The following is a 128,194-nucleotide window of genomic DNA, read 5'->3' as shown; positions in this document are numbered from 1 at the left end:
GGAAGGAGGATCTGGGGGCGGTTGCTTGCAGCCAGCTGCCAGAGCATTCCTGGGGGGTTGCTGGCCTGTGCAGCGCCGGGCTCGGGACACGGGGACCACGGTGGGGACACGTCCCCTCCGGCCTCACCTTCTGTGCCACCCGCTTCAGCTCCTGCCGGATGTCGGGGAAGAGAAAGCCGTAGAAGCCCTCTTCATCGGCCCCTTTCTGGCCCAGCCTGGTGGCGTGGTACTGCAAGGGGGGAAAAGAGGGTGCGTGCCAGGGGCTGCCTGTGCCGCGGTGCTGGAGAGGGCGGGGTGTTGTGGACCGGTGGGTGTTGAGCCCCGGGGACTCACCAGGCAGTTCTCATGGACGCAGAGCCCCTTCTGACGGCACAGCTGCCCCACGACTTCGGGGTCACAGTCTGCTCGCCAGCACAGCCTGCATACTGTCGGAGGACAGCGGCGCTGTCACCCCCAGCACCGCGCCGGTGTGCTGGGGCGGCAGTGCCGGGAGCGGGACGGGGGAGAGGCCGGGGCGCCTTGCCACGATGCGGGGGCCTCCGCTTGCACAGCTGGGCACCAGCCAAAATCCCCTCTGGCAGGTGCCCGGTGGGGGATGCTCTGCGCTCACCTTCCTCCTTGGGGACCGGACGCTTTCTTTTGCGCGGGGGTGGCACACGGGAGGGTCCTGCCTGCTCCTCCGGCGGCGCCGGGGGACACTGGGCAGGGGGGGACTGGGGCATCTTGCGGCGCCGCGACCTCAGCTCCATCACCGCAAGTGGCTGCAGTGAAGGAGATGGCTGGGCTTGGGGACGTCGGTGCGGTCAAAGACCGTCCTGATCTTCCAGCGTCTGTGGCAAACTCGCCACTGAGCTGGGGGCGGTTGCGCGGGGTATTTATCCAGCCTGGGCTCTTTGTGACACGGCTCTGCACGCATGTAGGGTCACAAACACGGTCACGCGTGTGCGGAGCCAGGTGACAAATGTCCCCACGCCCAGCCGTCTCCTTCCCTGCATCTGGGACCTGGGGACAGGCACAGGGCTGTGATCCGGGGCGGGAGGGACTGTGGCACGGGCTTCTTGTGCAGACGCTTTTGGGCACGTTTCCCGCGAGCGCAGGGAGGCTGGAGCAGCCTTCACCCACCCGCCCCCCGCTTCCCATCAGGGCTCTGGCCGCGCAGCTTTGGAGCCAGCTCTGTATCCCTGCTGTGACTGGGACGGAGCCAGGTGAGAAGCGGTACTTGTGGCAAAAGTGGGCACTAATTGGGATTTGACTCCTGGCAGTGGTTTTTGGCCAGCAATAGCAGCAGCGGCTGGGGGTGTCCACGGCGTGGCAGCTGAGCTGGGCCGGGCTCTCCGTTGTCCACAGAGCAACTCCACAGCCCCCCCGACACAGTGATGCTGCTGGGGCTGTGGCAAAGCAAAGCAATCGCCTGGAGGGATCGCTGCAGCAAATCCCCGCTGGTGGTGTCACTTCACGGCTGCCTGCTTGGGATTGCCATCAGGGCTCTGGCCGCGGAGCTTCGTGCCACAGCCTGGCTCATGGCCGGCAGGGTCCTGACAGCAGCAAGCGGGGTTGGGGTCGGTAGGCTTTGTTGAAACGGAACACATTTTGCTAAGAAAAGGGACAGTACAAAAATAATGTAAACTCTCCCTAAAAAAAACCCCAAAACAACCCAGAATAACTTAAACCACATGTGCTGGTTTTGGCTGAGAAGGGGTTAATTCTCCTCACTGTGGGGGGGCGGCTGCCTTTCCAGCTTGCCGGGCTCTGCCGCGTGGCGGGGGGGCTGGGAGGGGCGGGGCCGTGGCGGGGGCGGCTGAGCCCGACTGGCCGACGGCAGGTTCATTCCCTACCACGTGACACCATGACCAGCCTATGGAGGGGGGCCAGTTGCAGCTCGGGAGCGGCGCGGCGCGGCTGCGGCGCGGCTGCGGCGCGTGCGGTTTGTTTCGGCGGTTCGTTCCCCCTCTGCCCTCCCTTCCCTCCTCCCCCGGGGCTTTGCGCCTCTCGTTGTTCTCTTTTCCATTGCATTTCTGTTGTTGTTTCTGTTAATTTTAATTATTAAACTGTTCTTATCGCAACCCACGAGCGTTACCCTTCTGATTCTCTCCCCCATCTACCGGTGGGGGAGGGAGCGAGCGACTGTGTGGGGCTGAGCTGCCGCCTAAACCACGACACCACGTCATTCGGCTCGTTAATGGAGAGTCAGGAATTCTGATGCCTGAACAAAGCGCTTGTGCTACGAACCCCTCTGGACGTCTCTGAAGTCCCTGCTGGAGCCCCGGTGTGGGAGAAGGGACCCACGGGGACGCCCTTGCCCTCCCCGCACCCTGGGTCCACTGCTCCGCGCCCTGGGCAGGGAGGCCTTGGCCCCTCAGCAGCTCCCGTGGAGCTTCCCCCTCCCCAGCCCCCGTGGGTTCAGCTCTGGTGCCGCACATCACGTCCCCAAGCGGGTGACACCAGCATCTCACCTGGGGCGGCCAGTGCCAGCTCCTGTTTGGGAAACGACCTGGCAGCACCCACGGTGCCAAGGGGAGGGTCAGGGCCACCGCGGAGGCCCTTGCGCCGCAGCATTTCGGCACATCAGCAAGGCCACGTGTGACGTTCCAGCTTTTATTAGTGAGGCTCTGCAGGTTTCTGGGAGAGGGGCTGGGAGGGCAGCTGGGTGCTGGGGTGTCCTGCGAGGATTCTGGCCTCTTCTTCCTCAGCTGAAGTGCCAGGACCCGGGGTGCTGTGCGAGGGTCCCTGCGTCGGCGGGGCTGGAGTCTGGGCCAGGTGCAACGGGAGGCGCTGCAAGGGGCAGGCAGGGAGACGATGAGCACAACAAGTCCAGGCCACGCTCGCTCCCTCCCCGCATCAGAGCCCTGCGCCTGGCCCCAGGTCCCACGTGCTGTGGTGGCCACGTGGCTGTGGGCACCCTGCCCCGCCCCCCTCACCAGTGCCCGTGCCGCTGCAGTCACCGCACTCCCAGGAGTCGGCGTCTTCTCCTATGCCAGAGCAGAGCTGGTGGGTGCCGCGGGAGGCACAGGAGCCACAGAGCAGAAGTCTCCAGGGCCTGGGGGAGCAATGGGACCCACTGCCACCAAAGGCCCCCCGAGCTGTGGGCTGCCAGCTCGGGCGCAGCGTTGGGCCCTGCTCCCCTCCAGGCACCTGCAGCTGAGCTGCCGGCACGCACCTGGTGCCAGGCCCAGCTCGCCATCCCAGGGACCCGACCCCCCCGGGATACCTGCCCAGAGGAGGAGACGAAGGCATCGTCTCCTCGCCGGGGCTGCAGGGACCGGGGACACGGGCACTCACCCGTTCACCTCCGCCTGCTCCCGTCCCACCGGGCACAGGCACTGGCTGGCATCGCAGGAGCTGTGCCGCTGGTAGTGGTCCGCGAAGGCCCCGTCCTCCTCCCAGGCAGCATCCCTGCGGGAGACAGGAAGCCCTCAGCCGCGGGGGGCGTGGGGGCCACCCTGCTGGCACCCAGGGAGGCAGGAGGGGATCGGCCGGAGCACCACGGAGGGGGAAGGGGGCAGCGGGGAGGGCACCGACCTGTCGGGGATTTTGATGCCCAGGCGAAACATCTCCGCCTGGAAGGTCGGCACGTCCTGGCAGAGGGGGCAGCGGAAGTAGTGCAGGGCAGAGCGCAGCGCCTGGCCCTGGGGCAGAGAGGGCATCAACGTCAGAGCCGGGGCGGGTCTCGTTCGCCCCCTGGGAGCTGGGCGACAGGGTGACGACAGGGCTGATCCCGTCAGGGGCCGGGGGCGATGTCGCCTACCTGGATGCAGCGGCGGTGGAACCAGGCGCTGGCACAGGCAGGACAGACCAGGGTGTCGTAGCAGGGCCGCCCGGCCACCACCTCCTGGCAGATGAGGCAGGGGGTCTCGTCCTGCTGCACCGCCCGCACCCGCTGCACCGGCCGGTGCTTCCAGCAGAAGGACCTGTGGGAGGGAGGTGACGGTTCAGCCACAGGCCTCCTCTGCCCCAGGCCCTGGCCTGGGTCCGGCCCTGGCCCTTCAAGGCGGCCACACTCACTTGAACTCCCCGAAGAACTGGGAGACGCAGCCCCGCTCACTGCCGCAGGGGAAGTGGAAGATTCGGCGGCAGCGCCTGCGCCGACAGGCGACCGAGGCACCCCGCAGCCGGCAGATGCAGCACCTCTGGGGACGGCATGGAGGTGGACAGCGTCAGCGCCGCGCAGTCAATGCCGCACTCCCCGGGGAGCCCTGTTCGCCCTCGCCCAGCGCAGCCCCGCCGCGTTTCGGTGGGCTGCCTGGCCATTGACACTGGGCCGCTGATAACGTCCCCTACCCTCCCCAAATTCCCAGTTGCTGCAGAAATGGGCCCTTTTGGGGGAAGGAGGATCTGGGGGCGGTTGCTTGCAGCCAGCTGCCAGAGCATTCCTGGGGGGTTGCTGGCCTGTGCAGCGCCGGGCTCGGGACACGGGGACCACGGTGGGGACACGTCCCCTCCGGCCTCACCTTCTGTGCCACCCGCTTCAGCTCCTGCCGGATGTCGGGGAAGAGAAAGCCGTAGAAGCCCTCTTCATCGGCCCCTTTCTGGCCCAGCCTGGTGGCGTGGTACTGCAAGGGGGGAAAAGAGGGTGCGTGCCAGGGGCTGCCTGTGCCGCGGTGCTGGAGAGGGCGGGGTGTTGTGGACCGGTGGGTGTTGAGCCCCGGGGACTCACCAGGCAGTTCTCATGGACGCAGAGCCCCTTCTGACGGCACAGCTGCCCCACGACTTCGGGGTCACAGTCTGCTCGCCAGCACAGCCTGCATACTGTCGGAGGACAGCGGCGCTGTCACCCCCAGCACCGCGCCGGTGTGCTGGGGCGGCAGTGCCGGGAGCGGGACGGGGGAGAGGCCGGGGCGCCTTGCCACGATGCGGGGGCCTCCGCTTGCACAGCTGGGCACCAGCCAAAATCCCCTCTGGCAGGTGCCCGGTGGGGGATGCTCTGCGCTCACCTTCCTCCTTGGGGACCGGACGCTTTCTTTTGCGCGGGGGTGGCACACGGGAGGGTCCTGCCTGCTCCTCCGGCGGCGCCGGGGGACACTGGGCAGGGGGGGACTGGGGCATCTTGCGGCGCCGCGACCTCAGCTCCATCACCGCAAGTGGCTGCAGTGAAGGAGATGGCTGGGCTTGGGGACGTCGGTGCGGTCAAAGACCGTCCTGATCTTCCAGCGTCTGTGGCAAACTCGCCACTGAGCTGGGGGCGGTTGCGCGGGGTATTTATCCAGCCTGGGCTCTTTGTGACACGGCTCTGCACGCATGTAGGGTCACAAACACGGTCACGCGTGTGCGGAGCCAGGTGACAAATGTCCCCACGCCCAGCCGTCTCCTTCCCTGCATCTGGGACCTGGGGACAGGCACAGGGCTGTGATCCGGGGCGGGAGGGACTGTGGCACGGGCTTCTTGTGCAGACGCTTTTGGGCACGTTTCCCGCGAGCGCAGGGAGGCTGGAGCAGCCTTCACCCACCCGCCCCCCGCTTCCCATCAGGGCTCTGGCCGCGCAGCTTTGGAGCCAGCTCTGTATCCCTGCTGTGACTGGGACGGAGCCAGGTGAGAAGCGGTACTTGTGGCAAAAGTGGGCACTAATTGGGATTTGACTCCTGGCAGTGGTTTTTGGCCAGCAATAGCAGCAGCGGCTGGGGGTGTCCACGGCGTGGCAGCTGAGCTGGGCCGGGCTCTCCGTTGTCCACAGAGCAACTCCACAGCCCCCCCGACACAGTGATGCTGCTGGGGCTGTGGCAAAGCAAAGCAATCGCCTGGAGGGATCGCTGCAGCAAATCCCCGCTGGTGGTGTCACTTCACGGCTGCCTGCTTGGGATTGCCATCAGGGCTCTGGCCGCGGAGCTTCGTGCCACAGCCTGGCTCATGGCCGGCAGGGTCCTGACAGCAGCAAGCGGGGTTGGGGTCGGTAGGCTTTGTTGAAACGGAACACATTTTGCTAAGAAAAGGGACAGTACAAAAATAATGTAAACTCTCCCTAAAAAAAACCCCAAAACAACCCAGAATAACTTAAACCACATGTGCTGGTTTTGGCTGAGAAGGGGTTAATTCTCCTCACTGTGGGGGGGCGGCTGCCTTTCCAGCTTCCCGGGCTCTGCTGCGTGGCGGGGGGGCTGGGAGGGGCGGGGCCGTGGCGGGGGCGGCTGAGCCCGACTGGCCGACGGCAGGTTCATTCCCTACCACGTGACACCATGACCAGCCTATGGAGGGGGGCCAGTTGCAGCTCGGGAGCGGCGCGGCGCGGCTGCGGCGCGGCTGCGGCGCGTGCGGTTTGTTTCGGCGGTTCGTTCCCCCTCTGCCCTCCCTTCCCTCCTCCCCCGGGGCTTTGCGCCTCTCGTTGTTCTCTTTTCCATTGCATTTCTGTTGTTGTTTCTGTTAATTTTAATTATTAAACTGTTCTTATCGCAACCCACGAGCGTTACCCTTCTGATTCTCTCCCCCATCTACCGGTGGGGGAGGGAGCGAGCGACTGTGTGGGGCTGAGCTGCCGCCTAAACCACGACACCACGTCATTCGGCTCGTTAATGGAGAGTCAGGAATTCTGATGCCTGAACAAAGCGCTTGTGCTACGAACCCCTCTGGACGTCTCTGAAGTCCCTGCTGGAGCCCCGGTGTGGGAGAAGGGACCCACGGGGACGCCCTTGCCCTCCCCGCACCCTGGGTCCACTGCTCCGCGCCCTGGGCAGGGAGGCCTTGGCCCCTCAGCAGCTCCCGTGGAGCTTCCCCCTCCCCAGCCCCCGTGGGTTCAGCTCTGGTGCCGCACATCACGTCCCCAAGCGGGTGACACCAGCATCTCACCTGGGGCGGCCAGTGCCAGCTCCTGTTTGGGAAACGACCTGGCAGCACCCACGGTGCCAAGGGGAGGGTCAGGGCCACCGCGGAGGCCCTTGCGCCGCAGCATTTCGGCACATCAGCAAGGCCACGTGTGACGTTCCAGCTTTTATTAGTGAGGCTCTGCAGGTTTCTGGGAGAGGGGCTGGGAGGGCAGCTGGGTGCCGGGGTGTCCTGCGAGGATCCTGGCCTCTTCTTCCTCAGCTGAAGTGCCAGGACCCGGGGTGCTGTGCGAGGGTCCCTGCGTCGGCGGGGCTGGAGTCTGGGCCAGGTGCAACGGGAGGCGCTGCAAGGGGCAGGCAGGGAGACGATGAGCACAACAAGTCCAGGCCACGCTCGCTCCCTCCCCGCATCAGAGCCCTGCGCCTGGCCCCAGGTCCCACGTGCTGTGGTGGCCACGTGGCCATGGGCACCCTGCCCCGCCCCCCTCACCAGTGCCCGTGCCGCTGCAGTCGCCGCACTCCCAGGAGTCGGCGTCTTCTCCTATGCCGGAGCAGAGCTGGTGGGTGCCGCGGGAGGCACAGGAGCCACAGAGCAGAAGTCTCCAGGGCCTGGGGGAGCAATGGGACCCACTGCCACCAAAGGCCCCCCGAGCTGTGGGCTGCCAGCCCGGGCGCAGCGTTGGGCCCTGCTCCCCTCCAGGCACCTGCAGCTGAGCTGCCGGCACGCACCTGGTGCCAGGCCCAGCTCGCCATCCCAGGGACCCGACCCCCCCCGGGATACCTGCCCAGAGGAGGAGACGAAGGCATCGTCTCCTCGCCGGGGCTGCAGGGACCGGGGACACGGGCACTCACCCGTTCACCTCCGCCTGCTCCCGTCCCACCGGGCACAGGCACTGGCTGGCATCGCAGGAGCTGTGCCGCTGGTAGTGGTCCGCGAAGGCCCCGTCCTCCTCCCAGGCAGCATCCCTGCGGGAGACAGGAAGCCCTCAGCCGCGGGGGGCGTGGGGGCCACCCTGCTGGCACCCAGGGAGGCAGGAGGGGATCGGCCGGAGCACCACGGAGGGGGAAGGGGGCAGCGGGGAGGGCACCGACCTGTCGGGGATTTTGATGCCCAGGCGAAACATCTCCGCCTGGAAGGTCGGCACGTCCTGGCAGAGGGGGCAGCGGAAGTAGTGCAGGGCAGAGCGCAGCGCCTGGCCCTGGGGCAGAGAGGGCATCAACGTCAGAGCCGGGGCGGGTCTCGTTCGCCCCCTGGGAGCTGGGCGACAGGGTGACGACAGGGCTGATCCCGTCAGGGGCCGGGGGCGATGTCGCCTACCTGGATGCAGCGGCGGTGGAACCAGGCGCTGGCACAGGCAGGACAGACCAGGGTGTCGTAGCAGGGCCGCCCGGCCACCACCTCCTGGCAGATGAGGCAGGGGGTCTCGTCCTGCTGCACCGCCCGCACCCGCTGCACCGGCCGGTGCTTCCAGCAGAAGGACCTGTGGGAGGGAGGTGACGGTTCAGCCACAGGCCTCCTCTGCCCCAGGCCCTGGCCTGGGTCCGGCCCTGGCCCTTCAAGGCGGCCACACTCACTTGAACTCCCCGAAGAACTGGGAGACGCAGCCCCGCTCACTGCCGCAGGGGAAGTGGAAGATTCGGCGGCAGCGCCTGCGCCGACAGGCGACCGAGGCACCCCGCAGCCGGCAGATGCAGCACCTCTGGGGACGGCATGGAGGTGGACAGCGTCAGCGCCGTGCAGTCAATGCCGCACTCCCCGGGGAGCCCTGTTCGCCCTCGCCCAGCGCAGCCCCGCCGCGTTTCGGTGGGCTGCCTGGCCATTGACACTGGGCCGCTGATAACGTCCCCTACCCTCCCCAAATTCCCAGTTGCTGCAGAAATGGGCCCTTTTGGGGGAAGGAGGATCTGGGGGCGGTTGCTTGCAGCCAGCTGCCAGAGCATTCCTGGGGGGTTGCTGGCCTGTGCAGCGCCGGGCTCGGGACACGGGGACCACGGTGGGGACACGTCCCCTCCGGCCTCACCTTCTGTGCCACCCGCTTCAGCTCCTGCCGGATGTCGGGGAAGAGAAAGCCGTAGAAGCCCTCTTCATCGGCCCCTTTCTGGCCCAGCCTGGTGGCGTGGTACTGCAAGGGGGGAAAAGAGGGTGCGTGCCAGGGGCTGCCTGTGCCGCGGTGCTGGAGAGGGCGGGGTGTTGTGGACCGGTGGGTGTTGAGCCCTGGGGACTCACCAGGCAGTTCTCATGGACGCAGAGCCCCTTCTGACGGCACAGCTGCCCCACGACTTCGGGGTCACAGTCTGCTCGCCAGCACAGCCTGCATACTGTCGGAGGACAGCGGCGCTGTCACCCCCAGCACCGCGCCGGTGTGCTGGGGCGGCAGTGCCGGGAGCGGGACGGGGGAGAGGCCGGGGCGCCTTGCCACGATGCGGGGGCCTCCGCTTGCACAGCTGGGCACCAGCCAAAATCCCCTCTGGCAGGTGCCCGGTGGGGGATGCTCTGCGCTCACCTTCCTCCTTGGGGACCGGACGCTTTCTTTTGCGCGGGGGTGGCACACGGGAGGGTCCTGCCTGCTCCTCCGGCGGCGCCGGGGGACACTGGGCAGGGGGGGACTGGGGCATCTTGCGGCGCCGCGACCTCAGCTCCATCACCGCAAGTGGCTGCAGTGAAGGAGATGGCTGGGCTTGGGGACGTCGGTGCGGTCAAAGACCGTCCTGATCTTCCAGCGTCTGTGGCAAACTCGCCACTGAGCTGGGGGCGGTTGCGCGGGGTATTTATCCAGCCTGGGCTCTTTGTGACACGGCTCTGCACGCATGTAGGGTCACAAACACGGTCACGCGTGTGCGGAGCCAGGTGACAAATGTCCCCACGCCCAGCCGTCTCCTTCCCTGCATCTGGGACCTGGGGACAGGCACAGGGCTGTGATCCGGGGCGGGAGGGACTGTGGCACGGGCTTCTTGTGCAGACGCTTTTGGGCACGTTTCCCGCGAGCGCAGGGAGGCTGGAGCAGCCTTCACCCACCCGCCCCCCGCTTCCCATCAGGGCTCTGGCCGCGCAGCTTTGGAGCCAGCTCTGTATCCCTGCTGTGACTGGGACGGAGCCAGGTGAGAAGCGGTACTTGTGGCAAAAGTGGGCACTAATTGGGATTTGACTCCTGGCAGTGGTTTTTGGCCAGCAATAGCAGCAGCGGCTGGGGGTGTCCACGGCGTGGCAGCTGAGCTGGGCCGGGCTCTCCGTTGTCCACAGAGCAACTCCACAGCCCCCCCGACACAGTGATGCTGCTGGGGCTGTGGCAAAGCAAAGCAATCGCCTGGAGGGATCGCTGCAGCAAATCCCCGCTGGTGGTGTCACTTCACGGCTGCCTGCTTGGGATTGCCATCAGGGCTCTGGCCGCGGAGCTTCGTGCCACAGCCTGGCTCATGGCCGGCAGGGTCCTGACAGCAGCAAGCGGGGTTGGGGTCGGTAGGCTTTGTTGAAACGGAACACATTTTGCTAAGAAAAGGGACAGTACAAAAATAATGTAAACTCTCCCTAAAAAAAACCCCAAAACAACCCAGAATAACTTAAACCACATGTGCTGGTTTTGGCTGAGAAGGGGTTAATTCTCCTCACTGTGGGGGGGCGGCTGCCTTGCCAGCTTGCCGGGCTCTGCCGCGTGGCGGGGGGGCTGGGAGGGGCGGGGCCGTGGCGGGGGCGGCTGAGCCCGACTGGCCGACGGCAGGTTCATTCCCTACCACGTGACACCATGACCAGCCTATGGAGGGGGGCCAGTTGCAGCTCGGGAGCGGCGCGGCGCGGCTGCGGCGCGGCTGCGGCGCGTGCGGTTTGTTTCGGCGGTTCGTTCCCCCTCTGCCCTCCCTTCCCTCCTCCCCCGGGGCTTTGCGCCTCTCGTTGTTCTCTTTTCCATTGCATTTCTGTTGTTGTTTCTGTTAATTTTAATTATTAAACTGTTCTTATCGCAACCCACGAGCGTTACCCTTCTGATTCTCTCCCCCATCTACCGGTGGGGGAGGGAGCGAGCGACTGTGTGGGGCTGAGCTGCCGCCTAAACCACGACACCACGTCATTCGGCTCGTTAATGGAGAGTCAGGAATTCTGATGCCTGAACAAAGCGCTTGTGCTACGAACCCCTCTGGACGTCTCTGAAGTCCCTGCTGGAGCCCCGGTGTGGGAGAAGGGACCCACGGGGACGCCCTTGCCCTCCCCGCACCCTGGGTCCACTGCTCCGCGCCCTGGGCAGGGAGGCCTTGGCCCCTCAGCAGCTCCCGTGGAGCTTCCCCCTCCCCAGCCCCCGTGGGTTCAGCTCTGGTGCCGCACATCACGTCCCCAAGCGGGTGACACCAGCATCTCACCTGGGGCGGCCAGTGCCAGCTCCTGTTTGGGAAACGACCTGGCAGCACCCACGGTGCCAAGGGGAGGGTCAGGGCCACCGCGGAGGCCCTTGCGCCGCAGCATTTCGGCACATCAGCAAGGCCACGTGTGACGTTCCAGCTTTTATTAGTGAGGCTCTGCAGGTTTCTGGGAGAGGGGCTGGGAGGGCAGCTGGGTGCCGGGGTGTCCTGCGAGGATCCTGGCCTCTTCTTCCTCAGCTGAAGTGCCAGGACCCGGGGTGCTGTGCGAGGGTCCCTGCGTCGGCGGGGCTGGAGTCTGGGCCAGGTGCAACGGGAGGCGCTGCAAGGGGCAGGCAGGGAGACGATGAGCACAACAAGTCCAGGCCACGCTCGCTCCCTCCCCGCATCAGAGCCCTGCGCCTGGCCCCAGGTCCCACGTGCTGTGGTGGCCACGTGGCCGTGGGCACCCTGCCCCGCCCCCCTCACCAGTGCCCGTGCCGCTGCAGTCGCCGCACTCCCAGGAGTCGGCGTCTTCTCCTATGCCGGAGCAGAGCTGGTGGGTGCCGCGGGAGGCACAGGAGCCACAGAGCAGAAGTCTCCAGGGCCTGGGGGAGCAATGGGACCCACTGCCACCAAAGGCCCCCCGAGCTGTGGGCTGCCAGCCCGGGCGCAGCGTTGGGCCCTGCTCCCCTCCAGGCAGCCGAAGCTGAGCTGCCAGCACGCACCTGGTGCCAGGCCCAGCTCGCCATCCCAGGGACCCGACCCCCCCCGGGATACCTGCCCAGAGGAGGAGACGAAGGCATCGTCTCCTCGCCGGGGCTGCAGGGACCGGGGACACGGGCACTCACCCGTTCACCTCCGCCTGCTCCCGTCCCACCGGGCACAGGCACTGGCTGGCATCGCAGGAGCTGTGCCGCTGGTAGTGGTCCGCGAAGGCCCCGTCCTCCTCCCAGGCAGCATCCCTGCGGGAGACAGGAAGCCCTCAGCCGCGGGGGGCGTGGGGGCCACCCTGCTGGCACCCAGGGAGGCAGGAGGGGATCGGCCGGAGCACCACGGAGGGGGAAGGGGGCAGCGGGGAGGGCACCGACCTGTCGGGGATTTTGATGCCCAGGCGAAACATCTCCGCCTGGAAGGTCGGCACGTCCTGGCAGAGGGGGCAGCGGAAGTAGTGCAGGGCAGAGCGCAGCGCCTGGCCCTGGGGCAGAGAGGGCATCAACGTCAGAGCCGGGGCGGGTCTCGTTCGCCCCCTGGGAGCTGGGCGACAGGGTGACGACAGGGCTGATCCCGTCAGGGGCCGGGGGCGATGTCGCCTACCTGGATGCAGCGGCGGTGGAACCAGGCGCTGGCACAGGCAGGACAGACCAGGGTGTCGTAGCAGGGCCGCCCCGCCACCGCCTCCTGGCAGATGAGGCAGGGGGTCTCGTCCTGCTGCACCGCCCGCACCCGCTGCACCGGCCGGTGCTTCCAGCAGAAGGACCTGTGGGAGGGAGGTGACGGTTCAGCCACAGGCCTCCTCTGCCCCAGGCCCTGGCCTGGGTCCGGCCCTGGCCCTTCAAGGCGGCCACACTCACTTGAACTCCCCGAAGAACTGGGAGACGCAGCCCCGCTCACTGCCGCAGGGGAAGTGGAAGATTCGGCGGCAGCGCCTGCGCCGACAGGCGACCGAGGCACCCCGCAGCCGGCAGATGCAGCACCTCTGGGGACGGCATGGAGGTGGACAGCGTCAGCGCCGCGCAGTCAATGCCGCACTCCCCGGGGAGCCCTGTTCGCCCTCGCCCAGCGCAGCCCCGCCGCGTTTCGGTGGGCTGCCTGGCCATTGACACTGGGCCGCTGATAACGTCCCCTACCCTCCCCAAATCCCCAGTTGCTGCAGAAATGGGCCCTTTTGGGGGAAGGAGGATCTGGGGGCGGTTGCTTGCAGCCAGCTGCCAGAGCATTCCTGGGGGGTTGCTGGCCTGTGCAGCGCCGGGCTCGGGACACGGGGACCACGGTGGGGACACGTCCCCTCCGGCCTCACCTTCTGTGCCACCCGCTTCAGCTCCTGCCGGATGTCGGGGAAGAGAAAGCCGTAGAAGCCCTCTTCATCGGCCCCTTTCTGGCCCAGCCTGGTGGCGTGGTACTGCAAGGGGGGAAAAGAGGGTGCGTGCCAGGGGCTGCCTGTGCCGCGGTGCTGGAGAGGGCGGGGTGTTGTGGACCGGTGGGTGTTGAGCCCCGGGGACTCACCAGGCAGTTCTCATGGACGCAGAGCCCCTTCTGACGGCACAGCTGCCCCACGACTTCGGGGTCACAGTCTGCTCGCCAGCACAGCCTGCATACTGTCGGAGGACAGCGGCGCTGTCACCCCCAGCACCGCGCCGGTGTGCTGGGGCGGCAGTGCCGGGAGCGGGACGGGGGAGAGGCCGGGGCGCCTTGCCACGATGCGGGGGCCTCCGCTTGCACAGCTGGGCACCAGCCAAAATCCCCTCTGGCAGGTGCCCGGTGGGGGATGCTCTGCGCTCACCTTCCTCCTTGGGGACCGGACGCTTTCTTTTGCGCGGGGGTGGCACACGGGAGGGTCCTGCCTGCTCCTCCGGCGGCGCCGGGGGACACTGGGCAGGGGGGGACTGCGGCATCTTGCGGCGCCGCGACCTCAGCTCCATCACCGCAAGTGGCTGCAGTGAAGGAGATGGCTGGGCTTGGGGATGTCGGTGCGGTCAAAGACCGTCCTGATCTTCCAGCGTCTGTGGCAAACTCGCCACTGAGCTGGGGGCGGTTGCGCGGGGTATTTATCCAGCCTGGGCTCTTTGTGACACGGCTCTGCACGCATGTAGGGTCACAAACACGGTCACGCGTGTGCGGAGCCAGGTGACAAATGTCCCCACGCCCAGCCGTCTCCTTCCCTGCATCTGGGACCTGGGGACAGGCACAGGGCTGTGATCCGGGGCGGGAGGGACTGTGGCACGGGCTTCTTGTGCAGACGCTTTTGGGCACGTTTCCCGCGAGCGCAGGGAGGCTGGAGCAGCCTTCACCCACCCGCCCCCCGCTTCCCATCAGGGCTCTGGCCGCGCAGCTTTGGAGCCAGCTCTGTATCCCTGCTGTGACTGGGACGGAGCCAGGTGAGAAGCGGTACTTGTGGCAAAAGTGGGCACTAATTGGGATTTGACTCCTGGCAGTGGTTTTTGGCCAGCAATAGCAGCAGCGGCTGGGGGTGTCCACGGCGTGGCAGCTGAGCTGGGCCGGGCTCTCCGTTGTCCACAGAGCAACTCCACAGCCCCCCCGACACAGTGATGCTGCTGGGGCTGTGGCAAAGCAAAGCAATCGCCTGGAGGGATCGCTGCAGCAAATCCCCGCTGGTGGTGTCACTTCACGGCTGCCTGCTTGGGATTGCCATCAGGGCTCTGGCCGCGGAGCTTCGTGCCACAGCCTGGCTCATGGCCGGCAGGGTCCTGACAGCAGCAAGCGGGGTTGGGGTCGGTAGGCTTTGTTGAAACGGAACACATTTTGCTAAGAAAAGGGACAGTACAAAAATAATGTAAACTCTCCCTAAAAAAAACCCCAAAACAACCCAGAATAACTTAAACCACATGTGCTGGTTTTGGCTGAGAAGGGGTTAATTCTCCTCACTGTGGGGGGGCGGCTGCCTTTCCAGCTTCCCGGGCTCTGCCGCGTGGCGGGGGGGCTGGGAGGGGCGGGGCCGTGGCGGGGGCGGCTGAGCCCGACTGGCCGACGGCAGGTTCATTCCCTACCACGTGACACCATGACCAGCCTATGGAGGGGGGCCAGTTGCAGCTCGGGAGCGGCGCGGCGCGGCTGCGGCGCGGCTGCGGCGCGTGCGGTTTGTTTCGGCGGTTCGTTCCCCCTCTGCCCTCCCTTCCCTCCTCCCCCGGGGCTTTGCGCCTCTCGTTGTTCTCTTTTCCATTGCATTTCTGTTGTTGTTTCTGTTAATTTTAATTATTAAACTGTTCTTATCGCAACCCACGAGCGTTACCCTTCTGATTCTCTCCCCCATCTACCGGTGGGGGAGGGAGCGAGCGACTGAGTGGGGCTGAGCTGCCGCCTAAACCACGACACCACGTCATTCGGCTCGTTAATGGAGAGTCAGGAATTCTGATGCCTGAACAAAGCGCTTGTGCTACGAACCCCTCTGGACGTCTCTGAAGTCCCTGCTGGAGCCCCGGTGTGGGAGAAGGGACCCACGGGGACGCCCTTGCCCTCCCCGCACCCTGGGTCCACTGCTCCGCGCCCTGGGCAGGGAGGCCTTGGCCCCTCAGCAGCTCCCGTGGAGCTTCCCCCTCCCCAGCCCCCATGGGTTCAGCTCTGGTGCCGCACATCACGTCCCCAAGCGGGTGACACCAGCATCTCACCTGGGGCGGCCAGTGCCAGCTCCTGTTTGGGAAACGACCTGGCAGCACCCACGGTGCCAAGGGGAGGGTCAGGGCCACCGCGGAGGCCCTTGCGCCGCAGCATTTCGGCACATCAGCAAGGCCACGTGTGACGTTCCAGCTTTTATTAGTGAGGCTCTGCAGGTTTCTGGGAGAGGGGCTGGGAGGGCAGCTGGGTGCCGGGGTGTCCTGCGAGGATCCTGGCCTCTTCTTCCTCAGCTGAAGTGCCAGGACCCGGGGTGCTGTGCGAGGGTCCCTGCGTCGGCGGGGCTGGAGTCTGGGCCAGGTGCAACGGGAGGCGCTGCAAGGGGCAGGCAGGGAGACGATGAGCACAACAAGTCCAGGCCACGCTCGCTCCCTCCCCGCATCAGAGCCCTGCGCCTGGCCCCAGGTCCCACGTGCTGTGGTGGCCACGTGGCTGTGGGCACCCTGCCCCGCCCCCCTCACCAGTGCCCGTGCCGCTGCAGTCGCCGCACTCCCAGGAGTCGGCGTCTTCTCCTATGCCGGAGCAGAGCTGGTGGGTGCCGCGGGAGGCACAGGAGCCACAGAGCAGAAGTCTCCAGGGCCTGGGGGAGCAATGGGACCCACTGCCACCAAAGGCCCCCCGAGCTGTGGGCTGCCAGCCCGGGCGCAGCGTTGGGCCCTGCTCCCCTCCAGGCAGCCGAAGCTGAGCTGCCGGCACGCACCTGGTGCCAGGCCCAGCTCGCCATCCCAGGGACCCGACCCCCCCGGGATACCTGCCCAGAGGAGGAGACGAAGGCATCGTCTCCTCGCCGGGGCTGCAGGGACCGGGGACACGGGCACTCACCCGTTCACCTCCGCCTGCTCCCGTCCCACCGGGCACAGGCACTGGCTGGCATCGCAGGAGCTGTGCCGCTGGTAGTGGTCCGCGAAGGCCCCGTCCTCCTCCCAGGCAGCATCCCTGCGGGAGACAGGAAGCCCTCAGCCGCGGGGGGCGTGGGGGCCACCCTGCTGGCACCCAGGGAGGCAGGAGGGGATCGGCCGGAGCACCACGGAGGGGGAAGGGGGCAGCGGGGAGGGCACCGACCTGTCGGGGATTTTGATGCCCAGGCGAAACATCTCCGCCTGGAAGGTCGGCACGTCCTGGCAGAGGGGGCAGCGGAAGTAGTGCAGGGCAGAGCGCAGCGCCTGGCCCTGGGGCAGAGAGGGCATCAACGTCAGAGCCGGGGCGGGTCTCGTTTGCCCCCTGGGAGCTGGGCGACAGGGTGACGACAGGGCTGATCCCGTCAGGGGCCGGGGGCGATGTCGCCTACCTGGATGCAGCGGCGGTGGAACCAGGCGCTGGCACAGGCAGGACAGACCAGGGTGTCGTAGCAGGGCCGCCCCGCCACCACCTCCTGGCAGATGAGGCAGGGGGTCTCGTCCTGCTGCACCGCCCGCACCCGCTGCACCGGCCGGTGCTTCCAGCAGAAGGACCTGTGGGAGGGAGGTGACGGTTCAGCCACAGGCCTCCTCTGCCCCAGGCCCTGGCCTGGGTCCGGCCCTGGCCCTTCAAGGCGGCCACACTCACTTGAACTCCCCGAAGAACTGGGAGACGCAGCCCCGCTCACTGCCGCAGGGGAAGTGGAAGATTCGGCGGCAGCGCCTGCGCCGACAGGCGACCGAGGCACCCCGCAGCCGGCAGATGCAGCACCTCTGGGGACGGCATGGAGGTGGACAGCGTCAGCGCCGCGCAGTCAATGCCGCACTCCCCGGGGAGCCCTGTTCGCCCTCGCCCAGCGCAGCCCCGCCGCGTTTCGGTGGGCTGCCTGGCCATTGACACTGGGCCGCTGATAACGTCCCCTACCCTCCCCAAATCCCCAGTTGCTGCAGAAATGGGCCCTTTTGGGGGAAGGAGGATCTGGGGGCGGTTGCTTGCAGCCAGCTGCCAGAGCATTCCTGGGGGGTTGCTGGCCTGTGCAGCGCCGGGCTCGGGACACGGGGACCACGGTGGGGACACGTCCCCTCCGGCCTCACCTTCTGTGCCACCCGCTTCAGCTCCTGCCGGATGTCGGGGAAGAGAAAGCCGTAGAAGCCCTCTTCATCGGCCCCTTTCTGGCCCAGCCTGGTGGCGTGGTACTGCAAGGGGGGAAAAGAGGGTGCGTGCCAGGGGCTGCCTGTGCCGCGGTGCTGGAGAGGGCGGGGTGTTGTGGACCGGTGGGTGTTGAGCCCCGGGGACTCACCAGGCAGTTCTCATGGACGCAGAGCCCCTTCTGACGGCACAGCTGCCCCACGACTTCGGGGTCACAGTCTGCTCGCCAGCACAGCCTGCATACTGTCGGAGGACAGCGGCGCTGTCACCCCCAGCACCGCGCCGGTGTGCTGGGGCGGCAGTGCCGGGAGCGGGACAGGGGAGAGGCCGGGGCGCCTTGCCACGATGCGGGGGCCTCCGCTTGCACAGCTGGGCACCAGCCAAAATCCCCTCTGGCAGGTGCCCGGTGGGGGATGCTCTGCGCTCACCTTCCTCCTTGGGGACCGGACGCTTTCTTTTGCGCGGGGGTGGCACACGGGAGGGTCCTGCCTGCTCCTCCGGCGGCGCCGGGGGACACTGGGCAGGGGGGGACTGGGGCATCTTGCGGCGCCGCGACCTCAGCTCCATCACCGCAAGTGGCTGCAGTGAAGGAGATGGCTGGGCTTGGGGACGTCGGTGCGGTCAAAGACCGTCCTGATCTTCCAGCGTCTGTGGCAAACTCGCCACTGAGCTGGGGGCGGTTGCGCGGGGTATTTATCCAGCCTGGGCTCTTTGTGACACGGCTCTGCACGCATGTAGGGTCACAAACACGGTCACGCGTGTGCGGAGCCAGGTGACAAATGTCCCCACGCCCAGCCGTCTCCTTCCCTGCATCTGGGACCTGGGGACAGGCACAGGGCTGTGATCTGGGGCGGGAGGGACTGTGGCACGGGCTTCTTGTGCAGACGCTTTTGGGCACGTTTCCCGCGAGCGCAGGGAGGCTGGAGCAGCCTTCACCCACCCGCCCCCCGCTTCCCATCAGGGCTCTGGCCGCGCAGCTTTGGAGCCAGCTCTGTATCCCTGCTGTGACTGGGACGGAGCCAGGTGAGAAGCGGTACTTGTGGCAAAAGTGGGCACTAATTGGGATTTGACTCCTGGCAGTGGTTTTTGGCCAGCAATAGCAGCAGCGGCTGGGGGTGTCCACGGCATGGCAGCTGAGCTGGGCCGGGCTCTCCGTTGTCCACAGAGCAACTCCACAGCCCCCCCGACACAGTGATGCTGCTGGGGCTGTGGCAAAGCAAAGCAATCGCCTGGAGGGATCGCTGCAGCAAATCCCCGCTGGTGGTGTCACTTCACGGCTGCCTGCTTGGGATTGCCATCAGGGCTCTGGCCGCGGAGCTTCGTGCCACAGCCTGGCTCATGGCCGGCAGGGTCCTGACAGCAGCAAGCGGGGTTGGGGTCGGTAGGCTTTGTTGAAACGGAACACATTTTGCTAAGAAAAGGGACAGTACAAAAATAATGTAAACTCTCCCTAAAAAAAACCCCAAAACAACCCAGAATAACTTAAACCACATGTGCTGGTTTTGGCTGAGAAGGGGTTAATTCTCCTCACTGTGGGGGGGCGGCTGCCTTGCCAGCTTCCCGGGCTCTGTCGCGTGGCGGGGGGGCTGGGAGGGGCGGGGCCGTGGCGGGGGCGGCTGAGCCCGACTGGCCGACGGCAGGTTCATTCCCTACCACGTGACACCATGACCAGCCTATGGAGGGGGGCCAGTTGCAGCTCGGGAGCGGCGCGGCGCGGCTGCGGCGCGGCTGCGGCGCGTGCGGTTTGTTTCGGCGGTTCGTTCCCCCTCTGCCCTCCCTTCCCTCCTCCCCCGGGGCTTTGCGCCTCTCGTTGTTCTCTTTTCCATTGCATTTCTGTTGTTGTTTCTGTTAATTTTAATTATTAAACTGTTCTTATCGCAACCCACGAGCGTTACCCTTCTGATTCTCTCCCCCATCTACCGGTGGGGGAGGGAGCGAGCGACTGTGTGGGGCTGAGCTGCCGCCTAAACCACGACACCACGTCATTCGGCTCGTTAATGGAGAGTCAGGAATTCTGATGCCTGAACAAAGCGCTTGTGCTACGAACCCCTCTGGACGTCTCTGAAGTCCCTGCTGGAGCCCCGGTGTGGGAGAAGGGACCCACGGGGACGCCCTTGCCCTCCCCGCACCCTGGGTCCACTGCTCCGCGCCCTGGGCAGGGAGGCCTTGGCCCCTCAGCAGCTCCCGTGGAGCTTCCCCCTCCCCAGCCCCCGTGGGTTCAGCTCTGGTGCCGCACATCACGTCCCCAAGCGGGTGACGCCAGCATCTCACCTGGGGCGGCCAGTGCCAGCTCCTGTTTGGGAAACGACCTGGCAGCACCCACGGTGCCAAGGGGAGGGTCAGGGCCACCGCGGAGGCCCTTGCGCCGCAGCATTTCGGCACATCAGCAAGGCCACGTGTGACGTTCCAGCTTTTATTAGTGAGGCTCTGCAGGTTTCTGGGAGAGGGGCTGGGAGGGCAGCTGGGTGCCGGGGTGTCCTGCGAGGATCCTGGCCTCTTCTTCCTCAGCTGAAGTGCCAGGACCCGGGGTGCTGTGCGAGGGTCCCTGCGTCGGCGGGGCTGGAGTCTGGGCCAGGTGCAACGGGAGGCGCTGCAAGGGGCAGGCAGGGAGACGATGAGCACAACAAGTCCAGGCCACGCTCGCTCCCTCCCCGCATCAGAGCCCTGCGCCTGGCCCCAGGTCCCACGTGCTGTGGTGGCCACGTGGCCGTGGGCACCCTGCCCCGCCCCCCTCACCAGTGCCCGTGCCGCTGCAGTCGCCGCACTCCCAGGAGTCGGCGTCTTCTCCTATGCCGGAGCAGAGCTGGTGGGTGCCGCGGGAGGCACAGGAGCCACAGAGCAGAAGTCTCCAGGGCCTGGGGGAGCAATGGGACCCACTGCCACCAAAGGCCCCCCGAGCTGTGGGCTGCCAGCCCGGGCGCAGCGTTGGGCCCTGCTCCCCTCCAGGCAGCCGAAGCTGAGCTGCCGGCACGCACCTGGTGCCAGGCCCAGCTCGCCATCCCAGGGACCCGACCCCCCCGGGATACCTGCCCAGAGGAGGAGACGAAGGCATCGTCTCCTCGCCGGGGCTGCAGGGACCGGGGACACGGGCACTCACCCGTTCACCTCCGCCTGCTCCCGTCCCACCGGGCACAGGCACTGGCTGGCATCGCAGGAGCTGTGCCGCTGGTAGTGGTCCGCGAAGGCCCCGTCCTCCTCCCAGGCAGCATCCCTGCGGGAGACAGGAAGCCCTCAGCCGCGGGGGGCGTGGGGGCCACCCTGCTGGCACCCAGGGAGGCAGGAGGGGATCGGCCGGAGCACCACGGAGGGGGAAGGGGGCAGCGGGGAGGGCACCGACCTGTCGGGGATTTTGATGCCCAGGCGAAACATCTCCGCCTGGAAGGTCGGCACGTCCTGGCAGAGGGGGCAGCGGAAGTAGTGCAGGGCAGAGCGCAGCGCCTGGCCCTGGGGCAGAGAGGGCATCAACGTCAGAGCCGGGGCGGGTCTCGTTTGCCCCCTGGGAGCTGGGCGACAGGGTGACGACAGGGCTGATCCCGTCAGGGGCCGGGGGCGATGTCGCCTACCTGGATGCAGCGGCGGTGGAACCAGGCGCTGGCACAGGCAGGACAGACCAGGGTGTCGTAGCAGGGCCGCCCCGCCACCACCTCCTGGCAGATGAGGCAGGGGGTCTCGTCCTGCTGCACCGCCCGCACCCGCTGCACCGGCCGGTGCTTCCAGCAGAAGGACCTGTGGGAGGGAGGTGACGGTTCAGCCACAGGCCTCCTCTGCCCCAGGCCCTGGCCTGGGTCCGGCCCTGGCCCTTCAAGGCGGCCACACTCACTTGAACTCCCCGAAGAACTGGGAGACGCAGCCCCGCTCACTGCCGCAGGGGAAGTGGAAGATTCGGCGGCAGCGCCTGCGCCGACAGGCGACCGAGGCACCCCGCAGCCGGCAGATGCAGCACCTCTGGGGACGGCATGGAGGTGGACAGCGTCAGCGCCGCGCAGTCAATGCCGCACTCCCCGGGGAGCCCTGTTCGCCCTCGCCCAGCGCAGCCCCGCCGCGTTTCGGTGGGCTGCCTGGCCATTGACACTGGGCCGCTGATAACGTCCCCTACCCTCCCCAAATCCCCAGTTGCTGCAGAAATGGGCCCTTTTGGGGGAAGGAGGATCTGGGGGCGGTTGCTTGCAGCCAGCTGCCAGAGCATTCCTGGGGGGTTGCTGGCCTGTGCAGCGCCGGGCTCGGGACACGGGGACCACGGTGGGGACACGTCCCCTCCGGCCTCACCTTCTGTGCCACCCGCTTCAGCTCCTGCCGGATGTCGGGGAAGAGAAAGCCGTAGAAGCCCTCTTCATCGGCCCCTTTCTGGCCCAGCCTGGTGGCGTGGTACTGCAAGGGGGGAAAAGAGGGTGCGTGCCAGGGGCTGCCTGTGCCGCGGTGCTGGAGAGGGCGGGGTGTTGTGGACCGGTGGGTGTTGAGCCCCGGGGACTCACCAGGCAGTTCTCATGGACGCAGAGCCCCTTCTGACGGCACAGCTGCCCCACGACTTCGGGGTCACAGTCTGCTCGCCAGCACAGCCTGCATACTGTCGGAGGACAGCGGCGCTGTCACCCCCAGCACCGCGCCGGTGTGCTGGGGCGGCAGTGCCGGGAGCGGGACGGGGGAGAGGCCGGGGCGCCTTGCCACGATGCGGGGGCCTCCGCTTGCACAGCTGGGCACCAGCCAAAATCCCCTCTGGCAGGTGCCCGGTGGGGGATGCTCTGCGCTCACCTTCCTCCTTGGGGACCTGACGCTTTCTTTTGCGCGGGGGTGGCACACGGGAGGGTCCTGCCTGCTCCTCCGGCGGCGCCGGGGGACACTGGGCAGGGGGGGACTGCGGCATCTTGCGGCGCCGCGACCTCAGCTCCATCACCGCAAGTGGCTGCAGTGAAGGAGATGGCTGGGCTTGGGGATGTCGGTGCGGTCAAAGACCGTCCTGATCTTCCAGCGTCTGTGGCAAACTCGCCACTGAGCTGGGGGCGGTTGCGCGGGGTATTTATCCAGCCTGGGCTCTTTGTGACACGGCTCTGCACGCATGTAGGGTCACAAACACGGTCACGCGTGTGCGGAGCCAGGTGACAAATGTCCCCACGCCCAGCCGTCTCCTTCCCTGCATCTGGGACCTGGGGACAGGCACAGGGCTGTGATCCGGGGCGGGAGGGACTGTGGCACGGGCTTCTTGTGCAGACGCTTTTGGGCACGTTTCCCGCGAGCGCAGGGAGGCTGGAGCAGCCTTCACCCACCCGCCCCCCGCTTCCCATCAGGGCTCTGGCCGCGCAGCTTTGGAGCCAGCTCTGTATCCCTGCTGTGACTGGGACGGAGCCAGGTGAGAAGCGGTACTTGTGGCAAAAGTGGGCACTAATTGGGATTTGACTCCTGGCAGTGGTTTTTGGCCAGCAATAGCAGCAGCGGCTGGGGGTGTCCACGGCGTGGCAGCTGAGCTGGGCCGGGCTCTCCGTTGTCCACAGAGCAACTCCACAGCCCCCCCGACACAGTGATGCTGCTGGGGCTGTGGCAAAGCAAAGCAATCGCCTGGAGGGATCGCTGCAGCAAATCCCCGCTGGTGGTGTCACTTCACGGCTGCCTGCTTGGGATTGCCATCAGGGCTCTGGCCGCGGAGCTTCGTGCCACAGCCTGGCTCATGGCCGGCAGGGTCCTGACAGCAGCAAGCGGGGTTGGGGTCGGTAGGCTTTGTTGAAACGGAACACATTTTGCTAAGAAAAGGGACAGTACAAAAATAATGTAAACTCTACCTAAAAAAAACCCCAAAACAACCCAGAATAACTTAAACCACATGTGCTGGTTTTGGCTGAGAAGGGGTTAATTCTCCTCACTGTGGGGGGGCGGCTGCCTTTCCAGCTTCCCGGGCTCTGCCGCGTGGCGGGGGGGCTGGGAGGGGCGGGGCCGTGGCGGGGGCGGCTGAGCCCGACTGGCCGACGGCAGGTTCATTCCCTACCACGTGACACCATGACCAGCCTATGGAGGGGGGCCAGTTGCAGCTCGGGAGCGGCGCGGCGCGGCTGCGGCGCGGCTGCGGCGCGGCTGCGGCGCGGCTGCGGCGCGGCTGCGGCGCGGGTGCGGCGCGGCTGCGGCGCGTGCGGTTTGTTTCGGCGGTTCGTTCCCCCTCTGCCCTCCCTTCCCTCCTCCCCCGGGGCTTTGCGCCTCTCGTTGTTCTCTTTTCCATTGCATTTCTGTTGTTGTTTCTGTTAATTTTAATTATTAAACTGTTCTTATCGCAACCCACGAGCGTTACCCTTCTGATTCTCTCCCCCATCTACCGGTGGGGGAGGGAGCGAGCGACTGTGTGGGGCTGAGCTGCCGCCTAAACCACGACACCACGTCATTCGGCTCGTTAATGGAGAGTCAGGAATTCTGATGCCTGAACAAAGCGCTTGTGCTACGAACCCCTCTGGACGTCTCTGAAGTCCCTGCTGGAGCCCCGGTGTGGGAGAAGGGACCCACGGGGACGCCCTTGCCCTCCCCGCACCCTGGGTCCACTGCTCCGCGCCCTGGGCAGGGAGGCCTTGGCCCCTCAGCAGCTCCCGTGGAGCTTCCCCCTCCCCAGCCCCCGTGGGTTCAGCTCTGGTGCCGCACATCACGTCCCCAAGCGGGTGACACCAGCATCTCACCTGGGGCGGCCAGTGCCAGCTCCTGTTTGGGAAACGACCTGGCAGCACCCACGGTGCCAAGGGGAGGGTCAGGGCCACCGCGGAGGCCCTTGCGCCGCAGCATTTCGGCACATCAGCAAGGCCACGTGTGACGTTCCAGCTTTTATTAGTGAGGCTCTGCAGGTTTCTGGGAGAGGGGCTGGGAGGGCAGCTGGGTGCCGGGGTGTCCTGCGAGGATCCTGGCCTCTTCTTCCTCAGCTGAAGTGCCAGGACCCGGGGTGCTGTGCGAGGGTCCCTGCGTCGGCGGGGCTGGAGTCTGGGCCAGGTGCAACGGGAGGCGCTGCAAGGGGCAGGCAGGGAGACGATGAGCACAACAAGTCCAGGCCACGCTCGCTCCCTCCCCGCATCAGAGCCCTGCGCCTGGCCCCAGGTCCCACGTGCTGTGGTGGCCACGTGGCCGTGGGCACCCTGCCCCGCCCCCCTCACCAGTGCCCGTGCCGCTGCAGTCGCCGCACTCCCAGGAGTCGGCGTCTTCTCCTATGCCGGAGCAGAGCTGGTGGGTGCCGCGGGAGGCACAGGAGCCACAGAGCAGAAGTCTCCAGGGCCTGGGGGAGCAATGGGACCCACTGCCACCAAAGGCCCCCCGAGCTGTGGGCTGCCAGCCCGGGCGCAGCGTTGGGCCCTGCTCCCCTCCAGGCAGCCGAAGCTGAGCTGCCGGCACGCACCTGGTGCCAGGCCCAGCTCGCCATCCCAGGGACCCGACCCCCCCGGGATACCTGCCCAGAGGAGGAGACGAAGGCATCGTCTCCTCGCCGGGGCTGCAGGGACCGGGGACACGGGCACTCACCCGTTCACCTCCGCCTGCTCCCGTCCCACCGGGCACAGGCACTGGCTGGCATCGCAGGAGCTGTGCCGCTGGTAGTGGTCCGCGAAGGCCCCGTCCTCCTCCCAGGCAGCATCCCTGCGGGAGACAGGAAGCCCTCAGCCGCGGGGGGCGTGGGGGCCACCCTGCTGGCACCCAGGGAGGCAGGAGGGGATCGGCCGGAGCACCACGGAGGGGGAAGGGGGCAGCGGGGAGGGCACCGACCTGTCGGGGATTTTGATGCCCAGGCGAAACATCTCCGCCTGGAAGGTCGGCACGTCCTGGCAGAGGGGGCAGCGGAAGTAGTGCAGGGCAGAGCGCAGCGCCTGGCCCTGGGGCAGAGAGGGCATCAACGTCAGAGCCGGGGCGGGTCTCGTTCGCCCCCTGGGAGCTGGGCGACAGGGTGACGACAGGGCTGATCCCGTCAGGGGCCGGGGGCGATGTCGCCTACCTGGATGCAGCGGCGGTGGAACCAGGCGCTGGCACAGGCAGGACAGACCAGGGTGTCGTAGCAGGGCCGCCCCGCCACCGCCTCCTGGCAGATGAGGCAGGGGGTCTCGTCCTGCTGCACCGCCCGCACCCGCTGCACCGGCCGGTGCTTCCAGCAGAAGGACCTGTGGGAGGGAGGTGACGGTTCAGCCACAGGCCTCCTCTGCCCCAGGCCCTGGCCTGGGTCCGGCCCTGGCCCTTCAAGGCGGCCACACTCACTTGAACTCCCCGAAGAACTGGGAGACGCAGCCCCGCTCACTGCCGCAGGGGAAGTGGAAGATTCGGCGGCAGCGCCTGCGCCGACAGGCGACCGAGGCACCCCGCAGCCGGCAGATGCAGCACCTCTGGGGACGGCATGGAGGTGGACAGCGTCAGCGCCGCGCAGTCAATGCCGCACTCCCCGGGGAGCCCTGTTCGCCCTCGCCCAGCGCAGCCCCGCCGCGTTTCGGTGGGCTGCCTGGCCATTGACACTGGGCCGCTGATAACGTCCCCTACCCTCCCCAAATCCCCAGTTGCTGCAGAAATGGGCCCTTTTGGGGGAAGGAGGATCTGGGGGCGGTTGCTTGCAGCCAGCTGCCAGAGCATTCCTGGGGGGTTGCTGGCCTGTGCAGCGCCGGGCTCGGGACACGGGGACCACGGTGGGGACACGTCCCCTCCGGCCTCACCTTCTGTGCCACCCGCTTCAGCTCCTGCCGGATGTCGGGGAAGAGAAAGCCGTAGAAGCCCTCTTCATCGGCCCCTTTCTGGCCCAGCCTGGTGGCGTGGTACTGCAAGGGGGGAAAAGAGGGTGCGTGCCAGGGGCTACCTGTGCCGCGGTGCTGGAGAGGGCGGGGTGTTGTGGACCGGTGGGTGTTGAGCCCCGGGGACTCACCAGGCAGTTCTCATGGACGCAGAGCCCCTTCTGACGGCACAGCTGCCCCACGACTTCGGGGTCACAGTCTGCTCGCCAGCACAGCCTGCATACTGTCGGAGGACAGCGGCGCTGTCACCCCCAGCACCGCGCCGGTGTGCTGGGGCGGCAGTGCCGGGAGCGGGACGGGGGAGAGGCCGGGGCGCCTTGCCACGATGCGGGGGCCTCCGCTTGCACAGCTGGGCACCAGCCAAAATCCCCTCTGGCAGGTGCCCGGTGGGGGATGCTCTGCGCTCACCTTCCTCCTTGGGGACCGGACGCTTTCTTTTGCGCGGGGGTGGCACACGGGAGGGTCCTGCCTGCTCCTCCGGCGGCGCCGGGGGACACTGGGCAGGGGGGGACTGCGGCATCTTGCGGCGCCGCGACCTCAGCTCCATCACCGCAAGTGGCTGCAGTGAAGGAGATGGCTGGGCTTGGGGATGTCGGTGCGGTCAAAGACCGTCCTGATCTTCCAGCGTCTGTGGCAAACTCGCCACTGAGCTGGGGGCGGTTGCGCGGGGTATTTATCCAGCCTGGGCTCTTTGTGACACGGCTCTGCACGCATGTAGGGTCACAAACACGGTCACGCGTGTGCGGAGCCAGGTGACAAATGTCCCCACGCCCAGCCGTCTCCTTCCCTGCATCTGGGACCTGGGGACAGGCACAGGGCTGTGATCCGGGGCGGGAGGGACTGTGGCACGGGCTTCTTGTGCAGACGCTTTTGGGCACGTTTCCCGCGAGCGCAGGGAGGCTGGAGCAGCCTTCACCCACCCGCCCCCCGCTTCCCATCAGGGCTCTGGCCGCGCAGCTTTGGAGCCAGCTCTGTATCCCTGCTGTGACTGGGACGGAGCCAGGTGAGAAGCGGTACTTGTGGCAAAAGTGGGCACTAATTGGGATTTGACTCCTGGCAGTGGTTTTTGGCCAGCAATAGCAGCAGCGGCTGGGGGTGTCCACGGCGTGGCAGCTGAGCTGGGCCGGGCTCTCCGTTGTCCACAGAGCAACTCCACAGCCCCCCCGACACAGTGATGCTGCTGGGGCTGTGGCAAAGCAAAGCAATCGCCTGGAGGGATCGCTGCAGCAAATCCCCGCTGGTGGTGTCACTTCACGGCTGCCTGCTTGGGATTGCCATCAGGGCTCTGGCCGCGGAGCTTCGTGCCACAGCCTGGCTCATGGCCGGCAGGGTCCTGACAGCAGCAAGCGGGGTTGGGGTCGGTAGGCTTTGTTGAAACGGAACACATTTTGCTAAGAAAAGGGACAGTACAAAAATAATGTAAACTCTCCCTAAAAAAAACCCCAAAACAACCCAGAATAACTTAAACCACATGTGCTGGTTTTGGCTGAGAAGGGGTTAATTCTCCTCACTGTGGGGGGGCGGCTGCCTTGCCAGCTTCCCGGGCTCTGCCGCGTGGCGGGGGGGCTGGGAGGGGCGGGGCCGTGGCGGGGGCGGCTGAGCCCGACTGGCCGACGGCAGGTTCATTCCCTACCACGTGACACCATGACCAGCCTATGGAGGGGGGCCAGTTGCAGCTCGGGAGCGGCGCGGCGCGGCTGCGGCGCGGCTGCGGCGCGTGCGGTTTGTTTCGGCGGTTCGTTCCCCCTCTGCCCTCCCTTCCCTCCTCCCCCGGGGCTTTGCGCCTCTCGTTGTTCTCTTTTCCATTGCATTTCTGTTGTTGTTTCTGTTAATTTTAATTATTAAACTGTTCTTATCGCAACCCACGAGCGTTACCCTTCTGATTCTCTCCCCCATCTACCGGTGGGGGAGGGAGCGAGCGACTGTGTGGGGCTGAGCTGCCGCCTAAACCACGACACCACGTCATTCGGCTCGTTAATGGAGAGTCAGGAATTCTGATGCCTGAACAAAGCGCTTGTGCTACGAACCCCTCTGGACGTCTCTGAAGTCCCTGCTGGAGCCCCGGTGTGGGAGAAGGGACCCACGGGGACGCCCTTGCCCTCCCCGCACCCTGGGTCCACTGCTCCGCGCCCTGGGCAGGGAGGCCTTGGCCCCTCAGCAGCTCCCGTGGAGCTTCCCCCTCCCCAGCCCCCGTGGGTTCAGCTCTGGTGCCGCACATCATGTCCCCAAGCGGGTGACACCAGCATCTCACCTGGGGCGGCCAGTGCCAGCTCCTGTTTGGGAAACGACCTGGCAGCACCCACGGTGCCAAGGGGAGGGTCAGGGCCACCGCGGAGGCCCTTGCGCCGCAGCATTTCGGCACATCAGCAAGGCCACGTGTGACGTTCCAGCTTTTATTAGTGAGGCTCTGCAGGTTTCTGGGAGAGGGGCTGGGAGGGCAGCTGGGTGCCGGGGTGTCCTGCGAGGATCCTGGCCTCTTCTTCCTCAGCTGAAGTGCCAGGACCCGGGGTGCTGTGCGAGGGTCCCTGCGTCGGCGGGGCTGGAGTCTGGGCCAGGTGCAACGGGAGGCGCTGCAAGGGGCAGGCAGGGAGACGATGAGCACAACAAGTCCAGGCCACGCTCGCTCCCTCCCCGCATCAGAGCCCTGCGCCTGGCCCCAGGTCCCACGTGCTGTGGTGGCCACGTGGCCGTGGGCACCCTGCCCCGCCCCCCTCACCAGTGCCCGTGCCGCTGCAGTCGCCGCACTCCCAGGAGTCGGCGTCTTCTCCTATGCCGGAGCAGAGCTGGTGGGTGCCGCGGGAGGCACAGGAGCCACAGAGCAGAAGTCTCCAGGGCCTGGGGGAGCAATGGGACCCACTGCCACCAAAGGCCCCCCGAGCTGTGGGCTGCCAGCCCGGGCGCAGCGTTGGGCCCTGCTCCCCTCCAGGCAGCCGAAGCTGAGCTGCCGGCACGCACCTGGTGCCAGGCCCAGCTCGCCATCCCAGGGACCCGACCCCCCCGGGATACCTGCCCAGAGGAGGAGACGAAGGCATCGTCTCCTCGCCGGGGCTGCAGGGACCGGGGACACGGGCACTCACCCGTTCACCTCCGCCTGCTCCCGTCCCACCGGGCACAGGCACTGGCTGGCATCGCAGGAGCTGTGCCGCTGGTAGTGGTCCGCGAAGGCCCCGTCCTCCTCCCAGGCAGCATCCCTGCGGGAGACAGGAAGCCCTCAGCCGCGGGGGGCGTGGGGGCCACCCTGCTGGCACCCAGGGAGGCAGGAGGGGATCGGCCGGAGCACCACGGAGGGGGAAGGGGGCAGCGGGGAGGGCACCGACCTGTCGGGGATTTTGATGCCCAGGCGAAACATCTCCGCCTGGAAGGTCGGCACGTCCTGGCAGAGGGGGCAGCGGAAGTAGTGCAGGGCAGAGCGCAGCGCCTGGCCCTGGGGCAGAGAGGGCATCAACGTCAGAGCCGGGGCGGGTCTCGTTTGCCCCCTGGGAGCTGGGCGACAGGGTGACGACAGGGCTGATCCCGTCAGGGGCCGGGGGCGATGTCGCCTACCTGGATGCAGCGGCGGTGGAACCAGGCGCTGGCACAGGCAGGACAGACCAGGGTGTCGTAGCAGGGCCGCCCCGCCACCACCTCCTGGCAGATGAGGCAGGGGGTCTCGTCCTGCTGCACCGCCCGCACCCGCTGCACCGGCCGGTGCTTCCAGCAGAAGGACCTGTGGGAGGGAGGTGACGGTTCAGCCACAGGCCTCCTCTGCCCCAGGCCCTGGCCTGGGTCCGGCCCTGGCCCTTCAAGGCGGCCACACTCACTTGAACTCCCCGAAGAACTGGGAGACGCAGCCCCGCTCACTGCCGCAGGGGAAGTGGAAGATTCGGCGGCAGCGCCTGCGCCGACAGGCGACCGAGGCACCCCGCAGCCGGCAGATGCAGCACCTCTGGGGACGGCATGGAGGTGGACAGCGTCAGCGCCGCGCAGTCAATGCCGCACTCCCCGGGGAGCCCTGTTCGCCCTCGCCCAGCGCAGCCCCGCCGCGTTTCGGTGGGCTGCCTGGCCATTGACACTGGGCCGCTGATAACGTCCCCTACCCTCCCCAAATCCCCAGTTGCTGCAGAAATGGGCCCTTTTGGGGGAAGGAGGATCTGGGGGCGGTTGCTTGCAGCCAGCTGCCAGAGCATTCCTGGGGGGTTGCTGGCCTGTGCAGCGCCGGGCTCGGGACACGGGGACCACGGTGGGGACACGTCCCCTCCGGCCTCACCTTCTGTGCCACCCGCTTCAGCTCCTGCCGGATGTCGGGGAAGAGAAAGCCGTAGAAGCCCTCTTCATCGGCCCCTTTCTGGCCCAGCCTGGTGGCGTGGTACTGCAAGGGGGGAAAAGAGGGTGCGTGCCAGGGGCTGCCTGTGCCGCGGTGCTGGAGAGGGCGGGGTGTTGTGGACCGGTGGGTGTTGAGCCCCGGGGACTCACCAGGCAGTTCTCATGGACGCAGAGCCCCTTCTGACGGCACAGCTGCCCCACGACTTCGGGGTCACAGTCTGCTCGCCAGCACAGCCTGCATACTGTCGGAGGACAGCGGCGCTGTCACCCCCAGCACCGCGCCGGTGTGCTGGGGCGGCAGTGCCGGGAGCGGGACGGGGGAGAGGCCGGGGCGCCTTGCCACGATGCGGGGGCCTCCGCTTGCACAGCTGGGCACCAGCCAAAATCCCCTCTGGCAGGTGCCCGGTGGGGGATGCTCTGCGCTCACCTTCCTCCTTGGGGACCTGACGCTTTCTTTTGCGCGGGGGTGGCACACGGGAGGGTCCTGCCTGCTCCTCCGGCGGCGCCGGGGGACACTGGGCAGGGGGGGACTGGGGCATCTTGCGGCGCCGCGACCTCAGCTCCATCACCGCAAGTGGCTGCAGTGAAGGAGATGGCTGGGCTTGGGGACGTCGGTGCGGTCAAAGACCGTCCTGATCTTCCAGCGTCTGTGGCAAACTCGCCACTGAGCTGGGGGCGGTTGCGCGGGGTATTTATCCAGCCTGGGCTCTTTGTGACACGGCTCTGCACGCATGTAGGGTCACAAACACGGTCACGCGTGTGCGGAGCCAGGTGACAAATGTCCCCACGCCCAGCCGTCTCCTTCCCTGCATCTGGGACCTGGGGACAGGCACAGGGCTGTGATCCGGGGCGGGAGGGACTGTGGCACGGGCTTCTTGTGCAGACGCTTTTGGGCACGTTTCCCGCGAGCGCAGGGAGGCTGGAGCAGCCTTCACCCACCCGCCCCCCGCTTCCCATCAGGGCTCTGGCCGCGCAGCTTTGGAGCCAGCTCTGTATCCCTGCTGTGACTGGGACGGAGCCAGGTGAGAAGCGGTACTTGTGGCAAAAGTGGGCACTAATTGGGATTTGACTCCTGGCAGTGGTTTTTGGCCAGCAATAGCAGCAGCGGCTGGGGGTGTCCACGGCGTGGCAGCTGAGCTGGGCCGGGCTCTCCGTTGTCCACAGAGCAACTCCACAGCCCCCCCGACACAGTGATGCTGCTGGGGCTGTGGCAAAGCAAAGCAATCGCCTGGAGGGATCGCTGCAGCAAATCCCCGCTGGTGGTGTCACTTCACGGCTGCCTGCTTGGGATTGCCATCAGGGCTCTGGCCGCGGAGCTTCGTGCCACAGCCTGGCTCATGGCCGGCAGGGTCCTGACAGCAGCAAGCGGGGTTGGGGTCGGTAGGCTTTGTTGAAACGGAACACATTTTGCTAAGAAAAGGGACAGTACAAAAATAATGTAAACTCTCCCTAAAAAAAACCCCAAAACAACCCAGAATAACTTAAACCACATGTGCTGGTTTTGGCTGAGAAGGGATTAATTCTCCTCACTGTGGGGGGGCGGCTGCCTTGCCAGCTTGCCGGGCTCTGCCGCGTGGCGGGGGGGCTGGGAGGGGCGGGGCCGTGGCGGGGGCGGCTGAGCCCGACTGGCCGACGGCAGGTTCATTCCCTACCACGTGACACCATGACCAGCCTATGGAGGGGGGCCAGTTGCAGCTCGGGAGCGGCGCGGCGCGGCTGCGGCGCGGCTGCGGCGCGTGCGGTTTGTTTCGGCGGTTCGTTCCCCCTCTGCCCTCCCTTCCCTCCTCCCCCGGGGCTTTGCGCCTCTCGTTGTTCTCTTTTCCATTGCATTTCTGTTGTTGTTTCTGTTAATTTTAATTATTAAACTGTTCTTATCGCAACCCACGAGCGTTACCCTTCTGATTCTCTCCCCCATCTACCGGTGGGGGAGGGAGCGAGCGACTGTGTGGGGCTGAGCTGCCGCCTAAACCACGACACCACGTCATTCGGCTCGTTAATGGAGAGTCAGGAATTCTGATGCCTGAACAAAGCGCTTGTGCTACGAACCCCTCTGGACGTCTCTGAAGTCCCTGCTGGAGCCCCGGTGTGGGAGAAGGGACCCACGGGGACGCCCTTGCCCTCCCCGCACCCTGGGTCCACTGCTCCGCGCCCTGGGCAGGGAGGCCTTGGCCCCTCAGCAGCTCCCGTGGAGCTTCCCCCTCCCCAGCCCCCGTGGGTTCAGCTCTGGTGCCGCACATCACGTCCCCAAGCGGGTGACACCAGCATCTCACCTGGGGCGGCCAGTGCCAGCTCCTGTTTGGGAAACGACCTGGCAGCACCCACGGTGCCAAGGGGAGGGTCAGGGCCACCGCGGAGGCCCTTGCGCCGCAGCATTTCGGCACATCAGCAAGGCCCCGTGTGACGTTCCAGCTTTTATTAGTGAGGCTCTGCAGGTTTCTGGGAGAGGGGCTGGGAGGGCAGCTGGGTGCCGGGGTGTCCTGCGAGGATCCTGGCCTCTTCTTCCTCAGCTGAAGTGCCAGGACCCGGGGTGCTGTGCGAGGGTCCCTGCGTCGGCGGGGCTGGAGTCTGGGCCAGGTGCAACGGGAGGCGCTGCAAGGGGCAGGCAGGGAGACGATGAGCACAACAAGTCCAGGCCACGCTCGCTCCCTCCCCGCATCAGAGCCCTGCGCCTGGCCCCAGGTCCCACGTGCTGTGGTGGCCACGTGGCTGTGGGCACCCTGCCCCGCCCCCCTCACCAGTGCCCGTGCCGCTGCAGTCGCCGCACTCCCAGGAGTCGGCGTCTTCTCCTATGCCGGAGCAGAGCTGGTGGGTGCCGCGGGAGGCACAGGAGCCACAGAGCAGAAGTCTCCAGGGCCTGGGGGAGCAATGGGACCCACTGCCACCAAAGGCCCCCTGAGCTGTGGGCTGCCAGCCCGGGCGCAGCGTTGGGCCCTGCTCCCCTCCAGGCAGCCGAAGCTGAGCTGCCGGCACGCACCTGGTGCCAGGCCCAGCTCGCCATCCCAGGGACCCGACCCCCCCGGGATACCTGCCCAGAGGAGGAGACGAAGGCATCGTCTCCTCGCCGGGGCTGCAGGGACCGGGGACACGGGCACTCACCCGTTCACCTCCGCCTGCTCCCGTCCCACCGGGCACAGGCACTGGCTGGCATCGCAGGAGCTGTGCCGCTGGTAGTGGTCCGCGAAGGCCCCGTCCTCCTCCCAGGCAGCATCCCTGCGGGAGACAGGAAGCCCTCAGCCGCGGGGGGCGTGGGGGCCACCCTGCTGGCACCCAGGGAGGCAGGAGGGGATCGGCCGGAGCACCACGGAGGGGGAAGGGGGCAGCGGGGAGGGCACCGACCTGTCGGGGATTTTGATGCCCAGGCGAAACATCTCCGCCTGGAAGGTCGGCACGTCCTGGCAGAGGGGGCAGCGGAAGTAGTGCAGGGCAGAGCGCAGCGCCTGGCCCTGGGGCAGAGAGGGCATCAACGTCAGAGCCGGGGCGGGTCTCGTTTGCCCCCTGGGAGCTGGGCGACAGGGTGACGACAGGGCTGATCCCGTCAGGGGCCGGGGGCGATGTCGCCTACCTGGATGCAGCGGCGGTGGAACCAGGCGCTGGCACAGGCAGGACAGACCAGGGTGTCGTAGCAGGGCCGCCCCGCCACCACCTCCTGGCAGATGAGGCAGGGGGTCTCGTCCTGCTGCACCGCCCGCACCCGCTGCACCGGCCGGTGCTTCCAGCAGAAGGACCTGTGGGAGGGAGGTGACGGTTCAGCCACAGGCCTCCTCTGCCCCAGGCCCTGGCCTGGGTCCGGCCCTGGCCCTTCAAGGCGGCCACACTCACTTGAACTCCCCGAAGAACTGGGAGACGCAGCCCCGCTCACTGCCGCAGGGGAAGTGGAAGATTCGGCGGCAGCGCCTGCGCCGACAGGCGACCGAGGCACCCCGCAGCCGGCAGATGCAGCACCTCTGGGGACGGCATGGAGGTGGACAGCGTCAGCGCCGCGCAGTCAATGCCGCACTCCCCGGGGAGCCCTGTTCGCCCTCGCCCAGCGCAGCCCCGCCGCGTTTCGGTGGGCTGCCTGGCCATTGACACTGGGCCGCTGATAACGTCCCCTACCCTCCCCAAATCCCCAGTTGCTGCAGAAATGGGCCCTTTTGGGGGAAGGAGGATCTGGGGGCGGTTGCTTGCAGCCAGCTGCCAGAGCATTCCTGGGGGGTTGCTGGCCTGTGCAGCGCCGGGCTCGGGACACGGGGACCACGGTGGGGACACGTCCCCTCCGGCCTCACCTTCTGTGCCACCCGCTTCAGCTCCTGCCGGATGTCGGGGAAGAGAAAGCCGTAGAAGCCCTCTTCATCGGCCCCTTTCTGGCCCAGCCTGGTGGCGTGGTACTGCAAGGGGGGAAAAGAGGGTGCGTGCCAGGGGCTGCCTGTGCCGCGGTGCTGGAGAGGGCGGGGTGTTGTGGACCGGTGGGTGTTGAGCCCCGGGGACTCACCAGGCAGTTCTCATGGACGCAGAGCCCCTTCTGACGGCACAGCTGCCCCACGACTTCGGGGTCACAGTCTGCTCGCCAGCACAGCCTGCATACTGTCGGAGGACAGCGGCGCTGTCACCCCCAGCACCGCGCCGGTGTGCTGGGGCGGCAGTGCCGGGAGCGGGACGGGGGAGAGGCCGGGGCGCCTTGCCACGATGCGGGGGCCTCCGCTTGCACAGCTGGGCACCAGCCAAAATCCCCTCTGGCAGGTGCCCGGTGGGGGATGCTCTGCGCTCACCTTCCTCCTTGGGGACCGGACGCTTTCTTTTGCGCGGGGGTGGCACACGGGAGGGTCCTGCCTGCTCCTCCGGCGGCGCCGGGGGACACTGGGCAGGGGGGGACTGGGGCATCTTGCGGCGCCGCGACCTCAGCTCCATCACCGCAAGTGGCTGCAGTGAAGGAGATGGCTGGGCTTGGGGACGTCGGTGCGGTCAAAGACCGTCCTGATCTTCCAGCGTCTGTGGCAAACTCGCCACTGAGCTGGGGGCGGTTGCGCGGGGTATTTATCCAGCCTGGGCTCTTTGTGACACGGCTCTGCACGCATGTAGGGTCACAAACACGGTCACGCGTGTGCGGAGCCAGGTGACAAATGTCCCCACGCCCAGCCGTCTCCTTCCCTGCATCTGGGACCTGGGGACAGGCACAGGGCTGTGATCTGGGGCGGGAGGGACTGTGGCACGGGCTTCTTGTGCAGACGCTTTTGGGCACGTTTCCCGCGAGCGCAGGGAGGCTGGAGCAGCCTTCACCCACCCGCCCCCCGCTTCCCATCAGGGCTCTGGCCGCGCAGCTTTGGAGCCAGCTCTGTATCCCTGCTGTGACTGGGACGGAGCCAGGTGAGAAGCGGTACTTGTGGCAAAAGTGGGCACTAATTGGGATTTGACTCCTGGCAGTGGTTTTTGGCCAGCAATAGCAGCAGCGGCTGGGGGTGTCCACGGCATGGCAGCTGAGCTGGGCCGGGCTCTCCGTTGTCCACAGAGCAACTCCACAGCCCCCCCGACACAGTGATGCTGCTGGGGCTGTGGCAAAGCAAAGCAATCGCCTGGAGGGATCGCTGCAGCAAATCCCCGCTGGTGGTGTCACTTCACGGCTGCCTGCTTGGGATTGCCATCAGGGCTCTGGCCGCGGAGCTTCGTGCCACAGCCTGGCTCATGGCCGGCAGGGTCCTGACAGCAGCAAGCGGGGTTGGGGTCGGTAGGCTTTGTTGAAACGGAACACATTTTGCTAAGAAAAGGGACAGTACAAAAATAATGTAAACTCTCCCTAAAAAAAACCCCAAAACAACCCAGAATAACTTAAACCACATGTGCTGGTTTTGGCTGAGAAGGGGTTAATTCTCCTCACTGTGGGGGGGCGGCTGCCTTGCCAGCTTCCCGGGCTCTGCCGCGTGGCGGGGGGGCTGGGAGGGGCGGGGCCGTGGCGGGGGCGGCTGAGCCCGACTGGCCGACGGCAGGTTCATTCCCTACCACGTGACACCATGACCAGCCTATGGAGGGGGGCCAGTTGCAGCTCGGGAGCGGCGCGGCGCGGCTGCGGCGCGGCTGCGGCGCGGCTGCGGCGCGGCTGCGGCGCGGCTGCGGCGCGTGCGGTTTGTTTCGGCGGTTCGTTCCCCCTCTGCCCTCCCTTCCCTCCTCCCCCGGGGCTTTGCGCCTCTCGTTGTTCTCTTTTCCATTGCATTTCTGTTGTTGTTTCTGTTAATTTTAATTATTAAACTGTTCTTATCGCAACCCACGAGCGTTACCCTTCTGATTCTCTCCCCCATCTACCGGTGGGGGAGGGAGCGAGCGACTGTGTGGGGCTGAGCTGCCGCCTAAACCACGACACCACGTCATTCGGCTCGTTAATGGAGAGTCAGGAATTCTGATGCCTGAACAAAGCGCTTGTGCTACGAACCCCTCTGGACGTCTCTGAAGTCCCTGCTGGAGCCCCGGTGTGGGAGAAGGGACCCACGGGGACGCCCTTGCCCTCCCCGCACCCTGGGTCCACTGCTCCGCGCCCTGGGCAGGGAGGCCTTGGCCCCTCAGCAGCTCCCGTGGAGCTTCCCCCTCCCCAGCCCCCGTGGGTTCAGCTCTGGTGCCGCACATCACGTCCCCAAGCGGGTGACACCAGCATCTCACCTGGGGCGGCCAGTGCCAGCTCCTGTTTGGGAAACGACCTGGCAGCACCCACGGTGCCAAGGGGAGGGTCAGGGCCACCGCGGAGGCCCTTGCGCCGCAGCATTTCGGCACATCAGCAAGGCCACGTGTGACGTTCCAGCTTTTATTAGTGAGGCTCTGCAGGTTTCTGGGAGAGGGGCTGGGAGGGCAGCTGGGTGCCGGGGTGTCCTGCGAGGATCCTGGCCTCTTCTTCCTCAGCTGAAGTGCCAGGACCCGGGGTGCTGTGCGAGGGTCCCTGCGTCGGCGGGGCTGGAGTCTGGGCCAGGTGCAACGGGAGGCGCTGCAAGGGGCAGGCAGGGAGACGATGAGCACAACAAGTCCAGGCCACGCTCGCTCCCTCCCCGCATCAGAGCCCTGCGCCTGGCCCCAGGTCCCACGTGCTGTGGTGGCCACGTGGCTGTGGGCACCCTGCCCCGCCCCCCTCACCAGTGCCCGTGCCGCTGCAGTCGCCGCACTCCCAGGAGTCGGCGTCTTCTCCTATGCCGGAGCAGAGCTGGTGGGTGCCGCGGGAGGCACAGGAGCCACAGAGCAGAAGTCTCCAGGGCCTGGGGGAGCAATGGGACCCACTGCCACCAAAGGCCCCCCGAGCTGTGGGCTGCCAGCCCGGGCGCAGCGTTGGGCCCTGCTCCCCTCCAGGCAGCCGAAGCTGAGCTGCCGGCACGCACCTGGTGCCAGGCCCAGCTCGCCATCCCAGGGACCCGACCCCCCCGGGATACCTGCCCAGAGGAGGAGACGAAGGCATCGTCTCCTCGCCGGGGCTGCAGGGACCGGGGACACGGGCACTCACCCGTTCACCTCCGCCTGCTCCCGTCCCACCGGGCACAGGCACTGGCTGGCATCGCAGGAGCTGTGCCGCTGGTAGTGGTCCGCGAAGGCCCCGTCCTCCTCCCAGGCAGCATCCCTGCGGGAGACAGGAAGCCCTCAGCCGCGGGGGGCGTGGGGGCCACCCTGCTGGCACCCAGGGAGGCAGGAGGGGATCGGCCGGAGCACCACGGAGGGGGAAGGGGGCAGCGGGGAGGGCACCGACCTGTCGGGGATTTTGATGCCCAGGCGAAACATCTCCGCCTGGAAGGTCGGCACGTCCTGGCAGAGGGGGCAGCGGAAGTAGTGCAGGGCAGAGCGCAGCGCCTGGCCCTGGGGCAGAGAGGGCATCAACGTCAGAGCCGGGGCGGGTCTCGTTCGCCCCCTGGGAGCTGGGCGACAGGGTGACGACAGGGCTGATCCCGTCAGGGGCCGGGGGCGATGTCGCCTACCTGGATGCAGCGGCGGTGGAACCAGGCGCTGGCACAGGCAGGACAGACCAGGGTGTCGTAGCAGGGCCGCCCCGCCACCGCCTCCTGGCAGATGAGGCAGGGGGTCTCGTCCTGCTGCACCGCCCGCACCCGCTGCACCGGCCGGTGCTTCCAGCAGAAGGACCTGTGGGAGGGAGGTGACGGTTCAGCCACAGGCCTCCTCTGCCCCAGGCCCTGGCCTGGGTCCGGCCCTGGCCCTTCAAGGCGGCCACACTCACTTGAACTCCCCGAAGAACTGGGAGACGCAGCCCCGCTCACTGCCGCAGGGGAAGTGGAAGATTCGGCGGCAGCGCCTGCGCCGACAGGCGACCGAGGCACCCCGCAGCCGGCAGATGCAGCACCTCTGGGGACGGCATGGAGGTGGACAGCGTCAGCGCCGCGCAGTCAATGCCGCACTCCCCGGGGAGCCCTGTTCGCCCTCGCCCAGCGCAGCCCCGCCGCGTTTCGGTGGGCTGCCTGGCCATTGACACTGGGCCGCTGATAACGTCCCCTACCCTCCCCAAATCCCCAGTTGCTGCAGAAATGGGCCCTTTTGGGGGAAGGAGGATCTGGGGGCGGTTGCTTGCAGCCAGCTGCCAGAGCATTCCTGGGGGGTTGCTGGCCTGTGCAGCGCCGGGCTCGGGACACGGGGACCACGGTGGGGACACGTCCCCTCCGGCCTCACCTTCTGTGCCACCCGCTTCAGCTCCTGCCGGATGTCGGGGAAGAGAAAGCCGTAGAAGCCCTCTTCATCGGCCCCTTTCTGGCCCAGCCTGGTGGCGTGGTACTGCAAGGGGGGAAAAGAGGGTGCGTGCCAGGGGCTGCCTGTGCCGCGGTGCTGGAGAGGGCGGGGTGTTGTGGACCGGTGGGTGTTGAGCCCCGGGGACTCACCAGGCAGTTCTCATGGACGCAGAGCCCCTTCTGACGGCACAGCTGCCCCACGACTTCGGGGTCACAGTCTGCTCGCCAGCACAGCCTGCATACTGTCGGAGGACAGCGGCGCTGTCACCCCCAGCACCGCGCCGGTGTGCTGGGGCGGCAGTGCCGGGAGCGGGACGGGGGAGAGGCCGGGGCGCCTTGCCACGATGCGGGGGCCTCCGCTTGCACAGCTGGGCACCAGCCAAAATCCCCTCTGGCAGGTGCCCGGTGGGGGATGCTCTGCGCTCACCTTCCTCCTTGGGGACCTGACGCTTTCTTTTGCGCGGGGGTGGCACACGGGAGGGTCCTGCCTGCTCCTCCGGCGGCGCCGGGGGACACTGGGCAGGGGGGGACTGCGGCATCTTGCGGCGCCGCGACCTCAGCTCCATCACCGCAAGTGGCTGCAGTGAAGGAGATGGCTGGGCTTGGGGATGTCGGTGCGGTCAAAGACCGTCCTGATCTTCCAGCGTCTGTGGCAAACTCGCCACTGAGCTGGGGGCGGTTGCGCGGGGTATTTATCCAGCCTGGGCTCTTTGTGACACGGCTCTGCACGCATGTAGGGTCACAAACACGGTCACGCGTGTGCGGAGCCAGGTGACAAATGTCCCCACGCCCAGCCGTCTCCTTCCCTGCATCTGGGACCTGGGGACAGGCACAGGGCTGTGATCCGGGGCGGGAGGGACTGTGGCACGGGCTTCTTGTGCAGACGCTTTTGGGCACGTTTCCCGCGAGCGCAGGGAGGCTGGAGCAGCCTTCACCCACCCGCCCCCCGCTTCCCATCAGGGCTCTGGCCGCGCAGCTTTGGAGCCAGCTCTGTATCCCTGCTGTGACTGGGACGGAGCCAGGTGAGAAGCGGTACTTGTGGCAAAAGTGGGCACTAATTGGGATTTGACTCCTGGCAGTGGTTTTTGGCCAGCAATAGCAGCAGCGGCTGGGGGTGTCCACGGCGTGGCAGCTGAGCTGGGCCGGGCTCTCCGTTGTCCACAGAGCAACTCCACAGCCCCCCCGACACAGTGATGCTGCTGGGGCTGTGGCAAAGCAAAGCAATCGCCTGGAGGGATCGCTGCAGCAAATCCCCGCTGGTGGTGTCACTTCACGGCTGCCTGCTTGGGATTGCCATCAGGGCTCTGGCCGCGGAGCTTCGTGCCACAGCCTGGCTCATGGCCGGCAGGGTCCTGACAGCAGCAAGCGGGGTTGGGGTCGGTAGGCTTTGTTGAAACGGAACACATTTTGCTAAGAAAAGGGACAGTACAAAAATAATGTAAACTCTCCCTAAAAAAAACCCCAAAACAACCCAGAATAACTTAAACCACATGTGCTGGTTTTGGCTGAGAAGGGGTTAATTCTCCTCACTGTGGGGGGGCGGCTGCCTTTCCAGCTTGCCGGACTCTGCCGCGTGGCGGGGGGGCTGGGAGGGGCGGGGCCGTGGCGGGGGCGGCTGAGCCCGACTGGCCGACGGCAGGTTCATTCCCTACCACGTGACACCATGACCAGCCTATGGAGGGGGGCCAGTTGCAGCTCGGGAGCGGCGCGGCGCGGCTGCGGCGCGGCTGCGGCGCGTGCGGTTTGTTTCGGCGGTTCGTTCCCCCTCTGCCCTCCCTTCCCTCCTCCCCCGGGGCTTTGCGCCTCTCGTTGTTCTCTTTTCCATTGCATTTCTGTTGTTGTTTCTGTTAATTTTAATTATTAAACTGTTCTTATCGCAACCCACGAGCGTTACCCTTCTGATTCTCTCCCCCATCTACCGGTGGGGGAGGGAGCGAGCGACTGTGTGGGGCTGAGCTGCCGCCTAAACCACGACACCACGTCATTCGGCTCGTTAATGGAGGGTCAGGAATTCTGATGCCTGAACAAAGCGCTTGTGCTACGAACCCCTCTGGACGTCTCTGAAGTCCCTGCTGGAGCCCCGGTGTGGGAGAAGGGACCCACGGGGACGCCCTTGCCCTCCCCGCACCCTGGGTCCACTGCTCCGCGCCCTGGGCAGGGAGGCCTTGGCCCCTCAGCAGCTCCCGTGGAGCTTCCCCCTCCCCAGCCCCCGTGGGTTCAGCTCTGGTGCCGCACATCACGTCCCCAAGCGGGTGACACCAGCATCTCACCTGGGGCGGCCAGTGCCAGCTCCTGTTTGGGAAACGACCTGGCAGCACCCACGGTGCCAAGGGGAGGGTCAGGGCCACCGCGGAGGCCCTTGCGCCGCAGCGTTTCGGCACATCAGCAAGGCCACGTGTGACGTTCCAGCTTTTATTAGTGAGGCTCTGCAGGTTTCTGGGAGAGGGGCTGGGAGGGCAGCTGGGTGCCGGGGTGTCCTGCGAGGATCCTGGCCTCTTCTTCCTCAGCTGAAGTGCCAGGACCCGGGGTGCTGTGCGAGGGTCCCTGCGTCGGCGGGGCTGGAGTCTGGGCCAGGTGCAACGGGAGGCGCTGCAAGGGGCAGGCAGGGAGACGATGAGCACAACAAGTCCAGGCCACGCTCGCTCCCTCCCCGCATCAGAGCCCTGCGCCTGGCCCCAGGTCCCACGTGCTGTGGTGGCCACGTGGCTGTGGGCACCCTGCCCCGCCCCCCTCACCGGTGCCCGTGCCGCTGCAGTCGCCGCACTCCCAGGAGTCGGCGTCTTCTCCTATGCCGGAGCAGAGCTGGTGGGTGCCGCGGGAGGCACAGGAGCCACAGAGCAGAAGTCTCCAGGGCCTGGGGGAGCAATGGGACCCACTGCCACCAAAGGCCCCCCGAGCTGTGGGCTGCCAGCCCGGGCGCAGCGTTGGGCCCTGCTCCCCTCCAGGCAGCCGAAGCTGAGCTGCCGGCACGCACCTGGTGCCAGGCCCAGCTCGCCATCCCAGGGACCCGACCCCCCCGGGATACCTGCCCAGAGGAGGAGACGAAGGCATCGTCTCCTCGCCGGGGCTGCAGGGACCGGGGACACGGGCACTCACCCGTTCACCTCCGCCTGCTCCCGTCCCACCGGGCACAGGCACTGGCTGGCATCGCAGGAGCTGTGCCGCTGGTAGTGGTCCGCGAAGGCCCCGTCCTCCTCCCAGGCAGCATCCCTGCGGGAGACAGGAAGCCCTCAGCCGCGGGGGGCGTGGGGGCCACCCTGCTGGCACCCAGGGAGGCAGGAGGGGATCGGCCGGAGCACCACGGAGGGGGAAGGGGGCAGCGGGGAGGGCACCGACCTGTCGGGGATTTTGATGCCCAGGCGAAACATCTCCGCCTGGAAGGTCGGCACGTCCTGGCAGAGGGGGCAGCGGAAGTAGTGCAGGGCAGAGCGCAGCGCCTGGCCCTGGGGCAGAGAGGGCATCAACGTCAGAGCCGGGGCGGGTCTCGTTCGCCCCCTGGGAGCTGGGCGACAGGGTGACGACAGGGCTGATCCCGTCAGGGGCCGGGGGCGATGTCGCCTACCTGGATGCAGCGGCGGTGGAACCAGGCGCTGGCACAGGCAGGACAGACCAGGGTGTCGTAGCAGGGCCGCCCCGCCACCGCCTCCTGGCAGATGAGGCAGGGGGTCTCGTCCTGCTGCACCGCCCGCACCCGCTGCACCGGCCGGTGCTTCCAGCAGAAGGACCTGTGGGAGGGAGGTGACGGTTCAGCCACAGGCCTCCTCTGCCCCAGGCCCTGGCCTGGGTCCGGCCCTGGCCCTTCAAGGCGGCCACACTCACTTGAACTCCCCGAAGAACTGGGAGACGCAGCCCCGCTCACTGCCGCAGGGGAAGTGGAAGATTCGGCGGCAGCGCCTGCGCCGACAGGCGACCGAGGCACCCCGCAGCCGGCAGATGCAGCACCTCTGGGGACGGCATGGAGGTGGACAGCGTCAGCGCCGCGCAGTCAATGCCGCACTCCCCGGGGAGCCCTGTTCGCCCTCGCCCAGCGCAGCCCCGCCGCGTTTCGGTGGGCTGCCTGGCCATTGACACTGGGCCGCTGATAACGTCCCCTACCCTCCCCAAATCCCCAGTTGCTGCAGAAATGGGCCCTTTTGGGGGAAGGAGGATCTGGGGGCGGTTGCTTGCAGCCAGCTGCCAGAGCATTCCTGGGGGGTTGCTGGCCTGTGCAGCGCCGGGCTCGGGACACGGGGACCACGGTGGGGACACGTCCCCTCCGGCCTCACCTTCTGTGCCACCCGCTTCAGCTCCTGCCGGATGTCGGGGAAGAGAAAGCCGTAGAAGCCCTCTTCATCGGCCCCTTTCTGGCCCAGCCTGGTGGCGTGGTACTGCAAGGGGGGAAAAGAGGGTGCGTGCCAGGGGCTGCCTGTGCCGCGGTGCTGGAGAGGGCGGGGTGTTGTGGACCGGTGGGTGTTGAGCCCCGGGGACTCACCAGGCAGTTCTCATGGACGCAGAGCCCCTTCTGACGGCACAGCTGCCCCACGACTTCGGGGTCACAGTCTGCTCGCCAGCACAGCCTGCATACTGTCGGAGGACAGCGGCGCTGTCACCCCCAGCACCGCGCCGGTGTGCTGGGGCGGCAGTGCCGGGAGCGGGACGGGGGAGAGGCCGGGGCGCCTTGCCACGATGCGGGGGCCTCCGCTTGCACAGCTGGGCACCAGCCAAAATCCCCTCTGGCAGGTGCCCGGTGGGGGATGCTCTGCGCTCACCTTCCTCCTTGGGGACCTGACGCTTTCTTTTGCGCGGGGGTGGCACACGGGAGGGTCCTGCCTGCTCCTCCGGCGGCGCCGGGGGACACTGGGCAGGGGGGGACTGCGGCATCTTGCGGCGCCGCGACCTCAGCTCCATCACCGCAAGTGGCTGCAGTGAAGGAGATGGCTGGGCTTGGGGATGTCGGTGCGGTCAAAGACCGTCCTGATCTTCCAGCGTCTGTGGCAAACTCGCCACTGAGCTGGGGGCGGTTGCGCGGGGTATTTATCCAGCCTGGGCTCTTTGTGACACGGCTCTGCACGCATGTAGGGTCACAAACACGGTCACGCGTGTGCGGAGCCAGGTGACAAATGTCCCCACGCCCAGCCGTCTCCTTCCCTGCATCTGGGACCTGGGGACAGGCACAGGGCTGTGATCCGGGGCGGGAGGGACTGTGGCACGGGCTTCTTGTGCAGACGCTTTTGGGCACGTTTCCCGCGAGCGCAGGGAGGCTGGAGCAGCCTTCACCCACCCGCCCCCCGCTTCCCATCAGGGCTCTGGCCGCGCAGCTTTGGAGCCAGCTCTGTATCCCTGCTGTGACTGGGACGGAGCCAGGTGAGAAGCGGTACTTGTGGCAAAAGTGGGCACTAATTGGGATTTGACTCCTGGCAGTGGTTTTTGGCCAGCAATAGCAGCAGCGGCTGGGGGTGTCCACGGCGTGGCAGCTGAGCTGGGCCGGGCTCTCCGTTGTCCACAGAGCAACTCCACAGCCCCCCCGACACAGTGATGCTGCTGGGGCTGTGGCAAAGCAAAGCAATCGCCTGGAGGGATCGCTGCAGCAAATCCCCGCTGGTGGTGTCACTTCACGGCTGCCTGCTTGGGATTGCCATCAGGGCTCTGGCCGCGGAGCTTCGTGCCACAGCCTGGCTCATGGCCGGCAGGGTCCTGACAGCAGCAAGCGGGGTTGGGGTCGGTAGGCTTTGTTGAAACGGAACACATTTTGCTAAGAAAAGGGACAGTACAAAAATAATGTAAACTCTACCTAAAAAAAACCCCAAAACAACCCAGAATAACTTAAACCACATGTGCTGGTTTTGGCTGAGAAGGGGTTAATTCTCCTCACTGTGGGGGGGCGGCTGCCTTGCCAGCTTCCCGGGCTCTGCCGCGTGGCGGGGGGGCTGGGAGGGGCGGGGCCGTGGCGGGGGCGGCTGAGCCCGACTGGCCGACGGCAGGTTCATTCCCTACCACGTGACACCATGACCAGCCTATGGAGGGGGGCCAGTTGCAGCTCGGGAGCGGCGCGGCGCGGCTGCGGCGCGGCTGCGGCGCGTGCGGTTTGTTTCGGCGGTTCGTTCCCCCTCTGCCCTCCCTTCCCTCCTCCCCCGGGGCTTTGCGCCTCTCGTTGTTCTCTTTTCCATTGCATTTCTGTTGTTGTTTCTGTTAATTTTAATTATTAAACTGTTCTTATCGCAACCCACGAGCGTTACCCTTCTGATTCTCTCCCCCATCTACCGGTGGGGGAGGGAGCGAGCGACTGTGTGGGGCTGAGCTGCCGCCTAAACCACGACACCACGTCATTCGGCTCGTTAATGGAGAGTCAGGAATTCTGATGCCTGAACAAAGCGCTTGTGCTACGAACCCCTCTGGACGTCTCTGAAGTCCCTGCTGGAGCCCCGGTGTGGGAGAAGGGACCCACGGGGACGCCCTTGCCCTCCCCGCACCCTGGGTCCACTGCTCCGCGCCCTGGGCAGGGAGGCCTTGGCCCCTCAGCAGCTCCCGTGGAGCTTCCCCCTCCCCAGCCCCCGTGGGTTCAGCTCTGGTGCCGCACATCACGTCCCCAAGCGGGTGACACCAGCATCTCACCTGGGGCGGCCAGTGCCAGCTCCTGTTTGGGAAACGACCTGGCAGCACCCACGGTGCCAAGGGGAGGGTCAGGGCCACCGCGGAGGCCCTTGCGCCGCAGCATTTCGGCACATCAGCAAGGCCACGTGTGACGTTCCAGCTTTTATTAGTGAGGCTCTGCAGGTTTCTGGGAGAGGGGCTGGGAGGGCAGCTGGGTGCTGGGGTGTCCTGCGAGGATTCTGGCCTCTTCTTCCTCAGCTGAAGTGCCAGGACCCGGGGTGCTGTGCGAGGGTCCCTGCGTCGGCGGGGCTGGAGTCTGGGCCAGGTGCAACGGGAGGCGCTGCAAGGGGCAGGCAGGGAGACGATGAGCACAACAAGTCCAGGCCACGCTCGCTCCCTCCCCGCATCAGAGCCCTGCGCCTGGCCCCAGGTCCCACGTGCTGTGGTGGCCACGTGGCTGTGGGCACCCTGCCCCGCCCCCCTCACCAGTGCCCGTGCCGCTGCAGTCACCGCACTCCCAGGAGTCGGCGTCTTCTCCTATGCCAGAGCAGAGCTGGTGGGTGCCGCGGGAGGCACAGGAGCCACAGAGCAGAAGTCTCCAGGGCCTGGGGGAGCAATGGGACCCACTGCCACCAAAGGCCCCCCGAGCTGTGGGCTGCCAGCTCGGGCGCAGCGTTGGGCCCTGCTCCCCTCCAGGCACCTGCAGCTGAGCTGCCGGCACGCACCTGGTGCCAGGCCCAGCTCGCCATCCCAGGGACCCGACCCCCCCGGGATACCTGCCCAGAGGAGGAGACGAAGGCATCGTCTCCTCGCCGGGGCTGCAGGGACCGGGGACACGGGCACTCACCCGTTCACCTCCGCCTGCTCCCGTCCCACCGGGCACAGGCACTGGCTGGCATCGCAGGAGCTGTGCCGCTGGTAGTGGTCCGCGAAGGCCCCGTCCTCCTCCCAGGCAGCATCCCTGCGGGAGACAGGAAGCCCTCAGCCGCGGGGGGCGTGGGGGCCACCCTGCTGGCACCCAGGGAGGCAAGAGGGGATCGGCCGGAGCACCACGGAGGGGGAAGGGGGCAGCGGGGAGGGCACCGACCTGTCGGGGATTTTGATGCCCAGGCGAAACATCTCCGCCTGGAAGGTCGGCACGTCCTGGCAGAGGGGGCAGCGGAAGTAGTGCAGGGCAGAGCGCAGCGCCTGGCCCTGGGGCAGAGAGGGCATCAACGTCAGAGCCGGGGCGGGTCTCGTTCGCCCCCTGGGAGCTGGGCGACAGGGTGACGACAGGGCTGATCCCGTCAGGGGCCGGGGGCGATGTCGCCTACCTGGATGCAGCGGCGGTGGAACCAGGCGCTGGCACAGGCAGGACAGACCAGGGTGTCGTAGCAGGGCCGCCCCGCCACCGCCTCCTGGCAGATGAGGCAGGGGGTCTCGTCCTGCTGCACCGCCCGCACCCGCTGCACCGGCCGGTGCTTCCAGCAGAAGGACCTGTGGGAGGGAGGTGACGGTTCAGCCACAGGCCTCCTCTGCCCCAGGCCCTGGCCTGGGTCCGGCCCTGGCCCTTCAAGGCGGCCACACTCACTTGAACTCCCCGAAGAACTGGGAGACGCAGCCCCGCTCACTGCCGCAGGGGAAGTGGAAGATTCGGCGGCAGCGCCTGCGCCGACAGGCGACCGAGGCACCCCGCAGCCGGCAGATGCAGCACCTCTGGGGACGGCATGGAGGTGGACAGCGTCAGCGCCGCGCAGTCAATGCCGCACTCCCCGGGGAGCCCTGTTCGCCCTCGCCCAGCGCAGCCCCGCCGCGTTTCGGTGGGCTGCCTGGCCATTGACACTGGGCCGCTGATAACGTCCCCTACCCTCCCCAAATCCCCAGTTGCTGCAGAAATGGGCCCTTTTGGGGGAAGGAGGATCTGGGGGCGGTTGCTTGCAGCCAGCTGCCAGAGCATTCCTGGGGGGTTGCTGGCCTGTGCAGCGGCGGGCTCGGGACACGGGGACCACGGTGGGGACACGTCCCCTCCGGCCTCACCTTCTGTGCCACCCGCTTCAGCTCCTGCCGGATGTCGGGGAAGAGAAAGCCGTAGAAGCCCTCTTCATCGGCCCCTTTCTGGCCCAGCCTGGTGGCGTGGTACTGCAAGGGGGGAAAAGAGGGTGCGTGCCAGGGGCTGCCTGTGCCGCGGTGCTGGAGAGGGCGGGGTGTTGTGGACCGGTGGGTGTTGAGCCCCGGGGACTCACCAGGCAGTTCTCATGGACGCAGAGCCCCTTCTGACGGCACAGCTGCCCCACGACTTCGGGGTCACAGTCTGCTCGCCAGCACAGCCTGCATACTGTCGGAGGACAGCGGCGCTGTCACCCCCAGCACCGCGCCGGTGTGCTGGGGCGGCAGTGCCGGGAGCGGGACGGGGGAGAGGCCGGGGCGCCTTGCCACGATGCGGGGGCCTCCGCTTGCACAGCTGGGCACCAGCCAAAATCCCCTCTGGCAGGTGCCCGGTGGGGGATGCTCTGCGCTCACCTTCCTCCTTGGGGACCTGACGCTTTCTTTTGCGCGGGGGTGGCACACGGGAGGGTCCTGCCTGCTCCTCCGGCGGCGCCGGGGGACACTGGGCAGGGGGGGACTGCGGCATCTTGCGGCGCCGCGACCTCAGCTCCATCACCGCAAGTGGCTGCAGTGAAGGAGATGGCTGGGCTTGGGGACGTCGGTACGGTCAAAGACCGTCCTGATCTTCCAGCGTCTGTGGCAAACTCGCCACTGAGCTGGGGGCGGTTGCGCGGGGTATTTATCCAGCCTGGGCTCTTTGTGACACGGCTCTGCACGCATGTAGGGTCACAAACACGGTCACGCGTGTGCGGAGCCAGGTGACAAATGTCCCCACGCCCAGCCGTCTCCTTCCCTGCATCTGGGACCTGGGGACAGGCACAGGGCTGTGATCCGGGGCGGGAGGGACTGTGGCACGGGCTTCTTGTGCAGACGCTTTTGGGCACGTTTCCCGCGAGCGCAGGGAGGCTGGAGCAGCCTTCACCCACCCGCCCCCCGCTTCCCATCAGGGCTCTGGCCGCGCAGCTTTGGAGCCAGCTCTGTATCCCTGCTGTGACTGGGACGGAGCCAGGTGAGAAGCGGTACTTGTGGCAAAAGTGGGCACTAATTGGGATTTGACTCCTGGCAGTGGTTTTTGGCCAGCAATAGCAGCAGCGGCTGGGGGTGTCCACGGCGTGGCAGCTGAGCTGGGCCGGGCTCTCCGTTGTCCACAGAGCAACTCCACAGCCCCCCCGACACAGTGATGCTGCTGGGGCTGTGGCAAAGCAAAGCAATCGCCTGGAGGGATCGCTGCAGCAAATCCCCGCTGGTGGTGTCACTTCACGGCTGCCTGCTTGGGATTGCCATCAGGGCTCTGGCCGCGGAGCTTCGTGCCACAGCCTGGCTCATGGCCGGCAGGGTCCTGACAGCAGCAAGCGGGGTTGGGGTCGGTAGGCTTTGTTGAAACGGAACACATTTTGCTAAGAAAAGGGACAGTACAAAAATAATGTAAACTCTACCTAAAAAAAACCCCAAAACAACCCAGAATAACTTAAACCACATGTGCTGGTTTTGGCTGAGAAGGGGTTAATTCTCCTCACTGTGGGGGGGCGGCTGCCTTTCCAGCTTGCCGGGCTCTGCCGCGTGGCGGGGGGGCTGGGAGGGGCGGGGCCGTGGCGGGGGCGGCTGAGCCCGACTGGCCGACGGCAGGTTCATTCCCTACCACGTGACACCATGACCAGCCTATGGAGGGGGGCCAGTTGCAGCTCGGGAGCGGCGCGGCGCGGCTGCGGCGCGGCTGCGGCGCGTGCGGTTTGTTTCGGCGGTTCGTTCCCCCTCTGCCCTCCCTTCCCTCCTCCCCCGGGGCTTTGCGCCTCTCGTTGTTCTCTTTTCCATTGCATTTCTGTTGTTGTTTCTGTTAATTTTAATTATTAAACTGTTCTTATCGCAACCCACGAGCGTTACCCTTCTGATTCTCTCCCCCATCTACCGGTGGGGGAGGGAGCGAGCGACTGTGTGGGGCTGAGCTGCCGCCTAAACCACGACACCACGTCATTCGGCTCGTTAATGGAGAGTCAGGAATTCTGATGCCTGAACAAAGCGCTTGTGCTACGAACCCCTCTGGACGTCTCTGAAGTCCCTGCTGGAGCCCCGGTGTGGGAGAAGGGACCCACGGGGACGCCCTTGCCCTCCCCGCACCCTGGGTCCACTGCTCCGCGCCCTGGGCAGGGAGGCCTTGGCCCCTCAGCAGCTCCCGTGGAGCTTCCCCCTCCCCAGCCCCCATGGGTTCAGCTCTGGTGCCGCACATCACGTCCCCAAGCGGGTGACACCAGCATCTCACCTGGGGCGGCCAGTGCCAGCTCCTGTTTGGGAAACGACCTGGCAGCACCCACGGTGCCAAGGGGAGGGTCAGGGCCACCGCGGAGGCCCTTGCGCCGCAGCATTTCGGCACATCAGCAAGGCCACGTGTGACGTTCCAGCTTTTATTAGTGAGGCTCTGCAGGTTTCTGGGAGAGGGGCTGGGAGGGCAGCTGGGTGCCGGGGTGTCCTGCGAGGATCCTGGCCTCTTCTTCCTCAGCTGAAGTGCCAGGACCCGGGGTGCTGTGCGAGGGTCCCTGCGTCGGCGGGGCTGGAGTCTGGGCCAGGTGCAACGGGAGGCGCTGCAAGGGGCAGGCAGGGAGACGATGAGCACAACAAGTCCAGGCCACGCTCGCTCCCTCCCCGCATCAGAGCCCTGCGCCTGGCCCCAGGTCCCACGTGCTGTGGTGGCCACGTGGCTGTGGGCACCCTGCCCCGCCCCCCTCACCGGTGCCCGTGCCGCTGCAGTCACCGCACTCCCAGGAGTCGGCGTCTTCTCCTATGCCGGAGCAGAGCTGGTGGGTGCCGCGGGAGGCACAGGAGCCACAGAGCAGAAGTCTCCAGGGCCTGGGGGAGCAATGGGACCCACTGCCACCAAAGGCCCCCCGAGCTGTGGGCTGCCAGCCCGGGCGCAGCGTTGGGCCCTGCTCCCCTCCAGGCAGCCGAAGCTGAGCTGCCGGCACGCACCTGGTGCCAGGCCCAGCTCGCCATCCCAGGGACCCGACCCCCCCGGGATACCTGCCCAGAGGAGGAGACGAAGGCATCGTCTCCTCGCCGGGGCTGCAGGGACCGGGGACACGGGCACTCACCCGTTCACCTCCGCCTGCTCCCGTCCCACCGGGCACAGGCACTGGCTGGCATCGCAGGAGCTGTGCCGCTGGTAGTGGTCCGCGAAGGCCCCGTCCTCCTCCCAGGCAGCATCCCTGCGGGAGACAGGAAGCCCTCAGCCGCGGGGGGCGTGGGGGCCACCCTGCTGGCACCCAGGGAGGCAGGAGGGGATCGGCCGGAGCACCACGGAGGGGGAAGGGGGCAGCGGGGAGGGCACCGACCTGTCGGGGATTTTGATGCCCAGGCGAAACATCTCCGCCTGGAAGGTCGGCACGTCCTGGCAGAGGGGGCAGCGGAAGTAGTGCAGGGCAGAGCGCAGCGCCTGGCCCTGGGGCAGAGAGGGCATCAACGTCAGAGCCGGGGCGGGTCTCGTTCGCCCCCTGGGAGCTGGGCGACAGGGTGACGACAGGGCTGATCCCGTCAGGGGCCGGGGGCGATGTCGCCTACCTGGATGCAGCGGCGGTGGAACCAGGCGCTGGCACAGGCAGGACAGACCAGGGTGTCGTAGCAGGGCCGCCCCGCCACCGCCTCCTGGCAGATGAGGCAGGGGGTCTCGTCCTGCTGCACCGCCCGCACCCGCTGCACCGGCCGGTGCTTCCAGCAGAAGGACCTGTGGGAGGGAGGTGACGGTTCAGCCACAGGCCTCCTCTGCCCCAGGCCCTGGCCTGGGTCCGGCCCTGGCCCTTCAAGGCGGCCACACTCACTTGAACTCCCCGAAGAACTGGGAGACGCAGCCCCGCTCACTGCCGCAGGGGAAGTGGAAGATTCGGCGGCAGCGCCTGCGCCGACAGGCGACCGAGGCACCCCGCAGCCGGCAGATGCAGCACCTCTGGGGACGGCATGGAGGTGGACAGCGTCAGCGCCGCGCAGTCAATGCCGCACTCCCCGGGGAGCCCTGTTCGCCCTCGCCCAGCGCAGCCCCGCCGCGTTTCGGTGGGCTGCCTGGCCATTGACACTGGGCCGCTGATAACGTCCCCTACCCTCCCCAAATCCCCAGTTGCTGCAGAAATGGGCCCTTTTGGGGGAAGGAGGATCTGGGGGCGGTTGCTTGCAGCCAGCTGCCAGAGCATTCCTGGGGGGTTGCTGGCCTGTGCAGCGGCGGGCTCGGGACACGGGGACCACGGTGGGGACACGTCCCCTCCGGCCTCACCTTCTGTGCCACCCGCTTCAGCTCCTGCCGGATGTCGGGGAAGAGAAAGCCGTAGAAGCCCTCTTCATCGGCCCCTTTCTGGCCCAGCCTGGTGGCGTGGTACTGCAAGGGGGGAAAAGAGGGTGCGTGCCAGGGGCTGCCTGTGCCGCGGTGCTGGAGAGGGCGGGGTGTTGTGGACCGGTGGGTGTTGAGCCCCGGGGACTCACCAGGCAGTTCTCATGGACGCAGAGCCCCTTCTGACGGCACAGCTGCCCCACGACTTCGGGGTCACAGTCTGCTCGCCAGCACAGCCTGCATACTGTCGGAGGACAGCGGCGCTGTCACCCCCAGCACCGCGCCGGTGTGCTGGGGCGGCAGTGCCGGGAGCGGGACGGGGGAGAGGCCGGGGCGCCTTGCCACGATGCGGGGGCCTCCGCTTGCACAGCTGGGCACCAGCCAAAATCCCCTCTGGCAGGTGCCCGGTGGGGGATGCTCTGCGCTCACCTTCCTCCTTGGGGACCTGACGCTTTCTTTTGCGCGGGGGTGGCACACGGGAGGGTCCTGCCTGCTCCTCCGGCGGCGCCGGGGGACACTGGGCAGGGGGGGACTGCGGCATCTTGCGGCGCCGCGACCTCAGCTCCATCACCGCAAGTGGCTGCAGTGAAGGAGATGGCTGGGCTTGGGGACGTCGGTACGGTCAAAGACCGTCCTGATCTTCCAGCGTCTGTGGCAAACTCGCCACTGAGCTGGGGGCGGTTGCGCGGGGTATTTATCCAGCCTGGGCTCTTTGTGACACGGCTCTGCACGCATGTAGGGTCACAAACACGGTCACGCGTGTGCGGAGCCAGGTGACAAATGTCCCCACGCCCAGCCGTCTCCTTCCCTGCATCTGGGACCTGGGGACAGGCACAGGGCTGTGATCCGGGGCGGGAGGGACTGTGGCACGGGCTTCTTGTGCAGACGCTTTTGGGCACGTTTCCCGCGAGCGCAGGGAGGCTGGAGCAGCCTTCACCCACCCGCCCCCCGCTTCCCATCAGGGCTCTGGCCGCGCAGCTTTGGAGCCAGCTCTGTATCCCTGCTGTGACTGGGACGGAGCCAGGTGAGAAGCGGTACTTGTGGCAAAAGTGGGCACTAATTGGGATTTGACTCCTGGCAGTGGTTTTTGGCCAGCAATAGCAGCAGCGGCTGGGGGTGTCCACGGCGTGGCAGCTGAGCTGGGCCGGGCTCTCCGTTGTCCACAGAGCAACTCCACAGCCCCCCCGACACAGTGATGCTGCTGGGGCTGTGGCAAAGCAAAGCAATCGCCTGGAGGGATCGCTGCAGCAAATCCCCGCTGGTGGTGTCACTTCACGGCTGCCTGCTTGGGATTGCCATCAGGGCTCTGGCCGCGGAGCTTCGTGCCACAGCCTGGCTCATGGCCGGCAGGGTCCTGACAGCAGCAAGCGGGGTTGGGGTCGGTACGCTTTGTTGAAACGGAACACATTTTGCTAAGAAAAGGGACAGTACAAAAATAATGTAAACTCTACCTAAAAAAAACCCCAAAACAACCCAGAATAACTTAAACCACACGTGCTGGTTTTGGCTGAGAAGGGGTTAATTCTCCTCACTGTGGGGGGGCGGCTGCCTTTCCCAGCTTCCCGGACTCTGCCGCGTGGCGGGGGGGCTGGGAGGGGCGGGGCCGTGGCGGGGGCGGCTGAGCCCGACTGGCCGACGGCAGGTTCATTCCCTACCACGTGACACCATGACCAGCCTATGGAGGGGGGCCAGTTGCAGCTCGGGAGCGGCGCGGCGCGGCTGCGGCGCGGCTGCGGCGCGGCTGCGGCGCGTGCGGTTTGTTTCGGCGGTTCGTTCCCCCTCTGCCCTCCCTTCCCTCCTCCCCCGGGGCTTTGCGCCTCTCGTTGTTCTCTTTTCCATTGCATTTCTGTTGTTGTTTCTGTTAATTTTAATTATTAAACTGTTCTTATCGCAACCCACGAGCGTTACCCTTCTGATTCTCTCCCCCATCTACCGGTGGGGGAGGGAGCGAGCGACTGTGTGGGGCTGAGCTGCCGCCTAAACCACGACACCACGTCATTCGGCTCGTTAATGGAGAGTCAGGAATTCTGATGCCTGAACAAAGCGCTTGTGCTACGAACCCCTCTGGACGTCTCTGAAGTCCCTGCTGGAGCCCCGGTGTGGGAGAAGGGACCCACGGGGACGCCCTTGCCCTCCCCGCACCCTGGGTCCACTGCTCCGCGCCCTGGGCAGGGAGGCCTTGGCCCCTCAGCAGCTCCCGTGGAGCTTCCCCCTCCCCAGCCCCCGTGGGTTCAGCTCTGGTGCCGCACATCACGTCCCCAAGCGGGTGACACCAGCATCTCACCTGGGGCGGCCAGTGCCAGCTCCTGTTTGGGAAACGACCTGGCAGCACCCACGGTGCCAAGGGGAGGGTCAGGGCCACCGCGGAGGCCCTTGCGCCGCAGCATTTCGGCACATCAGCAAGGCCACGTGTGACGTTCCAGCTTTTATTAGTGAGGCTCTGCAGGTTTCTGGGAGAGGGGCTGGGAGGGCAGCTGGGTGCCGGGGTGTCCTGCGAGGATCCTGGCCTCTTCTTCCTCAGCTGAAGTGCCAGGACCCGGGGTGCTGTGCGAGGGTCCCTGCGTCGGCGGGGCTGGAGTCTGGGCCAGGTGCAACGGGAGGCGCTGCAAGGGGCAGGCAGGGAGACGATGAGCACAACAAGTCCAGGCCACACTCGCTCCCTCCCCGCATCAGAGCCCTGCGCCTGGCCCCAGGTCCCACGTGCTGTGGTGGCCACGTGGCCATGGGCACCCTGCCCCGCCCCCCTCACCAGTGCCCGTGCCGCTGCAGTCGCCGCACTCCCAGGAGTCGGCGTCTTCTCCTATGCCGGAGCAGAGCTGGTGGGTGCCGCGGGAGGCACAGGAGCCACAGAGCAGAAGTCTCCAGGGCCTGGGGGAGCAATGGGACCCACTGCCACCAAAGGCCCCCCGAGCTGTGGGCTGCCAGCTCGGGCGCAGCGTTGGGCCCTGCTCCCCTCCAGGCACCTGCAGCTGAGCTGCCGGCACGCACCTGGTGCCAGGCCCAGCTCGCCATCCCAGGGACCCGACCCCCCCGGGATACCTGCCCAGAGGAGGAGACGAAGGCATCGTCTCCTCGCCGGGGCTGCAGGGACCGGGGACACGGGCACTCACCCGTTCACCTCCGCCTGCTCCCGTCCCACCGGGCACAGGCACTGGCTGGCATCGCAGGAGCTGTGCCGCTGGTAGTGGTCCGCGAAGGCCCCGTCCTCCTCCCAGGCAGCATCCCTGCGGGAGACAGGAAGCCCTCAGCCGCGGGGGGCGTGGGGGCCACCCTGCTGGCACCCAGGGAGGCAAGAGGGGATCGGCCGGAGCACCACGGAGGGGGAAGGGGGCAGCGGGGAGGGCACCGACCTGTCGGGGATTTTGATGCCCAGGCGAAACATCTCCGCCTGGAAGGTCGGCACGTCCTGGCAGAGGGGGCAGCGGAAGTAGTGCAGGGCAGAGCGCAGCGCCTGGCCCTGGGGCAGAGAGGGCATCAACGTCAGAGCCGGGGCGGGTCTCGTTCGCCCCCTGGGAGCTGGGCGACAGGGTGACGACAGGGCTGATCCCGTCAGGGGCCGGGGGCGATGTCGCCTACCTGGATGCAGCGGCGGTGGAACCAGGCGCTGGCACAGGCAGGACAGACCAGGGTGTCGTAGCAGGGCCGCCCCGCCACCGCCTCCTGGCAGATGAGGCAGGGGGTCTCGTCCTGCTGCACCGCCCGCACCCGCTGCACCGGCCGGTGCTTCCAGCAGAAGGACCTGTGGGAGGGAGGTGACGGTTCAGCCACAGGCCTCCTCTGCCCCAGGCCCTGGCCTGGGTCCGGCCCTGGCCCTTCAAGGCGGCCACACTCACTTGAACTCCCCGAAGAACTGGGAGACGCAGCCCCGCTCACTGCCGCAGGGGAAGTGGAAGATTCGGCGGCAGCGCCTGCGCCGACAGGCGACCGAGGCACCCCGCAGCCGGCAGATGCAGCACCTCTGGGGACGGCATGGAGGTGGACAGCGTCAGCGCCGCGCAGTCAATGCCGCACTCCCCGGGGAGCCCTGTTCGCCCGCGCCCAGCGCAGCCCCGCCGCGTTTCGGTGGGCTGCCTGGCCATTGACACTGGGCCGCTGATAACGTCCCCTACCCTCCCCAAATCCCCAGTTGCTGCAGAAATGGGCCCTTTTGGGGGAAGGAGGATCTGGGGGCGGTTGCTTGCAGCCAGCTGCCAGAGCATTCCTGGGGGGTTGCTGGCCTGTGCAGCGGCGGGCTCGGGACACGGGGACCACGGTGGGGACACGTCCCCTCCGGCCTCACCTTCTGTGCCACCCGCTTCAGCTCCTGCCGGATGTCGGGGAAGAGAAAGCCGTAGAAGCCCTCTTCATCGGCCCCTTTCTGGCCCAGCCTGGTGGCGTGGTACTGCAAGGGGGGAAAAGAGGGTGCGTGCCAGGGGCTGCCTGTGCCGTGGTGCTGGAGAGGGCGGGGTGTTGTGGACCGGTGGGTGTTGAGCCCCGGGGACTCACCAGGCAGTTCTCATGGACGCAGAGCCCCTTCTGACGGCACAGCTGCCCCACGACTTCGGGGTCACAGTCTGCTCGCCAGCACAGCCTGCATACTGTCGGAGGACAGCGGCGCTGTCACCCCCAGCACCGCGCCGGTGTGCTGGGGCGGCAGTGCCGGGAGCGGGACGGGGGAGAGGCCGGGGCGCCTTGCCACGATGCGGGGGCCTCCGCTTGCACAGCTGGGCACCAGCCAAAATCCCCTCTGGTAGGTGCCCGGTGGGGGATGCTCTGCGCTCACCTTCCTCCTTGGGGACCTGACGCTTTCTTTTGCGCGGGGGTGGCACACGGGAGGGTCCTGCCTGCTCCTCCGGCGGCGCCGGGGGACACTGGGCAGGGGGGGACTGCGGCATCTTGCGGCGCCGCGACCTCAGCTCCATCACCGCAAGTGGCTGCAGTGAAGGAGATGGCTGGGCTTGGGGACGTCGGTACGGTCAAAGACCGTCCTGATCTTCCAGCGTCTGTGGCAAACTCGCCACTGAGCTGGGGGCGGTTGCGCGGGGTATTTATCCAGCCTGGGCTCTTTGTGACACGGCTCTGCACGCATGTAGGGTCACAAACACGGTCACGCGTGTGCGGAGCCAGGTGACAAATGTCCCCACGCCCAGCCGTCTCCTTCCCTGCATCTGGGACCTGGGGACAGGCACAGGGCTGTGATCCGGGGCGGGAGGGACTGTGGCACGGGCTTCTTGTGCAGACGCTTTTGGGCACGTTTCCCGCGAGCGCAGGGAGGCTGGAGCAGCCTTCACCCACCCGCCCCCCGCTTCCCATCAGGGCTCTGGCCGTGCAGCTTTGGAGCCAGCTCTGTATCCCTGCTGTGACTGGGACGGAGCCAGGTGAGAAGCGGTACTTGTGGCAAAAGTGGGCACTAATTGGGATTTGACTCCTGGCAGTGGTTTTTGGCCAGCAATAGCAGCAGCGGCTGGGGGTGTCCACGGCGTGGCAGCTGAGCTGGGCCGGGCTCTCCGTTGTCCACAGAGCAACTCCACAGCCCCCCCGACACAGTGATGCTGCTGGGGCTGTGGCAAAGCAAAGCAATCGCCTGGAGGGATCGCTGCAGCAAATCCCCGCTGGTGGTGTCACTTCACGGCTGCCTGCTTGGGATTGCCATCAGGGCTCTGGCCGCGGAGCTTCGTGCCACAGCCTGGCTCATGGCCGGCAGGGTCCTGACAGCAGCAAGCGGGGTTGGGGTCGGTACGCTTTGTTGAAACGGAACACATTTTGCTAAGAAAAGGGACAGTACAAAAATAATGTAAACTCTACCTAAAAAAAACCCCAAAACAACCCAGAATAACTTAAACCACACGTGCTGGTTTTGGCTGAGAAGGGGTTAATTCTCCTCACTGTGGGGGGGCGGCTGCCTTTCCCAGCTTCCCGGACTCTGCCGCGTGGCGGGGGGGCTGGGAGGGGCGGGGCCGTGGCGGGGGCGGCTGAGCCCGACTGGCCGACGGCAGGTTCATTCCCTACCACGTGACACCATGACCAGCCTATGGAGGGGGGCCAGTTGCAGCTCGGGAGCGGCGCGGCGCGGCTGCGGCGCGGCTGCGGCGCGGCTGCGGCGCGGCTGCGGCGCGTGCGGTTTGTTTCGGCGGTTCGTTCCCCCTCTGCCCTCCCTTCCCTCCTCCCCCGGGGCTTTGCGCCTCTCGTTGTTCTCTTTTCCATTGCATTTCTGTTGTTGTTTCTGTTAATTTTAATTATTAAACTGTTCTTATCGCAACCCACGAGCGTTACCCTTCTGATTCTCTCCCCCATCTACCGGTGGGGGAGGGAGCGAGCGACTGTGTGGGGCTGAGCTGCCGCCTAAACCACGACACCACGTCATTCGGCTCGTTAATGGAGAGTCAGGAATTCTGATGCCTGAACAAAGCGCTTGTGCTACGAACCCCTCTGGACGTCTCTGAAGTCCCTGCTGGAGCCCCGGTGTGGGAGAAGGGACCCACGGGGACGCCCTTGCCCTCCCCGCACCCTGGGTCCACTGCTCCGCGCCCTGGGCAGGGAGGCCTTGGCCCCTCAGCAGCTCCCGTGGAGCTTCCCCCTCCCCAGCCCCCATGGGTTCAGCTCTGGTGCCGCACATCACGTCCCCAAGCGGGTGACACCAGCATCTCACCTGGGGCGGCCAGTGCCAGCTCCTGTTTGGGAAACGACCTGGCAGCACCCACGGTGCCAAGGGGAGGGTCAGGGCCACCGCGGAGGCCCTTGCGCCGCAGCATTTCGGCACATCAGCAAGGCCACGTGTGACGTTCCAGCTTTTATTAGTGAGGCTCTGCAGGTTTCTGGGAGAGGGGCTGGGAGGGCAGCTGGGTGCCGGGGTGTCCTGCGAGGATCCTGGCCTCTTCTTCCTCAGCTGAAGTGCCAGGACCCAGGGTGCTGTGCGAGGGTCCCTGCGTCGGCGGGGCTGGAGTCTGGGCCAGGTGCAACGGGAGGCGCTGCAAGGGGCAGGCAGGGAGACGATGAGCACAACAAGTCCAGGCCACGCTCGCTCCCTCCCCGCATCAGAGCCCTGCGCCTGGCCCCAGGTCCCACGTGCTGTGGTGGCCACGTGGCTGTGGGCACCCTGCCCCGCCCCCCTCACCAGTGCCCGTGCCGCTGCAGTCGCCGCACTCCCAGGAGTCGGCGTCTTCTCCTATGCCGGAGCAGAGCTGGTGGGTGCCGCGGGAGGCACAGGAGCCACAGAGCAGAAGTCTCCAGGGCCTGGGGGAGCAATGGGACCCACTGCCACCAAAGGCCCCCCGAGCTGTGGGCTGCCAGCCCAGGCGCAGCGTTGGGCCCTGCTCCCCTCCAGGCAGCCGAAGCTGAGCTGCCGGCACGCACCTGGTGCCAGGCCCAGCTCGCCATCCCAGGGACCCGACCCCCCCGGGATACCTGCCCAGAGGAGGAGACGAAGGCATCGTCTCCTCGCCGGGGCTGCAGGGACCGGGGACACGGGCACTCACCCGTTCACCTCCGCCTGCTCCCGTCCCACCGGGCACAGGCACTGGCTGGCATCGCAGGAGCTGTGCCGCTGGTAGTGGTCCGCGAAGGCCCCGTCCTCCTCCCAGGCAGCATCCCTGCGGGAGACAGGAAGCCCTCAGCCGCGGGGGGCGTGGGGGCCACCCTGCTGGCACCCAGGGAGGCAGGAGGGGATCGGCCGGAGCACCACGGAGGGGGAAGGGGGCAGCGGGGAGGGCACCGACCTGTCGGGGATTTTGATGCCCAGGCGAAACATCTCCGCCTGGAAGGTCGGCACGTCCTGGCAGAGGGGGCAGCGGAAGTAGTGCAGGGCAGAGCGCAGCGCCTGGCCCTGGGGCAGAGAGGGCATCAACGTCAGAGCCGGGGCGGGTCTCGTTCGCCCCCTGGGAGCTGGGCGACAGGGTGACGACAGGGCTGATCCCGTCAGGGGCCGGGGGCGATGTCGCCTACCTGGATGCAGCGGCGGTGGAACCAGGCGCTGGCACAGGCAGGACAGACCAGGGTGTCGTAGCAGGGCCGCCCCGCCACCGCCTCCTGGCAGATGAGGCAGGGGGTCTCGTCCTGCTGCACCGCCCGCACCCGCTGCACCGGCCGGTGCTTCCAGCAGAAGGACCTGTGGGAGGGAGGTGACGGTTCAGCCACAGGCCTCCTCTGCCCCAGGCCCTGGCCTGGGTCCGGCCCTGGCCCTTCAAGGCGGCCACACTCACTTGAACTCCCCGAAGAACTGGGAGACGCAGCCCCGCTCACTGCCGCAGGGGAAGTGGAAGATTCGGCGGCAGCGCCTGCGCCGACAGGCGACCGAGGCACCCCGCAGCCGGCAGATGCAGCACCTCTGGGGACGGCATGGAGGTGGACAGCGTCAGCGCCGCGCAGTCAATGCCGCACTCCCCGGGGAGCCCTGTTCGCCCTCGCCCAGCGCAGCCCCGCCGTGTTTCGGTGGGCTGCCTGGCCATTGACTCTGGGCCGCTGATAACGTCCCCTACCCTCCCCAAATCCCCAGTTGCTGCAGAAATGGGCCCTTTTGGGGGAAGGAGGATCTGGGGGCGGTTGCTTGCAGCCAGCTGCCAGAGCATTCCTGGGGGGTTGCTGGCCTGTGCAGCGGCGGGCTCGGGACACGGGGACCACGGTGGGGACACGTCCCCTCCGGCCTCACCTTCTGTGCCACCCGCTTCAGCTCCTGCCGGATGTCGGGGAAGAGAAAGCCGTAGAAGCCCTCTTCATCGGCCCCTTTCTGGCCCAGCCTGGTGGCGTGGTACTGCAAGGGGGGAAAAGAGGGTGCGTGCCAGGGGCTGCCTGTGCCGCGGTGCTGGAGAGGGCGGGGTGTTGTGGACCGGTGGGTGTTGAGCCCCGGGGACTCACCAGGCAGTTCTCATGGACGCAGAGCCCCTTCTGACGGCACAGCTGCCCCACGACTTCGGGGTCACAGTCTGCTCGCCAGCACAGCCTGCATACTGTCGGAGGACAGCGGCGCTGTCACCCCCAGCACCGCGCCGGTGTGCTGGGGCGGCAGTGCCGGGAGCGGGACGGGGGAGAGGCCGGGGCGCCTTGCCACGATGCGGGGGCCTCCGCTTGCACAGCTGGGCACCAGCCAAAATCCCCTCTGGCAGGTGCCCGGTGGGGGATGCTCTGCGCTCACCTTCCTCCTTGGGGACCTGACGCTTTCTTTTGCGCGGGGGTGGCACACGGGAGGGTCCTGCCTGCTCCTCCGGCGGCGCCGGGGGACACTGGGCAGGGGGGGACTGCGGCATCTTGCGGCGCCGCGACCTCAGCTCCATCACCGCAAGTGGCTGCAGTGAAGGAGATGGCTGGGCTTGGGGATGTCGGTGCGGTCAAAGACCGTCCTGATCTTCCAGCGTCTGTGGCAAACTCGCCACTGAGCTGGGGGCGGTTGCGCGGGGTATTTATCCAGCCTGGGCTCTTTGTGACACGGCTCTGCACGCATGTAGGGTCACAAACACGGTCACGCGTGTGCGGAGCCAGGTGACAAATGTCCCCACGCCCAGCCGTCTCCTTCCCTGCATCTGGGACCTGGGGACAGGCACAGGGCTGTGATCCGGGGCGGGAGGGACTGTGGCACGGGCTTCTTGTGCAGACGCTTTTGGGCACGTTTCCCGCGAGCGCAGGGAGGCTGGAGCAGCCTTCACCCACCCGCCCCCCGCTTCCCATCAGGGCTCTGGCCGCGCAGCTTTGGAGCCAGCTCTGTATCCCTGCTGTGACTGGGACGGAGCCAGGTGAGAAGCGGTACTTGTGGCAAAAGTGGGCACTAATTGGGATTTGACTCCTGGCAGTGGTTTTTGGCCAGCAATAGCAGCAGCGGCTGGGGGTGTCCACGGCGTGGCAGCTGAGCTGGGCCGGGCTCTCCGTTGTCCACAGAGCAACTCCACAGCCCCCCCGACACAGTGATGCTGCTGGGGCTGTGGCAAAGCAAAGCAATCGCCTGGAGGGATCGCTGCAGCAAATCCCCGCTGGTGGTGTCACTTCACGGCTGCCTGCTTGGGATTGCCATCAGGGCTCTGGCCGCGGAGCTTCGTGCCACAGCCTGGCTCATGGCCGGCAGGGTCCTGACAGCAGCAAGCGGGGTTGGGGTCGGTAGGCTTTGTTGAAACGGAACACATTTTGCTAAGAAAAGGGACAGTACAAAAATAATGTAAACTCTCCCTAAAAAAAACCCCAAAACAACCCAGAATAACTTAAACCACATGTGCTGGTTTTGGCTGAGAAGGGGTTAATTCTCCTCACTGTGGGGGGGCGGCTGCCTTGCCAGCTTGCCGGGCTCTGCCGCGTGGCGGGGGGGCTGGGAGGGGCGGGGCCGTGGCGGGGGCGGCTGAGCCCGACTGGCCGACGGCAGGTTCATTCCCTACCACGTGACACCATGACCAGCCTATGGAGGGGGGCCAGTTGCAGCTCGGGAGCGGCGCGGCGCGGCTGCGGCGCGGCTGCGGCGCGTGCGGTTTGTTTCGGCGGTTCGTTCCCCCTCTGCCCTCCCTTCCCTCCTCCCCCGGGGCTTTGCGCCTCTCGTTGTTCTCTTTTCCATTGCATTTCTGTTGTTGTTTCTGTTAATTTTAATTATTAAACTGTTCTTATCGCAACCCACGAGCGTTACCCTTCTGATTCTCTCCCCCATCTACCGGTGGGGGAGGGAGCGAGCGACTGTGTGGGGCTGAGCTGCCGCCTAAACCACGACACCACGTCATTCGGCTCGTTAATGGAGAGTCAGGAATTCTGATGCCTGAACAAAGCGCTTGTGCTACGAACCCCTCTGGACGTCTCTGAAGTCCCTGCTGGAGCCCCGGTGTGGGAGAAGGGACCCACGGGGACGCCCTTGTCCTCCCCGCACCCTGGGTCCACTGCTCCGCGCCCTGGGCAGGGAGGCTTTGGCCCCTCAGCAGCTCCCGTGGAGCTTCCCCCTCCCCAGCCCCCGTGGGTTCAGCTCTGGTGCCGCACATCACGTCCCCAAGCGGGTGACACCAGCATCTCACCTGGGGCGGCCAGTGCCAGCTCCTGTTTGGGAAACGACCTGGCAGCACCCACGGTGCCAAGGGGAGGGTCAGGGCCACCGCGGAGGCCCTTGCGCCGCAGCGTTTCGGCACATCAGCAAGGCCACGTGTGACGTTCCAGCTTTTATTAGTGAGGCTCTGCAGGTTTCTGGGAGAGGGGCTGGGAGGGCAGCTGGGTGCCGGGGTGTCCTGCGAGGATCCTGGCCTCTTCTTCCTCAGCTGAAGTGCCAGGACCCGGGGTGCTGTGCGAGGGTCCCTGCGTCGGCGGGGCTGGAGTCTGGGCCAGGTGCAACGGGAGGCGCTGCAAGGGGCAGGCAGGGAGACGATGAGCACAACAAGTCCAGGCCACGCTCGCTCCCTCCCCGCATCAGAGCCCTGCGCCTGGCCCCAGGTCCCACGTGCTGTGGTGGCCACGTGGCTGTGGGCAGCCTGCCCCGCCCCCCTCACCGGTGCCCGTGCCGCTGCAGTCGCCGCACTCCCAGGAGTCGGCGTCTTCTCCTATGCCGGAGCAGAGCTGGTGGGTGCCGCGGGAGGCACAGGAGCCACAGAGCAGAAGTCTCCAGGGCCTGGGGGAGCAATGGGACCCACTGCCACCAAAGGCCCCCCGAGCTGTGGGCTGCCAGCCCGGGCGCAGCGTTGGGCCCTGCTCCCCTCCAGGCAGCCGAAGCTGAGCTGCCGGCACGCACCTGGTGCCAGGCCCAGCTCGCCATCCCAGGGACCCGACCCCCCCGGGATACCTGCCCAGAGGAGGAGACGAAGGCATCGTCTCCTCGCCGGGGCTGCAGGGACCGGGGACACGGGCACTCACCCGTTCACCTCCGCCTGCTCCCGTCCCACCGGGCACAGGCACTGGCTGGCATCGCAGGAGCTGTGCCGCTGGTAGTGGTCCGCGAAGGCCCCGTCCTCCTCCCAGGCAGCATCCCTGCGGGAGACAGGAAGCCCTCAGCCGCGGGGGGCGTGGGGGCCACCCTGCTGGCACCCAGGGAGGCAGGAGGGGATCGGCCGGAGCACCACGGAGGGGGAAGGGGGCAGCGGGGAGGGCACCGACCTGTCGGGGATTTTGATGCCCAGGCGAAACATCTCCGCCTGGAAGGTCGGCACGTCCTGGCAGAGGGGGCAGCGGAAGTAGTGCAGGGCAGAGCGCAGCGCCTGGCCCTGGGGCAGAGAGGGCATCAACGTCAGAGCCGGGGCGGGTCTCGTTCGCCCCCTGGGAGCTGGGCGACAGGGTGACGACAGGGCTGATCCCGTCAGGGGCCGGGGGCGATGTCGCCTACCTGGATGCAGCGGCGGTGGAACCAGGCGCTGGCACAGGCAGGACAGACCAGGGTGTCGTAGCAGGGCCGCCCCGCCACCGCCTCCTGGCAGATGAGGCAGGGGGTCTCGTCCTGCTGCACCGCCCGCACCCGCTGCACCGGCCGGTGCTTCCAGCAGAAGGACCTGTGGGAGGGAGGTGACGGTTCAGCCACAGGCCTCCTCTGCCCCAGGCCCTGGCCTGGGTCCGGCCCTGGCCCTTCAAGGCGGCCACACTCACTTGAACTCCCCGAAGAACTGGGAGACGCAGCCCCGCTCACTGCCGCAGGGGAAGTGGAAGATTCGGCGGCAGCGCCTGCGCCGACAGGCGACCGAGGCACCCCGCAGCCGGCAGATGCAGCACCTCTGGGGACGGCATGGAGGTGGACAGCGTCAGCGCCGCGCAGTCAATGCCGCGCTCCCCGGGGAGCCCTGTTCGCCCTCGCCCAGCGCAGCCCCGCCGCGTTTCGGTGGGCTGCCTGGCCATTGACACTGGGCCGCTGATAACGTCCCCTACCCTCCCCAAATCCCCAGTTGCTGCAGAAATGGGCCCTTTTGGGGGAAGGAGGATCTGGGGGCGGTTGCTTGCAGCCAGCTGCCAGAGCATTCCTGGGGGGTTGCTGGCCTGTGCAGCGGCGGGCTCGGGACACGGGGACCACGGTGGGGACACGTCCCCTCCGGCCTCACCTTCTGTGCCACCCGCTTCAGCTCCTGCCGGATGTCGGGGAAGAGAAAGCCGTAGAAGCCCTCTTCATCGGCCCCTTTCTGGCCCAGCCTGGTGGCGTGGTACTGCAAGGGGGGAAAAGAGGGTGCGTGCCAGGGGCTGCCTGTGCCGCGGTGCTGGAGAGGGCGGGGTGTTGTGGACCGGTGGGTGTTGAGCCCCGGGGACTCACCAGGCAGTTCTCATGGACGCAGAGCCCCTTCTGACGGCACAGCTGCCCCACGACTTCGGGGTCACAGTCTGCTCGCCAGCACAGCCTGCATACTGTCGGAGGACAGCGGCGCTGTCACCCCCAGCACCGCGCCGGTGTGCTGGGGCGGCAGTGCCGGGAGCGGGACGGGGGAGAGGCCGGGGCGCCTTGCCACGATGCGGGGGCCTCCGCTTGCACAGCTGGGCACCAGCCAAAATCCCCTCTGGCAGGTGCCCGGTGGGGGATGCTCTGCGCTCACCTTCCTCCTTGGGGACCTGACGCTTTCTTTTGCGCGGGGGTGGCACATGGGAGGGTCCTGCCTGCTCCTCCGGCGGCGCCGGGGGACACTGGGCAGGGGGGGACTGCGGCATCTTGCGGCGCCGCGACCTCAGCTCCATCACCGCAAGTGGCTGCAGTGAAGGAGATGGCTGGGCTTGGGGATGTCGGTGCGGTCAAAGACCGTCCTGATCTTCCAGCGTCTGTGGCAAACTCGCCACTGAGCTGGGGGCGGTTGCGCGGGGTATTTATCCAGCCTGGGCTCTTTGTGACACGGCTCTGCACGCATGTAGGGTCACAAACACGGTCACGCGTGTGCGGAGCCAGGTGACAAATGTCCCCACGCCCAGCCGTCTCCTTCCCTGCATCTGGGACCTGGGGACAGGCACAGGGCTGTGATCCGGGGCGGGAGGGACTGTGGCACGGGCTTCTTGTGCAGACGCTTTTGGGCACGTTTCCCGCGAGCGCAGGGAGGCTGGAGCAGCCTTCACCCACCCGCCCCCCGCTTCCCATCAGGGCTCTGGCCGCGCAGCTTTGGAGCCAGCTCTGTATCCCTGCTGTGACTGGGACGGAGCCAGGTGAGAAGCGGTACTTGTGGCAAAAGTGGGCACTAATTGGGATTTGACTCCTGGCAGTGGTTTTTGGCCAGCAATAGCAGCAGCGGCTGGGGGTGTCCACGGCGTGGCAGCTGAGCTGGGCCGGGCTCTCCGTTGTCCACAGAGCAACTCCACAGCCCCCCCGACACAGTGATGCTGCTGGGGCTGTGGCAAAGCAAAGCAATCGCCTGGAGGGATCGCTGCAGCAAATCCCCGCTGGTGGTGTCACTTCACGGCTGCCTGCTTGGGATTGCCATCAGGGCTCTGGCCGCGGAGCTTCGTGCCACAGCCTGGCTCATGGCCGGCAGGGTCCTGACAGCAGCAAGCGGGGTTGGGGTCGGTAGGCTTTGTTGAAACGGAACACATTTTGCTAAGAAAAGGGACAGTACAAAAATAATGTAAACTCTCCCTAAAAAAAACCCCAAAACAACCCAGAATAACTTAAACCACATGTGCTGGTTTTGGCTGAGAAGGGGTTAATTCTCCTCACTGTGGGGGGGCGGCTGCCTTGCCAGCTTGCCGGGCTCTGCCGCGTGGCGGGGGGGCTGGGAGGGGCGGGGCCGTGGCGGGGGCGGCTGAGCCCGACTGGCCGACGGCAGGTTCATTCCCTACCACGTGACACCATGACCAGCCTATGGAGGGGGGCCAGTTGCAGCTCGGGAGCGGCGCGGCGCGGCTGCGGCGCGGCTGCGGCGCGTGCGGTTTGTTTCGGCGGTTCGTTCCCCCTCTGCCCTCCCTTCCCTCCTCCCCCGGGGCTTTGCGCCTCTCGTTGTTCTCTTTTCCATTGCGTTTCTGTTAATTTTAATTATTAAACTGTTCTTATCGCAACCCACGAGCGTTACCCTTCTGATTCTCTCCCCCATCTACCGGTGGGGGAGGGAGCGAGCGACTGTGTGGGGCTGAGCTGCCGCCTAAACCACGACACCACGTCATTCGGCTCGTTAATGGAGAGTCAGGAATTCTGATGCCTGAACAAAGCGCTTGTGCTACGAACCCCTCTGGACGTCTCTGAAGTCCCTGCTGGAGCCCCGGTGTGGGAGAAGGGACCCACGGGGACGCCCTTGCCCTCCCCGCACCCTGGGTCCACTGCTCCGCGCCCTGGGCAGGGAGGCCTTGGCCCCTCAGCAGCTCCCGTGGAGCTTCCCCCTCCCCAGCCCCCATGGGTTCAGCTCTGGTGCCGCACATCACGTCCCCAAGCGGGTGACACCAGCATCTCACCTGGGGCGGCCAGTGCCAGCTCCTGTTTGGGAAACGACCTGGCAGCACCCACGGTGCCAAGGGGAGGGTCAGGGCCACCGCGGAGGCCCTTGCGCCGCAGCATTTCGGCACATCAGCAAGGCCACGTGTGACGTTCCAGCTTTTATTAGTGAGGCTCTGCAGGTTTCTGGGAGAGGGGCTGGGAGGGCAGCTGGGTGCCGGGGTGTCCTGCGAGGATCCTGGCCTCTTCTTCCTCAGCTGAAGTGCCAGGACCCGGGGTGCTGTGCGAGGGTCCCTGCGTCGGCGGGGCTGGAGTCTGGGCCAGGTGCAACGGGAGGCGCTGCAAGGGGCAGGCAGGGAGACGATGAGCACAACAAGTCCAGGCCACGCTCGCTCCCTCCCCGCATCAGAGCCCTGCGCCTGGCCCCAGGTCCCACGTGCTGTGGTGGCCACGTGGCTGTGGGCACCCTGCCCCGCCCCCCTCACCGGTGCCCGTGCCGCTGCAGTCGCCGCACTCCCAGGAGTCGGCGTCTTCTCCTATGCCGGAGCAGAGCTGGTGGGTGCCGCGGGAGGCACAGGAGCCACAGAGCAGAAGTCTCCAGGGCCTGGGGGAGCAATGGGACCCACTGCCACCAAAGGCCCCCCGAGCTGTGGGCTGCCAGCCCGGGCGCAGCGTTGGGCCCTGCTCCCCTCCAGGCAGCCGAAGCTGAGCTGCCGGCACGCACCTGGTGCCAGGCCCAGCTCGCCATCCCAGGGACCCGACCCCCCCGGGATACCTGCCCAGAGGAGGAGACGAAGGCATCGTCTCCTCGCCGGGGCTGCAGGGACCGGGGACACGGGCACTCACCCGTTCACCTCCGCCTGCTCCCGTCCCACCGGGCACAGGCACTGGCTGGCATCGCAGGAGCTGTGCCGCTGGTAGTGGTCCGCGAAGGCCCCGTCCTCCTCCCAGGCAGCATCCCTGCGGGAGACAGGAAGCCCTCAGCCGCGGGGGGCGTGGGGGCCACCCTGCTGGCACCCAGGGAGGCAGGAGGGGATCGGCCGGAGCACCACGGAGGGGGAAGGGGGCAGCGGGGAGGGCACCGACCTGTCGGGGATTTTGATGCCCAGGCGAAACATCTCCGCCTGGAAGGTCGGCACGTCCTGGCAGAGGGGGCAGCGGAAGTAGTGCAGGGCAGAGCGCAGCGCCTGGCCCTGGGGCAGAGAGGGCATCAACGTCAGAGCCGGGGCGGGTCTCGTTCGCCCCCTGGGAGCTGGGCGACAGGGTGACGACAGGGCTGATCCTGTCAGGGGCCGGGGGCGATGTCGCCTACCTGGATGCAGCGGCGGTGGAACCAGGCGCTGGCACAGGCAGGACAGACCAGGGTGTCGTAGCAGGGCCGCCCCGCCACCGCCTCCTGGCAGATGAGGCAGGGGGTCTCGTCCTGCTGCACCGCCCGCACCCGCTGCACCGGCCGGTGCTTCCAGCAGAAGGACCTGTGGGAGGGAGGTGACGGTTCAGCCACAGGCCTCCTCTGCCCCAGGCCCTGGCCTGGGTCCGGCCCTGGCCCTTCAAGGCGGCCACACTCACTTGAACTCCCCGAAGAACTGGGAGACGCAGCCCCGCTCACTGCCGCAGGGGAAGTGGAAGATTCGGCGGCAGCGCCTGCGCCGACAGGCGACCGAGGCACCCCGCAGCCGGCAGATGCAGCACCTCTGGGGACGGCATGGAGGTGGACAGCGTCAGCGCCGCGCAGTCAATGCCGCACTCCCCGGGGAGCCCTGTTCGCCCTCGCCCAGCGCAGCCCCGCCGCGTTTCGGTGGGCTGCCTGGCCATTGACACTGGGCCGCTGATAACGTCCCCTACCCTCCCCAAATCCCCAGTTGCTGCAGAAATGGGCCCTTTTGGGGGAAGGAGGATCTGGGGGCGGTTGCTTGCAGCCAGCTGCCAGAGCATTCCTGGGGGGTTGCTGGCCTGTGCAGCGGCGGGCTCGGGACACGGGGACCACGGTGGGGACACGTCCCCTCCGGCCTCACCTTCTGTGCCACCCGCTTCAGCTCCTGCCGGATGTCGGGGAAGAGAAAGCCGTAGAAGCCCTCTTCATCGGCCCCTTTCTGGCCCAGCCTGGTGGCGTGGTACTGCAAGGGGGGAAAAGAGGGTGCGTGCCAGGGGCTGCCTGTGCCGCGGTGCTGGAGAGGGCGGGGTGTTGTGGACCGGTGGGTGTTGAGCCCCGGGGACTCACCAGGCAGTTCTCATGGACGCAGAGCCCCTTCTGACGGCACAGCTGCCCCACGACTTCGGGGTCACAGTCTGCTCGCCAGCACAGCCTGCATACTGTCGGAGGACAGCGGCGCTGTCACCCCCAGCACCGCGCCGGTGTGCTGGGGCGGCAGTGCCGGGAGCGGGACGGGGGAGAGGCCGGGGCGCCTTGCCACGATGCGGGGGCCTCCGCTTGCACAGCTGGGCACCAGCCAAAATCCCCTCTGGCAGGTGCCCGGTGGGGGATGCTCTGCGCTCACCTTCCTCCTTGGGGACCTGACGCTTTCTTTTGCGCGGGGGTGGCACACGGGAGGGTCCTGCCTGCTCCTCCGGCGGCGCCGGGGGACACTGGGCAGGGGGGGACTGCGGCATCTTGCGGCGCCGCGACCTCAGCTCCATCACCGCAAGTGGCTGCAGTGAAGGAGATGGCTGGGCTTGGGGATGTCGGTGCGGTCAAAGACCGTCCTGATCTTCCAGCGTCTGTGGCAAACTCGCCACTGAGCTGGGGGCGGTTGCGCGGGGTATTTATCCAGCCTGGGCTCTTTGTGACACGGCTCTGCACGCATGTAGGGTCACAAACACGGTCACGCGTGTGCGGAGCCAGGTGACAAATGTCCCCACGCCCAGCCGTCTCCTTCCCTGCATCTGGGACCTGGGGACAGGCACAGGGCTGTGATCCGGGGCGGGAGGGACTGTGGCACGGGCTTCTTGTGCAGACGCTTTTGGGCACGTTTCCCGCGAGCGCAGGGAGGCTGGAGCAGCCTTCACCCACCCGCCCCCCGCTTCCCATCAGGGCTCTGGCCGCGCAGCTTTGGAGCCAGCTCTGTATCCCTGCTGTGACTGGGACGGAGCCAGGTGAGAAGCGGTACTTGTGGCAAAAGTGGGCACTAATTGGGATTTGACTCCTGGCAGTGGTTTTTGGCCAGCAATAGCAGCAGCGGCTGGGGGTGTCCACGGCGTGGCAGCTGAGCTGGGCCGGGCTCTCCGTTGTCCACAGAGCAACTCCACAGCCCCCCCGACACAGTGATGCTGCTGGGGCTGTGGCAAAGCAAAGCAATCGCCTGGAGGGATCGCTGCAGCAAATCCCCGCTGGTGGTGTCACTTCACGGCTGCCTGCTTGGGATTGCCATCAGGGCTCTGGCCGCGGAGCTTCGTGCCACAGCCTGGCTCATGGCCGGCAGGGTCCTGACAGCAGCAAGCGGGGTTGGGGTCGGTAGGCTTTGTTGAAACGGAACACATTTTGCTAAGAAAAGGGACAGTACAAAAATAATGTAAACTCTACCTAAAAAAAACCCCAAAACAACCCAGAATAACTTAAACCACACGTGCTGGTTTTGGCTGAGAAGGGGTTAATTCTCCTCACTGTGGGGGGGCGGCTGCCTTTCCCAGCTTCCCGGACTCTGCCGCGTGGCGGGGGGGCTGGGAGGGGCGGGGCCGTGGCGGGGGCGGCTGAGCCCGACTGGCCGACGGCAGGTTCATTCCCTACCACGTGACACCATGACCAGCCTATGGAGGGGGGCCAGTTGCAGCTCGGGAGCGGCGCGGCGCGGCTGCGGCGCGGCTGCGGCGCGGCTGCGGCGCGGCTGCGGCGCGGCTGCGGCGCGGCTGCGGCGCGGCTGCGGCGCGGCTGCGGCGCGTGCGGTTTGTTTCGGCGGTTCGTTCCCCCTCTGCCCTCCCTTCCCTCCTCCCCCGGGGCTTTGCGCCTCTCGTTGTTCTCTTTTCCATTGCATTTCTGTTGTTGTTTCTGTTAATTTTAATTATTAAACTGTTCTTATCGCAACCCACGAGCGTTACCCTTCTGATTCTCTCCCCCATCTACCGGTGGGGGAGGGAGCGAGCGACTGTGTGGGGCTGAGCTGCCGCCTAAACCACGACACCACGTCATTCGGCTCGTTAATGGAGAGTCAGGAATTCTGATGCCTGAACAAAGCGCTTGTGCTACGAACCCCTCTGGACGTCTCTGAAGTCCCTGCTGGAGCCCCGGTGTGGGAGAAGGGACCCACGGGGACGCCCTTGCCCTCCCCGCACCCTGGGTCCACTGCTCCGCGCCCTGGGCAGGGAGGCCTTGGCCCCTCAGCAGCTCCCGTGGAGCTTCCCCCTCCCCAGCCCCCATGGGTTCAGCTCTGGTGCCGCACATCACGTCCCCAAGCGGGTGACACCAGCATCTCACCTGGGGCGGCCAGTGCCAGCTCCTGTTTGGGAAACGACCTGGCAGCACCCACGGTGCCAAGGGGAGGGTCAGGGCCACCGCGGAGGCCCTTGCGCCGCAGCATTTCGGCACATCAGCAAGGCCACGTGTGACGTTCCAGCTTTTATTAGTGAGGCTCTGCAGGTTTCTGGGAGAGGGGCTGGGAGGGCAGCTGGGTGCCGGGGTGTCCTGCGAGGATCCTGGCCTCTTCTTCCTCAGCTGAAGTGCCAGGACCCGGGGTGCTGTGCGAGGGTCCCTGCGTCGGCGGGGCTGGAGTCTGGGCCAGGTGCAACGGGAGGCGCTGCAAGGGGCAGGCAGGGAGACGATGAGCACAACAAGTCCAGGCCACGCTCGCTCCCTCCCCGCATCAGAGCCCTGCGCCTGGCCCCAGGTCCCACGTGCTGTGGTGGCCACGTGGCTGTGGGCAGCCTGCCCCGCCCCCCTCACCGGTGCCCGTGCCGCTGCAGTCGCCGCACTCCCAGGAGTCGGCGTCTTCTCCTATGCCGGAGCAGAGCTGGTGGGTGCCGCGGGAGGCACAGGAGCCACAGAGCAGAAGTCTCCAGGGCCTGGGGGAGCAATGGGACCCACTGCCACCAAAGGCCCCCCGAGCTGTGGGCTGCCAGCCCGGGCGCAGCGTTGGGCCCTGCTCCCCTCCAGGCAGCCGAAGCTGAGCTGCCGGCACGCACCTGGTGCCAGGCCCAGCTCGCCATCCCAGGGACCCGACCCCCCCGGGATACCTGCCCAGAGGAGGAGACGAAGGCATCGTCTCCTCGCCGGGGCTGCAGGGACCGGGGACACGGGCACTCACCCGTTCACCTCCGCCTGCTCCCGTCCCACTGGGCACAGGCACTGGCTGGCATCGCAGGAGCTGTGCCGCTGGTAGTGGTCCGCGAAGGCCCCGTCCTCCTCCCAGGCAGCATCCCTGCGGGAGACAGGAAGCCCTCAGCCGCGGGGGGCGTGGGGGCCACCCTGCTGGCACCCAGGGAGGCAGGAGGGGATCGGCCGGAGCACCACGGAGGGGGAAGGGGGCAGCGGGGAGGGCACCGACCTGTCGGGGATTTTGATGCCCAGGCGAAACATCTCCGCCTGGAAGGTCGGCACGTCCTGGCAGAGGGGGCAGCGGAAGTAGTGCAGGGCAGAGCGCAGCGCCTGGCCCTGGGGCAGAGAGGGCATCAACGTCAGAGCCGGGGCGGGTCTCGTTCGCCCCCTGGGAGCTGGGCGACAGGGTGACGACAGGGCTGATCCCGTCAGGGGCCGGGGGCGATGTCGCCTACCTGGATGCAGCGGCGGTGGAACCAGGCGCTGGCACAGGCAGGACAGACCAGGGTGTCGTAGCAGGGCCGCCCCGCCACCGCCTCCTGGCAGATGAGGCAGGGGGTCTCGTCCTGCTGCACCGCCCGCACCCGCTGCACCGGCCGGTGCTTCCAGCAGAAGGACCTGTGGGAGGGAGGTGACGGTTCAGCCACAGGCCTCCTCTGCCCCAGGCCCTGGCCTGGGTCCGGCCCTGGCCCTTCAAGGCGGCCACACTCACTTGAACTCCCCGAAGAACTGGGAGACGCAGCCCCGCTCACTGCCGCAGGGGAAGTGGAAGATTCGGCGGCAGCGCCTGCGCCGACAGGCGACCGAGGCACCCCGCAGCCGGCAGATGCAGCACCTCTGGGGACGGCATGGAGGTGGACAGCGTCAGCGCCGCGCAGTCAATGCCGCGCTCCCCGGGGAGCCCTGTTCGCCCTCGCCCAGCGCAGCCCCGCCGCGTTTCGGTGGGCTGCCTGGCCATTGACACTGGGCCGCTGATAACGTCCCCTACCCTCCCCAAATCCCCAGTTGCTGCAGAAATGGGCCCTTTTGGGGGAAGGAGGATCTGGGGGCGGTTGCTTGCAGCCAGCTGCCAGAGCATTCCTGGGGGGTTGCTGGCCTGTGCAGCGCCGGGCTTGGGACACGGGGACCACGGTGGGGACACGTCCCCTCCGGCCTCACCTTCTGTGCCACCCGCTTCAGCTCCTGCCGGATGTCGGGGAAGAGAAAGCCGTAGAAGCCCTCTTCATCGGCCCCTTTCTGGCCCAGCCTGGTGGCGTGGTACTGCAAGGGGGGAAAAGAGGGTGCGTGCCAGGGGCTGCCTGTGCCGCGGTGCTGGAGAGGGCGGGGTGTTGTGGACCGGTGGGTGTTGAGCCCCGGGGACTCACCAGGCAGTTCTCATGGACGCAGAGCCCCTTCTGACGGCACAGCTGCCCCACGACTTCGGGGTCACAGTCTGCTCGCCAGCACAGCCTGCATACTGTCGGAGGACAGCGGCGCTGTCACCCCCAGCACCGCGCCGGTGTGCTGGGGCGGCAGTGCCGGGAGCGGGACGGGGGAGAGGCCGGGGCGCCTTGCCACGATGCGGGGGCCTCCGCTTGCACAGCTGGGCACCAGCCAAAATCCCCTCTGGCAGGTGCCCGGTGGGGGATGCTCTGCGCTCACCTTCCTCCTTGGGGACCTGACGCTTTCTTTTGCGCGGGGGTGGCACACGGGAGGGTCCTGCCTGCTCCTCCGGCGGCGCCGGGGGACACTGGGCAGGGGGGGACTGGGGCATCTTGCGGCGCCGCGACCTCAGCTCCATCACCGCAAGTGGCTGCAGTGAAGGAGATGGCTGGGCTTGGGGATGTCGGTGCGGTCAAAGACCGTCCTGATCTTCCAGCGTCTGTGGCAAACTCGCCACTGAGCTGGGGGCGGTTGCGCGGGGTATTTATCCAGCCTGGGCTCTTTGTGACACGGCTCTGCACGCATGTAGGGTCACAAACACGGTCACGCGTGTGCGGAGCCAGGTGACAAATGTCCCCACGCCCAGCCGTCTCCTTCCCTGCATCTGGGACCTGGGGACAGGCACAGGGCTGTGATCCGGGGCGGGAGGGACTGTGGCACGGGCTTCTTGTGCAGACGCTTTTGGGCACGTTTCCCGCGAGCGCAGGGAGGCTGGAGCAGCCTTCACCCACCCGCCCCCCGCTTCCCATCAGGGCTCTGGCCGCGCAGCTTTGGAGCCAGCTCTGTATCCCTGCTGTGACTGGGACGGAGCCAGGTGAGAAGCGGTACTTGTGGCAAAAGTGGGCACTAATTGGGATTTGACTCCTGGCAGTGGTTTTTGGCCAGCAATAGCAGCAGCGGCTGGGGGTGTCCACGGCGTGGCAGCTGAGCTGGGCCGGGCTCTCCGTTGTCCACAGAGCAACTCCACAGCCCCCCCGACACAGTGATGCTGCTGGGGCTGTGGCAAAGCAAAGCAATCGCCTGGAGGGATCGCTGCAGCAAATCCCCGCTGGTGGTGTCACTTCACGGCTGCCTGCTTGGGATTGCCATCAGGGCTCTGGCCGTGGAGCTTCGTGCCACAGCCTGGCTCATGGCCGGCAGGGTCCTGACAGCAGCAAGCGGGGTTGGGGTCGGTAGGCTTTGTTGAAACGGAACACATTTTGCTAAGAAAAGGGACAGTACAAAAATAATGTAAACTCTACCTAAAAAAAAACCCAAAACAACCCAGAATAACTTAAACCACATGTGCTGGTTTTGGCTGAGAAGGGGTTAATTCTCCTCACTGTGGGGGGGCGGCTGCCTTGCCAGCTTCCCGGGCTCTGCCGCGTGGCGGGGGGGCTGGGAGGGGCGGGGCCGTGGCGGGGGCGGCTGAGCCCGACTGGCCGACGGCAGGTTCATTCCCTACCACGTGACACCATGACCAGCCTATGGAGGGGGGCCAGTTGCAGCTCGGGAGCGGCGCGGCGCGGCTGCGGCGCGGCTGCGGCGCGGCTGCGGCGCGGCTGCGGCGCGGCTGCGGCGCGTGCGGTTTGTTTCGGCGGTTCGTTCCCCCTCTGCCCTCCCTTCCCTCCTCCCCCGGGGCTTTGCGCCTCTCGTTGTTCTCTTTTCCATTGCATTTCTGTTGTTGTTTCTGTTAATTTTAATTATTAAACTGTTCTTATCGCAACCCACGAGCGTTACCCTTCTGATTCTCTCCCCCATCTACCGGTGGGGGAGGGAGCGAGCGACTGTGTGGGGCTGAGCTGCCGCCTAAACCACGACACCACGTCATTCGGCTCGTTAATGGAGAGTCAGGAATTCTGATGCCTGAACAAAGCGCTTGTGCTACGAACCCCTCTGGACGTCTCTGAAGTCCCTGCTGGAGCCCCGGTGTGGGAGAAGGGACCCACGGGGACGCCCTTGCCCTCCCCGCACCCTGGGTCCACTGCTCCGCGCCCTGGGCAGGGAGGCCTTGGCCCCTCAGCAGCTCCCGTGGAGCTTCCCCCTCCCCAGCCCCCGTGGGTTCAGCTCTGGTGCCGCACATCACGTCCCCAAGCGGGTGACACCAGCATCTCACCTGGGGCGGCCAGTGCCAGCTCCTGTTTGGGAAACGACCTGGCAGCACCCACGGTGCCAAGGGGAGGGTCAGGGCCACCGCGGAGGCCCTTGCGCCGCAGCATTTCGGCACATCAGCAAGGCCACGTGTGACGTTCCAGCTTTTATTAGTGAGGCTCTGCAGGTTTCTGGGAGAGGGGCTGGGAGGGCAGCTGGGTGCCGGGGTGTCCTGCGAGGATCCTGGCCTCTTCTTCCTCAGCTGAAGTGCCAGGACCCGGGGTGCTGTGCGAGGGTCCCTGCGTCGGCGGGGCTGGAGTCTGGGCCAGGTGCAACGGGAGGCGCTGCAAGGGGCAGGCAGGGAGACGATGAGCACAACAAGTCCAGGCCACGCTCGCTCCCTCCCCGCATCAGAGCCCTGCGCCTGGCCCCAGGTCCCACGTGCTGTGGTGGCCACGTGGCTGTGGGCACCCTGCCCCGCCCCCCTCACCAGTGCCCGTGCCGCTGCAGTCGCCGCACTCCCAGGAGTCGGCGTCTTCTCCTATGCCGGAGCAGAGCTGGTGGGTGCCGCGGGAGGCACAGGAGCCACAGAGCAGAAGTCTCCAGGGCCTGGGGGAGCAATGGGACCCACTGCCACCAAAGGCCCCCCGAGCTGTGGGCTGCCAGCCCGGGCGCAGCGTTGGGCCCTGCTCCCCTCCAGGCAGCCGAAGCTGAGCTGCCGGCACGCACCTGGTGCCAGGCCCAGCTCGCCATCCCAGGGACCCGACCCCCCCGGGATACCTGCCCAGAGGAGGAGACGAAGGCATCGTCTCCTCGCCGGGGCTGCAGGGACCGGGGACACGGGCACTCACCCGTTCACCTCCGCCTGCTCCCGTCCCACCGGGCACAGGCACTGGCTGGCATCGCAGGAGCTGTGCCGCTGGTAGTGGTCCGCGAAGGCCCCGTCCTCCTCCCAGGCAGCATCCCTGCGGGAGACAGGAAGCCCTCAGCCGCGGGGGGCGTGGGGGCCACCCTGCTGGCACCCAGGGAGGCAGGAGGGGATCGGCCGGAGCACCACGGAGGGGGAAGGGGGCAGCGGGGAGGGCACCGACCTGTCGGGGATTTTGATGCCCAGGCGAAACATCTCCGCCTGGAAGGTCGGCACGTCCTGGCAGAGGGGGCAGCGGAAGTAGTGCAGGGCAGAGCGCAGCGCCTGGCCCTGGGGCAGAGAGGGCATCAACGTCAGAGCCGGGGCGGGTCTCGTTCGCCCCCTGGGAGCTGGGCGACAGGGTGACGACAGGGCTGATCCCGTCAGGGGCCGGGGGCGATGTCGCCTACCTGGATGCAGCGGCGGTGGAACCAGGCGCTGGCACAGGCAGGACAGACCAGGGTGTCGTAGCAGGGCCGCCCCGCCACCGCCTCCTGGCAGATGAGGCAGGGGGTCTCGTCCTGCTGCACCGCCCGCACCCGCTGCACCGGCCGGTGCTTCCAGCAGAAGGACCTGTGGGAGGGAGGTGACGGTTCAGCCACAGGCCTCCTCTGCCCCAGGCCCTGGCCTGGGTCCGGCCCTGGCCCTTCAAGGCGGCCACACTCACTTGAACTCCCCGAAGAACTGGGAGACGCAGCCCCGCTCACTGCCGCAGGGGAAGTGGAAGATTCGGCGGCAGCGCCTGCGCCGACAGGCGACCGAGGCACCCCGCAGCCGGCAGATGCAGCACCTCTGGGGACGGCATGGAGGTGGACAGCGTCAGCGCCGCGCAGTCAATGCCGCACTCCCCGGGGAGCCCTGTTCGCCCTCGCCCAGCGCAGCCCCGCCGCGTTTCGGTGGGCTGCCTGGCCATTGACACTGGGCCGCTGATAACGTCCCCTACCCTCCCCAAATCCCCAGTTGCTGCAGAAATGGGCCCTTTTGGGGGAAGGAGGATCTGGGGGCGGTTGCTTGCAGCCAGCTGCCAGAGCATTCCTGGGGGGTTGCTGGCCTGTGCAGCGGCGGGCTCGGGACACGGGGACCACGGTGGGGACACGTCCCCTCCGGCCTCACCTTCTGTGCCACCCGCTTCAGCTCCTGCCGGATGTCGGGGAAGAGAAAGCCGTAGAAGCCCTCTTCATCGGCCCCTTTCTGGCCCAGCCTGGTGGCGTGGTACTGCAAGGGGGGAAAAGAGGGTGCGTGCCAGGGGCTGCCTGTGCCGCGGTGCTGGAGAGGGCGGGGTGTTGTGGACCGGTGGGTGTTGAGCCCCGGGGACTCACCAGGCAGTTCTCATGGACGCAGAGCCCCTTCTGACGGCACAGCTGCCCCACGACTTCGGGGTCACAGTCTGCTCGCCAGCACAGCCTGCATACTGTCGGAGGACAGCGGCGCTGTCACCCCCAGCACCGCGCCGGTGTGCTGGGGCGGCAGTGCCGGGAGCGGGACGGGGGAGAGGCCGGGGCGCCTTGCCACGATGCGGGGGCCTCCGCTTGCACAGCTGGGCACCAGCCAAAATCCCCTCTGGCAGGTGCCCGGTGGGGGATGCTCTGCGCTCACCTTCCTCCTTGGGGACCTGACGCTTTCTTTTGCGCGGGGGTGGCACACGGGAGGGTCCTGCCTGCTCCTCCGGCGGCGCCGGGGGACACTGGGCAGGGGGGGACTGCGGCATCTTGCGGCGCCGCGACCTCAGCTCCATCACCGCAAGTGGCTGCAGTGAAGGAGATGGCTGGGCTTGGGGATGTCGGTGCGGTCAAAGACCGTCCTGATCTTCCAGCGTCTGTGGCAAACTCGCCACTGAGCTGGGGGCGGTTGCGCGGGGTATTTATCCAGCCTGGGCTCTTTGTGACACGGCTCTGCACGCATGTAGGGTCACAAACACGGTCACGCGTGTGCGGAGCCAGGTGACAAATGTCCCCACGCCCAGCCGTCTCCTTCCCTGCATCTGGGACCTGGGGACAGGCACAGGGCTGTGATCCGGGGCGGGAGGGACTGTGGCACGGGCTTCTTGTGCAGACGCTTTTGGGCACGTTTCCCGCGAGCGCAGGGAGGCTGGAGCAGCCTTCACCCACCGCCCCCCGCTTCCCATCAGGGCTCTGGCCGCGCAGCTTTGGAGCCAGCTCTGTATCCCTGCTGTGACTGGGACGGAGCCAGGTGAGAAGCGGTACTTGTGGCAAAAGTGGGCACTAATTGGGATTTGACTCCTGGCAGTGGTTTTTGGCCAGCAATAGCAGCAGCGGCTGGGGGTGTCCACGGCGTGGCAGCTGAGCTGGGCCGGGCTCTCCGTTGTCCACAGAGCAACTCCACAGCCCCCCCGACACAGTGATGCTGCTGGGGCTGTGGCAAAGCAAAGCAATCGCCTGGAGGGATCGCTGCAGCAAATCCCCGCTGGTGGTGTCACTTCACGGCTGCCTGCTTGGGATTGCCATCAGGGCTCTGGCCGCGGAGCTTCGTGCCACAGCCTGGCTCATGGCCGGCAGGGTCCTGACAGCAGCAAGCGGGGTTGGGGTCGGTAGGCTTTGTTGAAACGGAACACATTTTGCTAAGAAAAGGGACAGTACAAAAATAATGTAAACTCTACCTAAAAAAAACCCCAAAACAACCCAGAATAACTTAAACCACATGTGCTGGTTTTGGCTGAGAAGGGGTTAATTCTCCTCACTGTGGGGGGGCGGCTGCCTTTCCAGCTTCCCGGGCTCTGCCGCGTGGCGGGGGGGCTGGGAGGGGCGGGGCCGTGGCGGGGGCGGCTGAGCCCGACTGGCCGACGGCAGGTTCATTCCCTACCACGTGACACCATGACCAGCCTATGGAGGGGGGCCAGTTGCAGCTCGGGAGCGGCGCGGCGCGGCTGCGGCGCGGCTGCGGCGCGTGCGGTTTGTTTCGGCGGTTCGTTCCCCCTCTGCCCTCCCTTCCCTCCTCCCCCGGGGCTTTGCGCCTCTCGTTGTTCTCTTTTCCATTGCATTTCTGTTGTTGTTTCTGTTAATTTTAATTATTAAACTGTTCTTATCGCAACCCACGAGCGTTACCCTTCTGATTCTCTCCCCCATCTACCGGTGGGGGAGGGAGCGAGCGACTGTGTGGGGCTGAGCTGCCGCCTAAACCACGACACCACGTCATTCGGCTCGTTAATGGAGAGTCAGGAATTCTGATGCCTGAACAAAGCGCTTGTGCTACGAACCCCTCTGGACGTCTCTGAAGTCCCTGCTGGAGCCCCGGTGTGGGAGAAGGGACCCACGGGGACGCCCTTGCCCTCCCCGCACCCTGGGTCCACTGCTCCGCGCCCTGGGCAGGGAGGCCTTGGCCCCTCAGCAGCTCCCGTGGAGCTTCCCCCTCCCCAGCCCCCGTGGGTTCAGCTCTGGTGCCGCACATCACGTCCCCAAGCGGGTGACACCAGCATCTCACCTGGGGCGGCCAGTGCCAGCTCCTGTTTGGGAAACGACCTGGCAGCACCCACGGTGCCAAGGGGAGGGTCAGGGCCACCGCGGAGGCCCTTGCGCCGCAGCATTTCGGCACATCAGCAAGGCCACGTGTGACGTTCCAGCTTTTATTAGTGAGGCTCTGCAGGTTTCTGGGAGAGGGGCTGGGAGGGCAGCTGGGTGCCGGGGTGTCCTGCGAGGATCCTGGCCTCTTCTTCCTCAGCTGAAGTGCCAGGACCCGGGGTGCTGTGCGAGGGTCCCTGCGTCGGCGGGGCTGGAGTCTGGGCCAGGTGCAACGGGAGGCGCTGCAAGGGGCAGGCAGGGAGACGATGAGCACAACAAGTCCAGGCCACGCTCGCTCCCTCCCCGCATCAGAGCCCTGCGCCTGGCCCCAGGTCCCACGTGCTGTGGTGGCCACGTGGCTGTGGGCAGCCTGCCCCGCCCCCCTCACCGGTGCCCGTGCCGCTGCAGTCGCCGCACTCCCAGGAGTCGGCGTCTTCTCCTATGCCGGAGCAGAGCTGGTGGGTGCCGCGGGAGGCACAGGAGCCACAGAGCAGAAGTCTCCAGGGCCTGGGGGAGCAATGGGACCCACTGCCACCAAAGGCCCCCCGAGCTGTGGGCTGCCAGCCCGGGCGCAGCGTTGGGCCCTGCTCCCCTCCAGGCAGCCGAAGCTGAGCTGCCGGCACGCACCTGGTGCCAGGCCCAGCTCGCCATCCCAGGGACCCGACCCCCCCGGGATACCTGCCCAGAGGAGGAGACGAAGGCATCGTCTCCTCGCCGGGGCTGCAGGGACCGGGGACACGGGCACTCACCCGTTCACCTCCGCCTGCTCCCGTCCCACTGGGCACAGGCACTGGCTGGCATCGCAGGAGCTGTGCCGCTGGTAGTGGTCCGCGAAGGCCCCGTCCTCCTCCCAGGCAGCATCCCTGCGGGAGACAGGAAGCCCTCAGCCGCGGGGGGCGTGGGGGCCACCCTGCTGGCACCCAGGGAGGCAGGAGGGGATCGGCCGGAGCACCACGGAGGGGGAAGGGGGCAGCGGGGAGGGCACCGACCTGTCGGGGATTTTGATGCCCAGGCGAAACATCTCCGCCTGGAAGGTCGGCACGTCCTGGCAGAGGGGGCAGCGGAAGTAGTGCAGGGCAGAGCGCAGCGCCTGGCCCTGGGGCAGAGAGGGCATCAACGTCAGAGCCGGGGCGGGTCTCGTTCGCCCCCTGGGAGCTGGGCGACAGGGTGACGACAGGGCTGATCCCGTCAGGGGCCGGGGGCGATGTCGCCTACCTGGATGCAGCGGCGGTGGAACCAGGCGCTGGCACAGGCAGGACAGACCAGGGTGTCGTAGCAGGGCCGCCCCGCCACCGCCTCCTGGCAGATGAGGCAGGGGGTCTCGTCCTGCTGCACCGCCCGCACCCGCTGCACCGGCCGGTGCTTCCAGCAGAAGGACCTGTGGGAGGGAGGTGACGGTTCAGCCACAGGCCTCCTCTGCCCCAGGCCCTGGCCTGGGTCCGGCCCTGGCCCTTCAAGGCGGCCACACTCACTTGAACTCCCCGAAGAACTGGGAGACGCAGCCCCGCTCACTGCCGCAGGGGAAGTGGAAGATTCGGCGGCAGCGCCTGCGCCGACAGGCGACCGAGGCACCCCGCAGCCGGCAGATGCAGCACCTCTGGGGACGGCATGGAGGTGGACAGCGTCAGCGCCGCGCAGTCAATGCCGCGCTCCCCGGGGAGCCCTGTTCGCCCTCGCCCAGCGCAGCCCCGCCGCGTTTCGGTGGGCTGCCTGGCCATTGACACTGGGCCGCTGATAACGTCCCCTACCCTCCCCAAATCCCCAGTTGCTGCAGAAATGGGCCCTTTTGGGGGAAGGAGGATCTGGGGGCGGTTGCTTGCAGCCAGCTGCCAGAGCATTCCTGGGGGGTTGCTGGCCTGTGCAGCGCCGGGCTTGGGACACGGGGACCACGGTGGGGACACGTCCCCTCCGGCCTCACCTTCTGTGCCACCCGCTTCAGCTCCTGCCGGATGTCGGGGAAGAGAAAGCCGTAGAAGCCCTCTTCATCGGCCCCTTTCTGGCCCAGCCTGGTGGCGTGGTACTGCAAGGGGGGAAAAGAGGGTGCGTGCCAGGGGCTGCCTGTGCCGCGGTGCTGGAGAGGGCGGGGTGTTGTGGACCGGTGGGTGTTGAGCCCCGGGGACTCACCAGGCAGTTCTCATGGACGCAGAGCCCCTTCTGACGGCACAGCTGCCCCACGACTTCGGGGTCACAGTCTGCTCGCCAGCACAGCCTGCATACTGTCGGAGGACAGCGGCGCTGTCACCCCCAGCACCGCGCCGGTGTGCTGGGGCGGCAGTGCCGGGAGCGGGACGGGGGAGAGGCCGGGGCGCCTTGCCACGATGCGGGGGCCTCCGCTTGCACAGCTGGGCACCAGCCAAAATCCCCTCTGGCAGGTGCCCGGTGGGGGATGCTCTGCGCTCACCTTCCTCCTTGGGGACCTGACGCTTTCTTTTGCGCGGGGGTGGCACACGGGAGGGTCCTGCCTGCTCCTCCGGCGGCGCCGGGGGACACTGGGCAGGGGGGGACTGCGGCATCTTGCGGCGCCGCGACCTCAGCTCCATCACCGCAAGTGGCTGCAGTGAAGGAGATGGCTGGGCTTGGGGATGTCGGTGCGGTCAAAGACCGTCCTGATCTTCCAGCGTCTGTGGCAAACTCGCCACTGAGCTGGGGGCGGTTGCGCGGGGTATTTATCCAGCCTGGGCTCTTTGTGACACGGCTCTGCACACATGTAGGGTCACAAACACGGTCACGCGTGTGCGGAGCCAGGTGACAAATGTCCCCACGCCCAGCCGTCTCCTTCCCTGCATCTGGGACCTGGGGACAGGCACAGGGCTGTGATCCGGGGCGGGAGGGACTGTGGCACGGGCTTCTTGTGCAGACGCTTTTGGGCACGTTTCCCGCGAGCGCAGGGAGGCTGGAGCAGCCTTCACCCACCGCCCCCCGCTTCCCATCAGGGCTCTGGCCGCGCAGCTTTGGAGCCAGCTCTGTATCCCTGCTGTGACTGGGACGGAGCCAGGTGAGAAGCGGTACTTGTGGCAAAAGTGGGCACTAATTGGGATTTGACTCCTGGCAGTGGTTTTTGGCCAGCAATAGCAGCAGCGGCTGGGGGTGTCCACGGCGTGGCAGCTGAGCTGGGCCGGGCTCTCCGTTGTCCACAGAGCAACTCCACAGCCCCCCCGACACAGTGATGCTGCTGGGGCTGTGGCAAAGCAAAGCAATCGCCTGGAGGGATCGCTGCAGCAAATCCCCGCTGGTGGTGTCACTTCACGGCTGCCTGCTTGGGATTGCCATCAGGGCTCTGGCCGTGGAGCTTCGTGCCACAGCCTGGCTCATGGCCGGCAGGGTCCTGACAGCAGCAAGCGGGGTTGGGGTCGGTAGGCTTTGTTGAAACGGAACACATTTTGCTAAGAAAAGGGACAGTACAAAAATAATGTAAACTCTACCTAAAAAAAAACCCAAAACAACCCAGAATAACTTAAACCACATGTGCTGGTTTTGGCTGAGAAGGGGTTAATTCTCCTCACTGTGGGGGGGCGGCTGCCTTGCCAGCTTGCCGGGCTCTGCCGCGTGGCGGGGGGGCTGGGAGGGGCGGGGCCGTGGCGGGGGCGGCTGAGCCCGACTGGCCGACGGCAGGTTCATTCCCTACCACGTGACACCATGACCAGCCTATGGAGGGGGGCCAGTTGCAGCTCGGGAGCGGCGCGGCGCGGCTGCGGCGCGGCTGCGGCGCGGCTGCGGCGCGTGCGGTTTGTTTCGGCGGTTCGTTCCCCCTCTGCCCTCCCTTCCCTCCTCCCCCGGGGCTTTGCGCCTCTCGTTGTTCTCTTTTCCATTGCATTTCTGTTGTTGTTTCTGTTAATTTTAATTATTAAACTGTTCTTATCGCAACCCACGAGCGTTACCCTTCTGATTCTCTCCCCCATCTACCGGTGGGGGAGGGAGCGAGCGACTGTGTGGGGCTGAGCTGCCGCCTAAACCACGACACCACGTCATTCGGCTCGTTAATGGAGAGTCAGGAATTCTGATGCCTGAACAAAGCGCTTGTGCTACGAACCCCTCTGGACGTCTCTGAAGTCCCTGCTGGAGCCCCGGTGTGGGAGAAGGGACCCACGGGGACGCCCTTGCCCTCCCCGCACCCTGGGTCCACTGCTCCGCGCCCTGGGCAGGGAGGCCTTGGCCCCTCAGCAGCTCCCGTGGAGCTTCCCCCTCCCCAGCCCCCGTGGGTTCAGCTCTGGTGCCGCACATCACGTCCCCAAGCGGGTGACACCAGCATCTCACCTGGGGCGGCCAGTGCCAGCTCCTGTTTGGGAAACGACCTGGCAGCACCCACGGTGCCAAGGGGAGGGTCAGGGCCACCGCGGAGGCCCTTGCGCCGCAGCATTTCGGCACATCAGCAAGGCCACGTGTGACGTTCCAGCTTTTATTAGTGAGGCTCTGCAGGTTTCTGGGAGAGGGGCTGGGAGGGCAGCTGGGTGCCGGGGTGTCCTGCGAGGATCCTGGCCTCTTCTTCCTCAGCTGAAGTGCCAGGACCCGGGGTGCTGTGCGAGGGTCCCTGCGTTGGCGGGGCTGGAGTCTGGGCCAGGTGCAACGGGAGGCGCTGCAAGGGGCAGGCAGGGAGACGATGAGCACAACAAGTCCAGGCCACGCTCGCTCCCTCCCCGCATCAGAGCCCTGCGCCTGGCCCCAGGTCCCACGTGCTGTGGTGGCCACGTGGCTGTGGGCAGCCTGCCCCGCCCCCCTCACCGGTGCCCGTGCCGCTGCAGTCGCCGCACTCCCAGGAGTCGGCGTCTTCTCCTATGCCGGAGCAGAGCTGGTGGGTGCCGCGGGAGGCACAGGAGCCACAGAGCAGAAGTCTCCAGGGCCTGGGGGAGCAATGGGACCCACTGCCACCAAAGGCCCCCCGAGCTGTGGGCTGCCAGCCCGGGCGCAGCGTTGGGCCCTGCTCCCCTCCAGGCAGCCGAAGCTGAGCTGCCGGCACGCACCTGGTGCCAGGCCCAGCTCGCCATCCCAGGGACCCGACCCCCCCGGGATACCTGCCCAGAGGAGGAGACGAAGGCATCGTCTCCTCGCCGGGGCTGCAGGGACCGGGGACACGGGCACTCACCCGTTCACCTCCGCCTGCTCCCGTCCCACCGGGCACAGGCACTGGCTGGCATCGCAGGAGCTGTGCCGCTGGTAGTGGTCCGCGAAGGCCCCGTCCTCCTCCCAGGCAGCATCCCTGCGGGAGACAGGAAGCCCTCAGCCGCGGGGGGCGTGGGGGCCACCCTGCTGGCACCCAGGGAGGCAGGAGGGGATCGGCCGGAGCACCACGGAGGGGGAAGGGGGCAGCGGGGAGGGCACCGACCTGTCGGGGATTTTGATGCCCAGGCGAAACATCTCCGCCTGGAAGGTCGGCACGTCCTGGCAGAGGGGGCAGCGGAAGTAGTGCAGGGCAGAGCGCAGCGCCTGGCCCTGGGGCAGAGAGGGCATCAACGTCAGAGCCGGGGCGGGTCTCGTTCGCCCCCTGGGAGCTGGGCGACAGGGTGACGACAGGGCTGATCCTGTCAGGGGCCGGGGGCGATGTCGCCTACCTGGATGCAGCGGCGGTGGAACCAGGCGCTGGCACAGGCAGGACAGACCAGGGTGTCGTAGCAGGGCCGCCCCGCCACCGCCTCCTGGCAGATGAGGCAGGGGGTCTCGTCCTGCTGCACCGCCCGCACCCGCTGCACCGGCCGGTGCTTCCAGCAGAAGGACCTGTGGGAGGGAGGTGACGGTTCAGCCACAGGCCTCCTCTGCCCCAGGCCCTGGCCTGGGTCCGGCCCTGGCCCTTCAAGGCGGCCACACTCACTTGAACTCCCCGAAGAACTGGGAGACGCAGCCCCGCTCACTGCCGCAGGGGAAGTGGAAGATTCGGCGGCAGCGCCTGCGCCGACAGGCGACCGAGGCACCCCGCAGCCGGCAGATGCAGCACCTCTGGGGACGGCATGGAGGTGGACAGCGTCAGCGCCGCGCAGTCAATGCCGCACTCCCCGGGGAGCCCTGTTCGCCCTCGCCCAGCGCAGCCCCGCCGCGTTTCGGTGGGCTGCCTGGCCATTGACACTGGGCCGCTGATAACGTCCCCTACCCTCCCCAAATCCCCAGTTGCTGCAGAAATGGGCCCTTTTGGGGGAAGGAGGATCTGGGGGCGGTTGCTTGCAGCCAGCTGCCAGAGCATTCCTGGGGGGTTGCTGGCCTGTGCAGCGGCGGGCTCGGGACACGGGGACCACGGTGGGGACACGTCCCCTCCGGCCTCACCTTCTGTGCCACCCGCTTCAGCTCCTGCCGGATGTCGGGGAAGAGAAAGCCGTAGAAGCCCTCTTCATCGGCCCCTTTCTGGCCCAGCCTGGTGGCGTGGTACTGCAAGGGGGGAAAAGAGGGTGCGTGCCAGGGGCTGCCTGTGCCGCGGTGCTGGAGAGGGCGGGGTGTTGTGGACCGGTGGGTGTTGAGCCCCGGGGACTCACCAGGCAGTTCTCATGGACGCAGAGCCCCTTCTGACGGCACAGCTGCCCCACGACTTCGGGGTCACAGTCTGCTCGCCAGCACAGCCTGCATACTGTCGGAGGACAGCGGCGCTGTCACCCCCAGCACCGCGCCGGTGTGCTGGGGCGGCAGTGCCGGGAGCGGGACGGGGGAGAGGCCGGGGCGCCTTGCCACGATGCGGGGGCCTCCGCTTGCACAGCTGGGCACCAGCCAAAATCCCCTCTGGCAGGTGCCCGGTGGGGGATGCTCTGCGCTCACCTTCCTCCTTGGGGACCTGACGCTTTCTTTTGCGCGGGGGTGGCACACGGGAGGGTCCTGCCTGCTCCTCCGGCGGCGCCGGGGGACACTGGGCAGGGGGGGACTGCGGCATCTTGCGGCGCCGCGACCTCAGCTCCATCACCGCAAGTGGCTGCAGTGAAGGAGATGGCTGGGCTTGGGGATGTCGGTGCGGTCAAAGACCGTCCTGATCTTCCAGCGTCTGTGGCAAACTCGCCACTGAGCTGGGGGCGGTTGCGCGGGGTATTTATCCAGCCTGGGCTCTTTGTGACACGGCTCTGCACGCATGTAGGGTCACAAACACGGTCACGCGTGTGCGGAGCCAGGTGACAAATGTCCCCACGCCCAGCCGTCTCCTTCCCTGCATCTGGGACCTGGGGACAGGCACAGGGCTGTGATCCGGGGCGGGAGGGACTGTGGCACGGGCTTCTTGTGCAGACGCTTTTGGGCACGTTTCCCGCGAGCGCAGGGAGGCTGGAGCAGCCTTCACCCACCGCCCCCCGCTTCCCATCAGGGCTCTGGCCGCGCAGCTTTGGAGCCAGCTCTGTATCCCTGCTGTGACTGGGACGGAGCCAGGTGAGAAGCGGTACTTGTGGCAAAAGTGGGCACTAATTGGGATTTGACTCCTGGCAGTGGTTTTTGGCCAGCAATAGCAGCAGCGGCTGGGGGTGTCCACGGCGTGGCAGCTGAGCTGGGCCGGGCTCTCCGTTGTCCACAGAGCAACTCCACAGCCCCCCCGACACAGTGATGCTGCTGGGGCTGTGGCAAAGCAAAGCAATCGCCTGGAGGGATCGCTGCAGCAAATCCCCGCTGGTGGTGTCACTTCACGGCTGCCTGCTTGGGATTGCCATCAGGGCTCTGGCCGCGGAGCTTCGTGCCACAGCCTGGCTCATGGCCGGCAGGGTCCTGACAGCAGCAAGCGGGGTTGGGGTCGGTAGGCTTTGTTGAAACGGAACACATTTTGCTAAGAAAAGGGACAGTACAAAAATAATGTAAACTCTACCTAAAAAAAACCCCAAAACAACCCAGAATAACTTAAACCACATGTGCTGGTTTTGGCTGAGAAGGGGTTAATTCTCCTCACTGTGGGGGGGCGGCTGCCTTGCCAGCTTCCCGGGCTCTGCCGCGTGGCGGGGGGGCTGGGAGGGGCGGGGCCGTGGCGGGGGCGGCTGAGCCCGACTGGCCGACGGCAGGTTCATTCCCTACCACGTGACACCATGACCAGCCTATGGAGGGGGGCCAGTTGCAGCTCGGGAGCGGCGCGGCGCGGCTGCGGCGCGGCTGCGGCGCGTGCGGTTTGTTTCGGCGGTTCGTTCCCCCTCTGCCCTCCCTTCCCTCCTCCCCCGGGGCTTTGCGCCTCTCGTTGTTCTCTTTTCCATTGCATTTCTGTTGTTGTTTCTGTTAATTTTAATTATTAAACTGTTCTTATCGCAACCCACGAGCGTTACCCTTCTGATTCTCTCCCCCATCTACCGGTGGGGGAGGGAGCGAGCGACTGTGTGGGGCTGAGCTGCCGCCTAAACCACGACACCACGTCATTCGGCTCGTTAATGGAGAGTCAGGAATTCTGATGCCTGAACAAAGCGCTTGTGCTACGAACCCCTCTGGACGTCTCTGAAGTCCCTGCTGGAGCCCCGGTGTGGGAGAAGGGACCCACGGGGACGCCCTTGCCCTCCCCGCACCCTGGGTCCACTGCTCCGCGCCCTGGGCAGGGAGGCCTTGGCCCCTCAGCAGCTCCCGTGGAGCTTCCCCCTCCCCAGCCCCCGTGGGTTCAGCTCTGGTGCCGCACATCACGTCCCCAAGCGGGTGACACCAGCATCTCACCTGGGGCGGCCAGTGCCAGCTCCTGTTTGGGAAACGACCTGGCAGCACCCACGGTGCCAAGGGGAGGGTCAGGGCCACCGCGGAGGCCCTTGCGCCGCAGCATTTCGGCACATCAGCAAGGCCACGTGTGACGTTCCAGCTTTTATTAGTGAGGCTCTGCAGGTTTCTGGGAGAGGGGCTGGGAGGGCAGCTGGGTGCCGGGGTGTCCTGCGAGGATCCTGGCCTCTTCTTCCTCAGCTGAAGTGCCAGGACCCGGGGTGCTGTGCGAGGGTCCCTGCGTCGGCGGGGCTGGAGTCTGGGCCAGGTGCAACGGGAGGCGCTGCAAGGGGCAGGCAGGGAGACGATGAGCACAACAAGTCCAGGCCACGCTCGCTCCCTCCCCGCATCAGAGCCCTGCGCCTGGCCCCAGGTCCCACGTGCTGTGGTGGCCACGTGGCTGTGGGCAGCCTGCCCCGCCCCCCTCACCGGTGCCCGTGCCACTGCAGTCGCCGCACTCCCAGGAGTCGGCGTCTTCTCCTATGCCGGAGCAGAGCTGGTGGGTGCCGCGGGAGGCACAGGAGCCACAGAGCAGAAGTCTCCAGGGCCTGGGGGAGCAATGGGACCCACTGCCACCAAAGGCCCCCCGAGCTGTGGGCTGCCAGCCCGGGCGCAGCGTTGGGCCCTGCTCCCCTCCAGGCAGCCGAAGCTGAGCTGCCGGCACGCACCTGGTGCCAGGCCCAGCTCGCCATCCCAGGGACCCGACCCCCCCGGGATACCTGCCCAGAGGAGGAGACGAAGGCATCGTCTCCTCGCCGGGGCTGCAGGGACCGGGGACACGGGCACTCACCCGTTCACCTCCGCCTGCTCCCGTCCCACCGGGCACAGGCACTGGCTGGCATCGCAGGAGCTGTGCCGCTGGTAGTGGTCCGCGAAGGCCCCGTCCTCCTCCCAGGCAGCATCCCTGCGGGAGACAGGAAGCCCTCAGCCGCGGGGGGCGTGGGGGCCACCCTGCTGGCACCCAGGGAGGCAGGAGGGGATCGGCCGGAGCACCACGGAGGGGGAAGGGGGCAGCGGGGAGGGCACCGACCTGTCGGGGATTTTGATGCCCAGGCGAAACATCTCCGCCTGGAAGGTCGGCACGTCCTGGCAGAGGGGGCAGCGGAAGTAGTGCAGGGCAGAGCGCAGCGCCTGGCCCTGGGGCAGAGAGGGCATCAACGTCAGAGCCGGGGCGGGTCTCGTTCGCCCCCTGGGAGCTGGGCGACAGGGTGACGACAGGGCTGATCCCGTCAGGGGCCGGGGGCGATGTCGCCTACCTGGATGCAGCGGCGGTGGAACCAGGCGCTGGCACAGGCAGGACAGACCAGGGTGTCGTAGCAGGGCCGCCCCGCCACCGCCTCCTGACAGATGAGGCAGGGGGTCTCGTCCTGCTGCACCGCCCGCACCCGCTGCACCGGCCGGTGCTTCCAGCAGAAGGACCTGTGGGAGGGAGGTGACGGTTCAGCCACAGGCCTCCTCTGCCCCAGGCCCTGGCCTGGGTCCGGCCCTGGCCCTTCAAGGCGGCCACACTCACTTGAACTCCCCGAAGAACTGGGAGACGCAGCCCCGCTCACTGCCGCAGGGGAAGTGGAAGATTCGGCGGCAGCGCCTGCGCCGACAGGCGACCGAGGCACCCCGCAGCCGGCAGATGCAGCACCTCTGGGGACGGCATGGAGGTGGACAGCGTCAGCGCCGCGCAGTCAATGCCGCGCTCCCCGGGGAGCCCTGTTCGCCCTCGCCCAGCGCAGCCCCGCCACGTTTCGGTGGGCTGCCTGGCCATTGACACTGGGCCGCTGATAACGTCCCCTACCCTCCCCAAATCCCCAGTTGCTGCAGAAATGGGCCCTTTTGGGGGAAGGAGGATCTGGGGGCGGTTGCTTGCAGCCAGCTGCCAGAGCATTCCTGGGGGTTGCTGGCCTGTGCAGCGCCGGGCTCGGGACACGGGGACCACGGTGGGGACACGTCCCCTCCGGCCTCACCTTCTGTGCCACCCGCTTCAGCTCCTGCCGGATGTCGGGGAAGAGAAAGCCGTAGAAGCCCTCTTCATCGGCCCCTTTCTGGCCCAGCCTGGTGGCGTGGTACTGCAAGGGGGGAAAAGAGGGTGCGTGCCAGGGGCTGCCTGTGCCGCGGTGCTGGAGAGGGCGGGGTGTTGTGGACCGGTGGGTGTTGAGCCCCGGGGACTCACCAGGCAGTTCTCATGGACGCAGAGCCCCTTCTGATGGCACAGCTGCCCCACGACTTCGGGGTCACAGTCTGCTCGCCAGCACAGCCTGCATACTGTCGGAGGACAGCGGCGCTGTCACCCCCAGCACCGCGCCGGTGTGCTGGGGCGGCAGTGCCGGGAGCGGGACGGGGGAGAGGCCGGGGCGCCTTGCCACGATGCGGGGGCCTCCGCTTGCACAGCTGGGCACCAGCCAAAATCCCCTCTGGCAGGTGCCCGGTGGGGGATGCTCTGCGCTCACCTTCCTCCTTGGGGACCTGACGCTTTCTTTTGCGCGGGGGTGGCACACGGGAGGGTCCTGCCTGCTCCTCCGGCGGCGCCGGGGGACACTGGGCAGGGGGGGACTGGGGCATCTTGCGGCGCCGCGACCTCAGCTCCATCACCGCAAGTGGCTGCAGTGAAGGAGATGGCTGGGCTTGGGGATGTCGGTGCGGTCAAAGACCGTCCTGATCTTCCAGCGTCTGTGGCAAACTCGCCACTGAGCTGGGGGCGGTTGCGCGGGGTATTTATCCAGCCTGGGCTCTTTGTGACACGGCTCTGCACGCATGTAGGGTCACAAACACGGTCACGCGTGTGCGGAGCCAGGTGACAAATGTCCCCACGCCCAGCCGTCTCCTTCCCTGCATCTGGGACCTGGGGACAGGCACAGGGCTGTGATCCGGGGCGGGAGGGACTGTGGCACGGGCTTCTTGTGCAGACGCTTTTGGGCACGTTTCCCGCGAGCGCAGGGAGGCTGGAGCAGCCTTCACCCACCCGCCCCCCGCTTCCCATCAGGGCTCTGGCCGCGCAGCTTTGGAGCCAGCTCTGTATCCCTGCTGTGACTGGGACGGAGCCAGGTGAGAAGCGGTACTTGTGGCAAAAGTGGGCACTAATTGGGATTTGACTCCTGGCAGTGGTTTTTGGCCAGCAATAGCAGCAGCGGCTGGGGGTGTCCACGGCGTGGCAGCTGAGCTGGGCCGGGCTCTCCGTTGTCCACAGAGCAACTCCACAGCCCCCCCGACACAGTGATGCTGCTGGGGCTGTGGCAAAGCAAAGCAATCGCCTGGAGGGATCGCTGCAGCAAATCCCCGCTGGTGGTGTCACTTCACGGCTGCCTGCTTGGGATTGCCATCAGGGCTCTGGCCGCGGAGCTTCGTGCCACAGCCTGGCTCATGGCCGGCAGGGTCCTGACAGCAGCAAGCGGGGTTGGGGTCGGTAGGCTTTGTTGAAACGGAACACATTTTGCTAAGAAAAGGGACAGTACAAAAATAATGTAAACTCTCCCTAAAAAAAACCCCAAAACAACCCAGAATAACTTAAACCACATGTGCTGGTTTTGGCTGAGAAGGGGTTAATTCTCCTCACTGTGGGGGGGCGGCTGCCTTGCCAGCTTGCCGGGCTCTGCCGCGTGGCGGGGGGGCTGGGAGGGGCGGGGCCGTGGCGGGGGCGGCTGAGCCCGACTGGCCGACGGCAGGTTCATTCCCTACCACGTGACACCATGACCAGCCTATGGAGGGGGGCCAGTTGCAGCTCGGGAGCGGCGCGGCGCGGCTGCGGCGCGGCTGCGGCGCGTGCGGTTTGTTTCGGCGGTTCGTTCCCCCTCTGCCCTCCCTTCCCTCCTCCCCCGGGGCTTTGCGCCTCTCGTTGTTCTCTTTTCCATTGCATTTCTGTTGTTGTTTCTGTTAATTTTAATTATTAAACTGTTCTTATCGCAACCCACGAGCGTTACCCTTCTGATTCTCTCCCCCATCTACCGGTGGGGGAGGGAGCGAGCGACTGTGTGGGGCTGAGCTGCCGCCTAAACCACGACACCACGTCATTCGGCTCGTTAATGGAGAGTCAGGAATTCTGATGCCTGAACAAAGCGCTTGTGCTACGAACCCCTCTGGACGTCTCTGAAGTCCCTGCTGGAGCCCCGGTGTGGGAGAAGGGACCCACGGGGACGCCCTTGCCCTCCCCGCACCCTGGGTCCACTGCTCCGCGCCCTGGGCAGGGAGGCCTTGGCCCCTCAGCAGCTCCCGTGGAGCTTCCCCCTCCCCAGCCCCCGTGGGTTCAGCTCTGGTGCCACACATCACGTCCCCAAGCGGGTGACACCAGCATCTCACCTGGGGCGGCCAGTGCCAGCTCCTGTTTGGGAAACGACCTGGCAGCACCCAAGGTGCCAAGGGGAGGGTCAGGGCCACCGCGGAGGCCCTTGCGCCGCAGCATTTCGGCACATCAGCAAGGCCACGTGTGACGTTCCAGCTTTTATTAGTGAGGCTCTGCAGGTTTCTGGGAGAGGGGCTGGGAGGGCAGCTGGGTGCCGGGGTGTCCTGCGAGGATCCTGGCCTCTTCTTCCTCAGCTGAAGTGCCAGGACCCGGGGTGCTGTGCGAGGGTCCCTGCGTCGGCGGGGCTGGAGTCTGGGCCAGGTGCAACGGGAGGCGCTGCAAGGGGCAGGCAGGGAGACGATGAGCACAACAAGTCCAGGCCACGCTCGCTCCCTCCCCGCATCAGAGCCCTGCGCCTGGCCCCAGGTCCCACGTGCTGTGGTGGCCACGTGGCCGTGGGCACCCTGCCCCGCCCCCCTCACCAGTGCCCGTGCCGCTGCAGTCGCCGCACTCCCAGGAGTCGGCGTCTTCTCCTATGCCGGAGCAGAGCTGGTGGGTGCCGCGGGAGGCACAGGAGCCACAGAGCAGAAGTCTCCAGGGCCTGGGGGAGCAATGGGACCCACTGCCACCAAAGGCCCCCCGAGCTGTGGGCTGCCAGCCCGGGCGCAGCGTTGGGCCCTGCTCCCCTCCAGGCAGCCGAAGCTCAGCTGCCGGCACGCACCTGGTGCCAGGCCCAGCTCGCCATCCCAGGGACCCGACCCCCCCGGGATACCTGCCCAGAGGAGGAGACGAAGGCATCGTCTCCTCGCCGGGGCTGCAGGGACCGGGGACACGGGCACTCACCCGTTCACCTCCGCCTGCTCCCGTCCCACCGGGCACAGGCACTGGCTGGCATCGCAGGAGCTGTGCCGCTGGTAGTGGTCCGCGAAGGCCCCGTCCTCCTCCCAGGCAGCATCCCTGCGGGAGACAGGAAGCCCTCAGCCGCGGGGGGCGTGGGGGCCACCCTGCTGGCACCCAGGGAGGCAGGAGGGGATCGGCCGGAGCACCACGGAGGGGGAAGGGGGCAGCGGGGAGGGCACCGACCTGTCGGGGATTTTGATGCCCAGGCGAAACATCTCCGCCTGGAAGGTCGGCACGTCCTGGCAGAGGGGGCAGCGGAAGTAGTGCAGGGCAGAGCGCAGCGCCTGGCCCTGGGGCAGAGAGGGCATCAACGTCAGAGCCGGGGCGGGTCTCGTTCGCCCCCTGGGAGCTGGGCGACAGGGTGACGACAGGGCTGATCCCGTCAGGGGCCGGGGGCGATGTCGCCTACCTGGATGCAGCGGCGGTGGAACCAGGCGCTGGCACAGGCAGGACAGACCAGGGTGTCGTAGCAGGGCCGCCCCGCCACCGCCTCCTGGCAGATGAGGCAGGGGGTCTCGTCCTGCTGCACCGCCCGCACCCGCTGCACCGGCCGGTGCTTCCAGCAGAAGGACCTGTGGGAGGGAGGTGACGGTTCAGCCACAGGCCTCCTCTGCCCCAGGCCCTGGCCTGGGTCCGGCCCTGGCCCTTCAAGGCGGCCACACTCACTTGAACTCCCCGAAGAACTGGGAGACGCAGCCCCGCTCACTGCCGCAGGGGAAGTGGAAGATTCGGCGGCAGCGCCTGCGCCGACAGGCGACCGAGGCACCCCGCAGCCGGCAGATGCAGCACCTCTGGGGACGGCATGGAGGTGGACAGCGTCAGCGCCGCGCAGTCAATGCCGCGCTCCCCGGGGAGCCCTGTTCGCCCTCGCCCAGCGCAGCCCCGCCGCGTTTCGGTGGGCTGCCTGGCCATTGACACTGGGCCGCTGATAACGTCCCCTACCCTCCCCAAATCCCCAGTTGCTGCAGAAATGGGCCCTTTTGGGGGAAGGAGGATCTGGGGGCGGTTGCTTGCAGCCAGCTGCCAGAGCATTCCTGGGGGGTTGCTGGCCTGTGCAGCGCCGGGCTCGGGACACGGGGACCACGGTGGGGACACGTCCCCTCCGGCCTCACCTTCTGTGCCACCCGCTTCAGCTCCTGCCGGATGTCGGGGAAGAGAAAGCCGTAGAAGCCCTCTTCATCGGCCCCTTTCTGGCCCAGCCTGGTGGCGTGGTACTGCAAGGGGGGAAAAGAGGGTGCGTGCCAGGGGCTGCCTGTGCCGCGGTGCTGGAGAGGGCGGGGTGTTGTGGACCGGTGGGTGTTGAGCCCCGGGGACTCACCAGGCAGTTCTCATGGACGCAGAGCCCCTCCTGACAGCACAGCTGCCCCACGACTTCGGGGTCACAGTCTGCTCGCCAGCACAGCCTGCATACTGTCGGAGGACAGCGGCGCTGTCACCCCCAGCACCGCGCCGGTGTGCTGGGGCGGCAGTGCCGGGAGCGGGACGGGGGAGAGGCCGGGGCGCCTTGCCACGATGCGGGGGCCTCCGCTTGCACAGCTGGGCACCAGCCAAAATCCCCTCTGGCAGGTGCCCGGTGGGGGATGCTCTGCGCTCACCTTCCTCCTTGGGGACCTGACGCTTTCTTTTGCGCGGGGGTGGCACACGGGAGGGTCCTGCCTGCTCCTCCGGCGGCGCCGGGGGACACTGGGCAGGGGGGGACTGGGGCATCTTGCGGCGCCGCGACCTCAGCTCCATCACCGCAAGTGGCTGCAGTGAAGGAGATGGCTGGGCTTGGGGATGTCGGTGCGGTCAAAGACCGTCCTGATCTTCCAGCGTCTGTGGCAAACTCGCCACTGAGCTGGGGGCGGTTGCGCGGGGTATTTATCCAGCCTGGGCTCTTTGTGACACGGCTCTGCACGCATGTAGGGTCACAAACATGGTCACGCGTGTGCGGAGCCAGGTGACAAATGTCCCCACGCCCAGCCGTCTCCTTCCCTGCATCTGGGACCTGGGGACAGGCACAGGGCTGTGATCCGGGGCGGGAGGGACTGTGGCACGGGCTTCTTGTGCAGACGCTTTTGGGCACGTTTCCCGCGAGCGCAGGGAGGCTGGAGCAGCCTTCACCCACCCGCCCCCCGCTTCCCATCAGGGCTCTGGCCGCGCAGCTTTGGAGCCAGCTCTGTATCCCTGCTGTGACTGGGACGGAGCCAGGTGAGAAGCGGTACTTGTGGCAAAAGTGGGCACTAATTGGGATTTGACTCCTGGCAGTGGTTTTTGGCCAGCAATAGCAGCAGCGGCTGGGGGTGTCCACGGCGTGGCAGCTGAGCTGGGCCGGGCTCTCCGTTGTCCACAGAGCAACTCCACAGCCCCCCCGACACAGTGATGCTGCTGGGGCTGTGGCAAAGCAAAGCAATCGCCTGGAGGGATCGCTGCAGCAAATCCCCGCTGGTGGTGTCACTTCACGGCTGCCTGCTTGGGATTGCCATCAGGGCTCTGGCCGCGGAGCTTCGTGCCACAGCCTGGCTCATGGCCGGCAGGGTCCTGACAGCAGCAAGCGGGGTTGGGGTCGGTAGGCTTTGTTGAAACGGAACACATTTTGCTAAGAAAAGGGACAGTACAAAAATAATGTAAACTCTCCCTAAAAAAAACCCCAAAACAACCCAGAATAACTTAAACCACATGTGCTGGTTTTGGCTGAGAAGGGGTTAATTCTCCTCACTGTGGGGGGGCGGCTGCCTTTCCAGCTTCCCGGGCTCTGCCGCGTGGCGGGGGGGCTGGGAGGGGCGGGGCCGTGGCGGGGGCGGCTGAGCCCGACTGGCCGACGGCAGGTTCATTCCCTACCACGTGACACCATGACCAGCCTATGGAGGGGGGCCAGTTGCAGCTCGGGAGCGGCGCGGCGCGGCTGCGGCGCGGCTGCGGCGCGTGCGGTTTGTTTCGGCGGTTCGTTCCCCCTCTGCCCTCCCTTCCCTCCTCCCCCGGGGCTTTGCGCCTCTCGTTGTTCTCTTTTCCATTGCATTTCTGTTGTTGTTTCTGTTAATTTTAATTATTAAACTGTTCTTATCGCAACCCACGAGCGTTACCCTTCTGATTCTCTCCCCCATCTACCGGTGGGGGAGGGAGCGAGCGACTGTGTGGGGCTGAGCTGCCGCCTAAACCACGACACCACGTCATTCGGCTCGTTAATGGAGAGTCAGGAATTCTGATGCCTGAACAAAGCGCTTGTGCTACGAACCCCTCTGGACGTCTCTGAAGTCCCTGCTGGAGCCCCGGTGTGGGAGAAGGGACCCACGGGGACGCCCTTGCCCTCCCCGCACCCTGGGTCCACTGCTCCGCGCCCTGGGCAGGGAGGCCTTGGCCCCTCAGCAGCTCCCGTGGAGCTTCCCCCTCCCCAGCCCCCGTGGGTTCAGCTCTGGTGCCGCACATCACGTCCCCAAGCGGGTGACACCAGCATCTCACCTGGGGCGGCCAGTGCCAGCTCCTGTTTGGGAAACGACCTGGCAGCACCCAAGGTGCCAAGGGGAGGGTCAGGGCCACCGCGGAGGCCCTTGCGCCGCAGCATTTCGGCACATCAGCAAGGCCACGTGTGACGTTCCAGCTTTTATTAGTGAGGCTCTGCAGGTTTCTGGGAGAGGGGCTGGGAGGGCAGCTGGGTGCCGGGGTGTCCTGCGAGGATCCTGGCCTCTTCTTCCTCAGCTGAAGTGCCAGGACCCGGGGTGCTGTGCGAGGGTCCCTGCGTCGGCGGGGCTGGAGTCTGGGCCAGGTGCAACGGGAGGCGCTGCAAGGGGCAGGCAGGGAGACGATGAGCACAACAAGTCCAGGCCACGCTCGCTCCCTCCCCGCATCAGAGCCCTGCGCCTGGCCCCAGGTCCCATGTGCTGTGGTGGCCACGTGGCTGTGGGCACCCTGCCCCGCCCCCCTCACCGGTGCCCGTGCCGCTGCAGTCGCCGCACTCCTGGCAGTCGGCATCTTCCTCCATGCCGGAGCAGAGCTGGTGGGTGCCGCGGGAGCCACAGGAGCCACAGAGCAGAAGTCTCCAGGGCCTGGGGGAGCAATGGGACCCACTGCCACCAAAGGCCCCCCGAGCTGTGGGCGGCCAGCCCGGGCGCAGCGTTGGGCCCTGCTCCCCTCCAGGCAGCCGAAGCTCAGCTGCCGGCACGCACCTGGTGCCAGGTCCAGCTCGCCATCCCAGGGACCCGACCCCCCCCGGGATACCTGCCCAGAGGAGGAGACGAAGGCATCGTCTCCTCGCCGGGGCTGCAGGGACCGGGGACACGGGCACTCACCCGTTCACCTCCGCCTGCTCCCGTCCCGCCGGGCACAGGCACTGGCTGGCATCGCAGGAGCTGTGCCGCTGGTAGTGGTCCGCGAAGGCCCCGTCCTCCTCCCAGGCAGCATCCCTGCGGGAGACGGGAAGCCCTCAGCCACGGGGGGCGTGGGGGCCACCCTGCCGGCACCCAGGGAGGCAGGAGGGGATTGGCCGGAGCACCACGGAGGGGGAAGGGGGCAGCGGGGAGGGCACCGACCTGTCGGGGATTTTGATGCCCAGGCGAAACATCTCCGCCTGGAAGGTCGGCACGTCCTGGCAGAGGGGGCAGCGGAAGTGGTGCAGGGCAGAGCGCAGCGCCTGGCCCTGGGGCAGAGAGGGCATCAACGTCAGAGCCGGGGCGGGTCTCGTTCGCCCCCTGGGAGCTGGGCGACAGGGTGACGACAGGGCTGATCCCGTCAGGGGCCGGGGGCGATGTCGCCTACCTGGATGCAGCGGCGGTGGAACCAGGCGCTGGCACAGGCAGGACAGACCAGGGTGTCGTAGCAGGGCCGCCCCGCCACCGCCTCCTGGCAGATGAGGCAGGGGGTCTCGTCCTGCTGCACCGCCCGCACCCGCTGCACCGGCCGGTGCTTCCAGCAGAAGGACCTGTGGGAGGGAGGTGACGGTTCAGCCACAGGCCTCCTCTGCCCCAGGCCCTGGCCTGGGTCCGGCCCTGGCCCTTCAAGGCGGCCACACTCACTTGAACTCCCCGAAGAACTGGGAGACGCAGCCCCGCTCACTGCCGCAGGGGAAGTGGAAGATTCGGCGGCAGCGCCTGCGCCGACAGGCGACCGAGGCACCCCGCAGCCGGCAGATGCAGCACCTCTGGGGACGGCATGGAGGTGGACAGCGTCAGCGCCGTGCAGTCAATGCCGCGCTCCCCGGGGAGCCCTGTTCGCCCTCGCCCAGCGCAGCCCCGCCGCGTTTCGGTGGGCTGCCTGGCCATTGACACTGGGCCGCTGATAACGTCCCCTACCCTCCCCAAATCCCCAGTTGCTGCAGAAATGGGCCCTTTTGGGGGAAGGAGGATCTGGGGGCGGTTGCTTGCAGCCGGCTGCCAGAGCATCCCTGGGGGGTTGCTGGCCTGTTCAGCGCCGGGCTCGGGACACGGGGACCACGGTGGGGACACGTCCCCTCCGGCCTCACCTTCTGTGCCACCCGCTTCAGCTCCTGCTGGATGTCGGGGAAGAGGAAGCCGTAGGAGCCCTCTTCATCGGCCCCTTTCTGGCCCAGCCCGCTGGCGTGGTACTGCAAGGGGGGAAAAGAGGGTGCGTGCCAGGGGCTGCCTGAGCCACGGGGCTGGGGACAGCGGGGTGTCGTGGACCGGTGGGTGTCGAGCCCCGGGGACTCACCAGGCGGTTCTCATGGACGCAGAGCCCCTCCTGACAGCACAGCTGCCCCACGACCTCGGGGTCACAGTCTGCCCACCGGCACAGCCCTCACGCTGCCATTGATGGCGGCACCATCTACGTCACCGCCATGCCAGGAGGCGGTGGTGTCAACGCCAGGAGCAGGATGCGGGGGAAGCCAGAGCAGCTTCCCACTGCACACGGCCCTCTGCTTGCGCAGCTGGGCACCAGCCAAAATCCCCTCTGGCCAGGGGGCTGGAGTCTGGGCCGGCTCTAGCAGTGGGCACTGCAAGGGCAGAGAGATAATGAGCACAACAAGCCAACGTTGGTATCCCTAAGAAAAGGGAATTTTTGGAACTGTCCGCTAAAGACATAACAATGTACTATGCAAGCCTGGCAATCAGAAGGTGAGGGCCAGAGGCAGAAACTGAGAGACAGAGAAGCACTTGTCTTATGACTGTATCCTTGATGAGAGACAAGAGACCGATCAAAGTAAACATCCCGCCTCAGGAGCCACTGAGAACGGGGTGATAAAGTGTACGGTCAAGGAGAACAACTAACTGGGGTGTAGACAAGAACTAAAACAAAGTGCCTAGTAGTGGAATTATCCTCATTATAATATGAAAAATCAGGCCCATGGGCCAGGAACCGCCCCCCCTCTACTAAGTCCCTTAACCGATGAGCATACGTGGTAAATTAAAAGTTAGCTGTACCCGTTACATCCAGGCGAGAAAAAAATTCACCATTTATTAGCTGAGGCGTGTGAACGTTAGCTGCAATTGACACATTTAGCTGAATAAATGCCTTGTAGCTTCTCGCTGCATGGCGCTAGCTTTGTGGGTTAACACCTAGCACCAAGCTTTGCCCAAAAGTGAGCTGAATAAAAAAATACCTCCCCTCTGTGTGTACTCTGGCGTTTTACGCCCGGGCGAACAAACACGCTTTTTGGGATAACGATGCCACACTCGCTCCCTCCCTCCCTCCCCGCCTCAGGGCCCTGCGCCTGGCCCCAGGTCCCACGTGCTGTGGTGGCCACGTGGCCGTGGGCACCCTGCCCCGCCCCCCTCACCGGTGCCCGTGCCGCTGCAGTCGCCGCACTCCTGGCAGTCGGCATCTTCCTCCATGCCGGAGCAGAGCTGGTGGGTGCCGCGGGAGGCACAGGAGCCACAGAGCAGAAGTCTCCAGGGCCTGGGGGAGCAATGGGACCCACTGCCACCAAAGGCCCCCCGAGCTGTGGGCGGCCAGCCCGGGCGCAGCGTTGGGCCCTGCTCCCCTCCAGGCAGCCGAAGCTGAGCTGCCGGCACGCACCTGGTGCCAGGTCCAGCTCGCCATCCCAGGGACCCGACCCCCCCCGGGATACCTGCCCAGAGGAGGAGACGAAGGCATCGTCTCCTCGCCGGGGCTGCAGGGACCGGGGACACGGGCACTCACCCGTTCACCTCCGCCTGCTCCCGTCCCGCCGGGCACAGGCACTGGCTGGCATCGCAGGAGCTGTGCCGCTGGTAGTGGTCCGCGAAGGCCCCGTCCTCCTCCCAGGCAGCATCCCTGCGGGAGACGGGAAGCCCTCAGCCACGGGGGGCGTGGGGGCCACCCTGCCGGCACCCAGGGAGGCAGGAGGGGATCGGCCGGAGCACCACGGAGGGGGAAGGGGGCAGCGGGGAGGGCACCGACCTGTCGGGGATTTTGATGCCCAGGCGAAACATCTCCGCCTGGAAGGTCGGCACGTCCTGGCAGAGGGGGCAGCGGAAGTGGTGCAGGGCAGAGCGCAGCGCCTGGCCCTGGGGCAGAGAGGGCATCAACGTCAGAGCCGGGGCGGGTCTCGTTCGCCCCCTGGGAGCTGGGCGACAGGGTGACGACAGGGCTGATCCCGTCAGGGGCCGGGGGCGATGTCGCCTACCTGGATGCAGCGGCGGTGGAACCAGGCGCTGGCACAGGCAGGACAGACCAGGGTGTCGTAGCAGGGCCGCCCCGCCACCGCCTCCTGGCAGATGAGGCAGGGGGTCTCGTCCTGCTGCACCGCCCGCACCCGCTGCACCGGCCGGTGCTTCCAGCAGAAGGACCTGTGGGAGGGAGGTGACGGTTCAGCCACAGGCCTCCTCTGCCCCAGGCCCTGGCCTGGGTCCGGCCCTGGCCCTTCAAGGTGGCCACACTCACTTGAACTCCCCGAAGAACTGGGAGACGCAGCCCCGCTCACTGCCGCAGGGGAAGTGGAAGATTCGGCGGCAGCGCCTGCGCCGACAGGCGACCGAGGCACCCCGCAGCCGGCAGATGCAGCACCTCTGGGGACGGCATGGAGGTGGACAGCGTCAGCGCCGTGCAGTCAATGCCACGCTCCCCGGGGAGCCCTGTTCGCCCTCGCCCAGCGCAGCCCCGCCGCGTTTCGGTGGGCTGCCTGGCCATTGACACTGGGCCGCTGATAACGTCCCCTACCCTCCCCAAATCCCCAGTTGCTGCAGAAATGGGCCCTTTTGGGGGAAGGAGGATCTGGGGGCGGTTGCTTGCAGCCGGCTGCCAGAGCATCCCTGGGGGGTTGCTGGCCTGTTCAGCGCCGGGCTCGGGACACGGGGACCACGGTGGGGACACGTCCCCTCCGGCCTCACCTTCTGTGCCACCCGCTTCAGCTCCTGCCGGATGTCGGGGAAGAGGAAGCCGTAGGAGCCCTCTTCATCGGCCCCTTTCTGGCCCAGCCCGCTGGCGTGGTACTGCAAGGGGGGAAAAGAGGGTGCGTGCCAGGGGCTGCCTGAGCCACGGGGCTGGGGACAGCGGGGTGTCGTGGACCGGTGGGTGTCGAGCCCCGGGGACTCACCAGGCGGTTCTCATGGACGCAGAGCCCCTCCTGACAGCACAGCTGCCCCACGACCTCGGGGTCACAGTCTGCCCACCGGCACAGCCCTCACGCTGCCATTGATGGCGGCACCATCTACGTCACCGCCATGCCAGGAGGCGGTGGTGTCAACGCCAGGAGCAGGATGCGGGGGAAGCCAGAGCAGCTTCCCACTGCACACGGCCCTCTGCTTGCGCAGCTGGGCACCAGCCAAAATCCCCTCTGGCCAGGGGGCTGGAGTCTGGGCCGGCTCTAGCAGTGGGCACTGCAAGGGCAGAGAGATAATGAGCACAACAAGCCAACGTTGGTATCCCTAAGAAAAGGGAATTTTTGGAACTGTCCGCTAAAGACATAACAATGTACTATGCAAGCCTGGCAATCAGAAGGTGAGGGCCAGAGGCAGAAACTGAGAGACAGAGAAGCACTTGTCTTATGACTGTATCCTTGATGAGAGACAAGAGACCGATCAAAGTAAACATCCCGCCTCAGGAGCCACTGAGAACGGGGTGATAAAGTGTACGGTCAAGGAGAACAACTAACTGGGGTGTAGACAAGAACTAAAACAAAGTGCCTAGTAGTGGAATTATCCTCATTATAATATGAAAAATCAGGCCCATGGGCCAGGAACCGCCCCCCCTCTACTAAGTCCCTTAACCGATGAGCATACGTGGTAAATTAAAAGTTAGCTGTACCCGTTACATCCAGGCGAGAAAAAAATTCACCATTTATTAGCTGAGGCGTGTGAACGTTAGCTGCAATTGACACATTTAGCTGAATAAATGCCTTGTAGCTTCTCGCTGCATGGCGCTAGCTTTGTGGGTTAACACCTAGCACCAAGCTTTGCCCAAAAGTGAGCTGAATAAAAAAATACCTCCCCTCTGTGTGTACTCTGGCGTTTTACGCCCGGGCGAACAAACACGCTTTTTGGGATAACGATGCCACACTCGCTCCCTCCCTCCCTCCCCGCCTCAGGGCCCTGCGCCTGGCCCCAGGTCCCACGTGCTGTGGTGGCCACGTGGCCGTGGGCACCCTGCCCCGCCCCCCTCACCAGTGCCCGTGCCGCTGCAGTCGCCGCACTCCTGGCAGTCGGCATCTTCCTCCATGCCGGAGCAGAGCTGGTGGGTGCCGCGGGAGGCACAGGAGCCACAGAGCAGAAGTCTCCAGGGCCTGGGGGAGCAATGGGACCCACTGCCACCAAAGGCCCCCCGAGCTGTGGGCGGCCAGCCCGGGCGCAGCGTTGGGCCCTGCTCCCCTCCAGGCAGCCGAAGCTCAGCTGCCGGCACGCACCTGGTGCCAGGTCCAGCTCGCCATCCCAGGGACCCGACCCCCCCCGGGATACCTGCCCAGAGGAGGAGACGAAGGCATCGTCTCCTCGCCGGGGCTGCAGGGACCGGGGACACGGGCACTCACCCGTTCACCTCCGCCTGCTCCCGTCCCACCGGGCACAGGCACTGGCTGGCATCGCAGGAGCTGTGCCGCTGGTAGTGGTCCGCGAAGGCCCCGTCCTCCTCCCAGGCAGCATCCCTGCGGGAGACGGGAAGCCCTCAGCCACGGGGGGCGTGGGGGCCACCCTGCCGGCACCCAGGGAGGCAGGAGGGGATTGGCCGGAGCACCACGGAGGGGGAAGGGGGCAGCGGGGAGGGCACCGACCTGTCGGGGATTTTGATGCCCAGGCGAAACATCTCCGCCTGGAAGGTCGGCACGTCCTGGCAGAGGGGGCAGCGGAAGTGGTGCAGGGCAGAGCGCAGCGCCTGGCCCTGGGGCAGAGAGGGCATCAACGTCAGAGCCGGGGCGGGTCTCGTTCGCCCCCTGGGAGCTGGGCGACAGGGTGACGACAGGGCTGATCCCGTCAGGGGCCGGGGGCGATGTCGCCTACCTGGATGCAGCGGCGGTGGAACCAGGCGCTGGCACAGGCAGGACAGACCAGGGTGTCGTAGCAGGGCCGCCCCGCCACCGCCTCCTGGCAGATGAGGCAGGGGGTCTCGTCCTGCTGCACCGCCCGCACCCGCTGCACCGGCCGGTGCTTCCAGCAGAAGGACCTGTGGGAGGGAGGTGACGGTTCAGCCACAGGCCTCCTCTGCCCCAGGCCCTGGCCTGGGTCTGGCCCTGGCCCTTCAAGGCGGCCACACTCACTTGAACTCCCCGAAGAACTGGGAGACGCAGCCCCGCTCACTGCCGCAGGGGAAGTGGAAGATTCGGCGGCAGCGCCTGCGCCGACAGGCGACCGAGGCACCCCGCAGCCGGCAGATGCAGCACCTCTGGGGACGGCATGGAGGTGGACAGCGTCAGCGCCGTGCAGTCAATGCCGCGCTCCCCGGGGAGCCCTGTTCGCCCTCGCCCAGCGCAGCCCCGCCGCGTTTCGGTGGGCTGCCTGGCCATTGACACTGGGCCGCTGATAACGTCCCCTACCCTCCCCAAATCCCCAGTTGCTGCAGAAATGGGCCCTTTTGGGGGAAGGAGGATCTGGGGGCGGTTGCTTGCAGCCGGCTGCCAGAGCATCCCTGGGGGGTTGCTGGCCTGTTCAGCGCCGGGCTCGGGACACGGGGACCACGGTGAGGACACGTCCCCTCCGGCCTCACCTTCTGTGCCACCCGCTTCAGCTCCTGCTGGATGTCGGGGAAGAGGAAGCCGTAGGAGCCCTCTTCATCGGCCCCTTTCTGGCCCAGCCCGCTGGCGTGGTACTGCAAGGGGGGAAAAGAGGGTGCGTGCCAGGGGCTGCCTGAGCCACGGGGCTGGGGACAGCGGGGTGTCGTGGACCGGTGGGTGTCGAGCCCCGGGGACTCACCAGGCGGTTCTCATGGACGCAGAGCCCCTCCTGACAGCACAGCTGCCCCACGACCTCGGGGTCACAGTCTGCCCACCGGCACAGCCCTCACGCTGCCATTGATGGCGGCACCATCTACGTCACCGCCATGCCAGGAGGCGGTGGTGTCAACGCCAGGAGCAGGATGCGGGGGAAGCCAGAGCAGCTTCCCACTGCACACGGCCCTCTGCTTGCGCAGCTGGGCACCAGCCAAAATCCCCTCTGGCCAGGGGGCTGGAGTCTGGGCCGGCTCTAGCAGTGGGCACTGCAAGGGCAGAGAGATAATGAGCACAACAAGCCAACGTTGGTATCCCTAAGAAAAGGGAATTTTTGGAACTGTCCGCTAAAGACATAACAATGTACTATGCAAGCCTGGCAATCAGAAGGTGAGGGCCAGAGGCAGAAACTGAGAGACAGAGAAGCACTTGTCTTATGACTGTATCCTTGATGAGAGACAAGAGACCGATCAAAGTAAACATCCCGCCTCAGGAGCCACTGAGAACGGGGTGATAAAGTGTACGGTCAAGGAGAACAACTAACTGGGGTGTAGACAAGAACTAAAACAAAGTGCCTAGTAGTGGAATTATCCTCATTATAATATGAAAAATCAGGCCCATGGGCCAGGAACCGCCCCCCCTCTACTAAGTCCCTTAACCGATGAGCATACGTGGTAAATTAAAAGTTAGCTGTACCCGTTACATCCAGGCGAGAAAAAAATTCACCATTTATTAGCTGAGGCGTGTGAACGTTAGCTGCAATTGACACATTTAGCTGAATAAATGCCTTGTAGCTTCTCGCTGCATGGCGCTAGCTTTGTGGGTTAACACCTAGCACCAAGCTTTGCCCAAAAGTGAGCTGAATAAAAAAATACCTCCCCTCTGTGTGTACTCTGGCGTTTTACGCCCGGGCGAACAAACACGCTTTTTGGGATAACGATGCCACACTCGCTCCCTCCCTCCCTCCCCGCCTCAGGGCCCTGCGCCTGGCCCCAGGTCCCACGTGCTGTGGTGGCCACGTGGCCGTGGGCACCCTGCCCCGCCCCCCTCACCGGTGCCCGTGCCGCTGCAGTCGCCGCACTCCTGGCAGTCGGCATCTTCCTCCATGCCGGAGCAGAGCTGGTGGGTGCCGCGGGAGCCACAGGAGCCACAGAGCAGAAGTCTCCAGGGCCTGGGGGAGCAATGGGACCCACTGCCACCAAAGGCCCCCCGAGCTGTGGGCGGCCAGCCCGGGCGCAGCGTTGGGCCCTGCTCCCCTCCAGGCAGCCGAAGCTCAGCTGCCGGCACGCACCTGGTGCCAGGTCCAGCTCGCCATCCCAGGGACCCGACCCCCCCCGGGATACCTGCCCAGAGGAGGAGACGAAGGCATCGTCTCCTCGCCGGGGCTGCAGGGACCGGGGACACGGGCACTCACCCGTTCACCTCCGCCTGCTCCCGTCCCGCCGGGCACAGGCACTGGCTGGCATCGCAGGAGCTGTGCCGCTGGTAGTGGTCCGCGAAGGCCCCGTCCTCCTCCCAGGCAGCATCCCTGCGGGAGACGGGAAGCCCTCAGCCACGGGGGGCGTGGGGGCCACCCTGCCGGCACCCAGGGAGGCAGGAGGGGATCGGCCGGAGCACCACGGAGGGGGAAGGGGGCAGCGGGGAGGGCACCGACCTGTCGGGGATTTTGATGCCCAGGCGAAACATCTCCGCCTGGAAGGTCGGCACGTCCTGGCAGAGGGGGCAGCGGAAGTGGTGCAGGGCAGAGCGCAGCGCCTGGCCCTGGGGCAGAGAGGGCATCAACGTCAGAGCCGGGGCGGGTCTCGTTCGCCCCCTGGGAGCTGGGCGACAGGGTGACGACAGGGCTGATCCCGTCAGGGGCCGGGGGCGATGTCGCCTACCTGGATGCAGCGGCGGTGGAACCAGGCGCTGGCACAGGCAGGACAGACCAGGGTGTCGTAGCAGGGCCGCCCCGCCACCGCCTCCTGGCAGATGAGGCAGGGGGTCTCGTCCTGCTGCACCGCCCGCACCCGCTGCACCGGCCGGTGCTTCCAGCAGAAGGACCTGTGGGAGGGAGGTGACGGTTCAGCCACAGGCCTCCTCTGCCCCAGGCCCTGGCCTGGGTCCGGCCCTGGCCCTTCAAGGTGGCCACACTCACTTGAACTCCCCGAAGAACTGGGAGACGCAGCCCCGCTCACTGCCGCAGGGGAAGTGGAAGATTCGGCGGCAGCACCTGCGCCAACAGGCGACCGAGGCACCCCGCAGCCGGCAGATGCAGCACCTCTGGGGACGGCATGGAGGTGGACAGCGTCAGCGCCGTGCAGTCAATGCCACGCTCCCCGGGGAGCCCTGTTCGCCCTCGCCCAGCGCAGCCCCGCCGCGTTTCGGTGGGCTGCCTGGCCATTGACACTGGGCCGCTGATAACGTCCCCTACCCTCCCCAAATCCCCAGTTGCTGCAGAAATGGGCCCTTTTGGGGGAAGGAGGATCTGGGGGCGGTTGCTTGCAGCCGGCTGCCAGAGCATCCCTGGGGGGTTGCTGGCCTGTTCAGCGCCGGGCTCGGGACACGGGGACCACGGTGGGGACACGTCCCCTCCGGCCTCACCTTCTGTGCCACCCGCTTCAGCTCCTGCCGGATGTCGGGGAAGAGGAAGCCGTAGGAGCCCTCTTCATCGGCCCCTTTCTGGCCCAGCCCGCTGGCGTGGTACTGCAAGGGGGGAAAAGAGGGTGCGTGCCAGGGGCTGCCTGAGCCACGGGGCTGGGGACAGCGGGGTGTCGTGGACCGGTGGGTGTCGAGCCCCGGGGACTCACCAGGCGGTTCTCATGGACGCAGAGCCCCTCCTGACAGCACAGCTGCCCCACGACCTCGGGGTCACAGTCTGCCCACCGGCACAGCCCTCACGCTGCCATTGATGGCGGCACCATCTACGTCACCGCCATGCCAGGAGGCGGTGGTGTCAACGCCAGGAGCAGGATGCGGGGGAAGCCAGAGCAGCTTCCCACTGCACACGGCCCTCTGCTTGCGCAGCTGGGCACCAGCCAAAATCCCCTCTGGCCAGGGGGCTGGAGTCTGGGCCGGCTCTAGCAGTGGGCACTGCAAGGGCAGAGAGATAATGAGCACAACAAGCCAACGTTGGTATCCCTAAGAAAAGGGAATTTTTGGAACTGTCCGCTAAAGACATAACAATGTACTATGCAAGCCTGGCAATCAGAAGGTGAGGGCCAGAGGCAGAAACTGAGAGACAGAGAAGCACTTGTCTTATGACTGTATCCTTGATGAGAGACAAGAGACCGATCAAAGTAAACATCCCGCCTCAGGAGCCACTGAGAACGGGGTGATAAAGTGTACGGTCAAGGAGAACAACTAACTGGGGTGTAGACAAGAACTAAAACAAAGTGCCTAGTAGTGGAATTATCCTCATTATAATATGAAAAATCAGGCCCATGGGCCAGGAACCGCCCCCCCTCTACTAAGTCCCTTAACCGATGAGCATACGTGGTAAATTAAAAGTTAGCTGTACCCGTTACATCCAGGCGAGAAAAAAATTCACCATTTATTAGCTGAGGCGTGTGAACGTTAGCTGCAATTGACACATTTAGCTGAATAAATGCCTTGTAGCTTCTCGCTGCATGGCGCTAGCTTTGTGGGTTAACACCTAGCACCAAGCTTTGCCCAAAAGTGAGCTGAATAAAAAAATACCTCCCCTCTGTGTGTACTCTGGCGTTTTACGCCCGGGCGAACAAACACGCTTTTTGGGATAACGATGCCACACTCGCTCCCTCCCTCCCTCCCCGCCTCAGGGCCCTGCGCCTGGCCCCAGGTCCCACGTGCTGTGGTGGCCACGTGGCCGTGGGCACCCTGCCCCGCCCCCCTCACCAGTGCCCGTGCCGCTGCAGTCGCCGCACTCCTGGCAGTCGGCATCTTCCTCCATGCCGGAGCAGAGCTGGTGGGTGCCGCGGGAGCCACAGGAGCCACAGAGCAGAAGTCTCCAGGGCCTGGGGGAGCAATGGGACCCACTGCCACCAAAGGCCCCCCGAGCTGTGGGCGGCCAGCCCGGGCGCAGCGTTGGGCCCTGCTCCCCTCCAGGCAGCCGAAGCTCAGCTGCCGGCACGCACCTGGTGCCAGGTCCAGCTCGCCATCCCAGGGACCCGACCCCCCCCGGGATACCTGCCCAGAGGAGGAGACGAAGGCATCGTCTCCTCGCCGGGGCTGCAGGGACCGGGGACACGGGCACTCACCCGTTCACCTCCGCCTGCTCCCGTCCCGCCGGGCACAGGCACTGGCTGGCATCGCAGGAGCTGTGCCGCTGGTAGTGGTCCGCGAAGGCCCCGTCCTCCTCCCAGGCAGCATCCCTGCGGGAGACGGGAAGCCCTCAGCCACGGGGGGCGTGGGGGCCACCCTGCCGGCACCCAGGGAGGCAGGAGGGGATCGGCCGGAGCACCACGGAGGGGGAAGGGGGCAGCGGGGAGGGCACCGACCTGTCGGGGATTTTGATGCCCAGGCGAAACATCTCCGCCTGGAAGGTCGGCACGTCCTGGCAGAGGGGGCAGCGGAAGTGGTGCAGGGCAGAGTGTAGCGCCTGGCCCTGGGGCAGAGAGGGCATCAACGTCAGAGCCGGGGCGGGTCTCGTTCGCCCCCTGGGAGCTGGGCGACAGGGTGACGACAGGGCTGATCCCGTCAGGGGCCGGGGGCGATGTCGCCTACCTGGATGCAGCGGCGGTGGAACCAGGCGCTGGCACAGGCAGGACAGACCAGGGTGTCGTAGCAGGGCCGCCCCGCCACCGCCTCCTGGCAGATGAGGCAGGGGGTCTCGTCCTGCTGCACCGCCCGCACCCGCTGCACCGGCCGGTGCTTCCAGCAGAAGGACCTGTGGGAGGGAGGTGACGGTTCAGCCACAGGCCTCCTCTGCCCCAGGCCCTGGCCTGGGTCCGGCCCTGGCCCTTCAAGGCGGCCACACTCACTTGAACTCCCCGAAGAACTGGGAGACGCAGCCCCGCTCACTGCCGCAGGGGAAGTGGAAGATTCGGCGGCAGCGCCTGCGCCAACAGGCGACCGAGGCACCCCGCAGCCGGCAGATGCAGCACCTCTGGGGACGGCATGGAGGTGGACAGCGTCAGCGCCGTGCAGTCAATGCCACGCTCCCCGGGGAGCCCTGTTCGCCCTCGCCCAGCGCAGCCCCGCCGCGTTTCGGTGGGCTGCCTGGCCATTGACACTGGGCCGCTGATAACGTCCCCTACCCTCCCCAAATCCCCAGTTGCTGCAGAAATGGGCCCTTTTGGGGGAAGGAGGATCTGGGGGCGGTTGCTTGCAGCCGGCTGCCAGAGCATCCCTGGGGGGTTGCTGGCCTGTTCAGCGCCGGGCTCGGGACACGGGGACCACGGTGGGGACACGTCCCCTCCGGCCTCACCTTCTGTGCCACCCGCTTCAGCTCCTGCCGGATGTCGGGGAAGAGGAAGCCGTAGGAGCCCTCTTCATCGGCCCCTTTCTGGCCCAGCCCGCTGGCGTGGTACTGCAAGGGGGGAAAAGAGGGTGCGTGCCAGGGGCTGCCTGAGCCACGGGGCTGGGGACAGCGGGGTGTCGTGGACCGGTGGGTGTCGAGCCCCGGGGACTCACCAGGCGGTTCTCATGGACGCAGAGCCCCTCCTGACAGCACAGCTGCCCCACGACCTCGGGGTCACAGTCTGCCCACCGGCACAGCCCTCACGCTGCCATTGATGGCGGCACCATCTACGTCACCGCCATGCCAGGAGGCGGTGGTGTCAACGCCAGGAGCAGGATGCGGGGGAAGCCAGAGCAGCTTCCCACTGCACACGGCCCTCTGCTTGCGCAGCTGGGCACCAGCCAAAATCCCCTCTGGCCAGGGGGCTGGAGTCTGGGCCGGCTCTAGCAGTGGGCACTGCAAGGGCAGAGAGATAATGAGCACAACAAGCCAACGTTGGTATCCCTAAGAAAAGGGAATTTTTGGAACTGTCCGCTAAAGACATAACAATGTACTATGCAAGCCTGGCAATCAGAAGGTGAGGGCCAGAGGCAGAAACTGAGAGACAGAGAAGCACTTGTCTTATGACTGTATCCTTGATGAGAGACAAGAGACCGATCAAAGTAAACATCCCGCCTCAGGAGCCACTGAGAACGGGGTGATAAAGTGTACGGTCAAGGAGAACAACTAACTGGGGTGTAGACAAGAACTAAAACAAAGTGCCTAGTAGTGGAATTATCCTCATTATAATATGAAAAATCAGGCCCATGGGCCAGGAACCGCCCCCCCTCTACTAAGTCCCTTAACCGATGAGCATACGTGGTAAATTAAAAGTTAGCTGTACCCGTTACATCCAGGCGAGAAAAAAATTCACCATTTATTAGCTGAGGCGTGTGAACGTTAGCTGCAATTGACACATTTAGCTGAATAAATGCCTTGTAGCTTCTCGCTGCATGGCGCTAGCTTTGTGGGTTAACACCTAGCACCAAGCTTTGCCCAAAAGTGAGCTGAATAAAAAAATACCTCCCCTCTGTGTGTACTCTGGCGTTTTACGCCCGGGCGAACAAACACGCTTTTTGGGATAACGATGCCACACTCGCTCCCTCCCTCCCTCCCCGCCTCAGGGCCCTGCGCCTGGCCCCAGGTCCCACGTGCTGTGGTGGCCACGTGGCCGTGGGCACCCTGCCCCGCCCCCCTCACCAGAGCCCGTGCCGCTGCAGTCGCCGCACTCCTGGCAGTCGGCATCTTCCTCCATGCCGGAGCAGAGCTGGTGGGTGCCGCGGGAGCCACAGGAGCCACAGAGCAGAAGTCTCCAGGGCCTGGGGGAGCAATGGGACCCACTGCCACCAAAGGCCCCCCGAGCTGTGGGCGGCCAGCCCGGGCGCAGCGTTGGGCCCTGCTCCCCTCCAGGCAGCCGAAGCTCAGCTGCCGGCACGCACCTGGTGCCAGGTCCAGCTCGCCATCCCAGGGACCCGACCCCCCCCGGGATACCTGCCCAGAGGAGGAGACGAAGGCATCGTCTCCTCGCCGGGGCTGCAGGGACCGGGGACACGGGCACTCACCCGTTCACCTCCGCCTGCTCCCGTCCCGCCGGGCACAGGCACTGGCTGGCATCGCAGGAGCTGTGCCGCTGGTAGTGGTCCGCGAAGGCCCCGTCCTCCTCCCAGGCAGCATCCCTGCGGGAGACGGGAAGCCCTCAGCCACGGGGGGCGTGGGGGCCACCCTGCCGGCACCCAGGGAGGCAGGAGGGGATCGGCCGGAGCACCACGGAGGGGGAAGGGGGCAGCGGGGAGGGCACCGACCTGTCGGGGATTTTGATGCCCAGGCGAAACATCTCCGCCTGGAAGGTCGGCACGTCCTGGCAGAGGGGGCAGCGGAAGTGGTGCAGGGCAGAGCGCAGCGCCTGGCCCTGGGGCAGAGAGGGCATCAACGTCAGAGCCGGGGCGGGTCTCGTTCGCCCCCTGGGAGCTGGGCGACAGGGTGACGACAGGGCTGATCCCGTCAGGGGCCGGGGGCGATGTCGCCTACCTGGATGCAGCGGCGGTGGAACCAGGCGCTGGCACAGGCAGGACAGACCAGGGTGTCGTAGCAGGGCCGCCCCGCCACCGCCTCCTGGCAGATGAGGCAGGGGGTCTCGTCCTGCTGCACCGCCCGCACCCGCTGCACCGGCCGGTGCTTCCAGCAGAAGGACCTGTGGGAGGGAGGTGACGGTTCAGCCACAGGCCTCCTCTGCCCCAGGCCCTGGCCTGGGTCCGGCCCTGGCCCTTCAAGGCGGCCACACTCACTTGAACTCCCCGAAGAACTGGGAGACGCAGCCCCGCTCACTGCCGCAGGGGAAGTGGAAGATTCGGCGGCAGCACCTGCGCCAACAGGCGACCGAGGCACCCCGCAGCCGGCAGATGCAGCACCTCTGGGGACGGCATGGAGGTGGACAGCGTCAGCGCCGTGCAGTCAATGCCACGCTCCCCGGGGAGCCCTGTTCGCCCTCGCCCAGCGCAGCCCCGCCGCGTTTCGGTGGGCTGCCTGGCCATTGACACTGGGCCGCTGATAACGTCCCCTACCCTCCCCAAATCCCCAGTTGCTGCAGAAATGGGCCCTTTTGGGGGAAGGAGGATCTGGGGGCGGTTGCTTGCAGCCGGCTGCCAGAGCATCCCTGGGGGGTTGCTGGCCTGTTCAGCGCCGGGCTCGGGACACGGGGACCACGGTGGGGACACGTCCCCTCCGGCCTCACCTTCTGTGCCACCCGCTTCAGCTCCTGCCGGATGTCGGGGAAGAGGAAGCCGTAGAAGCCCTCTTCATCGGCCCCTTTCTGGCCCAGCCCGCTGGCGTGGTACTGCAAGGGGGGAAAAGAGGGTGCGTGCCAGGGGCTGCCTGAGCCACGGGGCTGGGGACAGCGGGGTGTCGTGGACCGGTGGGTGTCGAGCCCCGGGGACTCACCAGGCGGTTCTCATGGACGCAGAGCCCCTCCTGACAGCACAGCTGCCCCACGACCTCGGGGTCACAGTCTGCCCACCGGCACAGCCCTCACGCTGCCATTGATGGCGGCACCATCTACGTCACCGCCATGCCAGGAGGCGGTGGTGTCAACGCCAGGAGCAGGATGCGGGGGAAGCCAGAGCAGCTTCCCACTGCACACGGCCCTCTGCTTGCGCAGCTGGGCACCAGCCAAAATCCCCTCTGGCCAGGGGGCTGGAGTCTGGGCCGGCTCTAGCAGTGGGCACTGCAAGGGCAGAGAGATAATGAGCACAACAAGCCAACGTTGGTATCCCTAAGAAAAGGGAATTTTTGGAACTGTCCGCTAAAGACATAACAATGTACTATGCAAGCCTGGCAATCAGAAGGTGAGGGCCAGAGGCAGAAACTGAGAGACAGAGAAGCACTTGTCTTATGACTGTATCCTTGATGAGAGACAAGAGACCGATCAAAGTAAACATCCCGCCTCAGGAGCCACTGAGAACGGGGTGATAAAGTGTACGGTCAAGGAGAACAACTAACTGGGGTGTAGACAAGAACTAAAACAAAGTGCCTAGTAGTGGAATTATCCTCATTATAATATGAAAAATCAGGCCCATGGGCCAGGAACCGCCCCCCCTCTACTAAGTCCCTTAACCGATGAGCATACGTGGTAAATTAAAAGTTAGCTGTACCCGTTACATCCAGGCGAGAAAAAAATTCACCATTTATTAGCTGAGGCGTGTGAACGTTAGCTGCAATTGACACATTTAGCTGAATAAATGCCTTGTAGCTTCTCGCTGCATGGCGCTAGCTTTGTGGGTTAACACCTAGCACCAAGCTTTGCCCAAAAGTGAGCTGAATAAAAAAATACCTCCCCTCTGTGTGTACTCTGGCGTTTTACGCCCGGGCGAACAAACACGCTTTTTGGGATAACGATGCCACACTCGCTCCCTCCCTCCCTCCCCGCCTCAGGGCCCTGCGCCTGGCCCCAGGTCCCACGTGCTGTGGTGGCCACGTGGCCGTGGGCACCCTGCCCCGCCCCCCTCACCAGTGCCCGTGCCGCTGCAGTCGCCGCACTCCTGGCAGTCGGCATCTTCCTCCATGCCGGAGCAGAGCTGGTGGGTGCCGCGGGAGCCACAGGAGCCACAGAGCAGAAGTCTCCAGGGCCTGGGGGAGCAATGGGACCCACTGCCACCAAAGGCCCCCCGAGCTGTGGGCGGCCAGCCCGGGCGCAGCGTTGGGCCCTGCTCCCCTCCAGGCAGCCGAAGCTCAGCTGCCGGCACGCACCTGGTGCCAGGTCCAGCTCGCCATCCCAGGGACCCGACCCCTCCCCGGGATACCTGCCCAGAGGAGGAGACGAAGGCATCGTCTCCTCGCCGGGGCTGCAGGGACCGGGGACACGGGCACTCACCCGTTCACCTCCGCCTGCTCCCGTCCCGCCGGGCACAGGCACTGGCTGGCATCGCAGGAGCTGTGCCGCTGGTAGTGGTCCGCGAAGGCCCCGTCCTCCTCCCAGGCAGCATCCCTGCGGGAGACGGGAAGCCCTCAGCCACGGGGGGCGTGGGGGCCACCCTGCCGGCACCCAGGGAGGCAGGAGGGGATCGGCCGGAGCACCACGGAGGGGGAAGGGGGCAGCGGGGAGGGCACCGACCTGTCGGGGATTTTGATGCCCAGGCGAAACATCTCCGCCTGGAAGGTCGGCACGTCCTGGCAGAGGGGGCAGCGGAAGTGGTGCAGGGCAGAGTGTAGCGCCTGGCCCTGGGGCAGAGAGGGCATCAACGTCAGAGCCGGGGCGGGTCTCGTTCGCCCCCTGGGAGCTGGGCGACAGGGTGACGACAGGGCTGATCCCGTCAGGGGCCGGGGGCGATGTCGCCTACCTGGATGCAGCGGCGGTGGAACCAGGCGCTGGCACAGGCAGGACAGACCAGGGTGTCGTAGCAGGGCCGCCCCGCCACCGCCTCCTGGCAGATGAGGCAGGGGGTCTCGTCCTGCTGCACCGCCCGCACCCGCTGCACCAGCCGGTGCTTCCAGCAGAAGGACCTGTGGGAGGGAGGTGACGGTTCAGCCACAGGCCTCCTCTGCCCCAGGCCCTGGCCTGGGTCCGGCCCTGGCCCTTCAAGGCGGCCACACTCACTTGAACTCCCCGAAGAACTGGGAGACGCAGCCCCGCTCACTGCCGCAGGGGAAGTGGAAGATTCGGCGGCAGCACCTGCGCCAACAGGCGACCGAGGCACCCCGCAGCCGGCAGATGCAGCACCTCTGGGGACGGCATGGAGGTGGACAGCGTCAGCGCCGTGCAGTCAATGCCACGCTCCCCGGGGAGCCCTGTTCGCCCTCGCCCAGCGCAGCCCCGCCGCGTTTCGGTGGGCTGCCTGGCCATTGACACTGGGCCGCTGATAACGTCCCCTACCCTCCCCAAATCCCCAGTTGCTGCAGAAATGGGCCCTTTTGGGGGAAGGAGGATCTGGGGGCGGTTGCTTGCAGCCGGCTGCCAGAGCATCCCTGGGGGGTTGCTGGCCTGTTCAGCGCCGGGCTCGGGACACGGGGACCACGGTGGGGACACGTCCCCTCCGGCCTCACCTTCTGTGCCACCCGCTTCAGCTCCTGCCGGATGTCGGGGAAGAGGAAGCCGTAGGAGCCCTCTTCATCGGCCCCTTTCTGGCCCAGCCCGCTGGCGTGGTACTGCAAGGGGGGAAAAGAGGGTGCGTGCCAGGGGCTGCCTGAGCCACGGGGCTGGGGACAGCGGGGTGTCGTGGACCGGTGGGTGTCGAGCCCCGGGGACTCACCAGGCGGTTCTCATGGACGCAGAGCCCCTCCTGACAGCACAGCTGCCCCACGACCTCGGGGTCACAGTCTGCCCACCGGCACAGCCCTCACGCTGCCATTGATGGCGGCACCATCTACGTCACCGCCATGCCAGGAGGCGGTGGTGTCAACGCCAGGAGCAGGATGCGGGGGAAGCCAGAGCAGCTTCCCACTGCACACGGCCCTCTGCTTGCGCAGCTGGGCACCAGCCAAAATCCCCTCTGGCCAGGGGGCTGGAGTCTGGGCCGGCTCTAGCAGTGGGCACTGCAAGGGCAGAGAGATAATGAGCACAACAAGCCAACGTTGGTATCCCTAAGAAAAGGGAATTTTTGGAACTGTCCGCTAAAGACATAACAATGTACTATGCAAGCCTGGCAATCAGAAGGTGAGGGCCAGAGGCAGAAACTGAGAGACAGAGAAGCACTTGTCTTATGACTGTATCCTTGATGAGAGACAAGAGACCGATCAAAGTAAACATCCCGCCTCAGGAGCCACTGAGAACGGGGTGATAAAGTGTACGGTCAAGGAGAACAACTAACTGGGGTGTAGACAAGAACTAAAACAAAGTGCCTAGTAGTGGAATTATCCTCATTATAATATGAAAAATCAGGCCCATGGGCCAGGAACCGCCCCCCCTCTACTAAGTCCCTTAACCGATGAGCATACGTGGTAAATTAAAAGTTAGCTGTACCCGTTACATCCAGGCGAGAAAAAAATTCACCATTTATTAGCTGAGGCGTGTGAACGTTAGCTGCAATTGACACATTTAGCTGAATAAATGCCTTGTAGCTTCTCGCTGCATGGCGCTAGCTTTGTGGGTTAACACCTAGCACCAAGCTTTGCCCAAAAGTGAGCTGAATAAAAAAATACCTCCCCTCTGTGTGTACTCTGGCGTTTTACGCCCGGGCGAACAAACACGCTTTTTGGGATAACGATGCCACACTCGCTCCCTCCCTCCCTCCCCGCCTCAGGGCCCTGCGCCTGGCCCCAGGTCCCACGTGCTGTGGTGGCCACGTGGCCGTGGGCACCCTGCCCCGCCCCCCTCACCAGTGCCCGTGCCGCTGCAGTCGCCGCACTCCTGGCAGTCGGCATCTTCCTCCATGCCGGAGCAGAGCTGGTGGGTGCCGCGGGAGCCACAGGAGCCACAGAGCAGAAGTCTCCAGGGCCTGGGGGAGCAATGGGACCCACTGCCACCAAAGGCCCCCCGAGCTGTGGGCGGCCAGCCCGGGCGCAGCGTTGGGCCCTGCTCCCCTCCAGGCAGCCGAAGCTCAGCTGCCGGCACGCACCTGGTGCCAGGTCCAGCTCGCCATCCCAGGGACCCGACCCCCCCCGGGATACCTGCCCAGAGGAGGAGACGAAGGCATCGTCTCCTCGCCGGGGCTGCAGGGACCGGGGACACGGGCACTCACCCGTTCACCTCCACCTGCTCCCGTCCCGCCGGGCACAGGCACTGGCTGGCATCGCAGGAGCTGTGCCGCTGGTAGTGGTCCGCGAAGGCCCCGTCCTCCTCCCAGGCAGCATCCCTGCGGGAGACGGGAAGCCCTCAGCCACGGGGGGCGTGGGGGCCACCCTGCCGGCACCCAGGGAGGCAGGAGGGGATCGGCCGGAGCACCACGGAGGGGGAAGGGGGCAGCGGGGAGGGCACCGACCTGTCGGGGATTTTGATGCCCAGGCGAAACATCTCCGCCTGGAAGGTCGGCACGTCCTGGCAGAGGGGGCAGCGGAAGTGGTGCAGGGCAGAGTGTAGCGCCTGGCCCTGGGGCAGAGAGGGCATCAACGTCAGAGCCGGGGCGGGTCTCGTTCGCCCCCTGGGAGCTGGGCGACAGGGTGACGACAGGGCTGATCCCGTCAGGGGCCGGGGGCGATGTCGCCTACCTGGATGCAGCGGCGGTGGAACCAGGCGCTGGCACAGGCAGGACAGACCAGGGTGTCGTAGCAGGGCCGCCCCGCCACCACCTCCTGGCAGATGAGGCAGGGGGTCTCGTCCTGCTGCACCGCCCGCACCCGCTGCACCGGCCGGTGCTTCCAGCAGAAGGACCTGTGGGAGGGAGGTGACGGTTCAGCCACAGGCCTCCTCTGCCCCAGGCCCTGGCCTGGGTCCGGCCCTGGCCCTTCAAGGCGGCCACACTCACTTGAACTCCCCGAAGAACTGGGAGACGCAGCCCCGCTCACTGCCGCAGGGGAAGTGGAAGATTCGGCGGCAGCACCTGCGCCAACAGGCGACCGAGGCACCCCGCAGCCGGCAGATGCAGCACCTCTGGGGACGGCATGGAGGTGGACAGCGTCAGCGCCGTGCAGTCAATGCCACGCTCCCCGGGGAGCCCTGTTCGCCCTCGCCCAGCGCAGCCCCGCCGCGTTTCGGTGGGCTGCCTGGCCATTGACACTGGGCCGCTGATAACGTCCCCTACCCTCCCCAAATCCCCAGTTGCTGCAGAAATGGGCCCTTTTGGGGGAAGGAGGATCTGGGGGCGGTTGCTTGCAGCCGGCTGCCAGAGCATCCCTGGGGGGTTGCTGGCCTGTTCAGCGCCGGGCTCGGGACACGGGGACCACGGTGGGGACACGTCCCCTCCGGCCTCACCTTCTGTGCCACCCGCTTCAGCTCCTGCCGGATGTCGGGGAAGAGGAAGCCGTAGGAGCCCTCTTCATCGGCCCCTTTCTGGCCCAGCCCGCTGGCGTGGTACTGCAAGGGGGGAAAAGAGGGTGCGTGCCAGGGGCTGCCTGAGCCACGGGGCTGGGGACAGCGGGGTGTCGTGGACCGGTGGGTGTCGAGCCCCGGGGACTCACCAGGCGGTTCTCATGGACGCAGAGCCCCTCCTGACAGCACAGCTGCCCCACGACCTCGGGGTCACAGTCTGCCCACCGGCACAGCCCTCACGCTGCCATTGATGGCGGCACCATCTACGTCACCGCCATGCCAGGAGGCGGTGGTGTCAACGCCAGGAGCAGGATGCGGGGGAAGCCAGAGCAGCTTCCCACTGCACACGGCCCTCTGCTTGCGCAGCTGGGCACCAGCCAAAATCCCCTCTGGCCAGGGGGCTGGAGTCTGGGCCGGCTCTAGCAGTGGGCACTGCAAGGGCAGAGAGATAATGAGCACAACAAGCCAACGTTGGTATCCCTAAGAAAAGGGAATTTTTGGAACTGTCCGCTAAAGACATAACAATGTACTATGCAAGCCTGGCAATCAGAAGGTGAGGGCCAGAGGCAGAAACTGAGAGACAGAGAAGCACTTGTCTTATGACTGTATCCTTGATGAGAGACAAGAGACCGATCAAAGTAAACATCCCGCCTCAGGAGCCACTGAGAACGGGGTGATAAAGTGTACGGTCAAGGAGAACAACTAACTGGGGTGTAGACAAGAACTAAAACAAAGTGCCTAGTAGTGGAATTATCCTCATTATAATATGAAAAATCAGGCCCATGGGCCAGGAACCGCCCCCCCTCTACTAAGTCCCTTAACCGATGAGCATACGTGGTAAATTAAAAGTTAGCTGTACCCGTTACATCCAGGCGAGAAAAAAATTCACCATTTATTAGCTGAGGCGTGTGAACGTTAGCTGCAATTGACACATTTAGCTGAATAAATGCCTTGTAGCTTCTCGCTGCATGGCGCTAGCTTTGTGGGTTAACACCTAGCACCAAGCTTTGCCCAAAAGTGAGCTGAATAAAAAAATACCTCCCCTCTGTGTGTACTCTGGCGTTTTACGCCCGGGCGAACAAACACGCTTTTTGGGATAACGATGCCACACTCGCTCCCTCCCTCCCTCCCCGCCTCAGGGCCCTGCGCCTGGCCCCAGGTCCCACGTGCTGTGGTGGCCACGTGGCCGTGGGCACCCTGCCCCGCCCCCCTCACCAGTGCCCGTGCCGCTGCAGTCGCCGCACTCCTGGCAGTCGGCATCTTCCTCCATGCCGGAGCAGAGCTGGTGGGTGCCGCGGGAGCCACAGGAGCCACAGAGCAGAAGTCTCCAGGGCCTGGGGGAGCAATGGGACCCACTGCCACCAAAGGCCCCCCGAGCTGTGGGCGGCCAGCCCGGGCGCAGCGTTGGGCCCTGCTCCCCTCCAGGCAGCCGAAGCTCAGCTGCCGGCACGCACCTGGTGCCAGGTCCAGCTCGCCATCCCAGGGACCCGACCCCCCCCGGGATACCTGCCCAGAGGAGGAGACGAAGGCATCGTCTCCTCGCCGGGGCTGCAGGGACCGGGGACACGGGCACTCACCCGTTCACCTCCGCCTGCTCCCGTCCCACCGGGCACAGGCACTGGCTGGCATCGCAGGAGCTGTGCCGCTGGTAGTGGTCCGCGAAGGCCCCGTCCTCCTCCCAGGCAGCATCCCTGCGGGAGACGGGAAGCCCTCAGCCACGGGGGGCGTGGGGGCCACCCTGCCGGCACCCAGGGAGGCAGGAGGGGATCGGCCGGAGCACCACGGAGGGGGAAGGGGGCAGCGGGGAGGGCACCGACCTGTCGGGGATTTTGATGCCCAGGCGAAACATCTCCGCCTGGAAGGTCGGCACGTCCTGGCAGAGGGGGCAGCGGAAGTGGTGCAGGGCAGAGTGTAGCGCCTGGCCCTGGGGCAGAGAGGGCATCAACGTCAGAGCCGGGGCGGGTCTCGTTCGCCCCCTGGGAGCTGGGCGACAGGGTGACGACAGGGCTGATCCTGTCAGGGGCCGGGGGCGATGTCGCCTACCTGGATGCAGCGGCGGTGGAACCAGGCGCTGGCACAGGCAGGACAGACCAGGGTGTCGTAGCAGGGCCGCCCCGCCACCGCCTCCTGGCAGATGAGGCAGGGGGTCTCGTCCTGCTGCACCGCCCGCACCCGCTGCACCGGCCGGTGCTTCCAGCAGAAGGACCTGTGGGAGGGAGGTGACGGTTCAGCCACAGGCCTCCTCTGCCCCAGGCCCTGGCCTGGGTCCGGCCCTGGCCCTTCAAGGCGGCCACACTCACTTGAACTCCCCGAAGAACTGGGAGACGCAGCCCCGCTCACTGCCGCAGGGGAAGTGGAAGATTCGGCGGCAGCACCTGCGCCAACAGGCGACCGAGGCACCCCGCAGCCGGCAGATGCAGCACCTCTGGGGACGGCATGGAGGTGGACAGCGTCAGCGCCACGCAGTCAATGCCACGCTCCCCGGGGAGCCCTGTTCGCCCTCGCCCAGCGCAGCCCCGCCGCGTTTCGGTGGGCTGCCTGGCCATTGACACTGGGCCGCTGATAACGTCCCCTACCCTCCCCAAATCCCCAGTTGCTGCAGAAATGGGCCCTTCTAGGGGAAGGAGGATCTGGGGGCGGTTGCTTGCAGCCGGCTGCCAGAGCATCCCTGGGGGGTTGCTGGCCTGTTCAGCGCCGGGCTCGGGACATGGGGACCACGGTGGGGACACGTCCCCTCCGGCCTCACCTTCTGTGCCACCCGCTTCAGCTCCTGCTGGATGTCGGGGAAGAGGAAGCCGTAGGAGCCCTCTTCATCGGCCCCTTTCTGGCCCAGCCCGCTGGCGTGGTACTGCAAGGGGGGAAAAGAGGGTGCGTGCCAGGGGCTGCCTGAGCCACGGGGCTGGGGACAGCGGGGTGTCGTGGACCGGTGGGTGTCGAGCCCCGGGGACTCACCAGGCGGTTCTCATGGACGCAGAGCCCCTCCTGACAGCACAGCTGCCCCACGACCTCGGGGTCACAGTCTGCCCACCGGCACAGCCCTCACGCTGCCATTGATGGCGGCACCATCTACGTCACCGCCATGCCAGGAGGCGGTGGTGTCAACGCCAGGAGCAGGATGCGGGGGAAGCCAGAGCAGCTTCCCACTGCACACGGCCCTCTGCTTGCGCAGCTGGGCACCAGCCAAAATCCCCTCTGGCCAGGGGGCTGGAGTCTGGGCCGGCTCTAGCAGTGGGCACTGCAAGGGCAGAGAGATAATGAGCACAACAAGCCAACGTTGGTATCCCTAAGAAAAGGGAATTTTTGGAACTGTCCGCTAAAGACATAACAATGTACTATGCAAGCCTGGCAATCAGAAGGTGAGGGCCAGAGGCAGAAACTGAGAGACAGAGAAGCACTTGTCTTATGACTGTATCCTTGATGAGAGACAAGAGACCGATCAAAGTAAACATCCCGCCTCAGGAGCCACTGAGAACGGGGTGATAAAGTGTACGGTCAAGGAGAACAACTAACTGGGGTGTAGACAAGAACTAAAACAAAGTGCCTAGTAGTGGAATTATCCTCATTATAATATGAAAAATCAGGCCCATGGGCCAGGAACCGCCCCCCCTCTACTAAGTCCCTTAACCGATGAGCATACGTGGTAAATTAAAAGTTAGCTGTACCCGTTACATCCAGGCGAGAAAAAAATTCACCATTTATTAGCTGAGGCGTGTGAACGTTAGCTGCAATTGACACATTTAGCTGAATAAATGCCTTGTAGCTTCTCGCTGCATGGCGCTAGCTTTGTGGGTTAACACCTAGCACCAAGCTTTGCCCAAAAGTGAGCTGAATAAAAAAATACCTCCCCTCTGTGTGTACTCTGGCGTTTTACGCCCGGGCGAACAAACACGCTTTTTGGGATAACGATGCCACACTCGCTCCCTCCCTCCCTCCCCGCCTCAGGGCCCTGCGCCTGGCCCCAGGTCCCACGTGCTGTGGTGGCCACGTGGCCGTGGGCACCCTGCCCCGCCCCCCTCACCAGTGCCCGTGCCGCTGCAGTCGCCGCACTCCTGGCAGTCGGCATCTTCCTCCATGCCGGAGCAGAGCTGGTGGGTGCCGCGGGAGCCACAGGAGCCACAGAGCAGAAGTCTCCAGGGCCTGGGGGAGCAATGGGACCCACTGCCACCAAAGGCCCCCCGAGCTGTGGGCGGCCAGCCCGGGCGCAGCGTTGGGCCCTGCTCCCCTCCAGGCAGCCGAAGCTCAGCTGCCGGCACGCACCTGGTGCCAGGTCCAGCTCGCCATCCCAGGGACCCGACCCCCCCCGGGATACCTGCCCAGAGGAGGAGACGAAGGCATCGTCTCCTCGCCGGGGCTGCAGGGACCGGGGACACGGGCACTCACCCGTTCACCTCCGCCTGCTCCCGTCCCGCCGGGCACAGGCACTGGCTGGCATCGCAGGAGCTGTGCCGCTGGTAGTGGTCCGCGAAGGCCCCGTCCTCCTCCCAGGCAGCATCCCTGCGGGAGACGGGAAGCCCTCAGCCACGGGGGGCGTGGGGGCCACCCTGCCGGCACCCAGGGAGGCAGGAGGGGATCGGCCGGAGCACCACGGAGGGGGAAGGGGGCAGCGGGGAGGGCACCGACCTGTCGGGGATTTTGATGCCCAGGCGAAACATCTCCGCCTGGAAGGTCGGCACGTCCTGGCAGAGGGGGCAGCGGAAGTGGTGCAGGGCAGAGCGCAGCGCCTGGCCCTGGGGCAGAGAGGGCATCAACGTCAGAGCCGGGGCGGGTCTCGTTCGCCCCCTGGGAGCTGGGCGACAGGGTGACGACAGGGCTGATCCCGTCAGGGGCCGGGGGCGATGTCGCCTACCTGGATGCAGCGGCGGTGGAACCAGGCGCTGGCACAGGCAGGACAGACCAGGGTGTCGTAGCAGGGCCGCCCCGCCACCACCTCCTGGCAGATGAGGCAGGGGGTCTCGTCCTGCTGCACCGCCCGCACCCGCTGCACCGGCCGGTGCTTCCAGCAGAAGGACCTGTGGGAGGGAGGTGACGGTTCAGCCACAGGCCTCCTCTGCCCCAGGCCCTGGCCTGGGTCCGGCCCTGGCCCTTCAAGGTGGCCACACTCACTTGAACTCCCCGAAGAACTGGGAGACGCAGCCCCGCTCACTGCCGCAGGGGAAGTGGAAGATTCGGCGGCAGCACCTGCGCCAACAGGCGACCGAGGCACCCCGCAGCCGGCAGATGCAGCACCTCTGGGGACGGCATGGAGGTGGACAGCGTCAGCGCCGTGCAGTCAATGCCACGCTCCCCGGGGAGCCCTGTTCGCCCTCGCCCAGCGCAGCCCCGCCGCGTTTCGGTGGGCTGCCTGGCCATTGACACTGGGCCGCTGATAACGTCCCCTACCCTCCCCAAATCCCCAGTTGCTGCAGAAATGGGCCCTTTTGGGGGAAGGAGGATCTGGGGGCGGTTGCTTGCAGCCGGCTGCCAGAGCATCCCTGGGGGGTTGCTGGCCTGTTCAGCGCCGGGCTCGGGACACGGGGACCACGGTGGGGACACGTCCCCTCCGGCCTCACCTTCTGTGCCACCCGCTTCAGCTCCTGCCGGATGTCGGGGAAGAGGAAGCCGTAGGAGCCCTCTTCATCGGCCCCTTTCTGGCCCAGCCCACTGGCGTGGTACTGCAAGGGGGGAAAAGAGGGTGCGTGCCAGGGGCTGCCTGAGCCACGGGGCTGGGGACAGCGGGGTGTCGTGGACCGGTGGGTGTCGAGCCCCGGGGACTCACCAGGCGGTTCTCATGGACGCAGAGCCCCTCCTGACAGCACAGCTGCCCCACGACCTCGGGGTCACAGTCTGCCCACCGGCACAGCCCTCACGCTGCCATTGATGGCGGCACCATCTACGTCACCGCCATGCCAGGAGGCGGTGGTGTCAACGCCAGGAGCAGGATGCGGGGGAAGCCAGAGCAGCTTCCCACTGCACACGGCCCTCTGCTTGCGCAGCTGGGCACCAGCCAAAATCCCCTCTGGCCAGGGGGCTGGAGTCTGGGCCGGCTCTAGCAGTGGGCACTGCAAGGGCAGAGAGATAATGAGCACAACAAGCCAACGTTGGTATCCCTAAGAAAAGGGAATTTTTGGAACTGTCCGCTAAAGACATAACAATGTACTATGCAAGCCTGGCAATCAGAAGGTGAGGGCCAGAGGCAGAAACTGAGAGACAGAGAAGCACTTGTCTTATGACTGTATCCTTGATGAGAGACAAGAGACCGATCAAAGTAAACATCCCGCCTCAGGAGCCACTGAGAACGGGGTGATAAAGTGTACGGTCAAGGAGAACAACTAACTGGGGTGTAGACAAGAACTAAAACAAAGTGCCTAGTAGTGGAATTATCCTCATTATAATATGAAAAATCAGGCCCATGGGCCAGGAACCGCCCCCCCTCTACTAAGTCCCTTAACCGATGAGCATACGTGGTAAATTAAAAGTTAGCTGTACCCGTTACATCCAGGCGAGAAAAAAATTCACCATTTATTAGCTGAGGCGTGTGAACGTTAGCTGCAATTGACACATTTAGCTGAATAAATGCCTTGTAGCTTCTCGCTGCATGGCGCTAGCTTTGTGGGTTAACACCTAGCACCAAGCTTTGCCCAAAAGTGAGCTGAATAAAAAAATACCTCCCCTCTGTGTGTACTCTGGCGTTTTACGCCCGGGCGAACAAACACGCTTTTTGGGATAACGATGCCACACTCGCTCCCTCCCTCCCTCCCCGCCTCAGGGCCCTGCGCCTGGCCCCAGGTCCCACGTGCTGTGGTGGCCACGTGGCCGTGGGCACCCTGCCCCGCCCCCCTCACCAGTGCCCGTGCCGCTGCAGTCGCCGCACTCCTGGCAGTCGGCATCTTCCTCCATGCCGGAGCAGAGCTGGTGGGTGCCGCGGGAGCCACAGGAGCCACAGAGCAGAAGTCTCCAGGGCCTGGGGGAGCAATGGGACCCACTGCCACCAAAGGCCCCCCGAGCTGTGGGCGGCCAGCCCGGGCGCAGCGTTGGGCCCTGCTCCCCTCCAGGCAGCCGAAGCTCAGCTGCCGGCACGCACCTGGTGCCAGGTCCAGCTCGCCATCCCAGGGACCCGACCCCCCCCGGGATACCTGCCCAGAGGAGGAGACGAAGGCATCGTCTCCTCGCCGGGGCTGCAGGGACCGGGGACACGGGCACTCACCCGTTCACCTCCACCTGCTCCCGTCCCGCCGGGCACAGGCACTGGCTGGCATCGCAGGAGCTGTGCCGCTGGTAGTGGTCCGCGAAGGCCCCGTCCTCCTCCCAGGCAGCATCCCTGCGGGAGACGGGAAGCCCTCAGCCACGGGGGGCGTGGGGGCCACCCTGCCGGCACCCAGGGAGGCAGGAGGGGATCGGCCGGAGCACCACGGAGGGGGAAGGGGGCAGCGGGGAGGGCACCGACCTGTCGGGGATTTTGATGCCCAGGCGAAACATCTCCGCCTGGAAGGTCGGCACGTCCTGGCAGAGGGGGCAGCGGAAGTGGTGCAGGGCAGAGTGTAGCGCCTGGCCCTGGGGCAGAGAGGGCATCAACGTCAGAGCCGGGGCGGGTCTCGTTCGCCCCCTGGGAGCTGGGCGACAGGGTGACGACAGGGCTGATCCTGTCAGGGGCCGGGGGCGATGTCGCCTACCTGGATGCAGCGGCGGTGGAACCAGGCGCTGGCACAGGCAGGACAGACCAGGGTGTCGTAGCAGGGCCGCCCCGCCACCGCCTCCTGGCAGATGAGGCAGGGGGTCTCGTCCTGCTGCACCGCCCGCACCCGCTGCACCGGCCGGTGCTTCCAGCAGAAGGACCTGTGGGAGGGAGGTGACGGTTCAGCCACAGGCCTCCTCTGCCCCAGGCCCTGGCCTGGGTCCGGCCCTGGCCCTTCAAGGCGGCCACACTCACTTGAACTCCCCGAAGAACTGGGAGACGCAGCCCCGCTCACTGCCGCAGGGGAAGTGGAAGATTCGGCGGCAGCACCTGCGCCAACAGGCGACCGAGGCACCCCGCAGCCGGCAGATGCAGCACCTCTGGGGACGGCATGGAGGTGGACAGCGTCAGCGCCACGCAGTCAATGCCACGCTCCCCGGGGAGCCCTGTTCGCCCTCGCCCAGCGCAGCCCCGCCGCGTTTCGGTGGGCTGCCTGGCCATTGACACTGGGCCGCTGATAACGTCCCCTACCCTCCCCAAATCCCCAGTTGCTGCAGAAATGGGCCCTTCTAGGGGAAGGAGGATCTGGGGGCGGTTGCTTGCAGCCGGCTGCCAGAGCATCCCTGGGGGGTTGCTGGCCTGTTCAGCGCCGGGCTCGGGACATGGGGACCACGGTGGGGACACGTCCCCTCCGGCCTCACCTTCTGTGCCACCCGCTTCAGCTCCTGCTGGATGTCGGGGAAGAGGAAGCCGTAGGAGCCCTCTTCATCGGCCCCTTTCTGGCCCAGCCCGCTGGCGTGGTACTGCAAGGGGGGAAAAGAGGGTGCGTGCCAGGCTGCCTGAGCCACGGGGCTGGGGACAGCGGGGTGTCGTGGACCGGTGGGTGTCGAGCCCCGGGGACTCACCAGGCGGTTCTCATGGACGCAGAGCCCCTCCTGACAGCACAGCTGCCCCACGACCTCGGGGTCACAGTCTGCCCACCGGCACAGCCCTCACGCTGCCATTGATGGCGGCACCATCTACGTCACCGCCATGCCAGGAGGCGGTGGTGTCAACGCCAGGAGCAGGATGCGGGGGAAGCCAGAGCAGCTTCCCACTGCACACGGCCCTCTGCTTGCGCAGCTGGGCACCAG

General features: G+C 66.4%; 15 protein-coding genes across 15 annotated transcripts; all 15 read right to left on the bottom strand.

The window, feature by feature from the left end:
- Positions 1–2,598: 2,598 nt before the first annotated feature.
- Positions 2,599–5,043, bottom strand: LOC142051371 (E3 ubiquitin-protein ligase PHF7-like). The gene is made up of 9 exons (XM_075080514.1): positions 4,932–5,043; positions 4,655–4,746; positions 4,449–4,550; positions 4,003–4,127; positions 3,746–3,908; positions 3,520–3,626; positions 3,280–3,393; positions 2,886–3,037; positions 2,599–2,741 (listed from the first exon to the last, which is right to left on the bottom strand). The coding sequence occupies exons 1-9, from the start codon at positions 5,041–5,043 to the stop codon at positions 2,599–2,601; spliced, it is 1,110 nt and encodes a 369-aa protein (XP_074936615.1).
- A 1,850-nt stretch (positions 5,044–6,893) lies between these two features.
- LOC142051372 (E3 ubiquitin-protein ligase PHF7-like) lies at positions 6,894–9,365 on the bottom strand. Its single transcript, XM_075080516.1, has 9 exons — positions 9,254–9,365; positions 8,977–9,068; positions 8,771–8,872; positions 8,325–8,449; positions 8,068–8,230; positions 7,842–7,948; positions 7,602–7,715; positions 7,240–7,358; positions 6,894–7,062 (listed from the first exon to the last, which is right to left on the bottom strand). The coding sequence occupies exons 1-9, from the start codon at positions 9,363–9,365 to the stop codon at positions 6,920–6,922; spliced, it is 1,077 nt and encodes a 358-aa protein (XP_074936617.1). The 3' UTR covers positions 6,894–6,919.
- Positions 9,366–15,537: 6,172 nt separating this feature from the next.
- LOC142051379 (E3 ubiquitin-protein ligase PHF7-like) lies at positions 15,538–18,008 on the bottom strand. The gene is made up of 9 exons (XM_075080524.1): positions 17,897–18,008; positions 17,620–17,711; positions 17,414–17,515; positions 16,968–17,092; positions 16,711–16,873; positions 16,485–16,591; positions 16,245–16,358; positions 15,851–16,002; positions 15,538–15,706 (listed from the first exon to the last, which is right to left on the bottom strand). Exons 1-9 carry the CDS (start codon positions 18,006–18,008, stop codon positions 15,564–15,566), a joined length of 1,110 nt encoding a protein of 369 aa, XP_074936625.1. The 3' UTR covers positions 15,538–15,563.
- Positions 18,009–45,898: 27,890 nt separating this feature from the next.
- Positions 45,899–48,743, bottom strand: LOC142051370 (E3 ubiquitin-protein ligase PHF7-like). Its single transcript, XM_075080513.1, has 9 exons — positions 48,232–48,743; positions 47,955–48,046; positions 47,749–47,850; positions 47,303–47,427; positions 47,046–47,208; positions 46,820–46,926; positions 46,580–46,693; positions 46,186–46,337; positions 45,899–46,041 (listed from the first exon to the last, which is right to left on the bottom strand). The coding sequence occupies exons 1-9, from the start codon at positions 48,368–48,370 to the stop codon at positions 45,899–45,901; spliced, it is 1,137 nt and encodes a 378-aa protein (XP_074936614.1). The 5' UTR covers positions 48,371–48,743.
- Positions 48,744–50,193: 1,450 nt separating this feature from the next.
- Positions 50,194–53,064, bottom strand: LOC142051374 (E3 ubiquitin-protein ligase PHF7-like). The gene is made up of 9 exons (XM_075080518.1): positions 52,553–53,064; positions 52,276–52,367; positions 52,070–52,171; positions 51,624–51,748; positions 51,367–51,529; positions 51,141–51,247; positions 50,901–51,014; positions 50,507–50,658; positions 50,194–50,362 (listed from the first exon to the last, which is right to left on the bottom strand). Exons 1-9 carry the CDS (start codon positions 52,689–52,691, stop codon positions 50,220–50,222), a joined length of 1,137 nt encoding a protein of 378 aa, XP_074936619.1. The 5' UTR covers positions 52,692–53,064; the 3' UTR covers positions 50,194–50,219.
- A 1,462-nt stretch (positions 53,065–54,526) lies between these two features.
- LOC142051376 (E3 ubiquitin-protein ligase PHF7-like) lies at positions 54,527–57,240 on the bottom strand. Its single transcript, XM_075080520.1, has 9 exons — positions 56,886–57,240; positions 56,609–56,700; positions 56,403–56,504; positions 55,957–56,081; positions 55,700–55,862; positions 55,474–55,580; positions 55,234–55,347; positions 54,873–54,991; positions 54,527–54,695 (listed from the first exon to the last, which is right to left on the bottom strand). Exons 1-9 carry the CDS (start codon positions 57,022–57,024, stop codon positions 54,553–54,555), a joined length of 1,104 nt encoding a protein of 367 aa, XP_074936621.1. The 5' UTR covers positions 57,025–57,240; the 3' UTR covers positions 54,527–54,552.
- A 1,744-nt stretch (positions 57,241–58,984) lies between these two features.
- Positions 58,985–61,368, bottom strand: LOC142051369 (E3 ubiquitin-protein ligase PHF7-like). Its single transcript, XM_075080512.1, has 9 exons — positions 61,230–61,368; positions 60,953–61,044; positions 60,747–60,848; positions 60,301–60,425; positions 60,044–60,206; positions 59,818–59,924; positions 59,578–59,691; positions 59,217–59,335; positions 58,985–59,070 (listed from the first exon to the last, which is right to left on the bottom strand). Exons 1-9 carry the CDS (start codon positions 61,366–61,368, stop codon positions 58,985–58,987), a joined length of 1,047 nt encoding a protein of 348 aa, XP_074936613.1.
- Positions 61,369–63,078: 1,710 nt separating this feature from the next.
- Positions 63,079–66,062, bottom strand: LOC142051366 (E3 ubiquitin-protein ligase PHF7-like). The gene is made up of 9 exons (XM_075080510.1): positions 65,551–66,062; positions 65,274–65,365; positions 65,068–65,169; positions 64,622–64,746; positions 64,365–64,527; positions 64,139–64,245; positions 63,899–64,012; positions 63,505–63,656; positions 63,079–63,360 (listed from the first exon to the last, which is right to left on the bottom strand). Exons 1-9 carry the CDS (start codon positions 65,687–65,689, stop codon positions 63,218–63,220), a joined length of 1,137 nt encoding a protein of 378 aa, XP_074936611.1. The 5' UTR covers positions 65,690–66,062; the 3' UTR covers positions 63,079–63,217.
- Positions 66,063–67,500: 1,438 nt separating this feature from the next.
- Positions 67,501–70,052, bottom strand: LOC142051373 (E3 ubiquitin-protein ligase PHF7-like). The gene is made up of 9 exons (XM_075080517.1): positions 69,860–70,052; positions 69,583–69,674; positions 69,377–69,478; positions 68,931–69,055; positions 68,674–68,836; positions 68,448–68,554; positions 68,208–68,321; positions 67,814–67,965; positions 67,501–67,669 (listed from the first exon to the last, which is right to left on the bottom strand). Exons 1-9 carry the CDS (start codon positions 69,996–69,998, stop codon positions 67,527–67,529), a joined length of 1,137 nt encoding a protein of 378 aa, XP_074936618.1. The 5' UTR covers positions 69,999–70,052; the 3' UTR covers positions 67,501–67,526.
- A 1,836-nt stretch (positions 70,053–71,888) lies between these two features.
- LOC142051365 (E3 ubiquitin-protein ligase PHF7-like) lies at positions 71,889–74,359 on the bottom strand. Its single transcript, XM_075080509.1, has 9 exons — positions 74,248–74,359; positions 73,971–74,062; positions 73,765–73,866; positions 73,319–73,443; positions 73,062–73,224; positions 72,836–72,942; positions 72,596–72,709; positions 72,202–72,353; positions 71,889–72,057 (listed from the first exon to the last, which is right to left on the bottom strand). Exons 1-9 carry the CDS (start codon positions 74,357–74,359, stop codon positions 71,915–71,917), a joined length of 1,110 nt encoding a protein of 369 aa, XP_074936610.1. The 3' UTR covers positions 71,889–71,914.
- A 1,883-nt stretch (positions 74,360–76,242) lies between these two features.
- Positions 76,243–78,794, bottom strand: LOC142051364 (E3 ubiquitin-protein ligase PHF7-like). The gene is made up of 9 exons (XM_075080508.1): positions 78,602–78,794; positions 78,325–78,416; positions 78,119–78,220; positions 77,673–77,797; positions 77,416–77,578; positions 77,190–77,296; positions 76,950–77,063; positions 76,556–76,707; positions 76,243–76,411 (listed from the first exon to the last, which is right to left on the bottom strand). The coding sequence occupies exons 1-9, from the start codon at positions 78,738–78,740 to the stop codon at positions 76,269–76,271; spliced, it is 1,137 nt and encodes a 378-aa protein (XP_074936609.1). The 5' UTR covers positions 78,741–78,794; the 3' UTR covers positions 76,243–76,268.
- Positions 78,795–80,562: 1,768 nt separating this feature from the next.
- On the bottom strand, positions 80,563–83,114 carry LOC142051377 (E3 ubiquitin-protein ligase PHF7-like). The gene is made up of 9 exons (XM_075080521.1): positions 82,922–83,114; positions 82,645–82,736; positions 82,439–82,540; positions 81,993–82,117; positions 81,736–81,898; positions 81,510–81,616; positions 81,270–81,383; positions 80,876–81,027; positions 80,563–80,731 (listed from the first exon to the last, which is right to left on the bottom strand). The coding sequence occupies exons 1-9, from the start codon at positions 83,058–83,060 to the stop codon at positions 80,589–80,591; spliced, it is 1,137 nt and encodes a 378-aa protein (XP_074936622.1). The 5' UTR covers positions 83,061–83,114; the 3' UTR covers positions 80,563–80,588.
- Positions 83,115–84,902: 1,788 nt separating this feature from the next.
- On the bottom strand, positions 84,903–87,445 carry LOC142051375 (E3 ubiquitin-protein ligase PHF7-like). Its single transcript, XM_075080519.1, has 9 exons — positions 87,253–87,445; positions 86,976–87,067; positions 86,770–86,871; positions 86,324–86,448; positions 86,067–86,229; positions 85,841–85,947; positions 85,601–85,714; positions 85,207–85,358; positions 84,903–85,062 (listed from the first exon to the last, which is right to left on the bottom strand). Exons 1-9 carry the CDS (start codon positions 87,389–87,391, stop codon positions 84,920–84,922), a joined length of 1,137 nt encoding a protein of 378 aa, XP_074936620.1. The 5' UTR covers positions 87,392–87,445; the 3' UTR covers positions 84,903–84,919.
- Positions 87,446–89,327: 1,882 nt separating this feature from the next.
- Positions 89,328–91,710, bottom strand: LOC142051367 (E3 ubiquitin-protein ligase PHF7-like). Its single transcript, XM_075080511.1, has 9 exons — positions 91,572–91,710; positions 91,295–91,386; positions 91,089–91,190; positions 90,644–90,768; positions 90,387–90,549; positions 90,161–90,267; positions 89,921–90,034; positions 89,560–89,678; positions 89,328–89,413 (listed from the first exon to the last, which is right to left on the bottom strand). The coding sequence occupies exons 1-9, from the start codon at positions 91,708–91,710 to the stop codon at positions 89,328–89,330; spliced, it is 1,047 nt and encodes a 348-aa protein (XP_074936612.1).
- Positions 91,711–97,862: 6,152 nt separating this feature from the next.
- On the bottom strand, positions 97,863–103,023 carry LOC142051378 (E3 ubiquitin-protein ligase PHF7-like). Its single transcript, XM_075080522.1, has 15 exons — positions 102,741–103,023; positions 102,535–102,636; positions 102,089–102,213; positions 101,832–101,994; positions 101,606–101,712; positions 101,366–101,479; positions 101,004–101,122; positions 99,938–100,220; positions 99,732–99,833; positions 99,286–99,410; positions 99,029–99,191; positions 98,803–98,909; positions 98,563–98,676; positions 98,201–98,319; positions 97,863–98,054 (listed from the first exon to the last, which is right to left on the bottom strand). The coding sequence occupies exons 5-8, from the start codon at positions 101,635–101,637 to the stop codon at positions 100,084–100,086; spliced, it is 402 nt and encodes a 133-aa protein (XP_074936623.1). The 5' UTR covers positions 101,638–101,712; positions 101,832–101,994; positions 102,089–102,213; positions 102,535–102,636; positions 102,741–103,023; the 3' UTR covers positions 97,863–98,054; positions 98,201–98,319; positions 98,563–98,676; positions 98,803–98,909; positions 99,029–99,191; positions 99,286–99,410; positions 99,732–99,833; positions 99,938–100,083.
- Positions 103,024–128,194: the final 25,171 nt, after the last annotated feature.

This window comes from Phalacrocorax aristotelis, unplaced genomic scaffold (genome assembly GCF_949628215.1).
Source record: "Phalacrocorax aristotelis unplaced genomic scaffold, bGulAri2.1 scaffold_156, whole genome shotgun sequence".
NCBI classification, from domain to species: domain Eukaryota; kingdom Metazoa; phylum Chordata; class Aves; order Suliformes; family Phalacrocoracidae; genus Phalacrocorax; species Phalacrocorax aristotelis.
The sequence above is the reverse complement of the archived record's forward strand: the minus strand, read 5'-3'. Positions and strand labels throughout refer to the sequence as shown.

Bases quoted from the DNA above. Each gene is read 5' to 3' on its own strand.
- LOC142051371 (XM_075080514.1), bottom strand. From the start codon at position 5,043: ATGCCCCAGTCCCCCCCTGCCCAGTGTCCCCCGGCGCCGCCGGAGGAG. The intron at 4,747-4,931 runs GTGAGCGCAGAG...GTCCTCCGACAG, and splicing joins TCCGGTCCCCAAGGAGGAAG to TATGCAGGCTGTGCTGGCGA. The intron at 3,394-3,519 runs GTCGGTGCCCTC...TGTCTCCCGCAG, and splicing joins GGCATCAAAATCCCCGACAG to GGATGCTGCCTGGGAGGAGG.
- LOC142051372 (XM_075080516.1), bottom strand. From the start codon at position 9,365: ATGCCCCAGTCCCCCCCTGCCCAGTGTCCCCCGGCGCCGCCGGAGGAG. The intron at 8,873-8,976 runs GTGAGTCCCCAG...CCCCCCTTGCAG, and splicing joins GCGTCCATGAGAACTGCCTG to TACCACGCCACCAGGCTGGG. The intron at 7,949-8,067 runs GTAGGCGACATC...TCTCTGCCCCAG, and splicing joins TCCACCGCCGCTGCATCCAG to GGCCAGGCGCTGCGCTCTGC.
- LOC142051379 (XM_075080524.1), bottom strand. From the start codon at position 18,008: ATGCCCCAGTCCCCCCCTGCCCAGTGTCCCCCGGCGCCGCCGGAGGAG. The intron at 17,516-17,619 runs GTGAGTCCCCGG...CCCCCCTTGCAG, and splicing joins GCGTCCATGAGAACTGCCTG to TACCACGCCACCAGGCTGGG. The intron at 16,874-16,967 runs GTGAGTGTGGCC...TCCCTCCCACAG, and splicing joins CAGTTCTTCGGGGAGTTCAA to GTCCTTCTGCTGGAAGCACC.
- LOC142051370 (XM_075080513.1), bottom strand. From the start codon at position 48,370: ATGGAGCTGAGGTCGCGGCGCCGCAAGATGCCGCAGTCCCCCCCTGCC. The intron at 47,851-47,954 runs GTGAGTCCCCGG...CCCCCCTTGCAG, and splicing joins GCGTCCATGAGAACTGCCTG to TACCACGCCACCAGGCTGGG. The intron at 46,694-46,819 runs GTCGGTGCCCTC...TGTCTCCCGCAG, and splicing joins GGCATCAAAATCCCCGACAG to GGATGCTGCCTGGGAGGAGG.
- LOC142051374 (XM_075080518.1), bottom strand. From the start codon at position 52,691: ATGGAGCTGAGGTCGCGGCGCCGCAAGATGCCGCAGTCCCCCCCTGCC. The intron at 52,368-52,552 runs GTGAGCGCAGAG...GTCCTCCGACAG, and splicing joins TCAGGTCCCCAAGGAGGAAG to TATGCAGGCTGTGCTGGCGA. The intron at 51,530-51,623 runs GTGAGTGTGGCC...TCCCTCCCACAG, and splicing joins CAGTTCTTCGGGGAGTTCAA to GTCCTTCTGCTGGAAGCACC.
- LOC142051376 (XM_075080520.1), bottom strand. From the start codon at position 57,024: ATGGAGCTGAGGTCGCGGCGCCGCAAGATGCCGCAGTCCCCCCCTGCC. The intron at 56,701-56,885 runs GTGAGCGCAGAG...GTCCTCCGACAG, and splicing joins TCAGGTCCCCAAGGAGGAAG to TATGCAGGCTGTGCTGGCGA. The intron at 54,696-54,872 runs GTGAGGGGGGCG...CCCAGACTCCAG, and splicing joins CTGCAGCGGCACGGGCACTG to CCCCGCCGACGCAGGGACCC.
- LOC142051369 (XM_075080512.1), bottom strand. From the start codon at position 61,368: ATGGAGCTGAGGTCGCGGCGCCGCAAGATGCCGCAGTCCCCCCCTGCC. The intron at 60,849-60,952 runs GTGAGTCCCCGG...CCCCCCTTGCAG, and splicing joins GCGTCCATGAGAACTGCCTG to TACCACGCCACCAGGCTGGG. The intron at 59,925-60,043 runs GTAGGCGACATC...TCTCTGCCCCAG, and splicing joins TCCACCGCCGCTGCATCCAG to GGCCAGGCGCTGCGCTCTGC.
- LOC142051366 (XM_075080510.1), bottom strand. From the start codon at position 65,689: ATGGAGCTGAGGTCGCGGCGCCGCAAGATGCCGCAGTCCCCCCCTGCC. The intron at 65,170-65,273 runs GTGAGTCCCCGG...CCCCCCTTGCAG, and splicing joins GCGTCCATGAGAACTGCCTG to TACCACGCCACCAGGCTGGG. The intron at 64,013-64,138 runs GTCGGTGCCCTC...TGTCTCCCGCAG, and splicing joins GGCATCAAAATCCCCGACAG to GGATGCTGCCTGGGAGGAGG.
- LOC142051373 (XM_075080517.1), bottom strand. From the start codon at position 69,998: ATGGAGCTGAGGTCGCGGCGCCGCAAGATGCCGCAGTCCCCCCCTGCC. The intron at 69,479-69,582 runs GTGAGTCCCCGG...CCCCCCTTGCAG, and splicing joins GCGTCCATGAGAACTGCCTG to TACCACGCCACCAGGCTGGG. The intron at 68,837-68,930 runs GTGAGTGTGGCC...TCCCTCCCACAG, and splicing joins CAGTTCTTCGGGGAGTTCAA to GTCCTTCTGCTGGAAGCACC.
- LOC142051365 (XM_075080509.1), bottom strand. From the start codon at position 74,359: ATGCCCCAGTCCCCCCCTGCCCAGTGTCCCCCGGCGCCGCCGGAGGAG. The intron at 74,063-74,247 runs GTGAGCGCAGAG...GTCCTCCGACAG, and splicing joins TCAGGTCCCCAAGGAGGAAG to TATGCAGGCTGTGCTGGCGA. The intron at 73,225-73,318 runs GTGAGTGTGGCC...TCCCTCCCACAG, and splicing joins CAGTTCTTCGGGGAGTTCAA to GTCCTTCTGCTGGAAGCACC.
- LOC142051364 (XM_075080508.1), bottom strand. From the start codon at position 78,740: ATGGAGCTGAGGTCGCGGCGCCGCAAGATGCCGCAGTCCCCCCCTGCC. The intron at 78,221-78,324 runs GTGAGTCCCCGG...CCCCCCTTGCAG, and splicing joins GCGTCCATGAGAACTGCCTG to TACCACGCCACCAGGCTGGG. The intron at 76,708-76,949 runs GTGAGTGCCCGT...TTGCTCCCCCAG, and splicing joins GAGCAGGCGGAGGTGAACGG to GCCCTGGAGACTTCTGCTCT.
- LOC142051377 (XM_075080521.1), bottom strand. From the start codon at position 83,060: ATGGAGCTGAGGTCGCGGCGCCGCAAGATGCCGCAGTCCCCCCCTGCC. The intron at 81,384-81,509 runs GTCGGTGCCCTC...TGTCTCCCGCAG, and splicing joins GGCATCAAAATCCCCGACAG to GGATGCTGCCTGGGAGGAGG. The intron at 81,028-81,269 runs GTGAGTGCCCGT...TTGCTCCCCCAG, and splicing joins GAGCAGGCGGAGGTGAACGG to GCCCTGGAGACTTCTGCTCT.
- LOC142051375 (XM_075080519.1), bottom strand. From the start codon at position 87,391: ATGGAGCTGAGGTCGCGGCGCCGCAAGATGCCGCAGTCCCCCCCTGCC. The intron at 87,068-87,252 runs GTGAGCGCAGAG...GTCCTCCGACAG, and splicing joins TCAGGTCCCCAAGGAGGAAG to TATGCAGGCTGTGCTGGCGA. The intron at 85,063-85,206 runs GTGGCCACCACA...CCCAGACTCCAG, and splicing joins GGCAGGCTGCCCACAGCCAC to CCCCGCCAACGCAGGGACCC.
- LOC142051367 (XM_075080511.1), bottom strand. From the start codon at position 91,710: ATGGAGCTGAGGTCGCGGCGCCGCAAGATGCCCCAGTCCCCCCCTGCC. The intron at 91,387-91,571 runs GTGAGCGCAGAG...GTCCTCCGACAG, and splicing joins TCAGGTCCCCAAGGAGGAAG to TATGCAGGCTGTGCTGGCGA. The intron at 90,268-90,386 runs GTAGGCGACATC...TCTCTGCCCCAG, and splicing joins TCCACCGCCGCTGCATCCAG to GGCCAGGCGCTGCGCTCTGC.
- LOC142051378 (XM_075080522.1), bottom strand. From the start codon at position 101,637: ATGTTTCGCCTGGGCATCAAAATCCCCGACAG. The intron at 101,123-101,365 runs GTGAGTGCCCGT...TTGCTCCCCCAG, and splicing joins GAGCAGGCGGAGGTGAACGG to GCCCTGGAGACTTCTGCTCT. The intron at 100,221-101,003 runs GTGAGGGGGGCG...CTGCCCTTGCAG, and splicing joins CTGCAGCGGCACGGGCACCG to TGCCCACTGCTAGAGCCGGC.